The 144179-nt window shown below is 39.2% G+C and overlaps 6 protein-coding genes across 15 annotated transcripts in view; 2 read left to right on the forward strand and 4 right to left on the reverse strand.

The window, feature by feature from the left end:
• Nucleotides 1-23882: 23882 nt before the first annotated feature.
• LOC144515452 (HHIP-like protein 1) lies at nucleotides 23883-43004 on the reverse strand. The gene is made up of 14 exons (XM_078246304.1): nucleotides 41749-43004; nucleotides 36564-36828; nucleotides 35619-35898; nucleotides 35368-35493; nucleotides 35074-35217; nucleotides 32304-32416; nucleotides 31815-31955; nucleotides 31299-31373; nucleotides 30876-31002; nucleotides 30316-30461; nucleotides 29687-29768; nucleotides 29055-29137; nucleotides 28243-28608; nucleotides 23883-26162 (listed from the first exon to the last, which is right to left on the reverse strand). The coding sequence occupies exons 1-14, from the start codon at nucleotides 42040-42042 to the stop codon at nucleotides 25396-25398; spliced, it is 3009 nt and encodes a 1002-aa protein (XP_078102430.1). The 5' UTR covers nucleotides 42043-43004; the 3' UTR covers nucleotides 23883-25395.
• A 13900-nt stretch (nucleotides 43005-56904) lies between these two features.
• Nucleotides 56905-75952, reverse strand: LOC144512949 (uncharacterized protein C14orf132). The gene is made up of 2 exons (XM_078243951.1): nucleotides 75779-75952; nucleotides 56905-57229 (listed from the first exon to the last, which is right to left on the reverse strand). Exons 1-2 carry the CDS (start codon nucleotides 75803-75805, stop codon nucleotides 57011-57013), a joined length of 246 nt encoding a protein of 81 aa, XP_078100077.1. The 5' UTR covers nucleotides 75806-75952; the 3' UTR covers nucleotides 56905-57010.
• Nucleotides 75953-79871: 3919 nt separating this feature from the next.
• Nucleotides 79872-84725, forward strand: LOC144515453 (protein YIF1B-like). 5 transcript variants are annotated; one of them, XM_078246309.1, is made up of 8 exons: nucleotides 79872-80040; nucleotides 80930-81032; nucleotides 81257-81386; nucleotides 81489-81593; nucleotides 81888-82024; nucleotides 82671-82830; nucleotides 83058-83141; nucleotides 84445-84725. In XM_078246309.1, the coding sequence occupies exons 1-8, from the start codon at nucleotides 79995-79997 to the stop codon at nucleotides 84598-84600; spliced, it is 921 nt and encodes a 306-aa protein (XP_078102435.1). In that variant the 5' UTR covers nucleotides 79872-79994; the 3' UTR covers nucleotides 84601-84725. The 5 variants fall into 5 exon arrangements, with proteins under 5 accessions (XP_078102435.1, XP_078102431.1, XP_078102432.1 ...); XM_078246305.1 differs by having other exon boundaries at nucleotides 82671-82826; nucleotides 83047-83141; nucleotides 84445-84576; XM_078246306.1 differs by having other exon boundaries at nucleotides 80930-81026; nucleotides 82671-82826; nucleotides 83047-83141; nucleotides 84445-84576.
• A 30048-nt stretch (nucleotides 84726-114773) lies between these two features.
• Nucleotides 114774-120500, forward strand: LOC144515456 (protein YIF1B-like). 4 transcript variants are annotated; one of them, XM_078246311.1, is made up of 8 exons: nucleotides 114774-114942; nucleotides 115821-115923; nucleotides 116148-116277; nucleotides 116379-116483; nucleotides 116778-116914; nucleotides 117588-117743; nucleotides 117964-118057; nucleotides 119355-120500. In XM_078246311.1, exons 1-8 carry the CDS (start codon nucleotides 114897-114899, stop codon nucleotides 119508-119510), a joined length of 927 nt encoding a protein of 308 aa, XP_078102437.1. In that variant the 5' UTR covers nucleotides 114774-114896; the 3' UTR covers nucleotides 119511-120500. The 4 variants fall into 4 exon arrangements, with proteins under 4 accessions (XP_078102437.1, XP_078102438.1, XP_078102439.1 ...); XM_078246312.1 differs by having other exon boundaries at nucleotides 115821-115917; XM_078246313.1 differs by having other exon boundaries at nucleotides 114774-114933.
• Nucleotides 120501-121437: 937 nt separating this feature from the next.
• On the reverse strand, nucleotides 121438-136027 carry LOC144515455 (putative E3 ubiquitin-protein ligase HERC6). The gene is given in 23 exon segments (XM_078246310.1): nucleotides 121438-122428; nucleotides 122508-122610; nucleotides 123509-123692; nucleotides 124008-124078; nucleotides 124195-124261; nucleotides 124380-124546; nucleotides 124871-125011; nucleotides 125666-125839; nucleotides 126724-126822; nucleotides 126978-127097; nucleotides 128259-128410; nucleotides 128912-129083; nucleotides 129315-129411; nucleotides 129521-129580; nucleotides 129696-129787; nucleotides 130358-130416; nucleotides 130773-130927; nucleotides 132283-132410; nucleotides 132517-132608; nucleotides 133792-134019; nucleotides 134337-134413; nucleotides 134515-134665; nucleotides 135757-136027. Coding segments are annotated over 23 exon segments (3066 nt in total). The 5' UTR covers nucleotides 135998-136027; the 3' UTR covers nucleotides 121438-122192.
• A 491-nt stretch (nucleotides 136028-136518) lies between these two features.
• LOC144515458 (NACHT and WD repeat domain-containing protein 2) overlaps nucleotides 136519-144179 on the reverse strand; it is a 9564-nt gene continuing 1903 nt past the window's right edge. The window contains exons 4-10 of one of the 3 annotated variants that reach the window (XM_078246316.1): nucleotides 143895-144086; nucleotides 143471-143609; nucleotides 143231-143370; nucleotides 142227-142577; nucleotides 141847-141948; nucleotides 140608-141253; nucleotides 136519-140215 (exon numbers count right to left, since the gene is read on the reverse strand). In XM_078246316.1, the coding sequence (XP_078102442.1) occupies nucleotides 137046-140215; nucleotides 140608-141253; nucleotides 141847-141948; nucleotides 142227-142577; nucleotides 143231-143370; nucleotides 143471-143609; nucleotides 143895-144086 (4740 nt within the window). In that variant the 3' untranslated portion in view covers nucleotides 136519-137045. Of the gene's footprint in view, nucleotides 140216-140607; nucleotides 141254-141846; nucleotides 141949-142226; nucleotides 142578-143230; nucleotides 143371-143470; nucleotides 143613-143894; nucleotides 144087-144179 lie in introns of all 3 variants that reach the window. The other 2 variants (XM_078246317.1, XM_078246315.1) reach the window with 2 other exon arrangements.

Consider the following 144179-nt stretch of genomic DNA (forward strand, 5'->3'; position numbering starts at 1 on the left):
CAGAACATCTGACTGATGGTGAATGAAATTAAGTCCGTGCCTGTGTATATATCCATGTTTTTGTACTGTGGGAAAAGACAAGCAGAGACACATGCAGGTCCTCTCAGTACTATGTCTTCTCTGGTGTTAGCTTGTTGGTGGAAAAGAGAATAACAAGGATGAAGTGTAGATTCAGGCCAGTCCTCTCTGCTCGCATTTCAGCTGCATTCAGATTTGCTCCTCCGTCAGAGGCACAGTGCCTAGACCTAAAATCATATCCAGAGTGACATGCAGCTTTAGAGGAAATGTTGTAACCCAATCCCTGGGAAGTTTTTGTGCTTAAATGAGTTTTGAGACAGATGGTGAAGCCTTGTACAGAGTTTTTATATCCTCTTTTTTCAGACAATCCACACTGGTTCAACATGATTCTTTCTCTACTGTTGCAGTCGTTTGTGTTGCACTGCAACAGGCCACTGTCTTGATTTGTGCAACATTGTCTCGGTTCCACGCTTTGCCCTCTCTGATGTTGCACTGCACGTGGCTTACAGATCCAATCACAGATCAGAATCACATATGGCACCAGAAAACAGACCATTATCCCGCTGTACCGACCTTCCACGGAGGGATCTTTGATGGTGTGCAGAGCCGCTGCACAGACTGAAACATCAACACCATTCAGTTCCATGAGTGTTTTCATCATCAATAAACATTTAGAACAAACAGATTTACGGTAAGAAATGGCAGTCTTTACGTCAGGTATTTTGGTCATATCATGATGAAGATAATAATACAAGCTTGAATAAACATCTCATCGTGCACATATGTGAAAGTGCACTGGATCTACAAAAACACCAACTGTAAAACACAAATACAAAAAAAACGCAAATTCTTGTGGCAGTCAGTGGCACTGCTTTGGCCTCTCAATTCTCTCATCACCTTCTGTTCATGTGCATGTTGCCACTATTATTGGAGTATCACTATATTAGCAGGCACGTAAAGCTGCCTAGAATATCATATAATCCCCAAATTGGCTTTGTACCAGGTTGTACTTAGGTACAATATATACAGGTATGGTTGAAGAACAGTCTAAGGTACAGGTGCTGTTAGGTGTGGCAGGATAATCTAATAGCTGATACTGTGTTCAGGCAAATATATCAGATGGAGGTGTATATGTAGACAAAGACGAGCAGCAGGAGGTTGAGTATGATGCCGATGACTCCCAGCACAGCCAGGAATCTCTCCTCTGGTGTGCTCAGGTGTGGACACGTTAGGTCCATGTAAATCTTTTTCAGTCCCTCTACTAATTACATAAACTAGTATTTAGCAATGGGTGTGTAATAATCTGTATATTTGTATAAATGTTCTATTCAAGTAGATTTAAGGGTGCTCAGAAGTAGATAGGCCTATGGGTTCCTCTGTTAATAATTCACTTGGCAATGTTAGTCCCTTTTAATAGTTTTAATGGCGTACCACATCTTTCCCTATCCAATAGTTTGGTCAAGTTAACTCAAAGGGGCCTTCATTGTCAAACCATTTAGATAAAATGAACTGGCAATGATATCTTAAATGTCAAAAGGAGTTTGATTGTTTAAAGACACACTTTACATGTTATGTGACAAAGAGGAAGCTGCAACGCAGTCAAATAGGACCACCATTAGATCAACAACACTTGTCTGAGCAGTCACAGAAATGCTTTGCCCCAGTCATATGAATACAGATGCCCATTACTAGACTGGACATACTGTCATGTGACGTGTGGTTGTGTGGAATTGTCTTGAAGACGCAGTTTCATTAATTGGAGGAAAGTGCAGATGATTCCACCTGCAACTTCTTCCCTGTGATTGGCAGTAGTTTTTAGCGAACAGAGCAAAGCTGTCTTAAGGGATAAGCAGTGATGCAGGTGTAGATACATATGGCTACTATCCAGCTGAACACACTGCCAAGGATCTTCACATCTTACCGCTCAATCTGAATACTCAAACCCTCTTAGGTATATAAATACTTAAAGAGGAAGAGGGTGGCAGTGCGGAGAAAGGTTAGGGACAGTGCCAACGTCTCTCGTTCAAATTCTTGCCGAAAACCTTAGGTGACGGAGGTGTAGATGTAGACAAATATGACCACTAAAAGATTGAGGATTGTACCGATGATGCCCAGCACGGCTAAAATTCGCTCCTCGCGGTCGTTGTTGGTGTCTTCCTCTCTAGCGTGAGCGCTGCAGACATAGCGGCTGCCGGGGACCATGGTTACCATCACAGAACCCCACCCCCACAGGGTGCCACGCCTGGATATGGAGACAGTGATGGGGGCAGAGGCGAGAGACAAATGGATATAGGAGGCAGAAGAGAAAGAAACAAGTTACTGATTTGAACAGAGTAGCTCAAATTTGTCCCTCTCTTTCCCAAACACACACACACACACACACACACACACACACACACACACACACACACACACACACACACACACACACACACACACACACACACACACACACACGCACACCTTTTTAGTCACAAACATTTCCCTGCATGCATTTGGGTATTGAATATTAATAAATAAAGGGTTTAATGAAGTGGAGAATGAAATGAGATTTTGACGTTGTTCTGCTCCACATCTGCACCAATAGTAGAAGTGTCTTCCATTTCTTTTTGTCCTCTTTACCCTCTTCTTGGCATGCATCTTGTTTTCTTCATTCTTTTCCTCCTTTCTACTCTTTCTTTGACTTCTCCTACTGCTCTTGTCCTCACATCTCCCCTCTTCTCACTACCTGTTTCTCTTCCTTAGTCTTTTCTCACTTCTTTCACATTCCCATTGACTGCAAGACAACATCCAAGACAGTGCCAACAGCCTGTAGTGCTATCAAGTAATTGCATGCCATTCATCACATTCACCTCAGGTTCCTTCTTCAGTCACCTCTTCTCTTCCTCAAATATTTCTCCCACCATCCTCAACTTTTACCTCTTAACCTTATCACTTCTTCTCTCCCTCCTTTTCTTAACTATTAGAACTTTGATACATTTTGATCAAAACATATCATATGAACATTAATACATTTAAGCTGGTGTTAGCATTCCTTATAGACTTTAGGCCCCCATTTTTCCTGCTTCTCTTTTTCTTTCCTCTGTCACTAAGAGTGCTGAAGTGGGATCAATGGTGTCAGTAAAAAATGATTGAGGTTGGATGCTGATGAGGAAATGATCTGCAGTCCTCTCAGACAGTTTGGGAATGCAGAGAGAAACGGAGGTTAGGCTGATGACACCCAAGTGTGTTTATTCGTATCTGTGTGTGTGTGTGTGTGTGTGTGTGTGTGTGTGTGTGTGTGTGTGTGTGTGTTTGTGTGTGTGTCTGTGCTACAAGAGCATGACTTCCGGGCTTTATGTGAGATCCCCACTACACTGAGCGGTTCACACTTAGGTCCACCAGTCATTACATTTGGTAAATGTTGTCAATAATTCACATTGCTTCAATAAAAGCACAGACAAATATATATATATAATTATGAAGAAAGGCACTGTTTTATGGACAATCTTAACTTCTCAAACTCTTGTGTAAACACAAAAAAGCTGAATTCTCAAAAGTGTCTCTTTGCTTGCCCCTGCATCCTTTACTCTGCTCTCCACTTGTTATTCTATCTTTTCAAGTTGTTGGTACGCTGGGAACTATATCAACATCCAGCAGCTGTTCTGGCAGCCCAGGGTGTGTGTGTGTGTGTGTGTGTGTGTGTGTGTGTGTGTGTGTGTGTGTGTGTGTGTGTGTGTGTGTGTGTGTGTGTATATGTGTATGTGTGTATATGTGTATGTGTATATATGTGTATATATGTGTATGTGTGTATATGTGTATGTGTGCACATAAGTAAGGACAGGGACATAGCACTATCTTTTGATGCAGCTTAGCCATTCAACAGTGTAACATGATTATTTCCAACCCAATTAGAGGGAATGCATGACACACCTCAAACTCAGGGCCATAAAGCCCCCAGATAAAAGAGATAAAAAGAAAAAAACAAAGTACAATAGAGAAAATAGAAAACCTCAGAAATGATGACTACAAAAGGCAGTGTTGTTGCAATGAAAGGTATGATAAATACAGTATTAAAGATAAACCAAACTGTACACTGCAAAAACTGTGGTTATACCTTCACTTCCTGGTGCTGTGGGAAAAAAACGGCTGGCCACATGTTAGCGTGTATCCAGTATTCACCATTTAAAGGTCCACTTAAGGTCAGTCTAAACAAGCTACATTGCGTTCTGTCCTGTAAGTTGACCAAAAGGCCAAGGCAGTCTAGAAAATAAGCTGTCAAATACTTTATGTGTATTGCAGCATGATCTTACATTGTACAGTTTTGTATTTGTCAGAGGTGGACTATGGGCTTTTTAAGCATGTCCTTCTGAAATGTGTTGTCTTTTACTACACCTTTTGATATATGATACTATGTTGTATTCTTCTTACATTTGATTTGCAAATATTGTATTATGGTTTAGTACTTTTTGTAGCATTGGGATACCATAACTTTGCATGCAACAATGTGTACAAATAATGGTTTAAGAATCTCTACTCCTAATTGTGTTATACCCTCATCTGATCTTCTGAGGGCATTTATATTTGTTACAGCATATGTGTATTTGTACATTGTAAATGTGTATACATACTGTACATATGCTTGAAAAAAGAAAACATTGACAGTATTATGCCATTCAACTGCACTTTTCTACCATCCAGTCACAAGCTCACACATTAGACTGGGCAACTCCCCACATTTATTTATTCCAACACTCTCTTTCTTTTCTACTCTTCCTCCCTCCTTCCCTCTGTTCAAGAACACACACCCTAATGAACCCGCAGCAGCTCAAGCATTTAGTCATTGAAATTATTTTTGAATACATCAATTTTATTTCAGCTATTTAAACATTTACTATACCACCATATTACTGTCACAAAAGAGCAGGAGGAATTGGATTTGATTGTCTTGTGGTCTGTAGGCGAATTGATAGCTAAATGACCAAAATGCATCCCCTATAGCAGAGAGAGTACAAAAGCAGAGGGGTTGTTTAGTTGAATATGTTAGTCTAGTCTGCCCGACTCATTGATCCTTTATCTGACTGAGGTTCGTGCAAGTTAGAATCTATGGCCCCGACCATGGCTCTGAAATGTTAGTACTGTGCTGTGTTTTGATAAATCTATGGCGCTGTCCATGGAGCTGAAATAGCAGACAGATTTAATGAGTGCTGACCTTCTGTCAGTTTTGTCTTCGCTAGTCGTGGGTGAACGAAACAAATTGGGTCCGTCCCCTCTGTTAAACATCACAAATTGCCTATTGCTTGTGATAATTTATAGAATATTTGTTTTTACCCTTTATTAGTGATAAAAACATTTAAACATAATTTATTATTTGTCAATTTGAAGGTTTTTCTCATAAAACCCGGTTAGTTGCATTTTTGACAAATTAAATTAAATAAATTAAAAGTTTGCCCATTTCAATCTAAGGGGTTAGTTAAAAGTTTCTCCCTGTAAAGAAAGCTTTTATTCAGAATTCAGATTTTGACTATAAATAACTAACTAAAACAATAAAGCTGTGTTCCTAACTCTGAATTCCTTAATGTATTCATATCATTTTCATGCAAACAAGGCACCATTTTAATACAATGTGTAATTAAAGCTGCACATGGCAAATATTATTCTAAATTTGTTTTGAACCAGACCACAAGGACACAGTGTCATACAGTAGAAGTACAGGGAATTCACCAACGGCTTTCCCGCTAAATGAGCAATGCAAGGGGGTCTGCCCCATGAAATTCTTGCATAATATTCATCATAATTGGTGCAGATAGCTGCTCTGCTCTTGCTGTCAAATTAATTTATATAGGGTGTGATATGAATTCCCTACGGATGGTCCAACTGCAGTGCAGTGTGCATTACTCTGGGAGTCTGAGTTCTCTGCCGGTGTAATCTCATGGAAACATCTACAATGGAAATAACATGTGACATTACACACAGAAAAAAAAGATTGATTTACTGAAAGAAGTCACTAATTAAGTAAAATACAAGTTTTGCTTCAGAAAGTTTCATTTTTGTAAATGTTAGCAGTTTTGTTTGTTCCTAAAATAGCCGACAAGCACTGCAGACATAACCAGGCTGTTTAATGTTCTTGAAGGACTATTTGCCCTTCATTACACATGTAGTGCTTCCTCTGAGGCTGTGTAATGTTCTCAACAAGCTTCACAAACAACATGTTTAATTTTAAGGTTTTATTAGTAAGATTTCAATGGATGGAGCTTTTTAGAGGTTAATGGGTGGTTGTAAGCACTGCTTAAGAAGCCTATCAGGGGAAGAAGGTCTGTTGAGGATGGCGTTTGATTTTATCTGACGTAGGCTCATCACCAGGGAATTGGAATTGCATTATTTCAGGAGGAAAATGATTAATTTTGGACAAAATTGCAATCTTCTACAAAAAATGTGGGGATTGGTTAAATCACAGGATTGCAGATTTGTGGGACTGTTTGGAATTTGAGGGACTGATAAAATGTAGCCATGATAAGACATTTTACGTAACTTAATTACAGCTCCAGTTGTGTTTACACGAGCCTCCATATTTTTAAGTATGGTCTAAATAGCCAGCTGTGTGTTTAGATAGATAAATAGAAAGACAGATGAGCTCAAATTTATAATAAGACTGATTGAGGATGAGCAGAGAGACAGACAGTAAAACACTGTACAGGAGAGAGCGAAAGAGATAGACAAACAGGCTAACCGAGTAATAGGCAGCCAGATAAATATGCTCACTTACATAATTTGACATAAATAGAGACAGACCTGCCAACATGCTGCACTCTTTTGCCCCATCTCTCATTAGCAACAGCTTAAAAATGCTTTGTCCCATTACACATATTAGTAAGAGATACAGTCTAGAGAGAAGAGAACTATAGAGGTAAATAAGAGATTGAAGAATGAAAGGACACTGAAAAAGGAATGAGATTGTTGGAGATAGAGGATGGAAGAAAATATGGATGAGGAAGTGTGTGCATGCGTGCATGCGTGTGTGTGTTTGGGTAATTCGTGAAGTCTCAAATAGCAGCAACCTTTCCCCTTGAGATGCTTTAATGATCTTGTTCTGATCTTTGTCTGAAACATTAGCAAAAGGTAGACTAGACTGTCTCCACATCTTGTAATGTGCATTACACACACACACACACACACACACACACACACACACACACACACACACACACACACACACACACACACACACATATATTTCATCTCAGGTGTACTCTAATTTGTACTTTTAATCTGCATACCTGCTTCATTAATTTTGTAATCGAGGATTATTACATATTTACATTCATCATGCACATGCTCTCATCTCACATTTTTCTCTACATCCTCAAGCTTTTGCACGCTCTTTTTTCTCACAAGAGTGAATATACAGTATAAAACACTACATATACAAGTGCATGAACCTAGTTTACCCACTATTGCAGTATGAGTAGAGTAGATCCAGTACTAAATGTCCTCACAGTTTTTAACTACTGACTGGCACTGACTCCAATGCTGTTAATGAGCAACTAAGTTCCATAAAGAGTTTGGTCTACTTAATCGTTTTAGGTGGCTATATATTCACATTGGATACTAATGATTTTAGTGTCTAGGACTGTTATCTTTAATTATTGTGGTATGATTTAACATCTAATTAAAATCAGACCACTCAAACATGGTAGATTGTTTAAATACACTGTTACATTTCTATGGATGAAAAGATTAAATCACATAAGATCAATTCACTGCTTTATCTACCCAGCAATCATAGTCATAATCATAGCAGGGTTGATAGTAGTTTTGATAACAGCAGATTTTAGTTTCCCACAGCTACCAGCACGTCACCAGCGCCACATGGCAGGCAGCTGTTGGTTTGAATGGATGAATGTTTTATTGCTCAACCTCATCCCAACAAGTCCTTTTAGTAATATGATAAACTGTAATCTTTCATTTCCAGTATCTGTATATCTCCACTCATTTTTATTCATTGTCATTTGTGTGATTATGTAAGTACAGTTATAGGGTATAAACAATGTATCATTGCAGAAAGATCTGGTCTGTGGTCTATCACCAGCACAAATGCCACCTATAAATATCTGCTTTTGTCAGGTTGTCTTTTTACATACACTCTTGAATTTCCCCTTGGGGATCAATAAAGTATCTATCTATCTATCTATCTATCTATCTATCTATCTATCTATCTATCTATCTATCTATCTATCTATCTATCTCACTTTTACATGACCACCAGCCAGATGAATTATTTTAGAATTTTTTATTCACAAATAAATTGCTTTAATATTTAAGACAAAAGTATACATATAACCCACACAGCATTGCACAGATTGATATCCTTCACGCTTCACCCAAACTCAGCTTTTCTGCCATTTCCCAATCTGCCATTCATTGCAAAGTAATCTGTCTCTGAGTGTCCTGGGGGCCTAGGGGTTTAAGATGCTGACCATAAAAGCTCAATATAGCAGGTTTGAGTCCAGCTGTGTTGCGTTGCGGTTGCATGTCATCCCCCACCTCTCTCCTTTCATTTCCTTTCAGCTCAATAATAACAGCAAAATGCCTCCAAAATACTTACAAATAAAGGTAATCTATCACACAGCTGTCTGTCTCAGCTGTCATTGGGACTCTTGACACATTAACGTAACCAAAAATGATGTCTGTTGTAGAGTGAACTCTAGATAATGTTAACGCTTATGAAGCTGGGTTGTGTCTATTGAAATCATTGTAGCTAAAACCTTGGTTCTCTGATTTGAATGATTTGAGAGCCTAATGTCAAGAGTACTGGGTGTAACGTGGATGTCTGTGGGATTTGAACTTCATCTCATTGTATGCTCTTGACATTGACATCTCATGATGAGGACATTTTACGTTTTTTAACTCTAATCACGCTCCAAGATATTTGATTATTGGTAAGCAATGCAAAATACTAATAATGTATGTGATGCACTGTGCCTTGACTATCCAGTAGTGATCAGGTAATGAAGGATTTGCAGGTATTGATTGGTAGTGTTACTGACTCCACAGAAAGTCTCAATCACTGATCTTACAGCTTTTGTGGTTGCTACAATATAGACATCTCCATTCAGCAGAGATCAATGACACACACATACATATGCACAAGAAGAGACCTTGTGTGGGCCAAAACTGAGCTGTAAAGATCAGCTCTTTGTTGCCAAAATACATATCTTTGCATGGTGAGCAATGAGGCAGCTGTTTACGGATTGTAATGTTATTTTATGAAGCCTACATGAAAAAACATACATGCTTTAGATACATTCACAAAGTCTCTTGTTTCTGTCTCTAGTTATCTCTCTTTCACGCACACACACACACACACACACACACACGCATGCACGCACGCACGCACACACGCACTGAGCTGATGCACAGAGTGATTGTGTGGGAACCAGATCCCTATGACACTAAAGCGTTCCCCGGCCTCATTACGAGTTTGGCTGGCCAATGCTGCTAGACTACGACGCCAGCGGCCATGAAGCGACTGTCACTTCTCCTCAGACACAGCCCCGCTTCTTCTGAGTTTGTACATGTGTGTTTTTATAGTGTGTGTATGTATGTGTGAGGAAAAACTAGAGAGGGAAAGAGAGGATGAGTGTGTTTACTGTAAGACAGTGTGACACCATATATGTGCTATATTTGTGACAGTAAGAAAAGAGTGATAGTGCGTCAGTGTGAAGGAGAAATTGTGAGAGAAAGTATGTTTGGTTCTGTTTGCTTAGCTGTAGCTAGCTGATTCTAGAAACACAAATAAGAAAATCTAAATAATATAGATGACATTTTTAACACTAAATACTTTTTTAGATAAGTGTTCAACTAGATCGATCCATGAAGCTTTGAGAGATTATCAGCTGTAAAACTCTTGCAAAACAACGAGAAAGTCACAGCATTTCCCTATATGTGATGCATTTGCTGCTATGATATCAAGCACCTTTCTCACACGACCGCAGGCACCAAGCACATTCTGCCTGACAATGAATTCACAACAAGAAAAACCCATCCTCCCTATCATCCAGAGGCAATAATGAGTATATTAAGAGGACACGGTGCCCATATATCATCTCTGATTTCAGCATCAGACTTGACACATCTCATGGAATCATAAATCTTTTGTAGTTTTTGGTGTTGGGAGAAAGTTAATGTTCACACATAGGATGATTTAACGACCATCAGTTCATGTTGGTACATGACTACAAAGAGTTCCTTAATTAGAATGTATCAACATTTGTGTCTGTACTCTATATGGGGACAGTCATACTGCAGAGATATATTATTCATTACTGCATGCATGGCTACAGTATAACATACCATTCCACCATACCATAACAAATTGGAGTGAAATATCCTCTGACATACTGTAGACATCCTGTATGGTTTATCATGCTTATATGGCTTTGTTTGTCAACCACTATGCCGCAATGAGAGATTCTTAGGTGGTAATTCGACCTAATTGGTCCATAAAAGGTATCGTAAGTTGCGCCAAATAATTGAGTTTAGCTCTTGTTGAGCGTCTATGGTTGCACTAGTGGTGGTAGGCAAAGTCAACGTTTAATTAAATACTCTTCCATGCCTGTAGGTGGTGGTAGCTAGCAAGATTAGTGATGACCTTAATGATTTCAGTAGATAGAATTAGAGATGCAGGTAGATGCAAGTGACGATGCTAACAACAAAGATGGATAAATATTTAAAGAGGAAAAATACAGACCCTTGACGTGATACTGATCAAAGTCCTTCCAGACCTAACACTGATGAAGAACCCATTAAAAGTGGGTATCAAAAGAAAGAAAAAACGGTGAGCTCAAGGCAATACAGTGACACTTATCTGTCGTAGAGTTTCTTTCACTGGGGATCCTGCTACACCAACTCCATTGTGCTTAGTATGTGGGGAAAAACTATCCAACAGTGCTATGGTCCCTAGCAAGCTCTAACGCCATTTACGCCATTAATGAAACACCTATCACTCTAAAACAAGAACACAGAGTTGTTTGTTTGCGTAATCATACAGAGAAACTGGTGACTTTGATGAGGAAGACCACAAAGCTGTCGAAGCATGCTACCTAGTAGCTGAACATGTGGCCAAGTAGAAAAAAAAACACACTGTGGCAGAGACATTAATACGGCCGACCTGCAAAACCACAAGATGCTAGAGCGAGTATCACTATACGTCCTTATAATATTACATACTATGATAAGCTAATGTTTCATTTTGTAACATTTGGGATGCTGGTGTGCCATGATAATTTTTCAATGTCGAAAGTGCGCTGTGGCACAAAAAAGTTCAAACAACACTGATTTATAGGGTTGGTTCAGTTTCCATTCAGGTGCCAGGCTGAATGTCACGTGACCCTCTGTGACATATCATGTCAGATCCCATGACCTGCATCCAAAAACTTGGCCAACCTCCTGAGGGAATATGATGCCCATTGTTGGATAGACAAACAGTGTACATGCAGTCACACATAAGCACAGACACTGACACGCATGGCAGCCATGACGGCGTACCATACATGTAACGTGTACTCACCACACATTGCACCAGGGGGGCAGCCAAAAACTCCCTTCTTTTTTATCTTTATCCGAGCATGTTGTCAGTTTTTTCTTCTCCTCCGCCCTGTTGGTTTCTTTCACCTCTCTCTTCTCCTCCTCCCCCTCCCTGTCCCCCCTCTCACCACTGCTGTTCAGGTCCAGCTCTGTCGCTGGTGGGGAGAATCCAGGCAACACACACACACACACACACACACACACACACACACACACACACACACACACACACACACACACACACACACACACACACACACAACACACACACACACACACTCACACAGCTCCGGGGGATGCTTTGAAAATACACTTAGACACAGCTGGGCTCACATACACCTCCACACCCACACAAGCATACACACAAACACAGCTGAGCTTTTCGACAGTCCTAGCCCTCCACACACACATAAAAATGCAGCTGGTATATCCGCAGCTGAATGGAGACTGTGGCGTTGTGTCCTCCTGCGTTACTGTTGTGATGTTTTGAGGAATCTGTGATCCAGGTCAGACCGAAGGAAGTCTCTATCTTAATTTCTTGGTTAAATTAAGTTGGAGAATTGTCCTTATGCAGTCATGGAGACAAAAACAAAGTATACACTCTGCTTCCAATTAAGGATGCTGTGTGTTGATGCACATTAAAGCATTTCCACACTTATATTTCCTCAAGCCATGACAGCAATCCTCCACTGGCCAAATCTCTGTAATGAGGTCATTTTCAGAGACAGTTGGAACAGTTTCACTCAGTCCAGGACAAAATAAAAATAGAAAACATTTGTGAATGCTTCAGCAGTGTTTGGCTTCTCTCATCTGGCAGTGATGTTGCCCCAGAGTGACTGTCAAAGCAGGTACAGCATGTCAATCCAAAATGGATCTGTATTCATCAGCCAGAGCTGGTTCATGTTCTCATAGAAAAGAAGAAATTGTTCTGGTCCTGATGTAGTCTTAGTGATCACTCCAATGTTAAATTCCTTCTTTCTTGTTGTTCCCACACGAGATGAAGGTCCAGTTCCTCTCTCTGTAGTTATTCCACTCTCCCAGAGAATGTGCACAGCTGGCCCGAGATTTGTATGTCTTGTCTTAATTTGTAGCAACATTTGAACTTAACCCAACTCGGCTGTCATCTGACACACTTAACAGCTTGTCTATTCCGGTGTAAAAATCTCTTAGAATTGAAAAAACAAGTGTTTTTTCCTTCTGTTTCCCCCTCCGTGGTGCAAGGAGCGAGTTCTTTCCAGAGTGGGGTGGCAGCATCAATATTTAATGGGAAACTCTTGCTGTGTTGCTATCAGAGTTAAAGTTTCCATGCCACGTCGTCTCTATGTTCTGCTGTTTTTGGTGTGTTCTTCTCTTTTTTTTTTACCTCTCCTCTCTCTATCAATTTGTCAAACTTCTTGAAGCTTGTCCTGCCACATACAAACCTCAGTAATGTCCCCTCCTTGTAGTAAGACACAGTCACTCAGGACTTTTATTTTTCATTAAGCCTGTCCTTCTGTCCTTCACTGTTTTCTGTCCACTCTCCACCCTGCAGCAAACCTTCAATTAACCTTCCCTCCAACGCTCTTCAGAAACCTTCACTTTGTAAACTTGCCTTTGTCTCCCTCTAGCAAGCTGATTCACTTGGCCTATATCTTACATCCTCCTGCCAGTGTGGCTGCTTCTGTCTCCTCCTGTCCTTCTGTCTAATGACTGCTCAATTCTGGTCAACTCCTCTGCATTTCCCTCCTCTTGCATGCCGAATACACACTATTCTAGCTGCTGTGCTCTGACTCATACTGCTCTCTCCTCCCTTTTCCTCCCAGAAGCTTGCTAGTTTTTTTTTTTTTACTCCTGTCTCTAACAGCACATTAGGATCCATTCAGAATTTCTCTTTTGTCCCAGGCAATGAAAAGAGACATCTGCATCTTGTTGAGACAGATGGAAGGACAGCATGATTACAGGTGGTTTCTTCTCTCCTCTTCTGAAACAGAGGTGTCTTTTCACTTGCTGTGGTCAATGATGCAAGTTTGCTCCCTTTTTCCCCCTTCTGCTGCTTCTTCAAGTACACATTTGTCACAGTCTAGAAAAAAAATTAAATACATAAAAACTAAAGAAATGGAAAATCTTGCCTGAAAACAAACACAACAGAGAGACTCTCTGAGAGGGATAGAGAAGGATTGGAGAAGAATGATATGTGGAGAATAAAAAATAGATGCCCTCAGGATCTGTTGAAGTGACAGCAGAGGAGATATGGAGAGAGAGGGAGAAGGCAGGGCAGGAGGAGGATGAAGAAGAGGGGGAGAAAAAAGCTTGTGTGTGGGTGGAATGAAGAGATTATTGTAAAATGGACATGGATTGAAGCGAGAGGAGAATCTTGAAGGAAGGAAGGAAGGAAGGAAGGAAGGAAGGAAGGAAGGAATGGGTGAGTGGATGGAAGTGCATGGATGGAATGAGGGATAGATGGATACAGGAGGAGAAAGATGGACATGTGCATGGATTTATGGATGAATGGATGAATGCTTTGACAGGTTGACTGCTCTTCTATGACATCCAGGAACGCTGTCATGGAAAGAAAAGAAGAAAAGGGCCTCTCCCAGTGTCTAATCAGTCAATACTATTAGTGTTCAAAAATATAGCATTTAAATGTTTCATAAATAGTTTGAAGCTATTTGATATTTTACCTGTGTGGGAATCCTGTCATGCTCTCTCAGACAATGCTCCGCTCCTCTCTCTTAATTTCTACCTCTCTCATCGATTCTCTCCGTCCCCCTGTCTGCTCCTGCAGTCTCAGTCTGTGCTATCACTAAAATGCAGCATCCCTCTTCCCTCCCTCCTTGCCTCCTCTTCCACACCCTGTCTCTCCCACTTAGCTTCCCCCCCCACCTGCTCCTGTTCTCTCTATATTTGTCCTTCTCTGCCTCTGCCTCTGCCTCGTTTTCCTACTCTCTCCTTCCATCTCCTCTCCTTCTTCCTTCTCTACGACCTCATCCCACCCTCTGTTCCCTCTACCCCCCCCACCCCTTGCCCCGCCATATTTCATCACAACCTCTCCATCTTACTCTCTCTTTCGCTGTCCTCTCACTTGCTTTTTTCACCTCTCCCTTGCTAAGAGAAGCTTCGAGAACAGAGTGGCCAGGCTCTGGGAGTGGAAAGCTCTCAGGACAAGTGAACACCATTCATAACCATGCCACATGAATAATACACACACAATACATTCATATTTTCTCATACAGTATGCATGCACAAGTGGAAAATACACTAACACTCTCCGCCTCTCTCTCTCCATCTGGCTGACAAAAACAACAACACATCCTGCTGAAAAATAAACATACAGTGAGGTTTTTATTATTCATGCATACCTGAGCAACATTCACAACACAGCCACACACACTCACACACACACACACACACACACACACACACACACACACACACACACACACACACACACACACACACACACACACACACACATTCACTTGGCACTGAAACACAACACACTGAAAGCATTGATAGTTTTTGCACTGAGATAACAGCTGAAAATTGATGTGAAAACTGGAACAGAGAATATATAGTGCATGTTCACACACACACACACACACACACACACACACACACACACACACACACACACACACAATGCACATGCTGGGTAAAAACGTTCTCATTTGAAATAGAATTTCTGTTTGACAAACAAAGAGTCACTGAACAAATGTGTGACCAGGGAAAGAAAGAGAGAGAGTGTGTGTCTGTCTATTCATGTGTATGTTGCCCCATATTTGTGCAACTACATGTATGTATATTGTGTGTGTGTGTGTGTGTGTGTGTGTGTGTGTGTGTGTGTGTGTGGCTGGTTAGAGCTATCCTTTTGGCCTCTAGCATCACCCAGTGCCACCATCTGTCCTGCCAACAAGATGGGAAGTGTGTGTGTGTGTGTGTGTGTGTGTGTGTGTGTGTGTGTGTGTGTGTGTGTGTGTGTGTGTGTGTGTGTAGGAGGTGTAATAAACAGCCCATTCCAGTTGTCTCTGACATACTGCTTCCGGATACATTTAAATGTACTATCTAATAAAGAAATATATATTTTCAAATTTTATTTTGCATTTCTACAGTGGGGCTCGAAAGTTTGGGCACCCCAGGTAAAAATTTGTATTAATGTGCATAAAGAAGCCAAGAAAAGATGGAAAAATCTCCAAAAGGCATCAAATGACAGATTAGACATTCTTATAATATGTCAAAAAAAAGTTAGATTTTATTTCCATCATTTACACTTTCAAAATAACAGAAAACTAAAAATGGCGTCTGCAAAAGTTTGGGCACCCTGCAGAGTTTATAGCATGCGCCGCCCCCTTTGGAAAGCTGAGACCTGACAGTGTCGTGGATTGTTCTCAATCATCGTCTGGAAAGACCAGGTGATGTCAATCTCAAAGGTTTTAAATGCCCAGACTCATCTGACCTTGCCCCAACAATCAGCACCATGGGTTCTTCTAAGCAGTTGTCTAGAAAACTGAAACTGAAAATAGTTGATGCTCACAAAGCAGGAGAAGGCTATAAGAAGATAGCAAAGCGTTTTCAGATGCCAATATCCTCTGAATGTAATTAAGAAATGGCAGTCATCAGGAACAGTGGAAGTTAAAGCAAGATCTGGAAGACCAAGAAAAATATCAGACAGAACAGTTCACAGGATTGTGAGAAAAGCAAGTCAAAACCCACGTTTGACTGCACAATCCATCCAGAAAGATCTGGCAGACACTGGAGTTGTGGTACACCATTCCACTATAAAGAGATACTTGAACAAATATGGTCTTCATGGAAGAGTCATCAGAAGAAAACCTCTTCTACGTCCTCACCACAAAAATCAGCGTTTGAAAGCCTGATGCATTGTGGAAACAAGTTCTGTGGACCGATGAGGTTAAAATAGAACTTTTTGGCCGGAATGTGCAAAGGCACGTTTGGAGAAGAAAGGGCACAGAATTTAATGAAAAGAACCTCTGTCCAACTGTTAAGCATGGGGGTGGATCAATCATGCTTTGGGGTTGTATTGCAGCCAGTGGCACAGGGAACATTTCACGAGTAGAAGGAAAAATGGATTCAATAAAATTTCAGCAAATGTTGGACGCTAACTTGATGCCATCTGTGAAAAAGCTGAAGTTAAAGAGAGGATGGCTTCTACAAATGGATAATGATCCTAAACACACCTCAAAATCCACGGTGGATTACATCAAGAGGTGTAAACTGAAGGTTTTGCCATGGCCTTCACAGTCTCCTGACCTCAACATAATTGAAAATCTATGGATAGACCTTAAAAGAGCAGTGCGTGACAGACAGCCCAGAAATCTCAAAGAACTGGAAGACTTTTGTAAGGAAGAATGGGCGAAGATACCTCAAACAAGAATTGAAAGACTCTTGGCTGGCTACAAAAAGCGTTTCCAAGCTGTGATACTTGCCAAAGGGGGCAGTACAAGGTATTAACTCTGCAGGGTGCCCAAACGCCATTTTTTGTTTTCTGTTATTTTGAAAGTGTAAATGATGGAAATAAAATCTAACTTTTTTTGACATATTATAAGAATGTCTAATCTGTCATTTGATGCCTTTTGGAGATTTTTCCATCTTTTCTTGGCTTCTTTATGCACATTAATACAAATTTTTACCGGGGGTGCCCAAACTTTCGAGCCCCACTGTATCCATGTCATTAGTCTGTTTTCCTAGCTGCTAATTAAACTACACAGATTTACAGCAGGGGGCATGCATACAAATGTGGCTATATTATTTAGGAGGCCAAGCACAGCACTGAAGGTGTATCTGTAGTCCATATAAACACAACTGGCATATCAATACAGACCAGTCAGAGACCCAAGGATGCACATTTTGAACTCAATAAAACATGCTATCGCATGACACCATCAGTCAAAGATTTATTGTCAACCTTAAACCAACTTCTATGAACAAGCTCTTTTTCAGAGCCATCTGTGGCATAGCAAATATACTGTAGTAGTTAAGATTAATCCAAAAAAAACTATGTAATGTTTTGTGCATCATCTATAAGTTCACCGTTCACCATACCTAGAGATTGGCATGGGGTACTTTCCATAACATCATCTCTCAATGCAAATCAAACCAGCTATTAGGCTAACTGAAATAAAACCATGCCAAGCTCTAGGTATGGTGAAGGGTATGCGATGATGTGGGGCTATTTTAATTCCAAAGGCCAAGGGAACTTTATCAGGATGCATAGTATCCTGGATCCATGAAATAACTGGCCTTTAAAAATATAAATCTGCCTGCCTCTATGGGAATTTAACATAGGGGTATACTCACTTTTGTTGCCAGCGGTTTAGACATTAATGGCTGTGTGTTGAGTTATTTTGAGGGGACAGCACATTTACACTGTTATACAAGCTGTACACTTAATACTTTACATTGTAGCAAAGTGTAAGTAAAAGATATAATGAAATATTTACTAAAATGTGAGGGGTGTACTCACTTTTGTGAGATACTGTATATATTGAGTGAACAGTGTCAACATTTGTACAGTTCTGTCAGGAACATTTATGTCATTCATAGCTGACCATTTGACTGTGACAAAGTTTGCAATGAGGACGTGGACAGGAAGTGGACCATATCTCCATTCGTACACTACGAACAGGCCCCTCAGGTCTTCTAACCAGGGATTACTGGTTGTCCCACGCACCCGTTTAAAAATTAGAGGTGACCATTCCTTTGAAGCGGTGGCTCCAAACCTGTGGAATTTCTTCCTATTGTCTTACGTTCTGCAGTCTCTGTTGATGCTTTTAAAAAGCAGCTGAAGATGCACTTGTTTAAATTTGCTTTTGATTCATGTATGTACTTTTCTTTTTTCTGGTGTCTTTTAATGATTGTTTTTAGTCTTTTAGTCTTTTTAGTTTTACAACTTACTATGTTTTGTACAAATGTTTATCATGTGAAGCACTTTGTGACTTTGTCTGTGAAAGGTGCTATATCAAATAAACTTATTATTATTATTATCTCGGCAGTGCTTTCTCCAGTCATTCAAACATGCTCAGTGGTTGGACAAGTCCTCATTTTGCTTTGCCTCTGGAAATGTTGACTGAAGCAACAACAGTTCTTTTTTCTTTAACACAAAAACACCCTGTGTGGCAAGATGAGTGACAGAGGCAAAAGCAATGTAGCACTGGTAACACCCTTTGATAGCCGACGGTTCATTCTGTATATGTTAGTTGACTGTCAAGAAGATTAGCCTTCACAGATGAATAAACTGTCATGACAATGTCCAATCTCCATCTCATGTCCCTTGTAGTAAAACCTACATCTCTCTAGTCTCTGTTGCAATATTCATCCATTCAGGGGCTGAACACAGAATGAAATATGTCACATCAAGTCAACATGGCTGTACTTTTCATTTTAAAGACTCCTCCTCATGCGACTGAGGATACATCTTCATCTGTGGCAGAAATTCTCCTTGACCGCTGATTCCACTATGCTTGTTCTAATCTTGCCTGTTTATATTCTACTATAGGCCTGCCTGATTAACCAGGAGTGTGTTTTAACTCCACCGCTTGTATCCAAGATCTGCCTGAAAGCATCACAATGAACAGAAATTCAGCCAACCAACGGCAGATGTGAATCTGAATTTCTGGTCAATATATTCTCTTAAATGAGTAACTGGTCTTCTACACTAGATACACCTGCAATAACAGATGTTGTGGTCACTTAAGGGCACCCGAAACAAGTTGTGAACATAACATATCACCTTTTAAGTTGATATGGTAAACTTGTTAGATACCAGTTGCCTATTGACTCATCCAGCAGATATTGAGCAACTTTGAATTCATTGATGGTTGCATTTCTGGACACCTGGCAATTGAAGTTCTCAGATGTTAGTTGTTGAATATTAATAATTGATAATCAGTTGTATGCACAGGTTACAAGGTGTCATCTATAGAAGTGAAAATTATTGTTGGTAAGGGCTAGGTGGTGTGATGCTCATATAACAGTTTTATTCCTATGGTGTTTGAATAGGAACAATTTGCCCAGAACAGCACACCACACACTAACAGATACCATTAACAAACATCCAGTCCCAAATCTCAAAACCGGAAATCTTGCGCGTTTAAACTTGACTTTAGAGTATACAAACATAGCGACAATGGAAAAACTGCGCTGCCCAGGCTGGGCTTCTGCGAGAGGTCGGTGCTCATACAGAGGTTACCCGCTGACAACGGCGGTCGGGACGGTTAATGATGAGCATGGAAGCAAGGTCGCCCTGATGAGTGTGAGCTAACCATGGAGTTAACTAATGCTCTATTTGCACCGTTAGCGCTGTTAGTGATTCCCGTTTCCTCCACCCTTCCCCTTTGTGATCCGCTGATCAGCGGTATGAGCACCGGTCTCCCTCAGAATTCCGGCCCGGGTAAAACAAAACTAGACTGCGTCCTCAGCTGTCCTCAGCATTCTCCACACACAACAGGATGTCAGATCGTAAATTTTGAACAAGTTTAATATTTGCGATTTGAAATCAGTGCGGCCAGGATACACTTCTGAGCAGATCGGGGGATGTAAGAAAACACTCTTAGCATTCCTTACGCAATTCTGGCAAGATAATCTTGAGAATCATCAAAAAAATCTAGGCTTTGCTGACCATTGTCGGGAGGGGAGAATCAGGCGCAAAATCTGCTTGATTCTTGTATGGTGTGTAACCTGCACAACCTTAACCCCTCTTTTTTTGCCATAAACTTATTCATTTACTAACCTAACTATGTTGATGCCATGTGCAGATATTCTAGGAAGTGAACATTTTTAAAAGTGTTTGCATTGGACAGTAAAACAATGTAATTGACTGTCACAAACTTGGCTTAGGGAATCTGACAAGGGAATCCACGCATGGGCATAATTTATTAATCTTAGGTTAACACAAAACCAACAATAAGGGGGTGTAGGTCAGCAATGAAAGCAGTTATTGATGTGTGGCATGTGGTGTAGCGGTTTTGATGCAAAAGCAAGTGATGCAGGGTGGATTTCAGCTGTAGGAAAGAAGAGAGATGGGCCATCTATTATAGCCTATAGCCCTCATATGGTCTTGATTTTGACATCAGATTTCATTCCAAAAAGATTCATGTAATGATGATTCAAAGTAAAAAAAAAAAAAGTTTTACATTTTTCTATGCAAGTAGAGATGTTCTAAAGTAGGAAGTGTGTTTATAATCTATGATGACATGATACACTGATGTCATGAGGATGTTTGTGCCCAGACTTTAAGCCATGTTTATTTGCAACTGTTCCAACATGTCAGGCAGTGAAAAGAAACCTCATGAACAAATGTATGCACTGTAAATATTGGATAAGGTATGGCAGAGCAGAATTGAAGCAGTGGTTAATCCTACTAAATACTTCAGAGATGTGGCAACTCTGGAGTTCATTTTATGTGATGTGAATTGTATGCCTTACTTGTAAAGAGAGGCAGAGACAGATTGATATACAGAATATACAGGGTAGACAGAAAAATACTGACATGCGCGTGTCTGGCAGCATACAGACACATACACATAGGCAGGAAAGCAGCTGGAACCTACATATTTCTTCTTATTCCCAACTTAGCTGCGTCATTACCCTGATAAGACCTTAGCTGCTCTCTTTTCCTTCATCTCTTCAGTATATTTCTTCTCTCTCCCCTTCCTCATTTCAAAAAACCCAAACCTGCTTTGGTAAAGAGTACTACTTTAAAGAACACAGCAGAGTAGCACAAGGAGAAGAGAGATGGAGAGTGATTAAGACAGAAATAAAGAGACCGTGTGAGAGAGGGAGAGCTAAATTAGGAACAAAAGACAGGACACCAGGGGGAAAAGTATCTGTGCGCGTCCTCATGCATGTATATGCTTGCATGTTTTTGTGTCTGTGTGCAACTTTACAAAACCCCTGTGAAACCGCAGGCTGCTTAATTCAGTTTTTCCGGTTCAGTCCCTCCCCCTCATTGCCCTCTTTCGTCCATCCCATTCTGTTTCAGAATCTTTTGGGATGTAATGAACTTATAATAATAGCTAGCTATAGCTAAAAGAAGGTATATTACTTTTAGAAATAAAACAAAAAGAAGTATAATTGTAAAACTATTTTTATCAGGTAATCACATATAGGAAACAACTTTCTGTTGGTAGCCTAGAATCAGAGCTTAATTTCCGCCCACTGTGATATTCAAAATATCCCTTTCATTCCTGTAGCAGTAGTGTTTTACTGTAGATCAACAGGACATCCTATCTTTAGATCCTGTTTGGGGATATTTCGGTAGATCCATTAGATATAATTACTTGTCAGTTTGTTTGCTGGTAAAGAAAATAGTCGCTTTTATACCTAGTATCATTAATGGCTCCCTCTCTCCCTCTTCACTCATTTTTATATATCAGTATATGTCTCTTAATTTGTCGTCCTATATTTGTCTACAATACCGATTTTGACAGAAATGCTGTAGCTCAAGCTTAAGCCAATGCTGTAATAAGAGAATCCTGCATACATACACACATACATGCAGACACTTACAGCTAGTTTACAGGAGATATGTCAAAGAATCATCATCATAACAGGAACATGTCCAAAAATTAAAAAATGCAGTGCAATGCAATTTTCATCACTGCTACATCACCATAAATCTGGGTCAACAGTAGACCACTAGACTCGGTAAATAATAAACTGCACAGGGTTATGGCTCCTCCTTGTGTTTATGTTTGAGACTGCAGGATGTTCTGTAGTGAAGTGTTTTTTGCAGCGTAGTTTCAGTCACAGATTGTAGTGGTTGTTTGTTCTGAAGTTTATTAGGCGATGGACCTAGTGCCAATGAAAAAAACTTAAGCTTAAATCATTATTATTATTTATAGTGTAAATTGTACAAACTGATTAAAACATTTAAAAAAAAATACTCAACAGTTACCCCTCATATGGAGGGTCTTATGCACTGTTCTCTTAACGTCTTCCACTGGCAATACAACTATATCCATGACTGCCTCCTTCTGCTCTTAAAGAAGCAGAAGCATTTAAAAAAAACACACTCAATTTGTTTACAGTGTACTTCTGAAAAAAAAATGTTAATAGAATAATTTTTATTTTTAATACACAATTAGTTTTAAAATGGGTTCATCTTTGATATAGCCTGAAACTGATGTCTTTGTACCGTATATTTTGATTATTTACTAGAGAAGTGGAGAGCTAAAGTAGACTGCTACCAACTGTCCCAGTTCATTGGCTTTAATGCCTCCTTACATAATCTGACTGCCTGGGGAATCTTGCTTTTGCTTCAGTCAGTTCAGGTCAGATGTGCTGCAAGTTCTTCAGACTTCACAGCAGGACTTCCTGCTCATATGCTCTCAGACACCACACAGTGTCTCAGACACAATGACAGTGCATCACATATTTGCACAGATAAGTGTCTTGCTTTTTTCTGTGTTATATAAAAAAGAATAACTCTTTAAAGATGTGCGTGGCAATGGAGCAATGGAGTAAGTTCAGTCTTCATATCATGTAGATACAAACAGTTGGGAAACCAGATTTTATTATGTGCACAATGGGAGGTTCTATCTATAGTTAAATTTTTTTTATTTTTTTATTTTTTTGTTGGGGGGGATTTATTCTTTCATTTGTCCAAGCAGCATGCCTCTGTCTGTCTATTCATCCATCTGTTCATCCATTAATTTGATGCAAATGTAATTGACTTCAATTGGCAAATAATATTACACAAAAATTTCCCTTCATGAAAAAACTCCACAGTGTACTAAGGACAGTAGTTTTATCAAACATTATCACATTTTTTAGAAGCTATTAAGAAAGTTCTGCCTTCCACCTTGCTGAGCAGTGATTCCTTTACAGTTTAACTTGTCAGCACAGGAATCTGTTCTAGTCTGTTTTCCTTACATAAGACAGAAGAAAAGCTTGAACCTTCCCATCCCCAAAACAAATTATTAAAAATGTTAAAGTCTACATGGGATCTTCTCCTGTGTGTTACACCTTTTCATTTGTCTGGCTAACACATCGTGATTGAAGATTGGGAATCTGTTTGATCACAGTTACAAGGTGAGAAAAGTGGGACATTAAACTTTCTTCAGTCCCACAGGTTTTCCTAAGATCTGTTAGGAAGCACTTTGGATGATTTTGGTAACCTGTGGGAGCCAAGAACACCGTCTCACTCACAGAGCCACATTATGGGAAGAACAGTTTGACAGTGAAAGTGTGTGTGTGCTTGCTGCTGGAGGAAAATCAATGGGAACCAACGTGTTCCATTGTTCTTCAGCACATTAGAATACATCAGTTGAGAATAATAGAGAATGGCAAGGAGGTCATTTTGCAGTTAAACTTTTTTTATATCACAGGCACTCTGTGCCCTCAAATCTCGTTATATAAAAGTGGAAACATTATTCATCATACAGAATGTCCAGCATTACCTTGTTATAGCTCTTTAGATTTGTTCATCTTAAAACTACTTTCAAAAAGGTATCAAAATGCAAATTATAAAAAGACGCTCGAGAAAATAGATCTGCTGAAATGATACAATATACAAATATACAAATGTCTTCTTAGAACACAATGGACTATTTTAAAGGGATATCCTCTCTGTTTGCCTCATGGATGTCTAAAACAGAACACACAGAAAATGACTAAAGTTTCTCCAAGACTCACTCAGTCCACGTTGAGCATTTTTGAGTAAGTCAACCTGAGTCAAATTCATTAAAAACACGTGTTAATGCTTGAAGACCTCACAACACAAACATCAAATCACTCGGTAGTTGCACTCATCTTACAATGATCCTTCATCAACGATTGCCATCTTTACCATGAACAATACTCATGTGTGTGAGGGTGCTTGAAGATTAACTTAAAGCTTCAGTGCGTAACTTTTTGATATTAATGAACGTCCGTTACATTCAAGCCATTGCCAAATGAGTTGCTACAAAGCTGATTAAAAATGTCAGCTCAACACAACTCTCTCTGTATTTCTATGAACAGAAGATTGTGTCGTCCGGCGACTTTCCCGCGCAGAAACTCGAGTGAAGATAAATACCTTTTCCGAAGAGTCCATCATGTTTTTTTAATCCTCTGTGTCCTCCTTGGCTACTAGCAACTGCGTGGAGGAGAGGTGGGGGTGGTGCGCGATCACGGAAGGCTTGTATCATGTGGATGCGCCGACAGTACTGTTGTCATTACTTAGAATTCCTCATGGGGGTGACAGAAACTATGCACTATAGCTTTAATTACTATTTAGTCACTTAACGGACAGTAGGTTAACACAGTTGTTTTAAGGGAAGATACTTGTATCATGCTGCACAACGTATACTTCAATATATATAATTAGATTATCAACAATAAAAAATTTTATGTCTAAGTTCACATCTCTGAGTACCTTTTTAATAAGTGTCCGCAAGCAATTCCACCTAAATGACTTGATGCGTTTGGAAATATCACTGTAATAAAAGCAGATATGACCCGGCCCTTTGTTACACATTGGTTAATAATGAGTGATAGGGATAGATAACTACATAATGGTTTATGTGTTAATATGAACTTTCACAATTGGTGTTATTTGCTTGGTTAGATTTTACAAAACAGTGGACTGAGTGAGATTGGGAGAAACTCCCATCGTAGGCTCCTCTGTTGGCAGAGAAAGGGAAATGACAAAAGAAACATCAATATGTAAAACTGGAAAATGTGAAAAAAATATTCATAGAATTGTTAGCAAACTGACATCACCAACATCAATGCTTAAAAATGAGCAGTCTGTAATAACCTTTCATACCTTCTTCAAACACTATCTTCGTCACTTCTTTCTTTTCTTCCTATACTTTAACTTTTCACCCCTCCGTGCTAACCGCAGATCACCCCTACATCTTCCCCATGTGAGCAGTTGTGTTTCCCCACCCTGGATCTCTTGCACTCTAGCAGCGATCTCTCCCTGCCCTCACACTCCACATCATCCAGTAGGATCCTGACGCTGCGGTCTGCCTCCCCAAGTGCAGCCCTCTTCATCACGGCCAATGCCGTCGTGAAGCCGAGCTGTCGACACACCACAGTACCTGCTTTGCTGTTGAAAAGGTCATCGCAAACTGTCCCCCACTCACCACGGATAAAGATCTCCACTCTACCTCGATCTGACAAACCATCGGCGCTTACCAGTCGCACTGAGCCGACCCGCAGCCTTCTTCCTCCTCTTCCTCTCTTGTGACCGCGACCTCTTCCTCGAAGCCTCTTATATACTTGGTTACCCTCCCCTGTGCTTTCAAGCTTCTCTCCGAGCCACACCCTCTCTTCCTGTGATTTAGGTATCGTTGTGTTGATTAGTGGTCTCTGGGGCTTGAAGCCTGATGCCGTGGGTTTCTGGCTCCAATATGGTGGCAGCGGTGTGGTCAGCGCTCCAGGAGGCTTAGGGTATCGTGCAGAGGTCAGAGCCATCTGGTGTCGTTTCAGGGATGTTGTGGATGGAGAAGGAGGATGTTGTGGTGAGGTAAAAGGTTGTGAGGTGGTAAAAGGGGCGTACTGACGGGGTCTCCCGTGTCTCCTGGTTGGAGGTGTGGTGATGATTGGGGTTTGAGCAATCCTAGAGAAGGCTGCAGTCATGACGGTTGTGAGATAACCTGATGGAGAGACAGAATCACCCTCTTTATTTGAATATATGTAGTTTAACAATGTGTTAAAGATGCTTATATGGTAATTATGAAACTACTTCCAGCAGCTGGTTAGATTAGTTTAGAATAAAAAGAAAAAAAAGAGGGGGCTGCCTCTGTCCAAAGATAACAAAATCCACCTGCCAGCTTGTTAATTAAGATTTGGTTTCGGTTTCAGTTTTTTATTTGGTTTAGTTCTAACAGATTAAATCCAATGTCTAAAAGCATCCATGAAGTCACTGCGTCCGCAAAAAAAAGAAGTAATTTTTAAACTTTGGTTTTGTACAAACAAGATATAATATGTTGATTAGTGAGCTTTAAAAGGTGCTGTTAGCTGGATTTTGTTACCTTTGGACAGGCTATCTGTTTCCCCCAGTTTCCAGTTTTTATGCTAAGCTAAGCTAACCGGCTGCTGGTGGTAGCTTCATATTTATCGTACAGATAGGATTTTTTCATCTAAATCTCGGCAAGAAATCAAATAAGAATATTTTCTAAAATGTTCAATATATTTTTAGCTAGTACACCAAATTGTTCATTTGAGAACATGTTTTACAAAGCTCAGATTTCACAAAAGCCATTTAAAGCAATGTCATCCCTGAAGACAGGCAAAGGAAAGACATAAACACAGACACACAAAGATGAATGTCCAAACTGAAGCTGATGCAGAACCATTTATTCAAAATAAATAATGCCAAAGTACCTGATTTAATTTAAGGTACTGCAACACATAAATAAGCACCATTTATCCTGCTTTAGACTCCTGTACCAGCCAAAGAATAAATGCAAGAAATAAAGTTTCCACGTTCGCTAATTCCCCTACCTGAGTGAGTTTGACACAAGCTTGTGTGAAAGGCTCATGCTCACCTTCTACATCCACAAAGGCAAATTTGTCCTCAATTTGCTTTCGGTCAGTAAACAGAACATGAGCAAAAGTTGAGACATTGGTACACTAACTAACTGTACTTCATATTAATTTTCCAACATAACATTTCCATTTTAGCATTTAATGAGGTGAATACTACTAATCTGTTGTGTCCTCTTCAGAGACGTAGCACATTTTATGTGTTTTTTTTCTACTTTTCCAGTGCAAAGTGCAAAGACTGATGAGCATACATTTAATTTAGCCATTTTTACGGATTGTAAAAAGTTTTTTTTAAATAAGGCTACTTTGCCACAAAAAAACTAAAATAATTTAAAATAAATATATTACATTCTCATTTAGTATAAATTAGACCTACTGGCTATTTTACTGTATTTTTTTATTTCCTCACTTTTAAGCATCTTTTCATTTTTAATTAAATTTAAATTTTTTAATTTTTTGATTTTCACCATGCAAGAAAATACCTGAGAGCTACTGTAGGGAGCTCATCTCTAACATACTGTGCAAGCTGCGATAAAAGATTACAGACTAGTTTATTTTCATTCTTATGCTGTAAAACTAGTATGGAGCTCTGAATAAATAATGCTATAATAGCCAGTTGTGAGCTATAATTAAATCAATTTCTACCCTGCAGTATTTTAAACTGATATACAGACCAAAAACTGGTTCAAAAAAGTAAAAAACAAAAAAGCCAAATCATATTTACATTAATCCAACTTAGCTGCCAAACTATATTATTTCATATTTTCTATTTCTATATGATTGTTTGTAAAGGTGAGTCATTAGGCGGCCTGTAATTGTAATTTGTAGCAACTAAGACTGCTGCAGCAATCCTGTGTAACTGTAATGTACAGCTTTCTAATTTAAAAGTGATTTGATTTGATCAAAAAGCCAAGTTATATAAATCATTGAAGGTAAGTAAATTGCACAGCATTTGGTTAATTTAGTATTAGCATGTTAAAATGTAAAGCAAAAATAAAGCGCAGAAGAAGAAACCACCTGGTTTGACACTGGTGGCTTCACCGCGCATCAAGACACATATTTGTGTAGGTTTACCGGTGGGTTTAATGTTAGTCCTAACATTTGATTTAGTGGTTATGTGAAGAGTGGGCCTAGTGGTTGGGTAATCAGTGGAGCTGGCTTGGTAAACAGGTGCACCAGTAGGCCTACCAGTGGGTGTGGTTGTGGCGGGGGTTGTTGCCATGGACATCTGGACAGGTGTTGGTACAGTTGATGATTTTATTGTTGTTGCTGAGGTTGTTTTTATTGTTGTTGTTGCTTTTAAAGTTGGTTTTGTGGGCGCTGGTGGTGTTTTTCTCGTTGTTTTTCTTGTTGTCTGTAATGTTGTTTTTCTTGTTGTTGCTTTTGTTGGTGGTGGTAGTGGCGTTTTTCTTATTGTTGTTCTTGTTGGCATTGGTGGTTTTATTATTATTATAGGTGACTTTCTTCTTGGTGGTGTTTTTGTTGTTGTTGTAGTTTTCCTTTTGGTTGTTGTGGGTACAGGTGTGGTGGTTGGCTTCTTGTTGATTACAAACTCTGCAAAGAAAGGAAGAAATAAAGACATTTGAGCAGTGTCAAAATAGCCTATGCAGAATTTGATGTCCATAGCGATGCACATTGATAAGATAATCAGAATTCTAGACACGATTATTTGATGAGGTTTTTACATTACATGTCATTTAGCTGACCTATCCAAAGCAACTTACAATTGCTATATATGTCAGAGGCCACACACCTCTGGAGCAACTATGGGTTAAGTGTTTTGCTCAGGGACACATTGGTTGATGTATCACAGTGGGAATTGAACCCAGATTTCCCACACCAAAGGCATGTGTCATATCCACTGCACCATCACCACCATTTTTTTGGGAGAGTATATATAGCTAAGAGTCTAATGTTTCTATAAAGAACAACAGCAAACGAAAAATGGGAAAACACACTGACAAAACCAAAAGTGGAACAGAAGTTAACCATTTGCTTACCTTCTTTGGGGTAGAAGTGAATCAGTTTTCCTTTTATCTTAACAGGTGAAGGCTTGACGCTGCATTTTCCTGGTGCTGCTCGCCTATGTGGTCAGGAGAGAAAAAATAAGCACACACATGCAACCTATTACATCATTTTTGAGTTTTGAAGTTATGTTAGTGTATTCTAAGATCAGCTATTCTACTTTAACTAGAGCTAGACTGGACCACCTTGGTAGCCGAGTGGTTACAGCTTGTGTCACTTAACTGGTTTAATTACAGCTGGGGACCTTTGTTGCATGTCATACCCTTCCCTCTCTTTCCCCATTTCCTGTCTCTCCTTGGTAAATTGTTTGGGCTTATCACTGATACATTTGTATCCACGTATATAGCAGTCAATAAGCAATAAGAAAAATCTGTTCAGTTTAGTCCAAGTCTACGTACAGTAAGTCACAATGACCAATGTCCCCATTACTTGGGACCATCATAGCACTTTCACCTAACAGCCCAATCGTAGTTCTACTTAGCTGATAGTTACCTTTCTGCTAACGTTTATACACTCACAACCTTCTTCAACCTCTACACCACACACCCCTGCAGGTATGATGAAAGTGGATTTATTACTGCAGTGATGTGTTGTAATGGTTAGCTACCTTGAAGGGTCAACTATCTTATAGATGACTCCTGCTCTGGCTGTGGCACTCGCGGCTCCTGTGGCTAAAATATACAGTTCACCTAGAAAGATGGACAGAGGAAAGGGAGAGAGTGAGGCAGACAGAGAGAGGTGGAGAGTAAAAGACGGAGAAACGGAGGGAGGTGTAATGAAGGTGGACAGCAGAGAGAATGGAAGGAGGGAGAGGATATTTACAATGAGTATGGATGAGACATAGAGCAAGAAAGGGAAAGAACAAAACAGAGGAGATGGAACTTTTTGTACTTTAATCTTCCCTGAGGCACTATCAGGGGAGGGAGGAGATTGTTTAAGACCAGCAGCATGTGCACAACCCTCTCCCTGGTAAATCAGCAGTCTCTTTAATACAAACCAGATTTAAAGTCAAACTGAACCCTCTACTGGGTCCTTTTGGTGGCAATTATTTGGCAACATTATTAATGATTCCACAATTTAAAAAATTACACTTTAGGAAACAAACTCTTTAATCATACAATTTAACTTTACATACATGTCCCACACCTCAGTGACCTCATTAATGGTTTCTTTTAATTAAGCAATATACTGTATATGATACAATGACTATTTCTTTGCATGTTGGTAGGTTCCTACCTGCTTCATCCTCAGCAAAAGAGATGATGTATTTGTAGTAACTGTTGATGAGTTTGGGGAATCTGCAGGTCTGGTCTCTTCCCATGCAGATCTCATTGTACAGCCACTCACCAGAAGTAACATTCTCCTTTAGAGACATCAGACGCCTAAACAGAAACAAACCGCACATAAGCATAAATATATATAATATGTATCCCCATAAATACTTTCATATACATGCATGTTTACCATAAATATGAAATCCAGCCTGTGCACAATCGCTCAATATAAGTGAAGATTATTGCACTCCTTATTAAAAATGTTGTGTTTTTCCAGCCACACTTACTGTAATACTTGATGTTGCATTGGCTTCACTAAAGAATTGAAGGAAAAGGTGCAGCTAAAAAAATCCTCTATCAAAGGACAAAGACAGATCTATATAATGTATGTTATTATTAGGCTTTGTATTGTAATGATATTGCAATTACGGCTTCTAGAAACTAGATCCTGGGTCTCTGCAGTTATTGGCGAGAATTTGTCTCAACAAAGTTTAGATTTAGAAATTACACAGAAACACTAACCCACTCATAAAATCCCCGAAGATGTAGAGTCCGTTGAGGTTGGGCATCTGACAGCCTCTGTAGATGTATCCTCCCGTCACTGATTTGCCCAACTTGTGGGGGTAGGCAAAGATAGGCAAGATGTCATCTAGACATAGACATAGAACACACCAGTTTATCACCATAACAAGAAAACAAAACTATAGCGACATACTGCTGCAAATATGCACCATATTCAGAGGCATAATTTTAAAAAGTCACTTGCGCCCACAAACTTAACCTAAATTGAAATTAGCTAAAGTTATTGTTAAGAGACTTTCACAGCCTTCAACAATGACAGTACATACAGTATAATGTAAAAAATGTAATCCTTTTCAGTAGTATCAATTGCGAAAAAGTGAATGTGAAAAAAGTGAATGACAGCAGCCGAGAAAGAGTCCTCACCTAGCGAGGAGTTGTGACAGAGTTTGCGATCGTAACAGCTGAAGCCTTCTTTGGCCCTCCATCCGTAGTTGCCTCCTTTAAACATGTATTGACAAAGTTAGTGCAACTTCTCAGGGAAAGAGCTATTCAACCATTCTTTCTAAATGGAATTGCTTCACAATCATAGAGTCTATGTTCACAATACAGTAAATATACTGTGAAAAATCTTTGGACTTGCAAAACTATTCGGCTGTAATTAGATGTTTATTTCATGCCCCTTTCAGGTTTCTACGTAATCAGATTGCATTCACCCTAATTGTTAGGGAGAAGACTGAGATTAAGCTATGATGTCTGACTCACTGTCTGCGTGGTCTTTGAGAGAACAGTTTTATATGACATGAGGATGAGTAGATAATGACATCCATCTCATATGAGTGTACCATTTCTTATGAAAATGTGAAAAGAATCTTGAACACTGAAAATTCAGTAAAATCTCTCTCTAAAGTAAAATGTTGCTTCAAACTAAAATCACCATACCCTTAACAATAAGGTCCACCTCTTCATATTTGTTCTGGCCTACGTCACCACAAAACATCCTGCCTCTGCCCCGGCCTGTAGCGGAGTCACCGCGGTCAATGGAGCAACGCCACATATTGCGAACGCCAAAGGCATAAATCTCTGCACAGAAAGAAAAAAATACATTTAGCGCACATCCCTTGTGAGGCTGCATACAGAAACCAAAAATGCATATACTATTTCTGGAATGAAAGGTGATTTTGCATCTGTCGTAGCCTTAAGACATGTTTTTTTTTTAATTGTATTTAAAAATGGCAGTGTTTACTGAGTTAGGTTTTCCTTTGTAAGAGAAAGACACAGCAGTCACATATTATGTGTGCTCATTAGAAAAGCCAAAACAAAGTCTACATTAATATTTACTATTGTGCTATTGATCTTAAATATTCCATTAATTTTAAATGTGACCAGACACAATTATTCCACAGATATAGAATATTTTAAGAGATTTACCGGGCCGTGCTTCTTTTTCTCTCAAGAATGGGTTATCTGAGGGGATGCTGTACGGGGGGCCATCATCATTGTTGTCAACATCAACACGCAGCACCTTGCCGAGGAGTGTTGACCTATATTCAACAGAGTAGACGAGAGGCTTTAGAGAGGCTTCAAGACTGAGGTGACTGAGTGAGTGCTTTTTAGGCAGATATTAAAAAGACCTTGACCTGTTTATTTTTCTTTCCAACATATGTTTCACCTTTGACCTTACACTCTCCCCTCATCCTCTTTTTCTACTTCTTGCCACACACCTCATCTTCCTCTGCATTAACTTTATTTTCCATTTATTTTCTCTCTTTCCCATATTCATTGTTCTTCATAATGTCTTCCTCTACATCCAACTTTCCTATTATTGGTTACTTTCCCTCACCTTTCTCTCTGTCCATCCATTTGAACTAAATCTCTAAGTTTGTCCTTTATCCCTTTCTCCATTTTCCTTTTTCTCTTCTCCTCTCTCATTTACTGTGCACCTTTCTCCTCCCTATGCCCTGGTCGCTCTCTCCATATACCCCTTTTCCACTCATTCCAATCCTTCCTTTCACTCCCTCTCCCTCACTCTCTCTGTCTCTCTCTCTCTCTCTCTTTCCTCCACATACCAGTGTGTGGCAGTCTGCAATGTGTAGTGTCAATATTAGACTTGGCAGGCGGTATCCTCCCTCATTCCCAGAACAGCTAATATGGCCTGTCAACAAAACCCCTCAGAAACAGTTAAAGGGCCAAACTAGAACCGTCTGGAGAAAAGCTGTCAGCATCTCAGATAAACCTCGCTAAATGTGTCATTCACCTGCTGCTGATGAAATTCATCAGAGGGCTTTCCCAGTCAGCCACAGTTCTGATCAGATTTTTGGGCTGGTTTTGAGATAAACACCATGGGTATTCCAGTTTAGCTTTAACCTCTCTGAGAACTTTAATGTTTTTTTTGTTTTTGTTTTGGCATGAAGCTGCAATATTAAAGGTGCTGTAGGTAGGATTGTGAAGATCCAGGACTTGGCAAAATAATTTGAACATCAACAACTTCTCAGTCCCTCCCCCCTTTCCGCTAAAGGCCAAAACGGTCTCCTAAGCCCCTCCCCCCACAAGGGAGAATGAATGCGTGTGCATGAGCAGTGATTGACACGCAGTTAGACCCCCCGGCCCTGATTGGTGCATCTGAACAGGGAGCTGTGGATTTTTGCAAATCTACAGCTCCCTACTAGGTGGTGCCAGAGGAGCTGGATTTTTTTATTTTTTATTAACTGCTTCATGTAGTTCTACTGGAACATAAGGGTCAGTTTCAGCAAATATGACAGAAAGTTAGTTTTATAAGTCTTACCTACTGCATCTTTAATTTAATTGTTTTAAATGTTTACCATAGTCCAAGTATTTTTTAGCTCCACAATTCACAGTGTAACTCTATTATGCATGACATCATGGAGCATTGTGCAATGTGTATACTGCAAATGAGCAGTAATAGTTGCACTTCCTACCTTGTTGTCCTTTGGCTGTAATTAACATTTAAGCCACTGAGAGTTGATCAAATGAAAATAGAGAATGACAGTTGTAGCTCATAGCTAAATGAAGGGCAAGCCTTCATTACTGTGGAAAAAACACACATAATAGCATCCACATATACATTTGCACATACATACAGACACAAACACACATCCCCTTGAGATACAGTTAGCCTATCTATCCTGTACAGGTCCTTATACTGTAAAGGTCATGTGGTTTGAGAGGAGAGTAAAGTTTACCAACACAGTAAAATACACATAATGCCCTGCAGTCCCTTTAATACAAGCTCCTTTTATAAACTCTATGTGCACTGCTCTTGGCATAAACACATCCTGCCACCTCTCCTTGACTTTGACTGCACATGCCTGCCACCAGATACTGATGTGGTTTATTCTTTTATTTTTAGAGAACAATTGCACATACATTATGAAGTGAAACTCTACATTCAGTCCCTTCCAAAAGTCTTCAGCACTTTTCATTTCATTATAATATAGACACAATTGAGATCTTCTCCATAAACCCTCTAGAATATACAAAAAGTTAATTATTGCAATCCTAATTAAAGAAGTGTTCTACAGGGCATATAAAGAATACTTTTTTGTGATAATTTGTGTGCACAAATTACAAATGATGTTGGAATGATAATCTGTGTTATATGAGCAGGTTCCCAGCCCAGCAAGATCCTTAGTTTATGTGAATTTCCATAAGTGGAAGATAACCTGTCTTTAAAGAGCTATAATTTAAAGTTGCAACAGAGTAACTTGAGAGTCTCCACATCTTTGAAGTCTACCTTCTCCATAACTTTTCATTAGACTTAACTAGAATTTAATTAATGGGAACTCCTTTAGGCAGAACTGCCTGGTTTTAACCAGACTTTGGTATTTTTTAATATATGTTTATGCAGCCAACAGCAGCAACATTTTCTATGATGAGCACCTTTATCATTTAAAATTTTAACAACCTCCGAGAGTAATCAAAAGGATGTGCTTATCTTACTTTGGTATATAATTTTGTTTTATTACATATAAGGCTGAAGCTTTGCAAGGAGAATGATTTTTGGAACCATTACAGGTCAAACTTCTCCTGTGCTCACATAGATGTGCAGCTCATTTTCAGGTTGGCTGTTGTAGATGAAAAAACATTACAATGACTTGCGACTTGAAGAATTTAATGTGACGTGTTAGGAAATACTGAAGGCAACATAATCAAGCACCTAAATTTGTTAAATTATTCTTACTTGTTCTGTGAGTTGCCAAACTTTCCAAATGGGTCCCCAGCTCGGCCACCGTCACCAATGAAGATGTACAGGTACCCGTCATGGCCAAATAGAAGCTGTCCTCCATTGTGATTGGATGCTGGCTCTACCACCTCAAGAATAGTCCTAAACCAAGAAGTACAAGTACCAGAACTTACAAATATCCTATTACTAACTACTACTAACAACTAGTCAATGTCTATCAACACAAATCTAAAAAAACTCTCTCTCTTTGTTTCCACTTGTGTTTCTCTGACTCTGAACTTCTCTCCCCACCTCTCAGAGGAGTGGTCTAGTTGGTTGTCATCATGTGCTGACAGTGTGAACTCGCTGATACGTATCCTTTCCTCCTTCTTGACAGACACAGAGTAGTACACATAGGCTTTTCTGACTGTGGTGATCCTATGCATGGAAAAGAAGCAGAAGAAGTCATACTTTACACAACCTGTTGGCACAGTGGCATTTTCCCTTGAGAATTATGCAAAACATTACTGTTAATGTCTCTACATTATCATGAAAGTATGAACCTTGGGTGTAGGGCTATGCAGAGGAATCCCCTCTCGTCTCCAGCCCACGGTGATGTGAGGACAGCATGGGTGAGGTTGAGGAAAGGACGGTCGATCCTAGAGCCATTGGCCAGATACACCCACACATAACCCAGCTGCTCCGCCACAAAGAATCGATGAGTCCCATCATTTGCGTGAATCATGGCCACGGGGTTACGGAGCCCGTTGGCAACCTCCTGCAAACACAGCTCCAGACATCCTTTGGGATCCTCACTGACCAACCCCAAGTTAGCATTTAGAGCTAGGGACAGAAAAGATGATACGAGAAATGAGAAGTGAAGCCAGGAGTAAAACGGTACGGTTAATGGATCTTTATAAACACACAAAAACAGAGAAGGGTTTTAAGGGGGTGTATTATTAAAGTGTCAGTGTGCCTGGGACTTGATTAGTACAACTTCCTTTCTCCAGGTTTCTTAAGGTTAGAATTAAAAATCTATATTCAGCAAATACAACCTACTGCCAGACTCCAGACCAATACAAGATATGTATATATATCCAGGCAATCACCTAGTTTTCTAACTATGCTTCTTACATATATAATATAATATGTCTTCAAAATCATGCTTTTACGATACAGTCAACCTTATGAATCATAATTAGACTGTCTTGTTAGTGCAAGCTGAGGTTCTTGCCACTGGGAATTTAGACTTTCTTTTTTCTATGACAACCTTTTTGTTCATGTTGGCTGTTTATGTAAATAGAAGTAATGAGATAAGTTTATCTTCTGAGTTTTTCCTCAACTCAACCTCACAATTAGATCAGACGAGTGTTCATTGGTGTGTGTGTGTGTGTGTGTGTGTGTGTGTGTGTGTGTGTGTGTGTGTGTGTGTGTGTGTGTGTGTGTGTGTGTGTGTGTGTGTGTGTATGTGTGGGCCTGCTGCTGAACATAAACATATGTCCCCATACCTGCATTTGTCAATACATTCGGATAGCAGTACTGTTTATCCTTCAGCTCCAGAAAGTTGCAGAACTTTCTGCGATCTTCTTCTATTGTTGCAGTCATGTTGGCAAACTGCTGCGGCCCCCCCGACTCCTCCAGGAGGAGGCTGAGCGTGTACCGACACTGCTGCCAGTAATCGGAGCAGTAATCACCGCACAATCCAGGCAGCATCCGCATTGGAGTGTTAGCATCCTCAGCATCATACAGGTGGGCGGCGTATGGAGAACACTCCTGCAAAAGTAAAGATGATTAAACAACAAAAACATTTAAAATTCTCTTATATTTAAGGTTACGAAGGAAGCCATGAATGCAGACGTTTTTGTCACTCTGTGTAGATATTTTTCAGTGTCTATACTATTAACATGTCTTTCAGCCAATGTGTTTATCTCAGAGGTAAAGTTAAGGACATGTATGGATCACATAATATAGAATATATTTATATATTCTATAATATATATTGTGCACTTATTCCACCGCAGCTCCTCACCGCCTCACTACGACTGGTCAGGCCTAGGGAATACACAGGCTGTCTGAGTGCAGTCTGGTATAAATGGATCCCAGGAAGGTCCAGCCAGTTATTAAGTCACAACCACACTGTCCACACCCAGAATGGTAAGCTGCAGGCACAGGCAGGCACGACAACCAAACCATTATGTGGTCGACTGGTGCTCTTTCGCTCAATGCCAGATCATCTCTTAACTGATCATCACCAGGAAACGGAACCCAAAGCACAAAAAGCACAAGATCACTCATGAAATGTTTGGCAGAATACAAATCTGAACAACCAACTGACTAGATGGTTAACTGATCCAAGGCTTCTGGTTGCAGTATCTGTGTTTTGTGTGCCTAATGCCCACTGATGATTTCATTTTTCCAAAGGAGGTTTTTGGTATTTTAGCAAAATAAAAAGTAACTGGATGCAACAAGTTTAAATAATTTAGCACACATCAGAAGTACATTGTACCCCTTGAAAGCAAATGTGCTGTTGTCCCTACACCTACACAGGCAGGTCGGTTTGTTGGTTTTGTTGGTTTGTCCGCAGGATTACCAAAAAACTACTGGCCCAATTTTCATGAAACTTGGTGGAAGGTTGTAGCATGGGCCAAGGAAAAAGACATTACATTTGGGAGTGGATCTGAATCACAGGCAGATACACAAATTATTTTTCACTTTCATTAACTTTGCGAAATAGGGCATGGTCTTGGTGGAGGTCTGCACTCTCCGAGTAGCCTTCTTATTTAATATATTTTAGATCTGGCATTGTTTAATCCCTTTAGTTAAGCAATAACTATTTATGTTTCTGGCTTTGTTTTATTTTGTCCTCATGCAACTTCAGCTGCTGTTCCACCTCAATAGAAACCCTAAAATGAACCAAAGCTAAAAATAATAAATAATAAATAAATTGTTATTGACCAAAAAAAGATGAAGAGAATCTAACTGTAACTTTGTTAAATCACATGAAAGTACATTTCTGGGCAAAGATCAGAGCCTTCCTGGGAACAGTTTAGCAGGGCAAAACAAAAATTGTTTTCAGTCTGTGCTGCTGGTTCTGGTAATGACAGTAGTTTCTAGAGCAATGTGGAGCAGATGGAAGCCTCATTGACCGAATTCACAGTGCTTCCTACTGTTTGATGTATCTTCTTTATTGTGCAGTAGGTCACTGTATAGTAAAGAAGCAAGAACCATGCCAATGTTTCATATTAAGGTGTCTGATAGTGTTTTATTCAGGAAAATGGGAGACATCTATGTAAATTCATCACTGATCTATGGCTACAATGTCTTTACTTCTCCTGTTTGACCCACTGAAGTTGAAATACCAGCTATTGTCAGTTCTGTTTTTGGCTCCTACTATAATAGGGTAGGATAAATGCATTTAAGTGGGAACAGCTGTTCCCTAACAATGTAGCCACTTCAAACTACTATAATTTGGTGGTAAAGCTGTACAGTTCAGAATAAACTGAAATTATGTAAATAAAAATTAATTTGTCTGCCTTGAAAAGTCTAAATGGTGGGTTTTTAAAAAATATTCAAGAGAGTCATGGCAAACAGATGGCTGGTAAATGTGTGAACCTGGACCCCCAGAGAGAGTAGGGTAAAAAACAAAGTGAGATGAAGAAAGAAATGAGAAGAGATGTGACTGTGCCTTAACTTTTCTACAACAAATGGTCCTGATTTAACTAAATCATAGCTGGAGTCAGTTACTGAGTGAATGCAGTAACTAGTAGCCTCAGTAGTTGTGATTGTGGTGAGAGAAGAAAAAGAAAAAAACATTAGATTGTTGGATGCTGCGTGTCTGTGCCTTTGAGATTTGTTGTGGTCTTGAAGTGGCCTTAGGTGGGTTTTGTTGTTTTTTTATTTTAATTATGAAATATACTCTTATTAAAAATACAGTTATAACACACACACATTTCAAATTTTCTAATACAGTTGCACAAACTTTTCAACTTCAGTTTCAGTCTTGGAGTTTATTGATCTCCGTTTTTAGGTTTCTCTTCCTGTTTTTCAGTTTCATCAGTGCCTCCCTCTATCTTTATTTATTTTCACTGCTTTTCTCTCTATATCTATCTGTCTTGCTTTTCCTTTCCTTCTCTTCTCTCTGTGACCCTCTCTTGCTTGAACTTGATATAACGTATCCTGTACCCCTGGCCAGAGGAGGAAATGATTGTTTGTTTGGTCAGTTGAGCTCAGGGATGATGACAATCTCCCTCCTGTCTCCCTGACACGCACGCACGCACGCACACACACACACACACACACACACACACACACACTCACTCACTTATTATGCCTTCTATTTGTATCTCTCTCCATCTATCTGTTTCTCTCTCTCTTCACTGTCTCTCTGATATCAGTGCAGGAAGCTCTTGCAGTGCAGCTGTAACAGAGGGCTCAGTGTGGTGGGTTTAGCCAGGATAAGTACCTTGGCAGTGGGTTGATTTGACCACCTCCAGGGCATCTCTTACCTCAAACAACACAAAGTGGGTCTGAGTGGGGCTCCAAAGAAGATTTTTATCTTTTATTGAAATATTTAAAACTCAAAGAACAAACAGCCACACCGCTCAGTGCTATAGTCCACATTTTTTGACTAACCCTTTTGTAAAAATGTCTGTTTACTTTGAAGATAATTGCGGCCATTTAATAAATTGATAAATTGTATGTAAAACAACAGTTTAGGAGCTTGGTAACTAAAAGCAAATATGCATGTAATGTTGTAAGGAACTCTACTCTAAGCTTTATATATTTACATTGTTCAGGACTCTGGCTTTATTTTACTCAAATTAGACTGTTGTAAGTCGAATTTGCGCCGCAGCGCTGTCATTACACAAAGTCTTCACTGCGTGGAAAGACCCACATAATTACCACAGTTATAGAAACCTATATTTAGGAGTCAGTGGATCTGTCACTGCCTTAACATAGCGTATGATGCATTAAACTGCCAGGAAGTCTTTCAGTTAGTTTTTTGCATTATTTGGGTGTGTGATTTTTAAGTGTAATTTACGGGTTTGTTTTGGCTTCTGCAGAATCAAGATTGTATCTGAGGTAGCCTATACATGAGCCAGGACAAATTTGTGCTGCACCTATCATTCAGTTTGCACTCACCATCTGCATGAAGTTAGTGTCTGAGGTGCAAAGTCAGCATCTGATTATGCAATCAGTATGTTGGACTGGCTTTAAGGCCAGTAAAGGAGAGGTGGATCTGTTTAAAATTAGCATGCTCAGAAAATAAATGGAAACGTAGTGATGCTGAAATAGAAATACAACAGCATTCCCAAACACTAACAAAGGCCACAATCACAGTTGGGAGAAGGTGTAGTATTTGTGACTCTACGCCAGTAATGCTGATACAATGATCACAGTAACACTTAAGAAAGTTTGATAGCAGTATGAGTCATTGCTTTTAATGTTCTGTCCTCACAGTTTACATTATTGCCCTCAGGCCAGCGATTTAGGGCACCACCCAGAGAAAAAACGCTATTCAAAGTCCGTTATTCCGTCTGCTATCAGACTTTTAAATCTAGACAATAGTCTCTGGAAGGAGCATCCCGTTTTGTTTTCCTGAGGTGTGAGTTGCTTGTGATCAACTTGTTTGGGAACCTGATTTATGTATCTGTCATTCTGCTTCATGGTCTAGAGTCCAGCTAACTCATGCCTATGGCTGTCTCTTATGTGGGAGAAGATACTATGACAAAGTTTTCCAGGAATCTGGAAGGGATGAAGCATAGTTTACTCTTTGCGGATTTACTTTCACACATGAGCAAATGTAAGCAAGTGAGTTTGTGTGTGCTGTGCTGTGCATATTTTATCCCATATGTGCCACTGTATCAAAAATGTACTTTCAAAGTTTTCCCTTAAAGGATTTCCTCTGGATTTAGTTGCAATGTTTCAATCAAACAGTCAGTTTATGTTCTTTATTTCAAACCAAGTTGAAAAGTTTATTGCACTGCATTATTGGGCTTGTTTAGGTTCATACAACACATGAACAATACATAGACTGTGGTTTAGCTCTCCAAGCATGGGTAAGTGCTGTCTAACAGATGCCAACCTCACCATGTAGCCGTTAAACCACATGTGTTGATTTTTGTTGAGGTGTCTTACTGACAAACCACACCACAGTTTTGTTTAGAGGGAGAGTTGGAGAGTTGGATTTTCAGAGTGGTGGTTATAATGCTGCTCACTGAAATATAAATGATACTATTATTACCTGACAAAAAAAACAGAGGAAAAAGAAATTTAAATAAACTGCTCAATGCACACTGTGCTCAACTTTAAGACGTCTTACGGTGTAATACCTTGGACGCAAAAACCAGGTTTCCAAGTTGGAACTGCAAACATCCGCAGCCAAATTTACACCTTGCATGAGAGACATATTTCGGTTAATAAATATGGGACTGTAGTCACTACTGTAGTCACTACACAAAGAAGCTACACTAACACATAGTGGAAACGATTCATGTGAATCCCACTGTAAAAATGACTCTAGCAGGTGACAGGTGTCTATTTCCAGTATATTAGTATAGTTTCAGTTAAATACTCAAATTCAATTAATTACAAACATTATCCCTTGAACATCTGGATGCCCAGGATAAGAAGAGCATAGCCACATAATCAAACATAATTATAATGATTCAAATAATTAAATGTTTTGCTTACCTGGCAGAGGATGCTGCGTATGTACTTGGCACAGGTTATATAACCTGAATGGTCAAAATTGTCCATGATGGTGTAAAACTTGACTGATATCAGCTCATCTTTTTCCAGATCACAGCATCCAAATTTAGAATACTCCTTACAGAAGACCAGTGGCTGCCGAGGCTCAAACGGAGGCTTGTAGTCCAAACACTGGGGGTGACAGCACCCCCGCAAGGCATGGAGGAGCAACAGCAGGACCAGAAGAAGGAGGTGAGGGAGGACAGCGTGATGCAAATTACAAGTTTGTAGGGTCATGGTGTGAAAATGCTGTCTTTCAGTTCAGTGTAGTTTGGCTCTTGACCCAGTAATTCAGCAAATCAAAGCACTTTGGATTTGATATTACACTATAATGTATGAGATGAGTGAAGCCTTGGTGTAAGACAATGCACATGTTACTTTGCCACCAGCATCTGTCAAGCGCAGGTATGAGACGCAAAGTTAGCTTTTCTGAAAGAGTTTGGAGATTTGGATGTCCTGATGTGATGTCCTGGTCACTGCAGTTTCAGGCAACCCCATGTGTGTGTGTGTGTGTGTGTGTGTGTGTGTGTGTGTGTGTGTGTGTGTGTGTGTGTGTGTGTGTGTGTGTGTGTGTGTGTGTCAAACACACTGACCATCCAGCATCACACCTGCCTGCAAGTTGACCAGAGACCTACAAGGCGCATTATGCTTATACGGCACGTAGGGGTCAAACTGATCCAGGTCCAGTGAATTCTTTTGATGATGAGGAGATCTACAGTGCAGCTGTCCAGGTGGTGTGTGGAGGATGGCAGAACCAATGTCCCAAGGTCCTGTTCATGTAGAGAGTTTCAGTTCTTGTCACTACAGTAGTATCATATCTGCAAAAAACATCTGTGGATCACAACACAATTTCTTGAAAGAAAGAAAGTGTCCAAATCTAGTTACTGAAACTCCATTTCCATCAAAAATGCTCAGCAATCCTCAAAAGAAAGCAGTCACATTGCTAAGAAGTAATCCAACAGGGACGGAAATTTAGACTCGCACCTTCAGCCAAAGTTTCTACAAAATATTGACTTCCAGCTTTAAGTCACTTGAAGAGCCTCGCTGTGTTTGCTCTGGACATGTGCTCACTTGCTGCAGCCGACATGAGCCATACATACAGAGAGCAGGAGAGAGAGAGAGAGAGAGAGAGAGATGTTCTTTCATTCAGAGACAGAGCCACGCTGCAGAACCTAGCTTAGTTCCCTCCCTCCTTGTTCTTTCCTCCTCCTCCTCCTCCTCCTCCTCCTCCTCCTCTCTTCTTTTCATTTGCTCTTTCACTCTCCTACAAAGACACAGGCATTCCTTCCCATAGCATGTGGTCTATATTGCCCTGAAGTTGCAACTTTCCAACTCTCCTCCCTCCCGGCTCTCCCCCGTTCAGCATTCCCAGACCTCCTTTCTGTCTCTGCCGTTTCCAGACAGTGTGTGTGTGTGTGTGTGTGTGTGTGTGTGTGTGTGTGTGTGTGTGTGTGTGTGTGTGTGTGTGTGTGTGTGTGTGTGTGTGTGTGTGTGTGTGTGGTCAGATAAATCAGGACGTGTGCTGGAAGTAGAGACCAATGGATTCTCCAGGCACAAATCCAAATCTTTGGTTTAAAGAGCAGAGCTGGCCAACATTTGATTGCATTGCTTCAAGTATTTGTAGCTGCATTATCTTCCTCTTGAATCAGCATAGAAAACAGTCTAACAAATAACTTGAAATATTATAAGCACTTACAGTATGTGCTCTTTATTACGCTGAATTTGGATATTGTCATTTTCTAATAACTTAAAGCAGCTTTAATCAATATTTTTATTTTAATACTGGATCACATCAGAACCAGAATCAGGTTTATTCCCAATTAGCTTTTCACATACAAGGAATTTGCCTTGGTATTAACGGTCACAATAAGCATGGCAAGAGAAATGAAAAAGTACTGCAAGTACTAATCTTGAATATAAATTAGAAATTTAAAATAATGTGTGTGTGTGTGTGTGTGTGTGTGTGTGTGTGTGTGTGTGTGTGTGTGTGTGTGTGTGTGTGTGTGTGTGTGTGTGTGTTGCGTCCCTGCGTGCGTGCGTGCGTGTGTGGGACAGTCTCATGTTTGTGTGTGTGTATACCGCTACCATCTGTGTCTAATTATTGCCAGCCACCTTTCAGATCAGAGAGTGACTCCCATCTGGCTGTCTGTCAGACATGTTATCACTCCACACTCACAGATAGAAACATAATCTACAGCCAGACATTCCCTAGATTAAAAAGATCGATGGGCACTTCATCATGTTATGTAACTTCATGGTTCATTACAGTTCTCATAGATTAACATGACAACGTGTTGATATATGTACACTTTCTGAAGTTGTTTTTGAATCTGATTAGGATAATAGACAAATACACCAAAACCACAAGCTTTCTAGTTTACTCTTTATAGTGGATTCCCCATGTTATTAGCAGTTTCTTGTGATTCAACACACACATGATAACTGCAAAATTCAGTTCTAAAGTTGTTAATTAAGTTAATCACATATGGAATGTCAGTATATCAATACTTAACCACAAGCTTTATGACATAGTGAGAAGAGAATCTAAATATTTTTGGAGCTTTATGCTGCTGTTTACATCCGAAAGTAAACAAAGTTATGAAGCCATGAGAAGATCAGCTAAAACAAGATCAGACTTGTGCCACGTAAGAGCTGAAAAACATGCAGCAAGCAGTGTTTATTCTTGTAAAATGTGCGAATCTGTAGAATGACTGAGTCAGTGAGTCAGTCTTTATGGGAAACACACACACACACACACACACACACACACACACACACACACATAAACACACATAAACACAACTGTGCTATCAAAGCAACTGAGCACACTCTCAGACTGTGTGTCTTTATCTTTGCTTTCTTCTCTTACACACACATAAGTGAGCAGTTGTTGCTGCAAATCTTAAGGTCATTTTCTAGCAATGAGTTCACCCTTAGTCATAACACACACTCACACGTACACACTTTCATTGCCATAGTACATACTTTTTAATCTAGTTGCATTCTGTCATAACTACTCCGGGATCTAACGCCATTTGTATCATATTTGATACACAGGTTTCTGAGACCTCTATATCATCACCGAGATCAATAATTACCTGACACACCTATTGTATGCAAGCTGGCACATGTTAACTGTCCTCTAGTGGATTCTCAGTGTAATGCAGGATGTAGAGGACTACACACATATCCACCACCCAGACCTCCACCCCCACACAATTTTTATGTGCTAAGGTAAAACTAAAGTAAAAAAACTGAGACTTAGAGAGCCAAGTTTACATCATTATTTTCCTCTGCCCTTCTCACACCATATATAGACATATTTGTGCCTGAGCAGTACAGCACTGCTCAGGCAATAAAAACTGTGTGTGTGTGTGTGTGTGTGTGTGTGTGTGTGTGTGTGTGTGTGTGTGTGTGTGTGTGTGTGTGTGTGTGCGTGCGTGCGTGTGTAATCAGATTTCTTGTAACAGACGTTTCATCCTTTAATTATAATTAATTTAGTTGATTGCACTGTTTAAAAGTGCATTTAATAAATATATTAAATGCAAATGTCACTCTTTTTCACAAGTCAACCTACACAAGATCATATCATTGTGATATGTTTAATGCATAATACATAATAGCAATTCAACATGGTCTTTCTTCATAATATAATGTATTTCTTTAACTCTTATCTTCTGGCTTTAAAGTGTACAAAGCATTTTGGATGGTGTTTTCCAAAAATGTGGAAAACACAGCTGTAAATTATAATCTGGTTATAATCTCTATTTAATATTGGTGAACGGCTTCTGTGTAATGTCTTGTTTATCTCATAGTCTGTTAGGTCAGGTAGCCCTGCTCCCTGGACTGAGGAGTTATTCATATCAAATAATTTTACCACAACAGTCTGGTTCTTGATAGCCATCGTTATCTTTGTTGACAATTTATTAATCTCTTCCTTCTTTCCGGGCATGGCCCCAGTGCTGAATTAAATGTACTGCCAAAGAGGCTAGTGATCACTGTTTTGGTCATTTTGCATCCAAAAGATTTCTTGAATTTGACTTCCAGCAGATGAAGTGCCTTTCATCAACATGTGTGCTTTTATAAACTTGAGCCAACACATTGCGTTACTTCATTGGCATATATTCAGTGCTTTCCAGTGAGGACTTGCTATATTGCGTCACTGCGACGATTAGATTTTGAATGATGTGTGATCCCCTTCTCAAGGTCAACATATCTTTTGTTTGGAGAAACGTCTCTTGGTCTCGTTCCATCTCTCAGGCTGGTCGTGGTAACCGCTTATTTTCTTTACATTTTTCAATGCCTTTTATTTTTTATCTCCCAACATCCATTTCATCCAAGTTACAGTAACAAAAAGTAAAAATCATTGTCATTTTCTAATAACTTAAAGCAGCTTTAATCAATCAATATTTTTATATTAATACTGGATCACATCAGAACCAGAATCAGGTTTATTCCCAATTAGCTTTTCACATACAAGGAATTTGCCTTGGTATTAACGGTCACAATAAGCATAGCAAGAGAAAAGAAAAAGAAACAAGTACTGCAAGTACTTGCAAGAATCTTGAATATAAATCAGAAATTTAAAATAAAAAATAAAAAATGTGCAAAATATATTTGTTAAAAAATTTAAAGAGCTATACAGTGTTTAAAAAAAGAGGATAAAAACACTGCTGTGTGTGTGTGTGTGTGTGTGTGTGTGTGTGTGTGTGTGTGTGTGCGTGCATGCGTGTGCGCGTGTGTGCGTGCGCGTGTATGCGTGCGCGTGTGGGTGTGTGTGTGCTTGAGTGCGCGTGTGCCTGTGCGTCGAGCGTGCGTGTGTGGCTGTGCATGCGCATGACTTTATTCATCTGTATGTATTTGAAAATCTCACATCTCCCCAAAGACAGCCATGACTGGCAGGACTACAGATGGAGTGTCTGGGATAGCCTGAAGTGCTAACAATCAAAACACACACACACACACACACACACACACATACACGCACAAAGAAAACACTTGCTTATACAATGCCTTATGAAGTTCACAGAAAATCACACAAAGGAATATTTAGTCCATAAGTGTACACAGATCTGTGTATAGTCATTAGTCTTTGCCATTCAGACAAAGAAATGGATAGGGACCGTTCAGTATTTATGGAATGGACCACCAGAGGAAAATAGGGGAGGCTCATGTCTTTTTATTCTTTGTTGAGGGGAGGGTCATCCAATTTCTTTTAGTCTAGAGGGGAGGGTCACCCAACTTCTGTATTTGTGAGAACAGCAACATTTCAAAGTGGCTTGTTTGGTGCATATTTATCCATGTAGCTCCATGTAGCTCTCTCAGTCTTGGTCCCTATCGCTAGCAAATGGGTCCCTCCCTATTTAGTCAGCCAGACAATTTGAACTTTAGCTTTAGAGACCATGGGATTTCCCAAACTGAATAAATCTCGCTCGCACATATAAGCAGAAGACTGCTTTGCTAGCTCCATTGTGTTGTAACTAAGACATCTGATGAAAAAATAATTGTATTCATTAGCATGATTGCCATACTGTTTAGTTCAAAAACATCCAAAACACCGTACGAAAACATAATGGGCTAGTGTTGACGAACTGACCGAAGAGCCGGTTAATTAACCCGACTAGTGTCACTGAACCGGGATAATCGAGTGCCATATGTCAATGAACCGACTCACTCCTGTTGTTTTCTTTTACCTCATTCGTGCTGTTGTGTGTAGCTGCTATTCTTCTGCTACTGTGTGTGTAGTAATCTAGCTCATTAGCGCCTCCACTGGAGTGGTGGTGGTAGAATCAATCAGGAAATTAGCTACCTAGACCGCGCACCAGGCTACTGAACGAGAACGAATGTAACCGTGCAACCGGCCGCTCAAGTCTATCAAGCGGTGTCTTGGTTCCCAGCAAGTTTGAGTTATTAACCAAGCCTTGTTTCTGGTGCATCTTAGATGATTGTATTCATGGCAATTCACACATTATTGATGGGGAAGTACATCACGTACAAATACGCGTCATGTTATCTTGGTAGTTATGTTAAGTTAAATGTTAGAGAAGTGAATGTTGCTACATAGAAGGTAGGCTGTCACGACGAGACCGTGCACCAGGCTACTGAACGAGACCGTAAGGACCATAACCGAGGGTACTGCATGAGTCTATATTCAAACGGGTGTCTAGGTTCTCGGCAAGTTTGAGTTATCAACCGATCCCAGAAGCCTTTATTTCTCGTGTATCTTAGATGATTGTGTACATAGAAATTCATAGGCTACATTATCGATGGATATCACATACAAATACACGTCATGTTATCTTAGTAGTTGTTAAGTTAAATGTTTGTTACACGGTAGGTAGGCTGTCACCAGGAGACCACACACCAGGCAACTGAACGAGACCGTAACTGTGCCTAATGTATGAGTCTATGTAATCAAACGGGTTTCTAGGTTCTCGGCAAGTTTGAGTTATCAACCGATCCCAGAAGCCTTTATGTGTCGGGCATCTTAGAATTGTGTTCATGGAAATTCATAGGCTACATTACCAAGGGGAAACTATTATATCACATACAAATACACGTTATGTTAAGTTAAATGTTAGAAGTGAATGTTGCTACATGGTAGTTAGACTGTTCTCCTGAATGTTACCGTGGCCAGTGCGTGAGTCTAGTGTCGGTCAGTATGAATGTGTAAATAGTATGTCGAGACCGAATGTAACCGCAACCGCTCAAGTCTAATGTAATTAAGCAGTGTCTTGGTTCCTGGCGGGGGAAATAAACACACGATCCCCCCCCCACCCCCCACCGCCGCCGCCGAGGGCACGCGAACCGGTGACCGAATCTGTTAACTCGGTAGGCCAACCAACGACCGTCCGGTTGAACCAACTCGCGTAAAAGAGTCATTATAACGGGCCAGACGCAAGCTTTTATTTTGAAAAGTCAAAGCTTGCGGACTGCACCAAGCCGGGAGGGCATGAGACGGGAGGTCTCCAGCCATACCCGACTCAAATATCATTTAGGTCCCGGTGATATTATATATATATATATATATATATATATATATATATATATATATATATATATAAAAACGGCAGCCTTTTCAAGGCATTTGAGAAGGAAGGAGTGGTAGCATGCAAGCTCGTCTGAGAAATGAAGTTTTGGATAATGTTCAGCTTTGGCAGCTTTACCTACAGTCATGCAAAAAAATTAGGACACCTATGCTAAAGTTGACTAAAAAGAGGAATAAAAAAATCATCTTTTGGAAATTGATCTTAATGCCTTAATTAAAAAAATTAGGAAAAATCCAACCTTTAAGGACACCAATTTTCTTTGTGAATGAATAATGTATCATAAATAAATAAATGTTCTTCCTTAAAATACAGGGGGCATAAGTAAGTACACCCCTGTGTTAAATTCCCATAGAGGCAGGCAGATTTTTATTTTTAAAGACCAGTTATTTCATGGATCCAGGATACTATGCATCCTGATAAAGTTCCCTTGGCCTTTGGAATTAAAATAGCCCCACATCATCACACACCCTTCACCATACCTAGAGATTGGCATGGGGTACTTTCCATAAAATCCTCTCTCAATGCAAATCAAACCAGCTATTAGGCTAACTGAAATAAAACCATGCCAATCTCTAGGTATGGTGAAGGGTATCACTATACCTAGGGGTATCAAGGGTATTAAGGGTATCAAGATCAATTTCCTAAAGATGATTTTTTTATTCCTCTTTTTAGTCAACTTTAGCATGGGTGTCCCAATTTGTTCACATGACTGTATATGCTAAAATATACAATGACTGAGGAAGCCTAGTGAGAAGTCCATAGCAACCAGTGTTGAATTTGTTATTTCCCAGTGTTCTTTGCTGAATGGTCTCAATGTTTTATTGTTTTATTTCATGTGAATACTAGTTTACTAATATAATAATATTGAAATCATGCAATTAAATCCAGACATGTTCACGAAAACGCCTGTTCTTCAGTTTGACCTGCAGCATTTTAGTGTTAAGGGTGGAAATACTACTTAATCCTGCTTTAACAAAATACAGAATACATAGGTACTATTACATAAATGTTTTGAGCTGTAAATGTATTTCTCATGTCTGATTAAGATGATGTAATTCTACTGTAGGAGAATGGTGCCGTTGTTATTATTCATACAATCAGTCTTTATAATGGAGCTGCAGTCATTATTAGTTGAAACAGGAAATCCTGTGATCATTATTAAGTCAGAAGAAGATGATTCAAGATGAAGCCACATTACCATTAATTAAGATTTAGTCAGTGTCATCAGGATGAAGTCCTGTCATTACACATTCACTGGAATATATCAAGACCAACCACTCCGAATTCATCATTTCATTAATATAAATTAGAAGACCAATTAAAGAAATCAATCCCTAATAAAGTGACAATTATTAGCACCTATTATTCATATTTATTCACTGAATTGCCATTCCTTTAACCTTTTTTTTTTTTAACAGAGAGCACCATCTAGTGAGCTCAGAAAATAAAGACAATGGTTCACGAAGATTTGACCATCACTACTTTATATGACTGCGGTTGCTTTTTGAAGGCACTTACTTAAAACCAGCATCAATTTAATGCATAAAAGTAAGAAAGCTGATGATCTGAAGTGTTTATCGGTGTTTTAAGCCCCCAACGTCTCCTTCCAGGAGGCGCTGCCTGGAAGGCACTAGGATTAGGCAATGGTTGGGGTTAGGGTTAAGGTTAGGGTTAGGTGCCTTGAAGTCAACGGTCGCAGCGCTGCCTGGAAGGAGACGTTGGGGGCTTAAAACACCATAGAGCATTGTAAATACATGTCATGTAGACATACTACATGTACATTTCTAATGCATAGCCTGCACATAAATTATGAAAATAACTTTATGTACATGAGAGAGTTTCCATTTGGATTATAAATGTAAAAATATTATAAGTAGTACAAGTAGAACTGCATGATTTTTCTTTGGAGCGACCTCTAGTTCACCAAGTAAGAGCGTGCGCCTCATGTAGGCTGAGGCCTTTGCAGCGGTCCGGGTTTGAATCTGACCTGCTGCCCTTTGCGACAAGCATTCATAAATAAACCTGATGGACAAACATCACACATTCTTATTAATTTAATGAAGTTATATTACAGAAGTCATACAGTAGAAAGGTCCACTTTTACAAAACTTCCTTTGAAGACGAGGAACTATGATTCATTGCATGATTGAAAATGTACAAAGGGAGGTATTTCTCAAATAAAACTTAAAACTGAGACAGAAAAAACATATTATGGAAATCTAGAATCAAATGTAAAGCCAAACCCTAACACACACATAAAACACATAAACATATATATTGACTAAAGTACAAATGACTGACAGGTATTAGTGAAGAAGGCAAACACTTTACTCCATCAATGAGGACCAGGGTGTTATTTGCTGGGGGGGGATTCGTGGGATTTTATCCTTTCTGGTCTACATATCCCTGCCTCTGCTGAATTATTTTATCCCCGGTGGGGACAAAATGTATCCCCACCTCAAAGTGATCAATGCTACTTCACAAATAGACCATTATATACCTAAAATAGAAGTATTTTAAACTAATTAAAGCGCTGTAACGTGAACAGTCTACAGTATAGTGCCAAGCGGCAGGTGCTGGTTATATTTAGCCGATACAGAGCTCTGGGACGCCAGCTACCAGCGGCAGTTTTTTAGCCGCCAATAGGTGACTGTGAGCCGACTACAGGCACCACCAGATAGACAGTCCTTTCAGGGGCCATGGTCGTTCAGTTTAGCCAGAAAAATTGAGTGTCATGCGGCGATGACGAAGTGATGAAGTTTAGGCACCAAAACAACTAGTTAAGTTTAGGAAAAAGATCATGGTTCGGATTAAAACACTCCTGCATCGTGAAGTGAACTCCGCTCTCCGGCCTGAAAGCACTGTGTTTTAAGTTGACATCACATTGTTCTATTTCATTTTGGGATTAGTTTCCATTGAATATTGAAGTTTATAAATAAGTGTTTTGGCATTGCTGTCCGAGTGGCACTATATCCATGGTGGTATTGAAAGGGGGATATCATTCTTACATGTTTTGTTTTGTTGTGCATGATAACCCCCACCCCGCCTCTGCTTTTTCCACAAATCACATCCTGATGAGGACAGTGATGGGAAAGAGAGAAATCTGCTGATAGCCATGCATGTAAGTGAGGTACACATAATGCTACAATGGTAGCATGTTAACATTTAACATTGAGCTCCTATTGTTCTGCAAGCCATACAGTGCTGCAGATGTTAACAGGCATACTCTTTCTGTTTCTTATTTGCATAGCGATCAATTTCTCATTATGTCTGCATCTGTTTTACCATCTGTCTGTCTAAGTGAGTGAGTGTATGCATAATAGGCCTATGTATGTGCTTTATTACATGTTTAACACTTACAGAATTGAATGTATTTTTCCCTTCGAACATTTTGGCTTTAGTTGTCACAGTGAAGTCTCCATAGCTTATAGCTTATAATAAGTTTAATACATTATACACTTCTCAGCAAGTCATGACATTTGGAACAAACAAGTAATAGTTAATTTCATGGTTGTACTATTGAGTTTTTTCCCCTCAAAACCTTTAAAGGTTGCATCACTGTTTGAATGTCTTATCTGTACAACAATATCTTCCTTCCAGTCCCATATTGTCCAAATTGTAAATTATATCAATTCAGTCCAACTTCTTTCATTGTCTTCTCCAGAAACTACAAACTACATTCCCCAAATATCCTCATTACCAAAATTAAAATATCTAAGTAAATATGTAACTTATTACTACTCTGGTACCAGATATTTGGGGAGGGAAGGGATCTTCAAACTGTTCCTCATCATCAGGGCTGTTAAATGTGAGTGTGGTGTGGGCTTGTAGCCAAATATAACGTGATGAGACATTTGCTTAGGCTGTTGTTGCTTTTCCTTATTTATCTGTTTTCTCATCCGGCAAATATCCTCATGTCACCACACTTCAGTTTTTACACATCCTCCACAGGATAGAGTCACTCTTCCTTTAAATCCATTCTGTATCATGATGTAGAACATGGTCATCCTGACACACCTGTATCGCCACGTGCACTTGTATTCATAATCCAGGAAGGTGGATCAGAATGAAGTCAGTGCCACAGTGTAGTCTCTCAGTTCATTATGTGGAAGACAGACCGGTCTGGTTGCCACCTCTCCAAGTCCAGTCCTTCTTCTATGAAGATCGATGTTGGGTATCTCTACAGAGGTAGAAAGCATGCAGAAAAAAAAATTCAGGATCAAGGTTTTGCCTTTCTTGCGGAAATTGTATATATTTTAGCTCTCTGTTTTCATGGTCTGATAAGTTTTCTATTTGACAGGCAATTTCAACCCATTATTTGTTTAAAATTTATAAAACACATAACACTATATCATATTTATAAATACTCTGCAACCAGGTCTGCATATTAGTCAACCCCAGATACAACCCATGTGTACCACACTAATACAGTATTAGTAAATGACGAGTTACGTAAATGTCCAATGAGGGAAATGAAGAAAGAGGAAGAAAAGAGGATGACATAAGATAGATAGATGGAGAGAAGAAGTGTGTGTGTGTGTGTGTGTGTGTGTGTGTGTGTGTGTGTGTGTGTGTGTGTGTGTGTGTGTGTGTGTGTGTGTGTGTGTGTGTGTCTGTGTGTGTGTGTCTAGGGGAGTGATTTCACAATGTGGACTTCACGGTCTGGTGCATCACATGCATGAAAGGAGGGATGTGGGAGATGACAGAGGAAGGAAGAAAGAGAACAGAGGGTACAACGTGTCATAAAAGAGAAATAGGCAACAGTGAATACAATGATTTTTAAATAATAAAACCATTATAATAATGATCACATATGCTAAGGATAAATAAGGTGTACCTGGTATTCCTAAAAGGAGGCAAAGATAACAGTGAAAAACATTTACCCAACAAACTGATCCAGGATGAATCTGTTAGACAAACTCAGATTCATGGATGTGTTCGGGTCAGACCCTGAGAGGAGATATACTGAGGGAATCCTCTGTCAGTTCAGGTTCCTGGATCATTGAGCTTGTTATACTGCCATCTTGGGTTCATATACAGTGTGGAGGATTTTTGTTTTTTACTTACAGTCCTTTAAAGTACTGCATGGGGGCCTATGTAAATGCAATCTCTTTATCAAGCAAGATATCTTATCTTTTAGCAACAAGGTTAACTGCTATATGTATTATTGTGTATAGACTGTTTACTGTTTAAAAGATTCATTATGCAATGTCTCATTCATTTATTGCAAGAACAAAAATCTTTCCTGGGAGAGGGTGATCTCATAGAAATCCTGATTTTAAGTTGAAGACACTGGGTGACTCATGTTTGCTGCAGACTGGCTCATCACTTTCAATGAGCGATGTTACAGTAATACTGCTAAGAAGCTGTTTTTCGAGCAGAAAGAAAAGCTAAAACGAAATGTGTGAGCATGAAAAACACACAGCAGCTGTTCTTCCTAAAAGCAAAGGTGGCCTATATCAGGTTGCTGCACCACACCAGTAACTACAGTACTTTACTTCTCACCTCTGGGTGCCTGGGTGACTGAGTAGATGGAGCTACTGGAGTTGGTAACAGGCGCCTGGAGTTGTTATCCTTCATTTCCATGGGGCTGTGTAGACAGGTATTGTCAGCAGTAAGATGGAGAGAATGGGAAAAGAAAACACCTAACTGTCTGATTGGAGGGTTTTGACTTCTTCTTTGTGGGGTCCGCTGAGTCACCTCCAAAAGCTTTGGGTCGCATAGGTAGAAACACATCGATGCTATCAACTGGTTGATACTGTAGGTCCATGCTTCCACAAAAACTGGCCGTTTATAGACAGTGAGGGAGTGAGGGTGTTGTGTGAGGTAAATTGTAGGTGGTGGATGAATACCTGAGCCTCGACCGACCAAACAAGGACCACAAACACATTGATAAATATTGTGAATATGTATTGTTTGGTTGAGTTCTCGGATGTTTGTTAGAGTTTAGAAACATAGCTAACCTGTACACTTTTTACTTTTTTTTGCATCTTTGATTTTTCTCTTGCCATACTCATTTCTTCTTACTCTAGAGTCTATACTATTCTTTCAGTCAAACACCATCCTCGTTACACATCCTCTGTCCTCTCTCTGGCGCATTGTTTCTCCTTTCCTTCACTCACACTCATATACAATGTCTCTTTCCATGAGTCATAAGTGAATGTACTAATGGTGGAAATGAAAATGAGTATGTCCTGCCTCATTATCTTTCCTCTCTCTTCCACATCTTCTCTTTTTACTTAACGTGTCACTCATTGCCACTCTTCATCTCAGATGACCAATGTTACAAATTATTTCTTCCTCCGCTCCTTTAGACTCTGTCTTTGTCTCTGACGGCTGAAGTTAGCTCTATTCTGTCTGTAAAATCATTTTCTAATAAAGTCGACCGCAGAGATACGATCTGCTCTGACCGCTCTTCCCCTGGGATGTCAAGCAAGGGAGGGGAAAAAGAAAAAAACGGATAGGAAGCTCGAGAGGCTCATTACAGCTCATTACTCTGCCGAGGACTGACGAGACATACAGGCTGAGGTAGTGAGATTCATGTGAAAACACGTGTATAAACACATGTGTAGTGGAAGACACTTGCTGCATGCTTTGTTCTGACTAGACTGGGTTAAAACTATGTAATGCAGGAATGTATGTTCATATATTGTCCTCTGAGACAATATAGTACATATAGAACGACCACTACTACTGTGTTTATTTTAACAAGTCTCAGTTTAACATATAGTACTTGATGGTCGATGTCCCAAATATAAGAACAAAATAATTTGTCAGCACCTCTAAAACAGTTACAAATCAAATAGATTGCCAAATATAATCGTTTTGTGAATTGACACCACCATGGTTAAGATTTGGTTCAGTTTAGGCACAAAATGCCTTGGTTAAGTAGGGTTATTATTTCTTTATTAAAGTGGCTATAATTAATATGTTTGTTTATGTATCACACAGCTATGTGTAAGGCGTTGCTCATAATGACAAACCCACAGCAGTTCCCCTCGGCTCTGTGGAGCTATGTACTGTCTTTCAGCTTGTTGTGGTTTTCTGGACCACAACCATAGACTGTATAAAACTTAACTGTTTTGTTTAGTCTCATTTCAGTCACAGCAGGCAGCTGTTTTTTTTTGCCCACTGTACCTGCCCAGCACACTGCAGACAGACAAAGTCCGTAACAAACTAAAGAAAAAGAATGTGGTTTGTTCCTTCTGCTACATTCCAGTTTTATTAAGATTCTTCCCATTACTTTTTGACCTCCTCTGACCTGATCTACCCTCATCTTCCTCATTCTGTACTCCATGTCCTCTCTATGTCTTTTTTTCTCTCACCATTGTCTCTTTATGAGATTTAATCTTCTCACGAACAGAATGATTTAAAGAGAGCTGAAAGCGAGGGCACTACCGTTTTTAATGATGTATTTATCCTTATAATATAAAAGAGTAACTGTGACAGAGATGCCCCTGCGCGACATTCCTTGCTTGTTAAATTTCAACAAATCACTGCTCAACCACAGCTGAGCCTTTCTAAATGGAAATGGTTTCCTCTGGGCTTTTTAAGGATGCTACAGTTTCTTCAAATGCAAGACATGGGTGTCAGATGAAGATTTTTCAAAATTTGCTATTAGTGTGAATGTTTGTGGTAATTTACTGTTCTCTATTTCCATGTTCTACATCAGGATGCTGACTTTGGTTCCTGGGACATAAGCTACAGCTTTAGTCTCAGTCTTTTAGCACAACATAATAACCATTATTTTGAGTAAGATCTGCTTCAGTAGTCATTGTAGAAGTCCCTTATTGTGACTATGTTGTTTTTTGTTTAACCTTAATTATTTTCTTTTAACATTGTTTCATTGTAGCACTGAAGTGAAAAAGTTATACTTGTGTCTCATCAGATCTTTATTTCAATTTTCAATGACAGCTTAAATAAACAAATAAATAAATAGTTTTGTGTTTCCTATTTTAACTGTATTTAATAATTTTACTCTCTTCTGTTTGTTGAAATAAATGTGAAAAGCATTTGAATGAGGAATCTCATGCATATTCCCTTTTTAAAAAGTAAGGCTATTTTACATTATTTTGGAAGAAAAATATATTTTCAGGATGTACAAGATTCCCCATTATCAGACAGTGGCAGTATTTTTGCTCCACTCTTCTATCTTTTCAGAAGGCACAGGCGCAAACCACAGCCACCACTACTATGTTGCCAATGGTTGCCAGCACAGCGATCCACAGCCAAATGGTGTCACTGGACACTTTCCCATCATCCTCCGCTTCTGAAGGTCGAGAGTAGCCGGCATTAAGGTTGGACGTGGACGTCTGCAGGGACGTGTTGCCATTGTACGGTGAATCCATGAAGGCCCCGCTCACAGCCGGGTAATGCTGCCAGGAGAGAGACACACAGGGAGGTTTTCAGATTAAAGTCTGTGAAGATTCAACTCAATCATTCTTTGTTGGACAAAGTTTGAGGAAAGTTAACTGGGCTGAACTCAAAACTCCAATCCATTTATTTAGATTTAACTTTTCCAGATTTCAGCAATAAAGAGACAGAGACAAATATGAATTTTAACAAAACAGCATATTACAAACCAGTCTCATGGCAGTTCGTGAAATGGTCACGTTATTTAATCTATTGATTCGTGTACATGTTTATCTATTTTTGTTGTGGTGGTCAGCACGTTTTTTAAACTAATGTATTTCAATGGGAAGCATCTTTCGTGATCACAGCACGACTTCGGTAGCGAGTAGTATGAAATGCCGAAAATCCGTGCAGGGAGGTTGGTTGGGGTGGTGGATGGGTCAAACCACACAGGACACGTGTCCCGCGTGTGACGTTTCATTTCCCCGTTTTTCTTTTCCTTAACCCAACTGTCCCGTTGTTGTCCCGCGTCCCCCAGAGACCGCGGATTGTGTCCCGCGTGGGACAGTTCCTTTCCCCGTTCTTCTTTTCCTAAACCCAACCTCCATATAGATGCTTCCCATTACGTGCTGACCACCACGACAAAAAACGACATAAACGTGTCCGTGTACACGAATCAATAGATTCAAAATAACGTGACCATTTCACGAACTGCCGTGAGACTGTGTTGCATATTACAGCACAGACTAGCAGTTGTGTTTCTACTCACTACTCAGAGTAAGACAGAAAGGTAAAGTTGTTTAATAAGGATTAAACAAATATATTAACAACCATTAGAAGTACTGCTATAAACAGGTTATTTACACATGACAACAGCTGAAATGTTCTTCATCAAAATTGTTTTAGATCATTGTATTTTGCTAATTAGTTACATGAGCTAAACTATAATTTTGCCAATTCACTTTTCTCAGGAAGTCTTTATAATGTGTCTAGATTCTCACTAATCCACAACACAAGTAAGAATATGACTAACCATTAGTAAAATATCATTCTTCGAGTTCATCTTTTGAAAATTAGCTTTTAAACTCATGTCAAAATAGCATGATTCAACTGACTTCAATATAGATAACTGATCAATCAGATTGAATCATCAGTTCTGATTAAGATCTGATTTTCTACTCTTGCTGAACACAGTGACATTTTAATTGATGCAGTCAGCCTTAAAATAATCTTACAATGATGAGGACAGCATGGCTGAACAATAACATGTTTGGTTCAGGAGGTTGACCCCACAGTTGTGCCTTGTCTCAGGACAGCTGTGCTGTACAGTGAAGATAAATTAGGATCTCAAATGGATTAACAAAGTCAGACACATGCTATGGAGCCACTGGCACTTGCATGGGGGTGCAGTTTGCAGATTTCTGTCTTTTTGATATGAATTTGAAGATTCATTTCTATTTACTGTATATTTTAATTGTAAATTTTCTATGAATAAATAATAAGTAATTTAATTAAGTCATTTATATGATTATTTTATTATTATTATATACTGAAAGAGACAGAGACACACAAATAGAGGATGAAGAGAAAGCACAAAAAAACAAATAAGTGAGGCTGATAATGAATCCCAATTTTATCTTAGCTGGATGTTTTTGTCCCTGGGGGGCTTCCATTGCATCCAGTCACCCAGACAGGACTCCATCAGTATACATTGAGCTATCTCTGGTAATTAACAGACTAAAATGTCCATGTCTACAGAAGAAGAAACAAGCACATTTCCTGTCTTTTTATCACACACACATTTATAGACACAATACAAGCTACCCCTAGCTTTAGTTGCTTGTGTTGCTGCTAGCTCTTGAGTTGTGACACCTGCACAGACGTGCAGTTGGTAAACTCAGGTGTGTAAACTTAAACTACTGTAACACACAAGCTCAAAAAAACACTACAAAAAAGACATGCAAAGGCTGTTTCATACTCTTACATACAAACAATAGACTGAACAGCCTGATACAAACAGACAACTCAGTGATCTTTAATAATTCAAGCTTTCATTCTGACAGCTGAAAGGTTCAAGTGAGTTTGACCCTTTAACTTATGGGTGTTTTAGCATGGAAAAGCACTATTCTGCGAGTGCCGAACAGCATCACTTCCACCTCGACCGTGAAAGTTTGACAATTAACATTTAGTTGATAGTTAAAATATTTGATATGGGAAAATAGGATGCAAATACTGTACAGAGATGGTTAAGGGTCAATTTAATGGGGAGGCTGATTCTATCACCCCACTTTTTTAATTTTGCACTGTTAATGTGAATGGGGATTAAATGATTTAATCATGCGGCTCTTCTAGACTTTCCAAATGTTATCTGACCGAATGGAAGAAATTCTGATTTGTGGGGGTTGTGAAAAAAATTTATCCACTGATTTACAGACATCTCTTTCGCAATGTAAGTCTGTTGCATGACTTTGTAATTCCACCTTTGGCCACTATATTCAATTTGCATTAAAGCCTGGCACACTTCCTGAAGGCCTGTGGTGGATGGGTCAAACAACCACAGGACTTCCACCCAGGAGACAGGGATCTGAGTCCAGGTAACAAATAAAAGTAAATGGTGATTTTCTTTGTTTTTTGTACTTTATGGAGCAAATGGTTGTGATTGGTGCCTCGATTTGGAAAAATTGGAAATGGGCTTGAATGGGCTCTTGGCCAGACTGACTCTTAATCTTAAATTTGTCGGAAGTTCGTCAGGGTTTTCCCAAGCTAAACCGGAAGTGAAGTAACGTAACAAATATCTATGATTTTAACCCAAACCACAATCTTTTTCTAAAGTTAACTAAGTAGTTTTGGTGCCTAAACCTAACCAAACTGTGACTGTTTCAAAACGTTAACGAGGTATTTAAAACCACGCTGTTACATTCTGTAATTTAGATATGAAGATGGAAAACGCTCCTGTGGGTCGTATTTCCTGCCAACGCTAGGGGGGGGCGCAGTCTGTCTGCAGGCAGCTGAGGTCAAAGCTTTGTGAATGTAAATATACATTTTCTTCCAGTGTGGCTCTCGGATGCTTCAGGCATCAGGTTCAGTTTGACCCTACTGTAAGTGCTTCTCCGGCTTCTCTTGTGTCCTCATCCATCCTATCTCTAGACCCAAACTGCAGATATGACTTCAGCGCAAATTCTTACTGAGCAAACCTTTCATACAGATGGGAGTAAAAGAAAATCTCTTTCACTTTTGTTATCACTCAATATTAGGAATCCCATTATAACACATCCAGTGCTAGCGGCTCAGTTAGTGCTTATTGTTGTCATTCAATTGTTATGTCTTCACAGGGAAATGGAGGTATTTAACCTAAAATAATTTCCTATACAGAGCCATTCTAAATGTGGGTTCAACGAGGAATCACTGGGGGCATGACATGAGGATATGTGACGCCACTTGGCCGCTGTTGCATGGTTAAAATGTCTGCTTGTTTTGGCCAAATCCGCTTCTTCAATCTGTCTGTAAAGCAGCTGAGGTGCACATGATTTACTGTAGAGTTTGTGGACAAAAGGAGAGACACTTTTCCACTTTTCCAAATATCACAACAAAACCAGCCCTCGATATATTCTACATATGCAGCAAGTAGACATAAAGACATTCCTCAAACGGTTTCAATGAGGACAAAGTCACGAACAACTAAATTACCATGGCAACTTGAAGGAAAAGAGACTGGGATCAAAAAGGATGAATAACATCAAAAGTGAGTGATTCCAACATTTAATATTGGTACAAAACCTTAACTTTTTGGGGGATACAGATGTCAATGGACATTATATGTCCCAACCAATAGGTATAGATTCCAGGCCTGACATGATACAGTATATGTTAAATCCCAAAAGATTTACCCCTTTGCATCATTATTCATGCACAACTGTCTCATCTCATCTCGTAAAATGCAACCACCACCGTTTGTGTGTGTGCTTGTGTGCGTGCATGCATGTGTTCATTCCTTTGCAGAAGTGAAAAAATACTTAAGTCTAAAATGTTGCAACCGTTAATATAGGGCAGCATAATTTATGAGAAAACTTTAAAAGCTCTCACTCCAGCCACTTATATGTATATTTAATTAACTGCCTCCCAGGGTTTTTTTTTAAGTGAAGGAAAGGGACAGGAGTAAAGTTTGCTGTTCCAATGCTAGTTTGTAAGAACTTAAAGGTCACATATTATGCTTTTCTATGTTTTTTGTAATATCTACAATGTTATAATGTTGGATTTTCATGTTAAATGTGGCCAAAACTATTTTAGACAAATCCCTGTGAACTTAAACGTTCAGATTTCCAACTTTTCTGAACACTCCGGTTTCAACAGTTTGTTCTACTCTTGGCTAAGTGTTACGCAACTCTAAGCTAGCCTTCTATGATTGGTCATCTGCTCCAAGTAGGCAGGACTGGAGTGTTTTTTTTTTAAGCCATTGCGGTGTTTACATTGTCCCATGTAACTACATGCTAACTAGGGATAGGCATTCGATTCAATTTTCTTAGTCGATCATCGGGATGAATTAACGATCGACTATCAATTAATCATTAATATTTTTATATTAAAATTCATTATTTAACTTTTTATAAATTAAAAATGCAATGAAAATACAAAAATAATTAATAATTACAAGAAGAACAACTTGTGGCAGTTAAACTGGAGGTTATAGATATAGATATAGATTAGGTGTGGTGCTCTGAAGCATCAGAACCTGCAGCTGCGAGCCAGCGTTCTTAAACAGAGACCCTCATTTGTTCCAAAATAATAAATAAAAAGAATCATGTTAAATAATAACTTAACCAAAAACATAATAATACTTAGATCTGACAGGTTTTGTCAAAATGTAACTCAAAACTATCCAAGGCACGGACAAAGCCTAATAAAAAATAACCATTAACTCACATACAACTTCTGCACCAGTCTACTGATTTTTGTTGAGAAAGATAAGCATGTTGACATGATCTGGGGTCAGACGCGACTGCTACCTGGTGACCGTCAGTCCAGCCGCCGAAAACACCTGCGTTGCCGAGATGCACAGGTACCTCCGCGCTAACCTGGCCAGCCCGGGGAACCTTATTTCGTTCTTTGTAGTGAGTTTCTACCAGTCTGGTGATGGTACGTCGTGACGGAATGTGATATGCTGATATGATATGATATATCTCAATGAACTTGCAGATCCCTTAGATAATTTTCTCTGCTCGTTGTGCATCGCAGCTCCGCCGTGCTAACGCCGAGTTTATGCTAGGTTGAGACTAAAAGCAGGATGCACCGCGGCCTTCACCGACATTAACCAGGGTTGGATGTACTTTGTTTAGTGTTAGGGTACATCATTTGAGTTGTGGCCGTGTTGTACTTATACACGGCATCACAATGTTTGCAGTGAACTAAGTCATTTTTTAAAAATCAAAATGGTCCCACGCCACACTTCGCCGTGTCCTCTTTATGATTACTTTTGAAATCGAAACTTGCAGCCAGATAACTGAGTATGGAGTCAAATATTGCCCCCGGGTAGTAAAATGTTTAATTGCTGCCACACCGTGAAATTCATTTCATTGCTTCAAGACTCACACTATGCAACGCAACCAGCATTAGTTTAATCGATAACAAGTTAACGTGATCGACGAAATTCTTAATAATCAATTATCAATCGTCGGGTAATCATGCCCATCCCTAATGCTAAGGGCAGTTTGGCTGCCAGTGTCGTTATGTTATCCCCAATTCGGGTCACATTACTCCTGAAACATTTTCTGTTAGTAGTATTTGGTTTAAAAACCTTTATATTTGACTGTAGAAATTCCTGCTATATTCTATTAGTGTCAACTGCTAACTAAAGTAGCTACATGGCTAATGGCAGTAAGCAATGTCATCTTGGCTGCCAATGTTGTTAAATTCTCCCCAATTTCAGGTTGCACTACTGGTGAAACATGTCCTATTAGGTAGTGGTTCAGAAGCCTTTATCTTCAATTTTTGGCAGTAGAAAGTGCTGCTTCGTTCCACTATAATCTCACGTTAGCATGCTAACTATTAAGTAGCTACATGCTAACACGACATAGCTGTAATCTTGGTCAATGCAGGTCATTTCTCCCCAAATTCTGGTCACTATACTGCTGGGACCGGTTGTGTAATATTTGGTTTAAAAGCCTTTATTGGTGATTTTTCTCGGTACAAAGTCCTGCTACCTACTCCGTTGCAGTAGCTACAGCTTCAACGAGTGAAACACTGAGCGGAGGCTCCGGAGTTTCCAGGAAGTGTGCTGGCCAATCAGAGCAGACTGTGCTTTTTTGGGAGGAGGGATTAAAGAGACAGGCGCTCCTACAGAGTGTCTCATACAGAGGGTGAATACAGGTGCAGCAGCCATGGGCAGTATGAGAAAAATAGTGTTTTTTTTAACATTAAAGCAGGTAAATATGTTCTTGTACAAACACAAAATGCAAGTATAATCCTGAAAATGCTATATAATAGTTGCCCTTTAAAGCATCCATCATATGGACACAATCACAACCTGGTTACAAAAAATAATTCTAGCAAAGGTAGCAGTGAACTTGTTCACCTCCTCATTAAAAAAGCCTTTGCCTCGAAGCTGTGTCTCATTCTGTGAGTAAAACAGCACAGAAAGGTCATCAACAAAAACAGCAGTGAACATGAGCATGTGCAAGAGTTATAACACCACACGCCTGGAAGACTAGTTTCGCATTGCCTGACCTACCTTCACGGAGCTGCGGAGTAGGGTCTGGCTAGTCCACACAGCATTCTGGGATGGGAGAAAAATGAACTCTGGTGTATTGGCATTTCTTTAAAGCAATCACATTCGTCTTGGAATCAGGAAGGAATTTGTTTTGGTGAAACGTGTACGTTCAAAGGTTGTTTTAGTGGTGCAACAGAAAACTCAGATTGCACAAATAGTCTAGCTAGCTGCCTGGATTTACACAGCAGAGATTAACCATAGTCCTCATAAATCGACCGGATTTTAAAATGCCAACATGGGTATCTGGCCTAAATGAGTGAAATCTGGTGGAATTTCCTTCAGCAACTGAGCAATCCCGGAAGTGTTACGTCATGGATATAGACTACTGGAAGACAAACTACCCAAAGATAGAAAGATATCATTATTTTTAGAACTGCACGGTCTAAAGTCAAAAAGCTAAATACCTACTGCATGCTGCAACTCTGCATGGTTAACTGAAAGTGGCAATTTAAGTGGGCTCTTGACCAGGAACATGTTGTAACCTAACCTTTTACTTATTAGCCGAAATTGGGCAGATAATTGATTATATGCATGTTAGGCACACATTTTTCAACTTAAATCTTCCCATTCTGCTAAACTGACATGTTAATAACGTTTCAAACTGCAGGAAAATGGCTTCCCATCGAAAGACGCCATATATTCTATTATTTCAGAATTTGAAAGAATAAAAGCACCAAAAGGCAAACAGCTAAAGTGAAGGCTTTCAAATATTTCTGTTGTACTCTCTAGAAAGCTACTCTCTAGTAGCAGTTTTGATGCTCCAAAAAACAGCTGCAAACATGCATTAGATGAACCTCCCCCTGGCCTGAACCTTATCAGGCCTCCACTGGGTGCTCCAAACTGTTTCAGGGGCCTTTATCCAAGCTTTGTCAGAGGGGAGGCCCACAGTATCAGATGTTGAAATCCCATGATTTATCCTATAACAGGAATGTATTTTCTAATGCGAACAAAACATTTGTTATTGCTGAGGCTCTGACACAAAGACGTGCATACATATCTGTCTGGCTGTGGACAGAGCGGAAACACCTCAAATTAAAATAACTCTCTGGAAGATACAAATTAGGCACTACAGTCAGATGTTATACCTATTTGTCCTTAAGGAGTGTCTACGTCATATTTGTAGATGCTATAGAATATCAAATGAGTGGAGGGAATGCTCCCAGACACACAGACATGCTTACAGTCAATGCACTAGCTATCAACGTGGCAATGTTTTCATTCAGACTAAAGTTTAACTCCAGTTATAATATATAAGAAACTGACCTCTTTACCACCGCTTCACAGTTTCTGTTTATGTTACTTTTTTTTGTCTGTACTTGATTGAAAGGGCTTCTGCAAACACGTACACACACACACACACACACACACACAAACGAAAAAATCCAAATAAAGTTTGTGCATCAGAACATGGAAGATGTTTTTAAACAACATTTAATTTGTTTTACACTGCAATAGTCACCAATAATATACTTTTTAAATATATGTAAACCATATACATGGACAAAGACATGCATTGTAACAACAAAAAAGGAAAATCAAGACAATTAATAAAATCAAAACATGAAGTAAGGTGACTCTTCACATAATGGACAGGTGCTATTTCCACAACATACCAGGCAGTGTTACAGAAAACTGACACCAGCTGCAATAGTAGTTGACCACTTACAGCCAGTCAGTTTAGAAGTCACATAGTCAAACAGAGATTTTATAAAGTTAGGAAGACACACTTACTTAACATAAAAAGAGTAAGCCAAGAAGCAGTATACAGTAAACAAAGTAGCCTAAATATTAATTGTGATTACAAAAGAAAAGCTGTGAGGAAGAAACACCAGTATTTTACCCCCCATGGCAAACCTGATGCTGGTGCTAAAATTAGAGATCTTTTTGCATGTGTTCATCATGAAACACTAAAGTGTCACAACATCATTACAGAAGTAGTGCTCGACTGCTGGTATCACATCAAGTCTTCAAGCTCATACAAGACTATGCACATCCTGATGTACTGTATTATAGATTCTCTGTAGGTGGAAAGAAAGTCCATCCACTACATGTTTTTTCGACTGAATCTAGTGTGTGAACAACAGCTGAAATACTGTATGTACTTAAATGTTAGATATGTTAGAATTTGTCTTGCATCTGGATCAGCAGGGCATCACCTCATGTTCGCAATACCAAACACAACCCTACTCAAGTTTTAAAGTAATTCAAAGTTGAAAACAATTAAGTCATTCCATTCAGCAAGTCAAGCCATTCAAATTCAGCAATAAAAAGTAATTAACTTCACCGTTTTTCTTTTTTTTAAATAATTACAGGTTCCCTGCTACTTCTTGTTAGAATATAAGCTTAGACAAATGAAAAGAGAGATGCTTACATAGTTTGTGTTGGGTTAGAAGAGATAGTGAAAATACCAAGAAGATACAGACAAACAAGGAGCAAGAATAGAAAAATAAAGCAAGAAAGAGAGTTGTACCTACTGCCGACTGTATGTGAAGAAAGAGGTCAGTTCTGGTGTTTCAGTCTGTCCTGTCCTACACTCTGACTGAGGCTGAATGCATCTAAAAGAGAGAGGGGAAGCAGTGCGAGAGAGAGAGAGAGAGAGAGAGAGAGAGAGAGAGAGAGAGAGAGATCCCTCTCAGTGAAAGTGAGTTGAGCACACAGTGTGAGAGCATTTGTGTGAGACAGATTTAGACATCCTGCTGTGTGTGTGTGTGTGTGTGTGTGTGTGTGTGTGTGTGTGTGTGTGTGTGTGTGTGTGTGTGTGTGTGTGTGTGTGTGTGTGTGTGTGAGAGAGAGAGAGAGATACAGACAGAGAGAGACAGATCACACCATGGACACGTGTAGGTGCATAAAAATAAGTGTATTTTGTGCATAAGGGGGACGTCCAGGAGACGCTTACATCTATGAAACAGCTGAGCTGGAAGTTTGTAGCCTCACACAGCCAGAATACAGCTCACTAGCTGAGTTTTCATCATTGATTTCCACCTGGTCAGATACCTACCGCCCACTTCAGACCTATAGAAACTGATTTTACGAGATAGTTTAGGATAAATCTGACAATTGATAGTGTAGAGATGAAGCTCAGCGTAAGTTCATTCAGAAGACTTCTATGCTTTCATTCTCCACTTTCTCTTTCCTAATATGATCAGCTGATTCTGGGTGTTTACTCTTCAGTTAAACAAACCAAAATGTGCCATGATTTCCATGAGCCAATGACATCATTACATCCCTGCTTTAAAATCTGTTCTCCTCTCTCCTGCTGTCAGTTGTCATTTTAGGCAAATCGAGCAACCTCCTCCACCCCATTCACCTCCAGTCATCATCATTTACAGCACCCAGGGTCCTCCACCAGAAGCCCCGCTCCCATAACATCCATCCACATCTTCAGGCTTCCTTCACCACCACCAGTGTCTAGACTCCAACTGGGGGGATATTCCTGCCTACTCATGGCCTCTCTACCCCTTATAAAAAATGGATATAGCGATGGAGTCTAATCGCCAAAGACTGTACATATCAACCTTGTGCATCATGCGATGAATAAACTTATTTGCACCTTTCCACGAAGTCTCTCCTGATTCGAATATCAATTACAGGCCAGGTTTTGTTAAGTTGGTTGTAAAAAGTAGAAGGAAATGAGAATGTCTATTAAATATTGTGCAGTGTACTTGAAACAATGTTTTTTCTCAAAATTTTTCTTAACAATACAATTCACCACTTCAAACTGATTTTGGTGGACAGGTTAGGATAAATCAGACCATTTACAGTGTAAGAAGATTGATTACAGCCCAGCATGTGATGCTTTTGTCCAGTGGGTTGTAAAAAGAAGGAAATTAGAAAACTGTCTATTATCTCTTGTGAAGTCTACTTGAAACAATGGCTTTCTCAAACTTCTTCTTTACTGGAAACAATACCATGGTAAAGAGTTGGAACGACGGGGTGACTGGGCATATGACGTGACAGAAATCCTAAATCAGATTTGAACCAACTGCATAGTGAGCACATGACGGTCGACTCAGCCTGAGTCACCAGGATAATCAGCTTTACTGCAAATACATCTGCGACTGTGTGGGCACGCACAAAACATCAAGTTACTTAATAAAAAATTAGGCTTCCTGTGTCATTTTACACGCATGCATACACGTACATGACACGCACCTGCGTATCTGCCTGAACCGTATGTATGCATCTGGGTGTGTGTGTGTGTGTGTGTGTGTGTGTGTGTGTGTGTGTGTGTGTGTGTGTGTGTGTGTTTGCTTATTGTACACATCTTAATAGCATCTGTACGCATGTGTGAATGCATATGCACGGTTAGAGAACATGTGTTTTTCTGCTTGTGTGTATCACATTCTCTGTGAAATAATGCAGAAAACATCTATCTTGACATATCATTCTGCGTCATAGTCATTTACGACTATTTACTGTTAAAACAAAAAACAAATAATCATATCAAGAAATCTCAATAATACACAGTGAAGTGCCTTTTTGTGTCAGAAACTAATATTTTGATACAAGACAGAACACAACAGTGTTTTGTCTTGAAACCACATAATGTGTGTGGATTTATTTAAGACTGAATACTGCTTGAGATAAAGTTTTTTCCCAATGTAACCATGTTACCTGCTAGCTATTCTTCCTTTCCCATTATCTTCTTTACTTGTCCTTGCCTGTCTCTATATTATCTTTTTCCCCCCTTTTTTTATAGCTGTTTTTTTTTTTTAATCTAGCCTTATTTTCAGCTCTCACTTTTCTATTCTATTTTATGTTTGAGTATCATCCTAATCCAGGGATGGACTAGATACAGACAGGACATCCTGGTATAGCGTGCAGTGCTGCAGGGCTTGTGGGATTAGAGACATACATATAAATCTTCAATATTCCAAATCTCTGAAAATGAGAATTTTTTGCTGCATGATGCACAACATAGCTTTTGTGTATAATATTTGGGCATATGAGTCTGCTTCCTGTGCCCATCTGTGAGTGTGTGTCCTTTAGGGGTTTAGATGGAGGAATCACATGTGTAGTCTTCTTCAGTAGTGTGCATGCATGAGTGCGTGCGCATGCGTGCATGCGTGCGTGCGTGCGTGCGTGCGTAATGAGTTAGCATTTATTTACCTGACTCTGTTCTATATACACAGGTGCATTCATTGCCGACCCTTCATTAGGTGTTTTTTCCTGTGCAAGTGACGGGTGTGTGTGTGTGTGTGTGTGTGTGTGTGTGTGTGTGTGTGTGTGTGTGTGTGTGTGTGTGTGTGTATGTATGTGTGTGTGTGTGTGTGTGTGTGTGTGTGTGTGTGTGTGTGTGTGTGTGTGTGTGTGTGTGTGTGTGTCCAGGAATGTGATGGTTTATAAAGTTATATAATGGTCTTCTAAGAGGAGATTCAGATATTGCCTCTGGTTATCACATGCACACAAAAGCACACATGCACATACAAAGCCCAATTGAATGTTTGAGCGATATAAGGTGATATTGGGTTAAGAAAAAAACAAGTCTCCCATAATTAAGGATAGGGGGAAATGGGCCAGAACTCACTTATCATTTATGAGGCATTTGTCTCACAAGCTATTTGTTTCACAAGCTATTAGTGTAACCCGTGACGTGCAGTTTGCTCCTGGGCAAAGGAAATATTTCAGCCTCGTGCACATTTTTCTCAAATACGCAACTTTACATAGAAGAGGAGGATTATATTAGCATGTTATAAATGACATTTCAATTCCCAAAATTGGATTTTTTTCAGGACTGGAAATTTGGGTCTTGATCTGTGTCCACTTTTACAGAAAATCAAGTATAAAAAGAAAAGAGGGAAGGACAGAAGAAGAAAACAAAGATATGAAAGGGTGAATAAGCAGCCCCACAGCAGCCAGCTGTTCTCTCTCTCTCTGAAACATCTGTCATAGAAGGAAAAACAGAAGGATACGGAGAGAAAGTGAAGCTGGGAAAGAAAAATACAAAAGTGATGAACGAAACAAAAGAGATGGCAAGAAAGGGTGAAGACAGAAATACAAAAATACAGTATGAGCCATTCTTTTCTCTCCTGTCTACCTGTATAAAGTTTGATCAATCAATCTGGTCATACAATTTACACAGTATGTGTGTGTTTTTGGGTTGTCTGTGCCTGGTCCGACGTATGTTTGAGTTTGTACTTGTTTCGTCTCTTCTTAAGACATTTGCATTATAACAAGACTACTGTGCAAGTAAAACAATATAATTTGACAACTTCAGTTGCATGCATATGAATATTATTGAGACAGTTTCATAACAACTTTTACAATCCACACATCGACACTTTTCTCCAGTGTGGATATACTGGTGCATCTTTAATAAATTCCCTAATTGCCTGAAACTCTTTTTTAGGTAGGCTGATGTTGATCCAGCTGTTACTCTTCTCACCCTTATCATGAGGTCTATCAAAAAACTAATGGACAGAGAAAGAGACTCAAGCGTATAAGAGGAAATAAAATGGTAAATCCTATTTTATAATTATAGGGTTGTAATACAACTAAACATTGGGCATTAACAATGTTAAAAATGGTATTGGGTTTCTTTTGTCAAGTCAAATATTTTCTATGTAATGAAACCTGAAAATGCATTCTGATTCTTATAACATGGTAGTATGTGCAATAATGGACACCAAGCAAACTGAATCAAAAAGTAGAAGCAGCTGAAAATAATTTCCATATTTTCGAAGTTATTGAGCCATGAGATGAAAAGAAAATACTGCTGCTAGAATATGTCCAGAGGGTACCCGAGCTGGCTGAATTCATGACAAGGATAGAGGGAGCAAGAATAACAGAGAAAGGAAGACAGACAGGAAAAAAGAGTGAATCAGTGAGAAAATAAGCGTGAGAAGGCCAGAGTGTCAGGACTGTAGGTTATAGTAAGCAAGAAAAAAAGGACGCTGAAGAGAGACATAGAAGACATAGAGTAAGAGAGAGAAAGGCTTGTTTTCATGGCTGGCTGAATCTTTGCTTTGTTTTGCTGGAGGCCCAACAGACATGCATAGAACCGCATTCACTGACATCATTAACTGACCTTAATCAGCGTTCATTAGACCCTTAATGCTTTAAAAACACACACACACACACACACACACACACACACACACACTGAAAGGTGCAAATGTATGTAAGCTGCACAGATGTTTAATCACAAATGTCCATATGATTGTTTTGGGAAGTCTGACTTTATGTAACTCAGGCATCCATGTGTACCAGTGGTCTAAAGCCCTATTTGCACTGAATAAGTATTACCTGGTGACCTGTAGTCATTTGTAATAATTACGGAGGTTGTGATCTATATCTATGTGATCTATATCCCGTGCAAATCTGCAAGTCTGTAATTTTCGAGGTCCTGTGATAATATTAGTCCCGTCCTCGGCGGGCCTCCGGGTAGCCAACTCTCGAGGTACAGATATGTCAGTAAAAAAAGTAAAAGCAGGCTTTCTCTTATCCCCCCGCTTTCGTAATTTCATAGGAAATCATACAAGTGTTTTTTTACGATCATATAAACCTGTTAAGAATGCTTTGAGTATTCAAATCATTAAAAGTAACAATACCACATTTTCATAGGTCACTCACATGGGCACGGGATAAGATAAATTACACAAGCACATACTTATTACACAGGTTATATACATATCTGTTTTCTGTTGTATACAAAGTGTTTTTGTAAATGTTTTTTTTTACAGTTTTAACAATGTAGGTTTGGGCCCAAACACAGAACAGACGAGTAGGCAGCAGTTAGTGTTCAATGATTTAATCAAGAAAAGGCTTACAAAATCCAAAACAAGCAGTAGGTCCAGCAGCCAGGGAACTGGAAAATCTAGGGTCAGTAAGAGGAAACAAACTAAGAACACATAGCACTTATAAATAAACTAACACAAAGAAAAAACTGCTTCAACACTATTCACAGGGTACGATGAAAAACTGACAAAAGACAATGGGAGGACAAAAGACTAAACAAGGAAAGAAGGGTGATTAGGGGGAACTATTCAGGCCGAGGCAGGCAATCACACAGGGGGGAAACACACAAGGGCCGGAAGTGAAGTTACCTGGAACAAGAGACAAGGAGTACCATAATAACAGAAACCATTAACAACTAAAAAAACACAAAACCTTAACACAGAGGAGCAGGACATGAGCCATTGAGTTTTACGAACTGGTTTATTGAGGATGTTTCTGGGAGTTGTGTCAAACTGCATTATCCTAATCCTTGAATAAAAAAGAAAACAAAAAAAATCTGCTATTGCATTGCGATAATACTATACTGCCAAGGTACCTCTGGAAATGAATGACTTGTTTGCTGCATTTTAAATTTAAAGCTTAAACAACATGATAACATGTACTAGCCTTTACTCAGAGTATCAGCCCTGAAATTCTACCGTAAAGGAAAATCTCATTTCTAACCTTTTAATGCTAGATCTGACATTATGATTAAAGCTGGACAAGAAAATTACATTAAATTAAGTTTCTTTCTAAACAAACTGGTTTAAATCAAACCTGAAACTGAAATGGCAATATCATGTATAATAATGTAATGTATACACTGCTGTTAATAAAATGATACAAATATGACTGTAGTCGGATATAATAAAATGTTTCTCTAAACAAATTCATCATACAGTAGAGGAACAGAGGAAGTGAAGTGTAGGTTGACAACTGACTCATTTACATTACCAAAGTGCAGTTGATTCCAAATGCATGTCTGACGTGTGAGTATGTGTCTAATCTGTCATGCCATCCATGCTGAATGAATAAAGCATTATTACTTCTATGCGTGCAGTGAGTGACTCATCTGCCTCTGTGCTTAATGTGTTCAGCAGAGTCATAACCTCCACTTATCACAACAGGTTCTCTCAACTCTCTATGCTGAAAAAATAAAGGAACAGACACTGTAAAGATGCTTTCGTATTTTCCACATAAAGGCACCTTATGCATAGTTAAACCCAACATTATATTTGTACTGTCAGATTACCAAGACAGTTCATATTTAAAGTGGACCAGATGTTTTGTCAAGCATGCAAAACCAGCGTCAAGACAGATAAATACATATTTAAAGCACTAAGTAAAGTGTGGGCATTATAATATCAAAACTACTTAGCACCCCTGCAATAAAACAGAAGCAGACACAGAGGGACAAGAAGCTGTTGAAGGTGGTCAGAAAATTAGTTGTAGAGCAAAATGTTGTGCTATACACGTGTTTAATATAAGATAACATAACTTAAGAGATACTTTATTGTCATCCATCCATACAGTGCAGTGCATTACATAGAGGAACCAAATTGTAAAACAAAAAGAATGAATGATGCAACATTAAGTGCTAGTGAAGCAAACATTCAGGCTATGAGGTGCAATCAACAAGAAAGAAATCTAAGAAAACCTAGTGTAATTTTCTAATACAAAAACGCTTTTAGATTAACTGAAAGGAAGAGCTGCTCATGATGGATCAGATCTGCTGTCTGTGTCAATGAAATGCCCCCCTGAAGTACCTGATGAACTCTTTAGCAGATGGTAATCTGACCTAACTCTCCACCAAACACACTTTGATAGGCATGCCTTAATTAAGTCCTAACTAATCTAGCATTCACTCCAAGATATAAAGGAGGCTTGGGATAGAAAGAGAGAACCCAGTCGCCGACACAAGGTCAGCCACTGGTCCCTGTTTAAGCTCAGTGTCTTGCTCAAGAACATGTCATCAGTGATTGAAACAGGAATACCACCTGTATGATGGATGACATGCCATGCCATTCAAATGTATTAATGTTTTCATGAATCACTCTGAGATATATTATTATTCCTCTCCGGGGCTTTAAAAGAAGCTTTTTAATTTAGTGGACTTGTTTATTACAAATGTGTTGACTTTGTACTGCTACTGCATGAAAGCATAGCTTAATAGTCAGATCCATGATGCATTGCAGTGACCCTAGAGCTGCAAAAAACACTGCCATTTATTTTAACAATTTCTTGGGGGAAAAGGTTTTCAAGGTGCATGGTTGTCTATAGTAAGAACATTGAGGCATTGACTGCAGAGTGTGCAGAGACAGTTAGTGTGGTGTGATTAAGGACCACATATTGAGCACACTTGATTAACTATCTGAGAAGAGGCTTAACAATCAGATGAGGCTTTCCATCAAACTCCTTCAGCTGGACAGGGTTCACGTTTGGTGTGGACAGGCTCAGTGACAACATTCAGGGAATTAAAGGGGAACACTGCTTAATCCAGAAACCAGTGGGACCTGATTTCTGTGCAGGAATATTTGAACAGATATAATTATAATATAATTCCTAATTCAGAAGTCTAACGTGGAAAAGCTCTGAAAAGACTACAACATCCTTTGACATTACTTGAGTGTGTCATTGCACAGAGTTAGCTGATGTAATACCTTTGAGCAGATGGTTATCATTGGAGATTTCCCATCACTTCTGCACAGCTGGACAGGGTACATTGCAGAAAATGGGTACTTTATTCTGCCCAACAGGACTGCTGCATGTGCCAGGCTATAAGACTAACCTATGGGTTATTTAACATCTCCTGATGCACCTTAGTGTCATAAAAGTACATACTAATCTAGAATACTGTCAAATAATGAACTTATGTTCACCCGTCCAAAATCAGAAGGGATTTTTTTTAAACTATGCAGAAGTGGTGGCTCAGTAGGCTACAAGCTCAGTCTCAATAACACCATCTAGTGTTCAGCTCCAACTAAATCCAGATAAAACAACCAAAAACCAAATGAAGTATAAGTGATTAAATGCAATAAAATAAGGACTTTCAATGTGCTTGCACTTGAAAGCTATTAAACTATATCCATAGGCTGCATAGCTCTACACCTCACAAAGGGACCTCGGTTGTAACATAAAGCTCTGCCCGCAGGCTAGCTAAAGCTCAACATTATAGGTCAGATGAGACAGAGAGAGAAAAAACAGGCAGAAAATGGGACACGAATGTTTCACCATCTTTCAAACAATTACAATGGTTTTAGATGAATTTCCCTCATTTTTATGAAGAATTTCATGTTACGATGCAATAATCAGTCTAAGTCAGGCAAATAGTAGCCTTGTGGGTATCCATATCTTTAAAATGTTATTAAGTTAACAGAAAAAGAAAAACTGGAACCAAAATTTCTCTCAGCCTCAATGCATTACAAGTGTTTGTGGCTCATGAATGCTTCACTCAGTCAAAAAAGTTGCTAAAATGACAGGAAGCCTGCAAGACTCAGTTGTTCAAATAAATCATGAGCCCTTGCTTGTATGTCTTCTTTTGGAGAAGCTACTTTGCTTCTGTGTCTTCTCTGTATATGTGCACTGTCTAAAATTGTATATCTATCATGCAAATGTGTGCTTTACAAATGTACAAAAAACATTCTAACGTTCCTGTGACTCAGTGTGTGCGGCTATGTATATTTCATACCCAAGTCATTGTCTTTGCATTCTCTGGCTGATAAAAATAGACCCTGTAGCATTTCTATCAACTACATCTAATGCATAATGTTTTATCGTATGGTCTAAGGGATTTCATGAATGTTGTGAGATTATCGTGGGTTATAAATACTTTCTCAGTAGGCAGCTAAAAACATCTGATACTGTCACAAATAAAAATTAAAAAAAAATTAGTAACAGTAGTAGTAAACTGAAACATTTAAGTACACAAATAAAATGAAAGCATATTAGCTGGACTTTCCTTTTCTGAGCTTGGTTAGATGGCTTACTTACAGTAAAAAGAATTATGTGACTGCCCTCCAAAAACTGTATTTAGTACTACAGTCCAAAACAAAAAAACATTTAAGAACGGGCAAATGTATTTCTGCTTCCTTACCTGAGTTGCCATCAGTGATAACTCCATTATCCCTGGATCAATGCTCACCAGCCTGAGTGTGTAAAAGTAAGACTGTTGACGGCAAAAAGAAAGTAGAAAGTAGAAGAAAAAAAAATTGGAAGGTCTCTGAAACTGCACTGCTGTGCTTTACTGGATGAGTGTGGTTGTGAACGTGCTACATAATGACACAATGAATGCTTTTCATGCTTCATGGAAGAGTTTATTCACTCATCTCTCTCTCTCTTTCTATATGGATGTGTACGTTCGGGGGCAGGGGGTAAACTTGTGCTTGACGCGGGCCAGGCAAACCCTGCAGAATTATTGATGCTGGTGTGGCTTTTGCATCTAAGCTTTTTTGACACTGCTACCCCATACAACTTCCTGCTACCACTTTCTTTTAGATGAACTTCATAATCCTTGAATTATTCATCACCATCTGAAAATTTCCATTAAAATTGTCTTCGTGTATGTGTTTGTTTCTCCATATTTGTCTCTCTTATCCATCTCAGGCTTATAAACGGTTTACATGTTATAGTATTAGCCATATTATGATTAATAGATAATTTCGTTTTAGAGATCAGTAACAATGCAAAGTAATTTTGTGTTGCCATGTTGTGAAAAGGTTACTTTGCTGGTGTTTATCCCCCTCAAGCATGACTGTTGCTTTGACACAAGCATTGTCAAGACAGTGCTCAAGCCATGCAGAGCAACAGGAAACAGCAAACCAACGTACAATACTATCTTGCAGCAACAATATCCACAACTCTGTTTTCATTGTACTTTGTTGCATTTTCCTTTTATTGATACACCAACCTTTCCACCTCAAACAAGTGCAAAAACATTTTTGTAATATTTTGATATTTTTTTTGAATTTTTTGGTGTTTCACCACACCTTTTTAATGCGCAGATTGAAAATGTGCTTTCAAACATGCGGATAGAAAGGTACTTCATACTCAAAATGTACAAAACCAAACTGTAACGGTATATCACTTCACTGTCCGGGAGCATGTGTGGTCTATAAAGTTTTGTTGTTGGTACAAATGGTATCGGAAGATTTGAAAAAAAAGATAACCACTTTAGGAAGCACACAAAATGCAGTATTGCTCAAATACAGCCATGTACACATATAGACAGCATTTTGTTTTTTGCTTTTCTGTGCTTGAAATGAGCATGTCTGAGTTGAATTTCATTTCTAAAGACTGATTCACCCCAAGCCATGTATGTGTCTTTAATGTCACAACACACAAGCTGTTATCTGTAGACCTCTTTTTGTACTCTTTGGCCTTTGGAACAATTACTACCGCATGAGAAAACCCCTTACAATAGTCCCAGTTGTGGCCTTTGTGCGTGTGTTACAAGTAAGAGCGAGAAAATGACTGTACATTTATGTGCCTTATGTAAGTGTGTAGGCATGTGCATGTGAGGCAGGGCTGCTTTAGAGCAATGTGTGCTTCCTTTACGCACAGCACAGTCCATTTGAGGAGAGACAGTCATTTTCCCCGAGGGCAAGTGAGTCCAGCTGTCAGCAGAGAGACTGAGACACAAAGTGATTTTCAACAAAAGAAAAACAAAAAGGAGAACATTTACTGATAGAGATACAGGTAATTGACAGTGTTGTTTATTTTTCCACACATATTTATTTAACCATTACCCCACCACAGTTTGTACATTAGTATGTTTTACTTGTGTATTTTCTCGTTGGTTGGTATTTTACAGGAATACTGTCTGTCCAAGAAAAACATTGCCTGCTGTGTTTCTGTGTCTACTTATTGTGTTGTCAATTCATTACACACCCACTTTCCATCTGCCTAAAACAGCTATTTTGACAGAGATAGAAAAACACTTTGATGTCATTATAGCCCTAGTCTAGGGGCTTTCCGACCGGAGGGATTTTTGCAGTTCTTAGAACTAAACGTTCCTAGAACACTTTTTTCGTCGTGTTCCGACACTAAAAATTTGAGGATTTTTAAGTTCCTCTGGCCTCAGTAGCGTACTTTTTTAGCAGAGCAGGGTCTTTTCCCTTTTCCTAGGTGTACTTGATTGGTCGAACTTATAAGTCACGCCCACTGCCAACTCGGAAACTTGCAGACAGAGCAACAACGGGACATTTTTAACAATTTTCACCATCTTATTCATCATTAAATTCACTTCTGACAACGTTTTAGGCGAGAAATTAACTGTTTAGATTTCGAATATAGGCAGTCTTGCTAAAATTGATGCCGAATTGACAATTTGCTTCAAAGTTTTCGGAGTTCAGAAGCTCCATCAAGTGAGGCGACAGCCAGCAAGCGCCTGCCCTGGCCTCTAGCTCGTCGCTCGGCCAGGCTTGCTCAGACACCTCGCTGTGAGCTGGAGGTCTCTCAGACTGCTCTCGTAAATAAGAGGCTTTTATTTCGCCGTTGACGGTTCGTTTGTTTAAATATCACAACACATGTCCATCAAAAGATTAACGGAAACCTGTGGTTAACTGTCTTTTCGGAGTTAAACTCCACAAGCGTGTCCTGCGGCTCGCCGGCCGTCACACACACTCACACACACACACACACATGTCCACAGCGCAGCAGCAGGCAGAGGCGGGGTCTGTTCCGAGTATAATAAAGCCGTCTGTGTTGAGCCAAACATTACGTGAATTACTACGAGAATGGACGTGCATTTAATATAGGAAAAGTGCACAAGTATTAGCATCATTTGTTGTTGTTGTATGTGGCGCTAAGGTCTAGTGACGATGCTATAAAGGCCGTGCTTGCGTCACTCCCTTACCCCTCCTACTAGTCCCTATGGCCACTTAGCCAGTGGGAATGCAAACGGAAAAAAAGATTTTGGGGGAGAGTAGTTCTTAGAACTGCTTAGAAGTGTACTTTTCCTCTGAAAAGTACAAGTACTAGCTTTTCCGACACTTGGTTCGATCCCCAATGCGGCCTGGCCCTTTTTGTGGGGTGTTGGATGTTCTTCCAGACTTTCCTTGACATAGGCCTACTATATAATCACTTTTTATGTTTTTTTTCCAACATACTATGCTATAACTGTTTTAATTGTACTTTATTTGGAGGCTGGGCCATTTTGTGTGGAAGTTGCATGTTCTTCCAGACTTTCTTTGACATACTATACTATGAGTTTTTTATGACTTTTTTCAACATACTATACTTTACTTTTTATCCCTTTTTTCGACATACTATATAATGATTATTTTTGACATACTGTACTATGACTTTTTATGACTTTCTCCGACATACTATACTATGACTTTTTTAGGATTTTCTTGACATACTACACTATGACTTTAATATGGAAGCCTATTGATAAAATAAAAAAATTGATGAAAACCTTGTCTTGATAATAAAAATATATCCTTGGTAAGTCGAAATTATGAGATAAAAAGTCATAATTATGAGATAAAAACAAGTCATACTAATGAGATAAAAAGTCATAATTATGAGATAAAAAGTCATAATTATGAGATAAAAAGTCATAATTATGAGATAAGATTTGCACATGCACCAGTCTCACGGAGACTAATAAAGTACATTGAAAACTGTCCAATCAAATAAAGGCCTAAAATGCTTAAAAAGTCAAAGTATTTTATGTCGAAAAAAGTCATAGTTTAGTATGTCAAAAAAAAAGTTAGTTTAGTATTTCGAAAAAAGTGATAAAAAAAGTCATAGTATAGTATAGTAGACTACTGTGTCTATAATGTAGTGGAATATTTCCATTTTCCACACATTTAAAAATGTGTAAGTACCTAACATGTGTACTTAAGAACAGTAAATTTACTTAGTTACTTTACACCATTGTGAAAAGGAAAATGTCAGATAAATGTGAGGTTTGTAGTGGTAAAGAAAACGTTGACCATGTGCTGATGAGACGTAAAAAGTTTAAGGTAGAAAGAGACACATTTAAGAAGAAATAGGTAGAAAGTGAAGTTACACGTTACAAGGTTGTTGGAGATAAAGGACAAACAAGGTAAGAGAGGCTTTATTTAACCTTGGTATCCTCATGACAGGATGGACCCCAGGACACTTCGATACAGTAGGTGGCGGTATTCACCTTTCACGTTGGTTTGTAACCCGTCATTAAATCAAAAAAGAAGAAAGCGTTTACTTCCGTGTAAAATGTATGAATGACTCCAACTTCCCTGTGGAGCTTTTGCTAACTATAGCAACTGCATCTCAGTCGAGTTGGTCAACTGACGGCTACTGCTACCATCAAGTTAGTCCAAATGGATTATACTGCAACTCAAAGTGGGTTCAGACAGCGTAAGTTACGTACGTGATTGTATCGATCAAATCAGCCTTTAGTTAATAGGTAATTAGCGAACGGCTGCATGTGTACATTTTGTACTTGCTAGCTTTCTGGAATCCAACGTAAACGGAGCTGAAAGATGCTGCCACTGTTTTGAGCCGGTTGAGGCTAACGACTTACTGTTAGCTAGCTAGATAACTTGTAAAAACACAGACACCAAAACGTTGCACCACCGTCTAACGTTTGTCACTGTGGAAGACATTAGCTAAATAGAGGGAATAAGTAGCGACAGCTTGTGTCTCTTTTGTGTGGTGGAAGTGTCTGTGCAATGACTGTGGGATATTTTTTTGGTGTTTACAGATTGTTTAGCGCGAAATGTAGTGCTATATTAAGTTACATTGTTTGTGCTTTTGTAAGCGACACCTCCGTTTCCAAGCTTCAATCTGGGTTAGACTTTGGGGCTTTTTTTTCTTTTTTTTCTTTTTTTACTCTTCCTAAAGAAGAATGTCTGTCTGATAATTAGCTAGTAATGAGGCTAGCCAATACATTTAATTTACCGTTACCTCAAGTCCCTAAGGAGTATCTCGAAACATATCTGTGCATCACATACATGTAAACGACCCTCCCCAAAGCACGCTGTTACAAACACACCAATGAAACGATTATTCAGTTGTGTGCTTGAATTCTCAGTTTTCCACAATCAGGCCGACCGGTGAGCACCACAGCAAAGGCGCACCATGTTACAATACTAACTGTTATACAAACTGATGCATGCTGCTTTCTCAGATTTCATGTAATTTGCTACTGTTGCATTTGCTTGCATTACTAACTTACTACACAGTTTCTGTGTAGATCTACTGCTTTGTTTGACATATCTGTTTCTCAAACCACTCTCTCTCTCTCTTCATCCAGAGCCTAATATGCGTCTAAGGACTAGTTTGGTGGATGGTTCAGAAGGCAGCCAGCTGTTTGAGGATACGAGTGGAGCTTCATCTGGACCACAGACGGGGTACAGGTGGGGACCAGACTGAAGATAGGCTAGATGTTAAACTGTTGTGAATACATATTGTGTTATTGCATTTTGTATGTTTGTGTCCTATGTTGCATCAAGGAAAAATCAGGCGCCCTTTGTCAATCAATCAGATCATGCCCTCAAAAAATCGACTTGTTTGTGTTTTTTTAGCTGACGCATCCATTATGTTCTTTCAGTTGATACATTTTCTTGTGTCATTTTGGCAGTAACCAGCAGGCCGGGCCTCATGCAGCAGGATTTCCTGGCCAGTCTATCCTGTCAGACCCCATGTCTAACCTGGCCATGGCATATGGCAGCTCACTGGCGTCCCAGGGAAGGGAAATGGTAGACAAGAATGTAAGAGTCATTAATGATACCTTAAATGATTGCTTACCAGAAAGGATGCAAAAAGGGGGTGAATAATGCATGTGTGTTTGTCTGTGTGCTTGCTTGTTTCAGCTGGACAGGTTCATCCCAATTTCTAAGCTGAAATATTACTTTGCTGTGGACACAGTGTACGTGGGGAAGAAGCTGGGCCTTCTAGTATTCCCTTACATGCACGAGGTAAGTCTGCTCACACCAGCTAAATAGTAGTTATTCTGTTATGTCTGCCACGTTGCATAGGTAGAGGTAATCCTGTGCATGTGAAAATATGTAGATTTTTTTTTCTCTGTGGGCCTCTGAGGCTTTTCTTATTCTCCGAGTTGAGACAAAATACCTGTTGTAGTTTAAATTGATTGGAAAAAAGTAATCCAGACTAAATAGTACACAGGAATCGATGCTACTATACTACATGCTTTCCTTTGGAAATTTTGTCAGTAAGGATTTAGCAAGTGTGTGATCATGTGTGTGTTGTAGAACTGGGAGGTGAGCTACCAGCAGGACACTCCTGTGGCTCCACGCTTTGATGTGAACGCTCCGGATCTCTACATTCCCGCCATGGGCTTCATAACATACATCCTGGTGGCTGGACTGGCCCTCGGCACACAGAACAAGTACATACATACATGTTTTTATCAACGTGATACCAGTTTGGAAAAGTAGTTTGGGTAGTAATCTATTGTGTTGATGTTCATTTGTTGTGTTTTTTTTGTTCCATTTTGTTCTTATTCTTTATAAGCAATGATCATTAACAGCTAGGTAGTAGACTTATTTATGTCTTCTCACATAACCACGTCAATTTATTGTGAATTCTAGTTTGTTTTTTTTTTTCTTCCACCAAGGCATTGTCTTAGTTTTTGCCAGCTTCATTTTATGGATAGCTCTTCATTCTAATGCACACCCACAGAGCAACAACAGCAACCACAAAACACTTAAAACTTCTGTAAGCTAATAGGCCAGCAACATCTTACAACGAAAACAACCTCTGGATGGATTAATTACAGTGTTGCACTTATTTAAAGTCTGTGTTATATAACATTAATAATAACATAATGATTGTAGATTGAAATTGTACTAAATATGGAATGGATATATATATATATACATACATACATACATACATACATACATACTAAGGCTCAAAGAGAACCTTTAAAAACAAAAACTTCATTGCAGCTTGATCAAAGGTAATGATGCACTGATGTAATGAGTTCACAGTATATACATACATAGAGACTGTATCATTTTGTGCACCTTTAGGTTTTCTCCGGAGCTGCTGGGAGTTCAGGCCAGCTCAGCGTTTGTGTGGCTGATCATGGAAGTCCTGGCGGTCCTGCTGTCGCTCTACCTTGTGACTGTAAATACTGACCTCACGACCATAGACCTGCTGGCTTTTTCTGGCTACAAATATGTTGGGTATGTACAGCATCTTTCTATGTTCACATTTTCATCACCAACTCACCCTCTACTGCCTCTCACCTACTCTCATCACTTGTATTTCTTGTTGTTTATTCTTTTCTAGTTCATTTTCCTTAAACTATGCTCAGAACAAAATGTGTCTTAAATGTTCTTAGTGTAACACTATAAGGCTCTGTGGATATGACTACCTTTGACTGTGTGTGTCTTATTTCCTCAGGATGATTGTAGGGGGTCGTAGCAGGCCTGTTGTTTGGGAAGCCGGCATACTATCTCTCTCTGCTTTGGTGTTGTGTTGCCATCTTTGTCTTTATGGTGAGTAGCAACATCTACTAACTCTTGAGTTTAAATTATTGATCTTAAAGTCCTCATATTATGCTTTTTGGCTTTTCCCCTTTCATTTATTATCTTTTTTGTGCACGTTATAGGTTTACAAAGTGAAAAAAGCCCAAAGTCCACCCCAAAGGGACTTCAGAGAAAACACTGTTCACAAACCGCTCTATTGTAGTCCAGCCTTTACTTCAGAGACAAACGTGCGTCACTTTGTAACACACGTTATAATGCTCGCCTAGCTGCTAGTGTGGCACGCCCTTATACTCTGCAACTGACAAGCTAGTAGTACTTACTGCGCATGTGTGCGACTCCCAACAAAGATGGTACAGAAGTGTGATGTCTCACTCTGTAGCTAAAACAGAGAGCTCAACACACAGGGTGAAAAGAGGAGCTGCAGCAATGTGCAGTACAACAAAAAGATGGTGTTTTCTGAAAAATTAAACCACATAAACCTATTCTATTACAACCTCTAAATACAAATATGAACCTGAAAATGAGCATAATGTGAGCACTTTAATAGACAGATTTCCTATTTACAAATAATTGAGGACAGATGACTTCTGTTTATATTCTGGAAAGAATGTTCCCTTCTTGGCATTCTGGATATTTTTTTTCTTCAACCTTGTCCTCGCCTTCCCTCACCATAGCTCTCTGCAGTACTCCTGTCAGCTTTCTGACCCCGTCTGCAGACACATCTCAACATCTTATGCAAATAAATAAGTAAAGCCTTCCCCATACCTGTAACTGATGTCAAGCTAAGACATGAATACACACAAGACAAGCCATGCTGTAATTGCACACCCTCTCACATTTCTTCATCTTACTATTTTACTCTACTCATACCCTTACGACCCCCATCTCCACCCTTGTCACACATACCTATACAAACAGTGACCATTTTATTAGGTACACCTTGGCAATCTAATGCAATACAGTCATAACTTTTACCTATACAAAGTTTACAAGGTTAACTTTTTGGTGACATTGTAGGAAATGTGTAGATTGATTTATGTTTATCACTGAGGTCATAGTTTTAAAGAGGCGTTGTACTGCCCTATATCCGATCAAGACATGTTTCTATTTTCTAACTATGACCTCAATGCTAAAAGACACAATGTATTTAACACATTTCCCACAATGTCACCAAAATCGGAACATTACGGCCTACACAAAGACGGATGCTATGGCAGGGCTGTTGTGTTTGATTGCGTGTCACAGGTAATGCGTTCAGGTCATTTGTTTAATGGTTGATTTAAAGAATATTTTTTAACGGGTCTCTCTTCAGATCCGCACGCTGCGTCTGAAGCTGTTATCTGAGGCGGCGGCGGAGGGAAGGCTGGTGAGAGGAGCCAAAAACCAGCTGAGGATGTACCTCACCATGTCTATAGCAGCAGCACAACCCATCTTCATGTACTGGCTCACCTACCACCTCATCAGATAAAACACACACACACACACACACACACACACACACTCACACACACACACACACACACACACACACACACACACACACTCTCATTTTGTGGAAGATGAACTTGGCTGTCCAAATGCCATCACACCCCCCTTAAAAACACTCAAGAAAACACACACACACACACACACACACACACACACACACACACACACCAAAGAAGCTGGACTTTGATGAAACACAACAGCCATAGTAGTCTGGAAAATATCCCATCACTTCCCAGTCATAAAGACAAAAGTACACACTCACAAGACTAGCAAAACAACACATTACTGATTTTTGTTGAGAAAGATAAGCATGTTGACATGATCTGGGGTCAGACGCGACTGCTACCTGGTGACCGTCAGTCCAGCCGCCGAAAACACCTGCGTTGCCGAGATGCACAGGTACCTCCGCGCTAACCTGGCCAGCCCGGGGAACCTTATTTCGTTCTTTGTAGTGAGTTTCTACCAGTCTGGTGATGGTACGTCGTGACGGAATGTGATATGCTGATATGATATGATATATCTCAATGAACTTGCAGATCCCTTAGATAATTTTCTCTGCTCGTTGTGCATCGCAGCTCCGCCGTGCTAACGCCGAGTTTATGCTAGGTTGAGACTAAAAGCAGGATGCACCGCGGCCTTCACCGACATTAACCAGTCGGATGTACTTTGTTTAGTGTTAGGGTACATCATTTGAGTTGTGGCCGTGTTGTACTTATACAGGGCATCACAATGTTGCAGTGAACTAAGTCGTTTTTAAAAATCAAAAATGGTCCCCGCCACACTTCGCCGTGTCCTCTTTCATGATTACTTTTGAAATCGAAACTTGCAGCCAGATAACTGAGTATGGAGTCAAATATTGTCCCCGGGTAGTAAAATGTTTAATTGCTGCCACACCAGTGAAATTCATTTCATTGCTTCAAGACTCACACTATGCAGCGCAACCAGCATTAGTTTGATCGATAACAAGTTAACGTGATCGACGAAATTCTTAATAATCAATTATCAATCGTCGGGTAATCATGCCCATCCCTAATGCTAAGGGCAGTTTGGCTGCCAGTGTCGTTATGTTATCCCCAATTCGGGTCACATTACTCCTGAAACATTTTCTGTTAGTAGTATTTGGTTTAAAAACCTTTATATTTGACTGTAGAAATTCCTGCTATATTCTATTAGTGTCAACTGCTAACTAAAGTAGCTACATGGCTAATGGCAGTAAGCAATGTCATCTTGGCTGCCAATGTTGTTAAATTCTCCCCAATTTCAGGTTGCACTACTGGTGAAACATGTCCTATTAGAGTAGTGGTTCAGAAGCCTTTATCTTCAATTTTTGGCAGTAGAAAGTGCTGCTTCGTTCCACTATAATCTCACGTTAGCATGCTAACTATTAAGTAGCTACATGCTAACACGACATAGCTGTAATCTTGGTCAATGCAGGTCATTTCTCCCCAAATTCTGGTCACTATACTGCTGGGACCGGTTGTGTAATATTTGGTTTAAAAGCCTTTATTGGTGATTTTTCTCGGTACAAAGTCCTGCTACCTACTCCGTTGCAGTAGCTACAGCTTCAACGAGTGAAACACTGAGCGGAGGCTCCGGAGTTTCCAGGAAGTGTGCTGGCCAATCAGAGCAGACTGTGCTTTTTTGGGAGGAGGGATTAAAGAGACAGGCGCTCCTACAGAGTGTCTCATACAGAGGGTGAATACAGGTGCAGCAGCCATGGGCAGTATGAGAAAAATAGTGTTTTTTTTAACATTAAAGCAGGTAAATATGTTCTTGTACAAACACAAAATGCAAGTATAATCCTGAAAATGCTATATAATAGTTGCCCTTTAAAGCATCCATCATATGGACACAATCACAACCTGGTTACAAAAATAATTCTAGCAAAGGTAGCAGTGAACTTGTTCACCTCCTCATTAAAAAAGCCTTTGCCTCGAAGCTGTGTCTCATTCTGTGAGTAAAACAGCACAGAAAGGTCATCAACAAAAACAGCAGTGAACATGAGCATGTGCAAGAGTTATAACACCACACGCCTGGAAGACTAGTTTCGCATTGCCTGACCTACCTTCACGGAGCTGCGGAGTAGGGTCTGGCTAGTCCACACAGCATTCTGGGATGGGAGAAAAATGAACTCTGGTGTATTGGCATTTCTTTAAAGCAATCACATTCGTCTTGGAATCAGGAAGGAATTTGTTTTGGTGAAACGTGTACGTTCAAAGGTTGTTTTAGTGGTGCAACAGAAAACTCAGATTGCACAAATAGTCTAGCTAGCTGCCTGGATTTACACAGCAGAGATTAACCATAGTCCTCATAAATCGACCGGATTTTAAAATGCCAACATGGGTATCTGGCCTAAATGAGTGAAATCTGGTGGAATTTCCTTCAGCAACTGAGCAATCCCGGAAGTGTTACGTCGTGGATATAGACTACTGGAAGACAAACTACCCAAAGATAGAAAGATATCATTATTTTTAGAACTGCACGGTCTAAAGTCAAAAAGCTAAATACCTACTGCATGCTGCAACTCTGCATGGTTAACTGAAAGTGGCAATTTAAGTGGGCTCTTGACCAGGAACATGTTGTAACCCTAACCTTTTACTTATTAGCCGAAATTGGGCAGATAATTGATTATATGCATGTTAGGCACACATTTTTCAACTTAAATCTTCCCATTCTGCTAAACTGACATGTTAATAACGTTTCAAACTGCAGGAAAATGGCTTCCCATCGAAAGACGCCATATATTCTATTATTTCAGAATTTGAAAGAATAAAAGCACCAAAAGGCAAACAGCTAAAGTGAAGGCTTTCAAATATTTCTGTTGTACTCTCTGAAAGCTACTCTCTAGTAGCAGTTTTGATGCTCAAAAAACAGCTGCAAACATGCATTAGATGAACCTCCCCTGGCCTGAACCTTATCAGGCCTCCACTGGGTGCTCCAAACTGTTTCAGGGGCCTTTATCCAAGCTTTGTCAGAGGGGAGGCCCACAGTATCAGATGTTGAAATCCCATGATTTATCCTATAACAGGAATGTATTTTCTAATCGCGAACAAAACATTTGTTATTGCTGAGGCTCTGACACAAAGACGTGCATACATATCTGTCTGGCTGTGGACAGAGCGGAAACACCTCAAATTAAAATAACTCTCTGGAAGATACAAATTAGGCACTACAGTCAGATGTTATACCTATTTGTCCTTAAGGAGTGTCTACGTCATATTTGTAGATGCTATAGAATATCAAATGAGTGGAGGGAATGCTCCCAGACACACAGACATGCTTACAGTCAATGCACTAGCTATCAACGTGGCAATGTTTTCATTCAGACTAAAGTTTAACTCCAGTTATAATATATAAGAAACTGACCTCTTTACCACCGCTTCACAGTTTCTGTTTATGTTACTTTTTTTTGTCTGTACTTGATTGAAAGGGCTTCTGCAAACACGTACACACACACACACACACACACACACACAAACGAAAAAATCCAAATAAAGTTTGTGCATCAGAACATGGAAGATGTTTTTAAACAACATTTAATTTGTTTTACACTGCAATAGTCACCAATAATATACTTTTTTAAATATATGTAAACCATATACATGGACAAAGACATGCATTGTAACAACAAAAAAGGAAAAATCAAGACAATTAATAAAATCAAAACATGAAGTAAGGTGACTCTTCACATAATGGACAGGTGCTATTTCCACAACATACCAGGCAGTGTTACAGAAAACTGACACCAGCTGCAATAGTAGTTGACCACTTACAGCCAGTCAGTTTAGAAGTCACATAGTCAAACAGAGATTTTATAAAGTTAGGAAGACACACTTACTTAACATAAAAAGAGTAAGCCAAGAAGCAGTATACAGTAAACAAAGTAGCCTAAATATTAATTGTGATTACAAAAAGAAAAGCTGTGAGGAAGAAACACCAGTATTTTACCCCCCATGGCAAACCTGATGCTGGTGCTAAAATTAGAGATCTTTTTGCATGTGTTCATCATGAAACACTAAAGTGTCACAACATCATTACAGAAGTAGTGCTCGACTGCTGGTATCACATCAAGTCTTCAAGCTCATACAAGACTATGCACATCCTGATGTACTGTATTATAGATTCTCTGTAGGTGGAAAGAAAGTCCATCCACTACATGTTTTTTCGACTGAATCTAGTGTGTGAACAACAGCTGAAATACTGTATGTACTTAAATGTTAGATATGTTAGAATTTGTCTTGCATCTGGATCAGCAGGGCATCACCTCATGTTCGCAATACCAAACACAACCCTACTCAAGTTTTAAAGTAATTCAAAGTTGAAAACAATTAAGTCATTCCATTCAGCAAGTCAAGCCATTCAAATTCAGCAATAAAAAGTAATTAACTTCACCGTTTTCTTTTTTTTAAATAATTACAGGTTCCCTGCTACTTCTTGTTAGAATATAAGCTTAGACAAATGAAAAGAGATGCTTACATAGTTTGTGTTGGGTTAGAAGAGATAGTGAAAATACCAAGAAGATACAGACAAACAAGGAGCAAGAATAGAAAAATAAAGCAAGAAAGAGAGTTGTACCTACTGCCGACTGTATGTGAAGAAAGAGGTCAGTTCTGGTGTTTCAGTCTGTCCTGTCCTACACTCTGACTGAGGCTGAATGCATCTAAAAGAGAGAGGGGAAGCAGTGCGAGAGAGAGAGAGAGAGAGAGAGAGAGAGAGAGAGAGAGAGAGAGATCCCTCTCAGTGAAAGTGAGTTGAGCACACAGTGTGAGAGCATTTGTGTGAGACAGATTTAGACATCCTGCTGTGTGTGTGTGTGTGTGTGTGTGTGTGTGTGTGTGTGTGTGTGTGTGTGTGTGTGTGTGTGTGTGTGTGTGTGTGTGTGTGTGTGTGAGAGAGAGAGAGATACAGACAGAGAGAGACAGATCACACCATGGACACGTGTAGGTGCATAAAAATAAGTGTATTTTTGTGCATAAGGGGGACGTCCAGGAGACGCTTACATCTATGAAACAGCTGAGCTGGAAGTTTGTAGCCTCACACAGCCAGAATACAGCTCACTAGCTGAGTTTTCATCATTGATTTCCACCTGGTCAGATACCTACCGCCCACTTCAGACCTATAGAAACTGATTTTTACGAGATAGTTTAGGATAAATCTGACAATTGATAGTGTAGAGATGAAGCTCAGCGTAAGTTCATTCAGAAGACTTCTATGCTTTCATTCTCCACTTTCTCTTTCCTAATATGATCAGCTGATTCTGGGTGTTTACTCTTCAGTTAAACAAACCAAAATGTGCCATGATTTCCATGAGCCAATGACATCATTACATCCCTGCTTTAAAATCTGTTCTCCTCTCTCCTGCTGTCAGTTGTCATTTTAGGCAAATCGAGCAACCTCCTCCACCCCATTCACCTCCAGTCATCATCATTTACAGCACCCAGGGTCCTCCACCAGAAGCCCCGCTCCCATAACATCCATCCACATCTTCAGGCTTCCTTCACCACCACCAGTGTCTAGACTCCAACTGGGGGATATTCCTGCCTACTCATGGCCTCTCTACCCCTTATAAAAAATGGATATAGCGATGGAGTCTAATCGCCAAAGACTGTACATATCAACCTTGTGCATCATGCGATGAATAAACTTATTTGCACCTTTCCACGAAGTCTCTCCTGATTCGAATATCAATTACAGGCCAGGTTTTGTTAAGTTGGTTGTAAAAAGTAGAAGGAAATGAGAATGTCTATTAAATATTGTGCAGTGTACTTGAAACAATGTTTTTTCTCAAAATTTTTCTTAACAATACAATTCACCACTTCAAACTGATTTTGGTGGACAGGTTAGGATAAATCAGACCATTTACAGTGTAAGAAGATTGATTACAGCCCAGCATGTGATGCTTTTTGTCCAGTGGGTTGTAAAAAGAAGGAAATTAGAAAACTGTCTATTATCTCTTGTGAAGTCTACTTGAAACAATGGCTTTCTCAAACTTCTTCTTTACTGGAAACAATACCATGGTAAAGAGTTGGAACGACGGGGTGACTGGGCATATGACGTGACAGAAATCCTAAATCAGATTTGAACCAACTGCATAGTGAGCACATGACGGTCGACTCAGCCTGAGTCACCAGGATAATCAGCTTTACTGCAAATACATCTGCGACTGTGTGGGCACGCACAAAACATCAAGTTACTTAATAAAAAATTAGGCTTCCTGTGTCATTTTACACGCATGCATACACGTACATGACACGCACCTGCGTATCTGCCTGAACCGTATGTATGCATCTGGGTGTGTGTGTGTGTGTGTGTGTGTGTGTGTGTGTGTGTGTGTGTGTGTGTGTGTGTGTGTTTGCTTATTGTACACATCTTAATAGCATCTGTACGCATGTGTGAATGCATATGCACGGTTAGAGAACATGTGTTTTTCTGCTTGTGTGTATCACATTCTCTGTGAAATAATGCAGAAAACATCTATCTTGACATATCATTCTGCGTCATAGTCATTTACGACTATTTACTGTTAAAACAAAAAACAAATAATCATATCAAGAAATCTCAATAATACACAGTGAAGTGCCTTTTTGTGTCAGAAACTAATATTTTGATACAAGACAGAACACAACAGAGTGTTTTGTCTTGAAACCACATAATGTGTGTGGATTTATTTAAGACTGAATACTGCTTGAGATAAAGTTTTTTCCCAATGTAACCATGTTACCTGCTAGCTATTCTTCCTTTCCCATTATCTTCTTTACTTGTCCTTGCCTGTCTCTATATTATCTTTTTCCCCCCTTTTTTTTATAGCTGTTTTTTATAGCTTATTTTCAGCTCTCACTTTTCTATTCTATTTTATGTTTGAGTATCATCCTAATCCAGGGATGGACTAGATACAGACAGGACATCCTGGTATAGCGTGCAGTGCTGCAGGGCTTGTGGGATTAGAGACATACATATAAATCTTCAATATTCCAAATCTCTGAAAATGAGAATTTTTTGCTGCATGATGCACAACATAGCTTTTGTGTATAATATTTGGGCATATGAGTCTGCTTCCTGTGCCCATCTGTGAGTGTGTGTCCTTTAGGGGTTTAGATGGAGGAATCACATGTGTAGTCTTCTTCAGTAGTGTGCATGCATGAGTGCGTGCGTGCGTGCGTGCGTGCGTGCGTGCGTGCGTAATGAGTTAGCATTTATTTACCTGACTCTGTTCTATATACACAGGTGCATTCATTGCCGACCCTTCATTAGGTGTTTTTTCCTGTGCAAGTGACGGGTGTGTGTGTGTGTGTGTGTGTGTGTGTGTGTGTGTGTGTGTGTGTGTGTGTGTGTGTGTGTGTGTATGTATGTGTGTGTGTGTTTGTGTGTGTGTGTGTGTGTGTGTGTGTGTGTGTGTGTGTGTGTGTGTGTGTGTGTCCAGGAATGTGATGGTTTATAAAGTTATATAATGGTCTTCTAAGAGGAGATTCAGATATTGCCTCTGGTTATCACATGCACACAAAAGCACACATGCACATACAAAGCCCAATTGAATGTTTGAGCGATATAAGGTGATATTGGGTTAAGAAAAAAACAACTCTCCCATAATTAAGGATGGGGGGGGGGGGAATGGGCCAGAACTCACTTATCATTTATGAGGCATTTGTCTCACAAGCTATTTGTTTCACAAGCTATTAGTGTAACCCGTGACGTGCAGTTTGCTCCTGGGCAAAGGAAATATTTCAGCCTCGTGCACATTTTCTCAAATACGCAACTTTACATAGAAGAGGAGGATTATATTAGCATGTTATAAATGACATTTCAATTCCCAAAATTGGATTTTTTTCAGGACTGGAAATTTGGGTCTTGATCTGTGTCCACTTTTACAGAAAATCAAGTATAAAAGAAAAGAGGGGAAGGACAGAAGAAGAAAACAAAGATATGAAAGGGTGAATAAGCAGCCCCACAGCAGCCAGCTGTTCCTCTCTCTCTCTGAAACATCTGTCATAGAAGGAAAAACAGAAGGATACGGAGAGAAAGTGAAGCTGGGAAAGAAAATACAAAAGTGATGAACGAAACAAAAGAGATGGCAAGAAAGGGTGAAGACAGAAATACAAAAATACAGTATGAGCCATTCTTTTCTCTCCTGTCTACCTGTATAAAGTTTGATCAATCAATCTGGTCATACAATTTACACAGTATGTGTGTGTTTTTGGGTTGTCTGTGCCTGGTCCGACGTATGTTTGAGTTTGTACTTGTTTCGTCTCTTCTTAAGACATTTGCATTATAACAAGACTACTGTGCAAGTAAAACAATATAATTTGACAACTTCAGTTGCATGCATATGAATATTATTGAGACAGTTTCATAACAACTTTTACAATCCACACATCGACACTTTTCTCCAGTGTGGATATACTGGTGCATCTTTAATAAATTCCCTAATTGCCTGAAACTCTTTTTTAGGTAGGCTGATGTTGATCCAGCTGTTACTCTTCTCACCCTTATCATGAGGTCTATCAAAAAACTAATGGACAGAGAAAGAGACTCAAGCGTATAAGAGGAAATAAAATGGTAAATCCTATTTTATAATTATAGGGTTGTAATACAACTAAACATTGGGCATTAACAATGTTAAAAAATGGTATTGGGTTTCTTTTGTCAAGTCAAATATTTTCTATGTAATGAAACCTGAAAATGCATTCTGATTCTTATAACATGGTAGTATGTGCAATAATGGACACCAAGCAAACTGAATCAAAAAGTAGAAGCAGCTGAAAATAATTTCCATATTTTCGAAGTTATTGAGCCATGAGATGAAAAGAAAAATACTGCTGCTAGAATATGTCCAGAGGGTACCCGAGCTGGCTGAATTCATGACAAGGATAGAGGGAGCAAGAATAACAGAGAAAGGAAGACAGACAGGAAAAAAGAGTGAATCAGTGAGAAAATAAGCGTGAGAAGGCCAGAGTGTCAGGACTGTAGGTTATAGTAAGCAAGAAAAAAAGGACGCTGAAGAGAGACATAGAAGACATAGAGTAAGAGAGAGAAAGGCTTGTTTTCATGGCTGGCTGAATCTTTGCTTTGTTTTGCTGGAGGCCCAACAGACATGCATAGAACCGCATTCACTGACATCATTAACTGACCTTAATCAGCGTTCATTAGACCCTTAATGCTTTAAACACACACACACACACACACACACACACACACACACACACACTGAAAGGTGCAAATGTATGTAAGCTGCACAGATGTTTAATCACAAATGTCCATATGATTGTTTTGGGAAGTCTGACTTTATGTAACTCAGGCATCCATGTGTACCAGTGGTCTAAAGCCCTATTTGCACTGAATAAGTATTACCTGGTGACCTGTAGTCATTTGTAATAATTACGGAGGTTGTGATCTATATCTATGTGATCTATATCCCGTGCAAATCTGCAAGTCTGTAATTTTCGAGGTCCTGTGATAATATTAGTCCCGTCCTCGGCGGGCCTCCGGGTAGCCAACTCTCGAGGTACAGATATGTCAGTAAAAAAGTAAAAGCAGGCTTCTCTTATCCCCCGCTTTCGTAATTTCATAGGAAATCATACAAGTGTTTTTTTACGATCATATAAACCTGTTAAGAATGCTTTGAGTATTCAAATCATTAAAAGTAACAATACCACATTTTCATAGGTCACTCACATGGGCACGGGATAAGATAAATTACACAAGCACATACTTATTACACAGGTTATATACATATCTGTTTTCTGTTGTATACAAAGTGTTTTTGTAAATGTTTTTTTTTACAGTTTTAACAATGTAGGTTTGGGCCCAAACACAGAACAGACGAGTAGGCAGCAGTTAGTGTTCAATGATTTAATCAAGAAAAGGCTTACAAAATCCAAAACAAGCAGTAGGTCCAGCAGCCAGGGAACTGGAAAATCTAGGGTCAGTAAGAGGAAACAAACTAAGAACACATAGCACTTATAAATAAACTAACACAAAGAAAAAACTGCTTCAACACTATTCACAGGGTACGATGAAAAACTGACAAAAGACAATGGGAGGACAAAGACTAAACAAGGAAAGAAGGGTGATTAGGGGGAACTATTCAGGCCGAGGCAGGCAATCACACAGGGGGGAAACACACAAGGGCCGGAAGTGAAGTTACCTGGAACAAGAGACAAGGAGTACCATAATAACAGAAACCATTAACAACTAAAAAAACACAAAACCTTAACACAGAGGAGCAGGACATGAGCCATTGAGTTTTACGAACTGGTTTATTGAGGATGTTTCTGGGAGTTGTGTCAAACTGCATTATCCTAATCCTTGAATAAAAAAGAAAACAAAAAAAATCTGCTATTGCATTGCGATAATACTATACTGCCAAGGTACCTCTGGAAATGAATGACTTGTTTGCTGCATTTTAAATTTAAAGCTTAAACAACATGATAACATGTACTAGCCTTTACTCAGAGTATCAGCCCTGAAATTCTACCGTAAAGGAAAATCTCATTTCTAACCTTTTAATGCTAGATCTGACATTATGATTAAAGCTGGACAAGAAAATTACATTAAATTAAGTTTCTTTCTAAACAAACTGGTTTAAATCAAACCTGAAACTGAAATGGCAATATCATGTATAATAATGTAATGTATACACTGCTGTTAATAAAATGATACAAATATGACTGTAGTCGGATATAATAAAATGTTTCTCTAAACAAATTCATCATACAGTAGAGGAACAGAGGAAGTGAAGTGTAGGTTGACAACTGACTCATTTACATTACCAAAGTGCAGTTGATTCCAAATGTATGTCTGACGTGTGAGTATGTGTCTAATCTGTCATGCCATCCATGCTGAATGAATAAAGCATTATTACTTCTATGCGTGCAGTGAGTGACTCATCTGCCTCTGTGCTTAATGTGTTCAGCAGAGTCATAACCTCCACTTATCACAACAGGTTCTCTCAACTCTCTATGCTGAAAAAATAAAGGAACAGACACTGTAAAGATGCTTTCGTATTTTCCACATAAAGGCACCTTATGCATAGTTAAACCCAACATTATATTTGTACTGTCAGATTACCAAGACAGTTCATCTTTAAAAGTGGACCAGATGTTTTGTCAAGCATGCAAAACCAGCGTCAAGACAGATAAATACATATTTAAAGCACTAAGTAAAGTGTGGGCATTATAATATCAAAACTACTTAGCACCCCTGCAATAAAACAGAAGCAGACACAGAGGGACAAGAAGCTGTTGAAGGTGGTCAGAAAATTAGTTGTAGAGCAAAATGTTGTGCTATACACGTGTTTAATATAAGATAACATAACTTAAGAGATACTTTATTGTCATCCATCCATACAGTGCAGTGCATTACATAGAGGAACCAAATTGTAAAACAAAAAGAATGAATGATGCAACATTAAGTGCTAGTGAAGCAAACATTCAGGCTATGAGGTGCAATCAACAAGAAAGAAATCTAAGAAAACCTAGTGTAATTTTCTAATACAAAAACGCTTTTAGATTAACTGAAAGGAAGAGCTGCTCATGATGGATCAGATCTGCTGTCTGTGTCAATGAAATGCCCCCCTGAAGTACCTGATGAACTCTTTAGCAGATGGTAATCTGACCTAACTCTCCACCAAACACACTTTGATAGGCATGCCTTAATTAAGTCCTAACTAATCTAGCATTCACTCCAAGATATAAAGGAGGCTTGGGATAAAAAGAGAGAAGCCAGTCGCCGACACAAGGTCAGCCACTGGTCCCTGTTTAAGCTCAGTGTCTTGCTCAAGAACATGTCATCAGTGATTGAAACAGGAATACCACCTGTATGATGGATGACATGCCATGCCATTCAAATGTATTAATGTTTTCATGAATCACTCTGAGATATATTATTATTCCTCTCCGGGGCTTTAAAAAGAAGCTTTTTAATTTAGTGGACTTGTTTATTACAAATGTGTTGACTTTGTACTGCTACTGCATGAAAGCATAGCTTAATAGTCAGATCCATGATGCATTGCAGTGACCCTAGAGCTGCAAAAAAACACTGCCATTTATTTTAACAATTTCTTGGGGGAAAAGGTTTTCAAGGTGCATGGTTGTCTATAGTAAGAACATTGAGGCATTGACTGCAGAGTGTGCAGAGACAGTTAGTGTGGTGTGATTAAGGACCACATATTGAGCACACTTGATTAACTATCTGAGAAGAGGCTTAACAATCAGATGAGGCTTTCCATCAAACTCCTTCAGCTGGACAGGGTTCACGTTTGGTGTAGACAGGCTCAGTGACAACATTCAGGGAATTAAAGGGGAACACTGCTTAATCCCAGAAACCAGTGGGACCTGATTTCTGTGCAGGAATATTTGAACAGATATAATTATAATATAATTCCTAATTCAGAAGTCTAACGTGGAAAAGCTCTGAAAAAGACTACAACATCCTTTGACATTACTTGAGTGTGTCATTGCACAGAGTTAGCTGATGTAATACCTTTGAGCAGATGGTTATCATTGGAGATTTCCCATCACTTCTGCACAGCTGGACAGGGTACATTGCAGAAAATGGGTACTTTATTCTGCCCAACAGGACTGCTGCATGTGCCAGGCTATAAGACTAACCTATGGGTTATTTAACATCTCCTGATGCACCTTAGTGTCATAAAAGTACATACTAATCTAGAATACTGTCAAATAATGAACTTATGTTCACCCGTCCAAAATCAGAAGGGATTTTTTTTAAACTATGCAGAAGTGGTGGCTCAGTAGGCTACAAGCTCAGTCTCAATAACACCATCTAGTGTTCAGCTCCAACTAAATCCAGATAAAACAACCAAAAACCAAATGAAGTATAAGTGATTAAATGCAATAAAATAAGGACTTTCAATGTGCTTGCACTTGAAAGCTATTAAACATATCCATAGGCTGCATAGCTCTACACCTCACAAAGGGACCTCGGTTGTAACATAAAGCTCTGCCCGCAGGCTAGCTAAAGCTCAACATTATAGGTCAGATGAGACAGAGAGAGAGAAAAAACAGGCAGAAAATGGGACACGAATGTTTCACCATCTTTCAAACAATTACAATGGTTTTAGATGAATTTCCCTCATTTTTATGAAGAATTTCATGTTACGATGCAATAATCAGTCTAAGTCAGGCAAATAGTAGCCTTGTGGGTATCCATATCTTTAAAATGTTATTAAGTTAACAGAAAAAGAAAACTGGAACCAAAATTTCTCTCAGCCTCAATGCATTACAAGTGTTTGTGGCTCATGAATGCTTCACTCAGTCAAAAAGTTGCTAAAATGACAGGAAGCCTGCAAGACTCAGTTGTTCAAATAAATCATGAGCCCTTGCTTGTATGTCTTCTTTTGGAGAAGCTACTTTGCTTCTGTGTCTTCTCTGTATATGTGCACTGTCTAAAATTGTATATCTATCATGCAAATGTGTGCTTTACAAATGTACAAAAAACATTCTAACGTTCCTGTGACTCAGTGTGTGCGGCTATGTATATTTCATACCCAAGTCATTGTCTTTGCATTCTCTGGCTGATAAAAATAGACCCTGTAGCATTTCTATCAACTACATCTAATGCATAATGTTTTATCGTATGGTCTAAGGGATTTCATGAATGTTGTGAGATTATCGTGGGTTATAAATACTTTCTCAGTAGGCAGCTAAAAACATCTGATACTGTCACAAATAAAAATAAAAAAAAATTAGTAACAGTAGTAGTAAACGAAACATTTAAGTACACAAATAAAATGAAAGCATATTAGCTGGACTTTCCTTTTCTGAGCTTGGTTAGATGGCTTACTTACAGTAAAAAGAATTATGTGACTGCCCTCCAAAAACTGTATTTAGTACTACAGTCCAAAACAAAAAACATTTAAGAACGGGCAAATGTATTTCTGCTTCCTTACCTGAGTTGCCATCAGTGATAACTCCATTATCCCTGGATCAATGCTCACCAGCCTGAGTGTGTAAAAGTAAGACTGTTGACGGCAAAAGAAAGTAGAAAGTAGAAGAAAAAAAATTGGAAGGTCTCTGAAACTGCACTGCTGTGCTTTACTGGATGAGTGCGGTTGTGAACGTGCTACATAATGACACAATGAATGCTTTTCATGCTTCATGGAAGAGTTTATTCACTCATCTCTCTCTCTCTTTCTATATGGATGTGTACGTTCGGGGGCAGGGGTAAACTTGTGCTTGACGCGGGCCAGGCAAACCCTGCAGAATTATTGATGCTGGTGTGGCTTTTGCATCTAAGCTTTTTTGACACTGCTACCCCATACAACTTCCTGCTACCACTTTCTTTTAGATGAACTTCATAATCCTTGAATTATTCATCACCATCTGAAAATTTCCATTAAAATTGTCTTCGTGTATGTGTTTGTTTCTCCATATTTGTCTCTCTTATCCATCTCAGGCTTATAAACGGTTTACATGTTATAGTATTAGCCATATTATGACTAATAGATAATTTCGTTTTAGAGATCAGTAACAATGCAAAGTAATTTTGTGTTGCCATGTTGTGAAAAGGTTACTTTGCTGGTGTTTATCCCCCTCAAGCATGACTGTTGCTTTGACACAAGCATTGTCAAGACAGTGCTCAAGCCATGCAGAGCAACAGGAAACAGCAAACCAACGTACAATACTATCTTGCAGCAACAATATCCACAACTCTGTTTTCATTGTACTTTGTTGCATTTTCCTTTTATTGATACACCAACCTTTCCACCTCAAACAAGTGCAAAAACATTTTTGTAATATTTTGATATTTTTTATGAATTTTTGGTGTTTCACCACACCTTTTTAATGCGCAGATTGAAAATGTGCTTTCAAACATGCGGATAGAAAGGTACTTCATACTCAAAATGTACAAAACCAAACTGTAACGGTATATCACTTCACTGTCCGGGAGCATGTGTGGTCTATAAAGTTTTGTTGTTGGTACAAATGGTATCGGAAGATTTGAAAAAAGATAACCACTTTAGGAAGCACACAAAATGCAGTATTGCTCAAATACAGCCATGTACACATATAGACAGCATTTTGTTTTTTGCTTTTCTGTGCTTGAAATGAGCATGTCTGAGTTGAATTTCATTTCTAAAGACTGATTCACCCCAAGCCATGTATGTGTCTTTAATGTCACAACACACAAGCTGTTATCTGTAGACCTCTTTTGTACTCTTTGGCCTTTGGAACAATTACTACCGCATGAGAAAACCCCTTACAATAGTCCCAGTTGTGGCCTTTGTGCGTGTGTTACAAGTAAGAGCGAGAAAATGACTGTACATTTATGTGCCTTATGTAAGTGTGTAGGCATGTGCATGTGAGGCAGGGCTGCTTTAGAGCAATGTGTGCTTCCTTTACGCACAGCACAGTCCATTTGAGGAGAGACAGTCATTTTCCCCGAGGGCAAGTGAGTCCAGCTGTCAGCAGAGAGACTGAGACACAAAGTGATTTTCAACAAAAGAAAAACAAAAAGGAGAACATTTACTGATAGAGATACAGGTAATTGACAGTGTTGTTTATTTTTCCACACATATTTATTTAACCATTACCCCACCACAGTTTGTACATTAGTATGTTTTACTTGTGTATTTTCTCGTTGGTTGGTATTTTACAGGAATACTGTCTGTCCAAGAAAAACATTGCCTGCTGTGTTTCTGTGTCTACTTATTGTGTTGTCAATTCATTACACACCCACTTTCCATCTGCCTAAAACAGCTATTTTGACAGAGATAGAAAAACACTTTGATGTCATTATATTACATTATGCCCTAGTCTATATCGACAACGTTTAATTTCCGGGATTGTTAAGGTGCCGCTGGAAATTCCGCAGCAGCAGTGGCAGCAAAAACTGTCCTGCCCAGTTAGTAGTGTCCTGAGGACTGTCCCGGGACAGTCAGACACTGTCCTGTGACTCCCAGACACTGTCCTGTGACTCCCAGACACTGTCCTGTGACTCCCATGACTGTCCCGGGACAGTCGGACACTGTCCTCCAGTCATGGGAGTCACAGGACAGGCGGGAGCATAGGTTAAAGAGAAAGTTTTAAGGCAATGTTCTCTCTCCTCTGCACAGTAGCTGTGAGATCAGCCACACAGAGCAGCCCTTAAAAATACAGAAAAATAATAAAGAAGCACTAAACTTTTATAACACAACATCTGAAAAATATATCAAAAAGCTGAATAATTTTCTAATAGCTGAAGGTTTTATGAATAGGGTAAAATTTGATTGATGTCTCTAGGTGAAAGTATAGTAGCCTATGTTGAAGAAAGTCATTAAAAAGTCATAGTATTGTTGGGGTGGCCTCTAGCTCACCCAGTTAGAGCGTTCACCCCATGTTGGCTGAGTCCTGCAGCAGCACCGGGTTCGAATCCGACCGGCGGCCCTCTGCTGCGTGTCGTCCCCCATCTCTCTCCCCCTTTCATGTCTATCCACTGTCACTTAATAAAGGGAAAAGCCCCAAAAAATAATTCTTTAAAAAGTCATAGTATAGTATGTCGAAAAAAGTGATGAAAAAAGTCATAGTATATTGTATGTCGAAAAAAGTCATAGTACAGTATGTCAAAAAAAGTGATAAAGTCATAGTATAGTATGTCGAGAAAAAAAGTCATAGTATAGTATGTCGAAAAAAAGTGAAAAAGTCATAGTATAGTATGTCGAAAAAAGTGATAAAAAAAGTCATAGTATAGTATGTCGAAAAAAAGTGATAAAAAAGTCATAGTATAGTATGTCAAAAAAGATAAAAGTCATAGTATAGTATGTCGATAAAAAGTCATAAAGTCATAGTATGGTATGTCAAAAAAGTGATAAAAAAGTCATAGTATAGTATGTCGAAAAAAAGTGTCATAGTATAGTATATATGTAGAAAAAAAAGTGATAAAAAAAGTCATAGTATAGTATGTCGAAAAAAGTGATAAAAAAAGTCATAGTATTGTATGTCGAAAAAAGTGATAAAAAGTCATAGTATTGTATGTCGAAAAAAGTCATACTATAGTATGTCGAAAAAAGTCATAGTATAGTATGTCGAAAAAAGTGATAAAAAAAGTCATAGTATAGTATGTCGAAAAAAGTGATAAAAAAGTCATAGTATAGCAAGTTGAGAGTCAAAAAAAGTCATACGTATAGTATGTCATTGACATACTGTGCTTTGAGTTTTTAAGTACTTTTTTTCGACATACTGTACTATGATTTTTTTCTTAGATACTAAACGTTGACTTCTTTCAACCTAGAACACTATGACTTTTTCGTCTTCAGTAATGTAAACAATAAATCCGACACTAAACCAATATATGAGGATTTTTACAAGTTCCTCTGTCAGATAAGCTGCTAGAGATGAAATGAAGAATGGAGGTTGAGGGTTTAACTCTTCAACATACTATGACTTTTTTCAACGTACTATACTATGACTTTTTTTGACATATACTATAACTTTTTTGTCATCAGAAACGTGAACAATAAATACAACGCTATACTATGATTTTTTTATCACTTTTTCGGCATACTATACAATTACTTTTTTCGACATACTATACTGTGACTTTTTGGACATGCTATGCTATGACTTTTTATCACTTTTTTCGACATACAAAACTATGACTTCTTTTGTCATCAGTAATGTGAACAATAAATATGAAGCTGAACCCGCACATTTTGAGCTTCTCAAATAGCTAAGTGAGATAAGTTGCTACAGATAAAATAATGATTGGAGGTTTAGGGATCAACTCTTCAACATTCTATTGACTTTTTTGACATACTATACTATGACTTTTTATGACTTTTTTGACATACTACGCTTTGACTTTTTTTCCAAATACTAAACTATGACTTTTTTGTTGTCAGTAATGTGAACAATAAATACAAAGCTGAACCACTAGTCAGGTTCACTATAACCCGCTCCCTAACCCCGTACCAAACCCAACCGAACCCGATCCCGAACCCGGTACCAAACCCGACTGAACCTTATGCCGAACCCGGCCGAACCTTACGAACCCTGCCGAACCCGAGCCGAACCCCTAGCCGAACCCGACCCACCGAACCCGATCGAACCCGATCCCAAACCCGGTCGAACCCGATCCTGAACTAACCCGATCTCGAACCCGGGTTCGGGCAAAGATCTTCAGCTCTAACTGTTACTCCATTTTAATGCACCAGGGACGTAGCATTCACATGTCAACCTAAGGCTATGCAGCAAGCGGGAGTAGTTTCTCAGCTCAATAAAAGCCTTGTGAAGCAGTAATGGGATGTTTGATTTGAAAAAAACTACAGCTCCTATGGGAGGGTAAACCAGGCTTAGCATTAAAGCTACACTCATTAATATTGTTATATTACTTCATGCAAAGGGTAAACAATTTGATTGCATAGTTTGCATAGACTGAGTCCATTATAATCTGAAATAGCTGGTATGTCCAGTCAAACATAGCGGCATTGCATTCCATCGCATGTGAACACATTTAATATTACATTTAAATGATTAAAACACTTTTCATTGTCAATATTTGTCATATGGCATATTGTACAGCAGCAGAGCATGTTAAAAACATTATGTGCAGGATGGTATCTATCTTACTCAGATTCCCAGATGATAGGTCTCCATGGACTTTCAAGTTCTGTGGTTTCTGTTTAAAGCAAAAACAACTTTTATAAAAACAATGATCTCATCAAATTTTATAAATAATATCACCCACCTACATGTATTTCCCTTTTTCTTTAACAAAACATGGTATCATCAATATTACACCATATTGTATGATATTAATGACAATCTTTTGTCTGCTGTTTGAGTTGACATACGCAAACGAAACATTGTATTAACATTTCTTGACAAGAAGTCCAACAATACTACCTGAAGTATAGTATTAAGGCAAAGAACGAAGAGTGACAACCACATACAGTTTGAAACCTCCACATCACCTGCCGGCCTGCACAGGGAGGGGGGGGACCTCAGTGGTTCCCAACCTTTTTGTGACCCCTTTACTATCCTTGGGTAAACTGACGACCCCTGACTAAGTGACATATTTCATGGATATACCTTATTATATTCAATGCATAACAATAACACTGTTACAAAAATAAATACATTTTTAACATACTGTGGGGATTTCCCGAGTGAATCCCCGACTCGAAACCCCACACCGAACCTGATACCGAACCCGACCGATCCCGATACCTAAACCCGACCGAACCTGATGCCGAACCCGGCCGAAACCTGACCGAACCTTAAGCCGAACCCGGCCAAACCTGATGCTGAACCTGACCGAACCGTGTGCCGAACCTTATGCTGAACCCGGCCGAACGCTAAACCGAACCCAGCAAACCCGACCGAACCTTATGCCGAACCCGCCGAACCTGACCGAACCTTATGCGAACCCGACCAAACCTTACCGAACCCGACCCCGACCGAAACCCGATCCCAAACCCGGTCGAACCCGATCCTGAACTAACCCGATCTCGAACCCGGGTTCGGGCAAAGATCTTCAGCTCTAACTGTTACTCCATTTTAATGCACCAGGGAGGTAGCATTCACATGTCAACCTAAGGCTATGCAGCAAGCGGGAGTTGTTTCTCAGATTCTGTGGTTTCTGTTTAAAGCAAAAACAACTTTTGTAAAAGACAATGATCTCATCAAATTTGATAAAAAAATATCACCCACCTACATGTATTTACCTTTTTCTTTAACAAAACATGGTATCATCAATATTACACCATATTGTATGATATTAATGACAATCTTTTGTCTGCTGTTTGGGTTGACATACGCAAACGAAACATTGTATTAACATTTCTTGACAAGAAGTCCAACAATACTACCTGAAGTATAGTATTAAGGCAAAGAACGAAGAGTGACAACCACATACAGTTTGAAACCTCCACATCACCTGTCGGCCTACACAGGGAGGGGGGGGACCTCAGTGGTTCCCAACCTTTTTTGTGACCCCTTTACTATCCTTGGGTAAACTGACGACCCCTGACTAAGTGACATATTTCATGGATATACCTTATTATATTCAATGCATAACAATAACACTGTTACAAAAATAAATACATTTTTAACATACTGTCCTGTGAATATTGCCACAGAGATGAGATTTCCCGACCGAACCCGACCCCAAACCCGATCCCGAACCCGGTCCCCGAACCCGCGAACCTGCCGAACCCGACCCGAACCCGATGCCGAACCTGACCGAACCTTATGCCGAACCTGACCAAACCCTACCGAACCCGACCCCGATCGAACCCGATCCCAAACCCGGTCGAACCCGATCCTGAACTAACCCGATCTCGAACCCGGGTTCGGGCAAAGATCTTCAGCTCTAACTGTTACTCCATTTTAATGCACCAGGGACGTAGCATTCACATGTCAACCTAAGGCTATGCAGCAAGCGGGAGTTGTTTCTCAGCTCAATAAAAGCCTTGTGAAGCAGTAACGGGATGTTTGATTTGACAAAAACTACAGCTCCTATGGGAGGGTAAACCAGGCTTAGCATTAAAGCTACACTCATTAATATTGTTATATATATGTATATAGAAGTCCAACAATACTACCTGAAGTATAGTAGTAAGTCAAGGAACGAAGAGTGACAACCACATACAGTTTGAAACCTCCACATCACCTGTCGGCCTACACAGGGAGGGGGGACCTCAGGGGTTCCCAACCTTTTTGTGACCCCTTCACTATCCTTGGGTAAACTGACGACCCCTGACTAAGTGACATATTTCATGGATATACCTTATTATATTCAATGCATAACAATAACACATAAACACTGTTACAAAAATAAATACATTTTTAACATACTGTCCTGTGAATATTGCCACAGAGATGAGATTTCCCGACCGAACCCGATACCAAACCCGACCGAACCCGATCCCGAACCCGGTACCAAACCCGACCGAACCTGATGCCGAACCCGGCCGAACCTGACCGAAGCTTATGCCGAACCTGGCCGAAACCCTAGACCGAACCCGACCGAAACCCGAACCCGACCGAAACCCGATCCCGAACCCATGTCGAACCCGATCCTGAACTAACCCGATCCCGAACCCGGGTTTGCAAAGATCTTCAGCTCTAACTGTTACTCCATTTTAATGCACCAGGGAGTTAGCATTCACATGTCAACCTAAGGCTATGCAGCAAACGGGAGTTGTTTCTCAGATTCTGTGGTTTCTGTTTAAAGCAAAAACAACTTTTATAAAAACAATGATCTCATCAAATTTGATAAAAAAATATCACCCACCTACATGTATTTACCTTTTTCTTTAACAAAACATGGTATCATCAATATTACACCATATTGTATGATATTAATGACAATCTTTTGTCTGCTGTTTGGGTTGACATACGCAGACGAAACATTGTATTAACATTTCTTGACAAGAAGTCCAACAATACTACCTGAAGTATAGTATTAAGGCAAAGAACGAAGAGTGACAACCACATACAGTTTGAAACCTCCACATCACCTGTCGGCCTATACAGGGAGGGGGGGGACCTCAGTGGTTCCCAACCTTTTTATGACTCCTTTACTATCCTTGGGTAAACTGACGACCCCTGACTAAGTGACATATTTCATGGATATACCTTATTATATTCAATGCATAACAATAACACTGTTGAGATTTCCCGACCGAACCCGACCCCAAACCCCATCCCACCCGAACCTGATACCAAACCCGACCGATCCCGGTACCAAACCCGACCGAACCTGATGCCGAACCTGGCCGAACCTTATGCCGAACCCGACCAAACCTTACCGAACCCGACCCCGATCGAACCCGATCCCAAACCCGGTCGAACCCGATCCTGAACTAACCCGATCTCGAACCCGGGTTCGGGCAAAGATCTTCAGCTCTAACTGTTACTCCATTTTAATGCACCAGGGACGTAGCATTCACATGTCAACCTAAGGCTATGCAGCAAACGGGAGTTGTTTCTCAGATTCTGTGGTCTCTCTGTTGAGCAAAAACAACTTTTATAAAGTTTAAAAATCAAATTTGATAAAAAATATCATCCACCACATTAAGTGAGATAAGCTGTTAAAGCTGAAATGAGTGGAGTTCAACTCTTCAACCTTCTATTGACTTTTTTAACATACTATACTATGACTTTTTTATGAGTTTTTTTTTTTACATACTATACTATGCCTTTTTTTGACATACTACACTTTGACTTTTTTCAACATACTTTTTTGTCATTAGTAATGTGAACAATAAATACGAAGCTGAACCAAAGAATCATGAGCTTCTTGAACAGCTCAGTGAGATAAACTGATAGTGATAAAATAAAGATAGGAGTTGAGGGTTCAACTCTTCAACATAGTATACTATGATCTTTTTATGACTTTTTTCAACATACTCTTTTTTTATGACTTTTTTTCGACATACTATGCTTTGACTTTTTTTGACATACTAAACTATGACTTTTTTGTCATCAATAATGTGAACAATAAATACAAGGCTGAACCACTGCATTATGAGCTTCACAGATAGCTCAGTGAGATAAGATTATAGCGATAAAATGAAGATTGGAGGTTGAGGGTTCAACGTATATACTGTCGACTTTTTTTGACATACTATGACTTTTTATGACTTTTTTCAACACACTATACTATGACTTTTTTTTTTTCGACATACTATACTATGACTTTTACTTCTTCAGTAATGTAAACAATAAATACAACCCCGGACCAAACCACTATGAACTACACAAATAGCTCAGTGATATAAACTGCTATATCTTAAATGTAGATTGGAGGTTGAGGGTTCAACTCAACATACTATGACTTTTTTTCGATGTACTATGACTTTTTTTACCAGTATTTTGACATAACTAGATTACTTTTTATGACTTTTTTCGACATGCTACACTATGACTTTTTTCGACATACTATACTATGACAATTTTTGACTTTTTTCGACATACTATACTATGACTTTTTATGACTTTTGTCCGACATACTACGCTTTGACTTTTTTTTACATACTACACTAAGACTTTTATGTCTTCAGTAATGTGAACAATAAAAACAACGCCATTTCTAGAGATAAAAAGAAAATTAGAGGTTGAGGGTTCAACTCTTCAACATACTTTGACTTTTTCGACATACTATGCTATGACTTTTTATGACTTTTTTCGACATACTACAATAGGACTTTTACTTCTTCAGTAATGTCAACAATAAAAACACCGAACCACTCCATTATGAGCTTCATGTATAGCTCAGTGAAATAAACTGCTGGAGAAAAAATGTAGATTGGAGGTTGAGGAGTCAACATTCTATGACTTTTTTTTTATGTACTATGACTTTTTATCACTTTTTTCTACATGCTATACTATGACTTTTTTCGACGTACTATACTATGACTTTATTGTGACGTTTTTTCGACACATTATACTAAGACTTTTTTTCGCCGTACTACGGTTCGATTTGTTTCGAAATATCACAACATGACATGTCCATCTTCAATAATGTAAATAATAAATACAATACCGAACCACACCATTATGCACTTCATGAATAGCTCAGTGAGAAAAACTGCTATAGATAAAATGTAGATTGGAGGTTGAAGGAAAAGATGTAACGGAAACTGCTGTGGTTCAAAAGGCCAGTGTCTTTCTGACTCCACTTGGTCAGTTCTCAAACTACCACTTTAAGTTTCGTGTCCGTTGACGGCTCGACCAGGCCGTCAACACACTCACACACACAAGTTATCACAAATCTTTAGTAAATGATCTTGCAAGCAAAATACATATATATATATATATAGTTCAGAACTCTTTCAAGACTATCTCATCCTACCGCCAAACAGTCTCTCCAGGTCTGACCCTGGACCTCTCTCTGCCCTACTCTTTTATCCTTCTCCAGGTTCCTCCTTCCGCCATGGTGTCTATCACCGCTAATCAGTTGGACATAGCTCAGACGTTCTGTCTCCCGAGAAGATGGCGAAATGCGCGCTAGCCCCTCGCTCTTGTACTCTCCTCCTCTCCTGGCCTAAAGATTGTTACTATTAGACATTTTATTAGGTGCATTCTGTACCAAATGTTTATCAGGAGCACTTTGCTCCAGTAATTCTGCACATGTCTTATCTTACACATGCCAGACAGCAGGAGAGAGTGAGGCCATCCCAGGCTTCAAGACATTCTATTCTTACACAATATATTCTTCAATCCCTCTTTTTCCACAGCAAACGCTGTGGAACCTAACAAAAGTGTAAAACAGTAACAATGGGATCCCTCTTTTCAGACCTAAGTACGACTCAATGGCAATTAGCAACATAAATAAATGACCAAAAAAAATAAACTATGATGGTAATAAAATGGCACAGCGGTGTGGTCTGTGTGAGTATAATATGTAGATGTTAGCCTCTAGTGTGAGCTGCATAATCCATTACGTTTACTACGACTATACGAATGGGTGCATTTAATATAGTGAAAATCTCTAAACATTGTGTGATAGCAAACTTCAAAGAAACATCTTTTGCAATTTAAAAATTGTAAAATCACACTTCAAACCTATGTCTTGCTTAAGGCTATATTGACTATGGGCTTACTTTCAGCCCCGCACAAGATATCTGTGAAACAAAGAAGGGAGTCTCTGACAGCAGAGAAGAGGATAGAAAAACAGATTGAGATAGGAAAGATGGGGATTGGAGAGGGGGGCACTGGGTGGTGACAGGGAGTAATTTAGACCCATCATTACTGATTGTTGTTGTCATCAGAGGTGGATTCAGCCTCGTCCTAATGGCCCTCATAGTCGGCATGCGAATAATTAAACGGGTCCGTGCTTGCTGGGGGTCACCCCTTTTGATAAACCCCTTACTAGTCCCTGATTAGGCCACTTAGCCAGGGAATGCAAACGGCCTAAAAAAAGATAGTTTGGGGGAGCACCCTCTTTTGATAAAGCCGTAATTATCAGTCTATTGATTAGAGTTCTGAGACAGGGGATTGCACAACAGCCACAACACACCAGAATGCCAGCGAACACAGCTATGGAGACCAATATTGACATAATCATGTCTTTCCATCTTTAAGGGTTCAACTCTTCAACATACTATTGACTTTTTTCGATGTACTATGACTTTTTATTACTTTTTTGACATACTACAATATGTTTTTATCACTTTTTTCAACATGCTATAGTATGACTTCTTAGACATACTATGCTTAGAAGTGTTATGACTTTTCCTGACCTGAAATACAAGTACTTTTTCCGACATACTATACTATGACTTTTTATCAGACATGCTATCAGACTATGACTTTTTTTGACATACTATACCATGACTTTTTCAACATACTATACTATGTACTTTTTATAACCTTTTTTTCGACATGCTATACTATGACTTTTTTTCGACATACTATACTCATGACTATAACATATTTCATACATGCTATTCTATGACTTTTTATGACTTTTTTCAACATACTATACTTTTTACTTTTGTATCACTTTTTTCGACACACTATACTTTGACTTTGTTCTCATGACTCCTTTTTTCAGCAGTATACTATGACTCAAACCATCTTTTCACATGCCTACTATGACTGATCACTCATACATGACTATACTTTATGACTTTCTTTCCAACATACTATACTATGACTTTTTCATGACTTTTTTCGACATATCTATACTATGACTTTTTTTATCACATTTTATCTGTACAAAGCTTTCAGACTTTTTTGACATACTATACTATGAGTCATGACATTTTTTCGACATACTATACTATGACTTTTTTGACTTTTTTTCGACATATCTATACTATGGCTTTTTAACTCTTTACATACTATACTATGACTATGACTTTTTTTCAGACATACTATACTATGACTTTTTTCAACATACTATACTATGACTTTTTTATAACTTTTTTCGACACTATACTATACTTTATGACTTTCTATACTTTTTCGACATACTATACTATGACTTTTTTATCACTTTTTTTGACATACTATACTTTGACTTTTTTAGCACTTTTTTTGACATACTATACTATGACTTTTTAACATTCTATACTATGGGTTTTTCGACATACTATACCATGGCTTTTTTATCACTTTTTTCGACATACTATAATTTTTTGAAATTTTTTCAACATACTATACTATGGCTTTATCGACATACTATACTATGGCTATCACTCGACATGCTTTACTATGACTTTTTTCATCACTTTTTTCGACATGCTATACTGACTTTATGGCATTTTTCAACATACTATACTGTAGCTTTTTTTATCACTTTTTTCGACATACTATACTATAGCTTTTTTGTCACTTTTTTCAACATACTATACTATGGCTTTTTTTTATCACTTTTTCAACATAGTATACTATGGCTTTTTTTCGATCACTTTTTCAACATACTATACTATGGCTTTTTTGTCACTGGACATGCTATACCATTAGCTGTCACTTTTTTCAACATACTATACTATGACTTTTTTCAACATACTATACTATGACTTTTTATAACTTTTTTCGACATAATGTATGTTGAAGTGTTGAACCCTCAACCTCCAATCTAAATTTTAGCTGTAGCTGCTTAATCACACTGAGCTATTTGTAAAGCTCATAAAGTACTGTTTCGGCGTTTATTTATTGTTCACATTACTGAATACGTAGAAAGACGTAGTATAGTATGTCGAAAAAAGTAATTTAAAGTCTTAGTTTAGTATGTCGAAAAAAGTCACAGTATAGTAAGTCAAAAACAAATGTCATAAAAAGGTAAAGTATTGTATCTCAAAAAAGTTTTTAATAAGTCATAGTACAGTATGTCAAAAAATGTCAAAAAAGTCATAGTATAGTATTTTTTTAAAATTCAAAGCATAGTATGTCAACAAAAAAATATTATAAAAAAGTCATAGTATAGTATGTCAACAAAAGATTATTTTAAAAAAAGTCATAGTATAGCCTAGTATGTCAAAGAAAGTTATAAAAAAGTCATAGTGTAGTATGTCAAAAAAAAGTCATAGCATAGTATGTCGAAAAGAATCATAAAAAAGTTTTAGCAGAGTTGAACCTTCAACCTCCAACCTGCATTTTATCCTTAGCAGCTTATCGCACTAAGCTATTTGTGAAGCTCAAAATCCACTGGTCCGGTGTTGTATTTTTTGTTCACAATACTAAAGACAAAAGACGTCATAGTTTAGTATTTTGAAAATAGTATAATATATATATTATATATATAATATAAAAACTTAATAGTATAGTACGTTGAGAAAAAAAAGTGAAAAAAGTCATAGCATGGTTTGTCCAAAAAAGTGATAAAAAAATTATAGTATTGCATGTCACAAAAAAACATAGTATAGTATGTTGAAAAAAGTTTTAATAAAAAAGTCTTAGTTTAGTATGTCAAAGAAAGTCAGAAAAAAGTCATAGTATAGTATGTCGAAAAAAGTCATGAAAAGGTAAAGAAATATAGGAAGTTCCTATTGATAAAATAAAAAAATTGTCATAGTCAAAAGTCCTTGTATAGTACGTTGATAATAAAAGTGAATATAGTCATAGCTTGGTAAGTCGAAATTATGAGATACAAAAGTCATAATTATGTAGATCAAAAAACTAATTGTAGTATTTTGAAAATTGATACAAAAGTCATAGTAAAGTACGTCGAAAAAAGTGATAAAATGTCATAGCAAAGTATGTCGAAAAAAGTCATACTATAGTATGTAGAAAAAAGTCATAGTATAGTATGTCAAAAAAAGTGATAAAAAGTCATAGTATAGTATGTAGATAAAAAGTCATAACAAGTCATAGTATAGTATGTCAAAAAAGTGAGAAAAAAGTCATCGTATAGCTGTCACAAAAAGAAATCATAGAATAGTATGTAAAAAAATCATAAAAAGTCCTAGTACAGTATATCGAAAAAAAAAGTCATGGTATAGTATGTTGAAAAGAAAGTCATAAAAAGTCATAGTATGGTATGTCCAAAAAAGTGATAAAAAAAGTCATAGTACATTATATTGAAAAAAGTTATAAAAATAAAGTCATAGTATAGCATGTCTCAAAAAGTCACAGTATAGCATGTTGAAAAAATTCATAGTATAGTAAGTAGAAAAAAGTCAAAATAAGTGATCATAGTGTAGTATGTCAAAAAATCATAAAAATGTCATAGTACAGTATACCGAGAAAACAAATCATAGTGTAGTGTGTCTAAAAAAGTCATAAAAAGTCATAGTATGTTAAAAAAAAAGTGCTAAAAAAGTCATAGTATAGTATGTTGGAGAAAATCATAAGTAATGCCACCAACTCCTCTTCAGGAGCTCTTCGAAAAGGCGGTGAGGAAACAGGGTCTCAAAATCACCCACGACCCAAATCACGTCCTGCATTTTGAGTATGAGCTGATGCCTTCAGGCAGAAGGTACAGGTTACCAAACTGCAAGCTTAACAGGTAGAAATTCTCATTTGTGTTTTTATGAATAATAAGAGATAAGATGTGTGTGTGTGTGTGTGTGTGTGTATTGGCTGCAGTGATGTATGTGTGACTAATACTACTAAATAATATTTGTGGTACTTACCATTATGGTTATAGGATGTGCAATGCCTGATAGGGTACTGTGTGCTAGATAGATATATTATTAGATATGTGTATGTGTATATATATATATATATATGCCATGTTATATTTGATATGGTATTGTGCAATTGGGCATTGTGCAATACAGAAGTTATTGACCACAGCATGAGTTAACAGGAAATATGCAATCATTATCAAAATTAAGTGCAATATGAGGGGGAGGATGTGTTGTGGGTTCTCTTCTGTTCTTCTGTGATTATCAGGAAATGTAGGGGGGTATTGTGTGAGGTTTATTATATGTTCATTGAAGTATTGGATGAGATAATGCACGATTATGTTTCTATGTAGGTTAATGTAATAATATGTATGTTTATTGTGTGTTTATGTGCGGTGTGTCGCCATTTTGTTTCTCTCGAATACCCAAGATGAATTTCTCCTATAGGAGACAATAAAGGCTTGTCTTATCTTATCTTATAAAAATTCATAGTATAGTATGTCGAGAAAAAGTCATAGTATAGTATGTTGAACAAAGTCATAGTATAATATGTCGAGTCATAGTATAATGAGTCATAGTATAGTATGTTGAAAAATAGTCATAGTGTAGTATGCCGAAAAAAGTCATAACAAAGTCATAGTATAGTATGCCTAAAAAAGTCATAGTATAGTATGTCGGAGAAAGTCATAAAAAGTCATAGTACAGTATGTCAAAAATAATCATTATATAGTATGTCGAAAAAAGGGATAAAAAGTAAAGTATAGTATGTTGAAAAAAGTCATAAAAAACTCATAGTATAGTATGTCAAAGAAAGTCTGGAAGAACATGCAACTTCCACACAAAATGGCCCAGCCTCCAAATAAAGTACAATTAAAACAGTTATAGCATAGTATGTTGGAAAAAAAACATAAAAAGTGATTATATAGTAGGCCTATGTCAAGGAAAGTCTGGAAGAACATCCAACACCCCACAAAAAGGGCCAGGCCGCATTGGGGATCGAACCAAGTGTCATAGTCTGCAGTGCCTACTTGCTGGTGCTAGTTAGACCAGTCTCAACTAATAAAGTACATTGAAAACTGTCCAATCAAATAAAGGCCTAAAATGCTTAAAAAGTCAAAGTATTTTATGTCGAAAAAAGTCATAGTTTAGTATGTCAAAAAAAAAGTTAGTTTAGTATTTCGAAAAAAGTGATAAAAAAAGTCATAGTATAGTATAGTAGACTACTGTGTCTATAATGTAGTGGAATATTTCCATTTTCCACACATTTAAAAATGTGTAAGTACCTAACATGTGTACTTAAGAACAGTAAATTTACTTAGTTACTTTACACCATTGTGAAAAGGAAAATGTCAGATAAATGTGAGGTTTGTAGTGGTAAAGAAAACGTTGACCATGTGCTGATGAGACGTAAAAAGTTTAAGGTAGAAAGAGACACATTTAAGAAGAAATAGGTAGAAAGTGAAGTTACACGTTACAAGGTTGTTGGAGATAAAGGACAAACAAGGTAAGAGAGGCTTTATTTAACCTTGGTATCCTCATGACAGGATGGACCCCAGGACACTTCGATACAGTAGGTGGCGGTATTCACCTTTCACGTTGGTTTGTAACCCGTCATTAAATCAAAAAAGAAGAAAGCGTTTACTTCCGTGTAAAATGTATGAATGACTCCAACTTCCCTGTGGAGCTTTTGCTAACTATAGCAACTGCATCTCAGTCGAGTTGGTCAACTGACGGCTACTGCTACCATCAAGTTAGTCCAAATGGATTATACTGCAACTCAAAGTGGGTTCAGACAGCGTAAGTTACGTACGTGATTGTATCGATCAAATCAGCCTTTAGTTAATAGGTAATTAGCGAACGGCTGCATGTGTACATTTTGTACTTGCTAGCTTTCTGGAATCCAACGTAAACGGAGCTGAAAGATGCTGCCACTGTTTTGAGCCGGTTGAGGCTAACGACTTACTGTTAGCTAGCTAGATAACTTGTAAAAACACAGACACCAAAACGTTGCACCACCGTCTAACGTTTGTCACTGTGGAAGACATTAGCTAAATAGAGGGGAATAAGTAGCGACAGCTTGTGTCTCTTTTGTGTGGTGGAAGTGTCTGTGCAATGACTGTGGGATGTTTTTTGGTGTTTACAGATTGTTTAACGCGAAATGTAGTGCTATATTAAGTTACATTGTTTGTGCTTTTGTAAGCGACACCTCCTTTTCCAAGCTTCAATCTGGGTTAGACTTTGGGGCTTTTTTTTACTCTTCCTAAAGAAGAATGTCTGTCTGATAATTAGCTAGTAATGAGGCTAGCCAATACATTTAATTTACCGTTACCTCAAGTCCCTAAGGAGTATCTCGAAACACATCTGTGCATCACATACATGTAAACGACCCTCCCCAAAGCACGCTGTTACAAACACACCAATGAAACGATTATTCAGTTGTGTGCTTGAATTCTCAGTTTTCCACAATCAGGCCGACCGGTGAGCACCACAGCAAAGGCGCACCATGTTACAATACTAACTGTTATACAAACTGATGCATGCTGCTTTCTCAGATTTCATGTAATTTGCTACTGTTGCATTTGCTTGCATTACTAACTTACTACACAGTTTCTGTGTAGATCTACTGCTTTGTTTGACATATCTGTTTCTCAAACCACTCTCTCTCTCTCTCTCTCTTCATCCAGAGCCTAATATGCGTCTAAGGACTAGTTTGGTGGATGGTTCAGAAGGCAGCCAGCTGTTTGAGGATACAAGTGGAGCTTCATCTGGACCACAGACGGGGTACAGGTGGGGACCAGACTGAAGATAGGCTAGATGTTAAACTGTTGTGAATACATATTGTGTTATTGCATTTTGTATGTTTGTGTCCTATGTTGCATCAAGGAAAAATCAGGCGCCCTTTGTCAATCAATCAGATCATGCCCTCAAAAAATCGACTTGTTTGTGTTTTTTTAGCTGACGCATCCATTATGTTCTTTCAGTTGATACATTTTCTTGTGTCATTTTGGCAGTAACCAGCAGGCCGGGCCTCATGCAGCAGGATTTCCTGGCCAGTCTATCCTGTCAGACCCCATGTCTAACCTGGCCATGGCATATGGCAGCTCACTGGCGTCCCAGGGAAGGGAAATGGTAGACAAGAATGTAAGAGTCATTAATGATACCTTAAATGATTGCTTACCAGAAAGGATGCAAAAGGGGGTGAATAATGCATGTGTGTTTGTCTGTGTGCTTGCTTGTTTCAGCTGGACAGGTTCATCCCAATTTCTAAGCTGAAATATTACTTTGCTGTGGACACAGTGTACGTGGGGAAGAAGCTGGGCCTTCTAGTATTCCCTTACATGCACGAGGTAAGTCTGCTCACACCAGCTAAATAGTAGTTATTCTGTTATGTCTGCCACGTTGCATAGGTAGAGGTAATCCTGTGCATGTGAAAATATGTAGATTTTTTTTCTCTCTGTGGGCCTCTGAGGCTTTTCTTATTCGCCGAGTTGAGACAAAATACCTGTTGTAGTTTAAATTGATTGGAAAAAGTAATCCAGACTAAATAGTACACAGGAATCGATGCTACTATACTACATGCTTTCCTTTGGAAATTTAGTCAGTAAGGATTTAGCAAGTGTGTGATCATGTGTGTGTTGTAGAACTGGGAGGTGAGCTACCAGCAGGACACTCCTGTGGCTCCACGCTTTGATGTGAACGCTCCGGATCTCTACATTCCCGCCATGGGCTTCATAACATACATCCTGGTGGCTGGACTGGCCCTCGGCACACAGAACAAGTACATACATACATGTTTTTATCAACGTGATACCAGTTTGGAAAAGTAGTTTGGGTAGTAATCTATTGTGTTGATGTTCATTTGTTGTGTTTTTTTTGTTCCATTTTGTTCTTATTCTTTATAAGCAATGATCATTAACAGCTAGGTAGTAGACTTATTTATGTCTTCTCACATAACCACGTCAATTTATTGTGAATTCTAGTTTGGTTTTTTTCTTCCACCAAGGCATTGTCTTAGTTTTTGCCAGCTTCATTTTATGGATAGCTCTTCATTCTAATGCACACCCACAGAGCAACAACAGCAACCACAAAACACTTAAAACTTCTGTAAGCTAATAGGACAGCAACATCTTACAACGAAAACAACCTCTGGATGGATTAATTACAGTGTTGCACTTATTTAACGTCTGTGTTATATAACATTAATAATAACATAATGATTGTAGATTGAAATTGTACTAAATATGGAATGGATATATATATATATATATATATATATATATATATATATATATATATATATATATATATACATATACATACATACTAAGGCTCAAAGAGAACCTTTAAAAACAAAAACTTCATTGCAGCTTGATCAAAGGTAATGATGCACTGATGTAATGAGTTCACAGTATATACATACATAGAGACTGTATCATTTTGTGCACCTTTAGGTTTTCTCCAGAGCTGCTGGGAGTTCAGGCCAGCTCAGCGTTTGTGTGGCTGATCATGGAAGTCCTGGCGGTCCTGCTGTCGCTCTACCTTGTGACTGTAAATACTGACCTCACGACCATAGACCTGCTGGCTTTTTCTGGCTACAAATATGTTGGGTATGTACAGCATCTTTCTATGTTCACATTTTCATCACTAACTCACCCTCTACTGCCTCTCACCTACTCTCATCACTTGTATTTCTTGTTGTTTATTCTTTTCTAGTTCATTTTCCTTAAACTATGCTCAGAACAAAATGTGTCTTAAATGTTCTTAGTGTAACACTATAAGGCTCTGTGGATATGACTACCTTTGACTGTGTGTGTCTTATTTCCTCAGGATGATTGTAGGGGTCGTAGCAGGCCTGTTGTTTGGGAAGCCGGCATACTATCTCTCTCTGCTTTGGTGTTGTGTTGCCATCTTTGTCTTTATGGTGAGTAGCAACATCTACTAACTCTTGAGTTTAAATTATTGATCTTAAAGTCCTCATATTATGCTTTTTGGCTTTTCCCCTTTCATTTATTATCTTTTTGTGCACGTTATAGGTTTACAAAGTGAAAAAGCCCAAAGTCCACCCCAAAGGGACTTCAGAGAAAACACTGTTTACAAACCGCTCTATTGTAGTCCAGCCTTTACTTCAGAGACAAACGTGCGTCACTTTGTAACACGTTATAATGCTCGCCTAGCTGCTAGCGTGGCACGCCCTTATACTCTGCAACTGACAAGCTAGTAGTACTTACTGCGCATGTGTGCGACTCCCAACAAAGATGGTACAGAAGTGTGATGTCTCACTCTGTAGCTAAAACAGAGAGCTCAACACACAGGGTGAAAAGAGGAGCTGCAGCAATGTGCAGTACAACAAAAAGATGGTGTTTTCTGAAAATTAAACCACATAAACCTATTCTATTACAACCTCTAAATACAAATATGAACCTGAAAATGAGCATAATGTGAGCACTTTAATAGACAGATTTCCTATTTACAAATAATTGAGGACAGATGACTTCTGTTTATATTCTGGAAAGAATGTTCCCTTCTTGGCATTCTGGATATTTTTTTTTCTTCAACCTTGTCCTCGCCTTCCCTCACCATAGCTCTCTGCAGTACTCCTGTCAGCTTTCTGACCCCGTCTGCAGACACATCTCAACATCTTATGCAAATAAATAAGTAAAGCCTTCCCCATACCTGTAACTGATGTCAAGCTAAGACATGAATACACACAAGACAAGCCATGCTGTAATTGCACACCCTCTCACATTTCTTCATCTTACTATTTTACTCTACTCATACCCTTACGACCCCCATCTCCACCCTTGTCACACATACCTATACAAACAGTGACCATTTTATTAGGTACACCTTGGCAATCTAATGCAATACAGTCATAACTTTTACCTATACAAAGTTTACAAGGTTAACTTTTTGGTGACATTGTAGGAAATGTGTAGATTGATTTATGTTTATCACTGAGGTCATAGTTTTAAAGAGGTGTTGTACTGCCCTATATCCGATCAAGACATGTTTCTATTTTCTAACTATGACCTCAATGCTAAAAGACACAATGTATTTAACACATTTCCCACAATGTCACCAAAATCGGAACATTACGGCCTACACAAAGACGGATGCTATGGCAGGGCTGTTGTGTTTGATTGCGTGTCACAGGTAATGCGTTCAGGTCATTTGTTTAATGGTTGATTAAAGAATATTTTTAACGGGTCTCTCTTCAGATCCGCACGCTGCGTCTGAAGCTGTTATCTGAGGCGGCGGCGGAGGGAAGGCTGGTGAGAGGAGCCAAAAACCAGCTGAGGATGTACCTCACCATGTCTATAGCAGCAGCACAACCCATCTTCATGTACTGGCTCACCTACCACCTCATCAGATAAAACACACACACACACACACACACACACACACACTCACTCATTTTGTGGAAGATGAACTTGGCTGTCCAAATGCCATCACACCCCCTTAAAAACACTCAAGAAAACACACACACACACACACACACACACACACACACACACACACACACACACACACACACACACACCAAAGAAGCTGGACTTTGATGAAACACAACAGCCATAGTAGTCTGGAAAATATCCCATCACTTCCCAGTCATAAAGACAAAAGTACACACTCACAAGACTAGCAAAACAACACATGCTACAAGACGATTAGGAGAGGAAGTGAGGCATTACTGCCTTCTCTCTCACAGCACAGCCCCGAGTCATTAGTTTTGCCTTTTTTCCTGTCTTTTTTTCATTTAATGTCTTCAAAAATGTGTAGCAAGAGCAAACGGCTTTAAGTTGTTTTTCTATACTTTGTAATTATTGGTTAATTATGTTTTTAGGAATATTTATGTATGTATGTAAAAATTATTATTGCAGATGTTGCTCTGGTCTGATATCTCGTGAATTTTCTGAGCCGACTAAGAAAGCAAACTAACCTCACACAAACCGTCCATTTAATGACGAGAAAGAAGTCAAATTCAGGTTTTAAGGTGATTTAACTGGTTTGGATGTTTGACTAGAATGACCTTTTCCCTGGTGCTCATGTTTATTTCATGGCTAAGAGAAATACGTGTTCTGTCATCATTGGATGTGGAAACAAGGGTTATCTAACTGGTGTGTAAGTGTGGCTGCAGTACCACCTCTGTTTTATCTGTTTCATCTTTTTGTATGTGCTTTGATACATGTTCTTTGCTGCCTGACAACTCTTGAATGGAAATATCAACTGTGTGTAAGCCACGACATCAGGGCGTAGACCTCACAGTGAAATGTTGAGTTGACTTTGATATCCTTTTAAATACAAAGTAAATTATTTACTGCTTTTCATATTTAAAGTTGGATGGAATAAAGGAATGGAAGAGATGTTCTGTGAAAATCGTTTTAGTCTCTGAAATACTTGAAATATTTTAACGTTGGAAAAATACTTTCTTGTGCTTGTAAATCATCTCATGCCTCAGCTGTTTTTTATGTAGCCAATGTTGACTCAAACCAGGGTAGGATTCACATTCACTTAAATTAATTCAGGAAACTATTCAAAAATCTGGATTTTTTTTTTCCCCTCTCATTTCCCTCAGATGAAATTTATGATTATTGATATATGCTAAATCGCTAAACTCCATTAACTGAGGTGCCAATAAAACCTTCTGAATATTTTGCCAAAGTGCTCATTTAAATGGGATTTCTTAAATTGCAACATCTCATTACGAATGACTCATTCCTTATATACATGTAGCAGGTAATTTAAACACTTATTTCAGGATTAATCATGAATGGATCCCATCTCTGACTGTCAAAGTAGGCTGTAAGCCACCTATCGAGTCAAGCCACTGAAATATGACGACTGATAAATAAAGTCTGACTGATGGAGCTGCTGAAGTGGAGTTGTGTTTTTATGTGCTCAATTTGTTTTTCTCAGATGTGAATTTCTTTTATCAAACTATTTTAGCTAAATTTACATTACAGGAAATGACTCATCAACCAGTTATGGAGGGAAAGGAGGTACGAATCTTTGAGAACTAAAATGTTGTCTTTTATCCTTCCTCTATGGACCTCTACGTTTTTAAGCTAAATGTTTGCACTTTTTAATTTGTGGATTTTAACCACAAAATCATGAATGGTATCTTATAAAAGATAATGCCAATTTAACACAGTCTACTATGAAATGAAATAAACCAGGAAATAACCAGGCCCTGTCGGATATTAGAAGATTGTGTTTTGATAGTTGGCCTGTGGTTTACTAAAAACATTAAAAAAAATATTAAATTACTTCATTTTAAACATAATAAACTGCAAGCCAGTATTGAAGAGGAAGACATTTATTTAGTAGGTTGTTAAGGTACAAAGGGCGAGGATGTCCTGATTTACACACATTTTACTATTGCTTTTCTTGTTTTGTCACACAAACATATTTACATAAGATTTAAGCTTATATACCTTGAACAGAATTAGTACTTAATGCTACAATGTCATGAGAAAAGTGTCCTAAAAGTGAGGTTATCATATCACGTGTGGTTATCATACTAGAGTTGACCTAAGCAGAGGTGTGGCAGTCACTGAAAGCAATGGCAGTGGCCTGACAACCGCAGACTTGATATTTACTGCAGTAGAGAAAGACTATCCACTTAAGGGTCCTGTATGTGATGTGTTGTGTCCCGATGTATTTCTTTCCTTTAAATCTTTCCTACCTGTGCATATTTTCGTTAGCGACTCGCCAAAACTGAATGAATGTGTGGAAAACTCTTTGTGACAAATAACTCTACTTCATCAATATAAGATTTGACATGAGACCCTTGTCAAAAAAGCATTATCTAAAAAGACTTTTAACATTTAACATGTGCAAGTGACATCAACCATCAACAAAGGAAAATAAAAAACAAATGCATGCATTACTGTTTCTCAAACTACTAAATGACAGCACATGGGCTGCTGTTAAGTCATACTTCATAATATTACTATGGATCCCATGTTAGAACTTACTTTACGACATGAATAGAAGAGGTAAGCATTACATTTGGCAGACTAGATACAAAAAAAAGCCCCAAACTACATACTCCTTCATTCTGTAGTGTCCACTTCCTTCCAGAAGCCTCTGTTGTGATTAATTGCCTGAAGAAGCCTGGTCTGCATTGTCCTCTCGACTGGGTATCTCTGGTAGATGGGCAGCAATAGCAGACAATGGCAGGTGAGGGATTCTGGCAAATGGATCTCGGTGGCATCGGGCAAGACGGCGACTCTCATCTTGATGCTCTCCATACCCAGGAAGGGTACACGGTCGCAGCCTGTGAGGAACACTGCCGACAAAAACAGCATCTTAAATTGATTAAATAAGATCAAGTCAAACTTGATAATAAGCATAATTATAATACTTACGAAGGAACTTTTTCTTTTCCTCTGCTGTCAGTTTCTCAAACACCTCCCAGAAGGTCACAATGGTTGGATGCTGATCATGGTAGTCTCCTTCATAAACTGTGTTCTGTTGTGGAAAGTAAATAAGTACATTTACTACATACTACTGTACTTAAGTTCAATTTTAATGTACTTGTACTTTACTTGAATATTTCACTGTTATGCCACTTTTACTCCACAAAAAGGGAAAGAGTCTACTTTTTACTCCACAGCAGATATGTGACAACTATAGTTACTAGCTACTTTTGAAATTAAGATATTACATAAAAAAGCTTATTAAATACAGTACATTGTCAAAGATTTAACCTGTGGTTCCCAATCTTTTACACTCTGACTCTATCTAACAGTATGTTATGTTACAGTATTGCTTTAAAAAAGTAATCCATCAGCAAATTAGTCAAGACTAAGTCATTCTGTTTCATTGTTTGGCTTAAGTTAAATTGTGCACTGATGCACTTTTTGAGCAGGAACTTTAAATCTCTTCTTGTTAGTGTGTTCGGGTGATTGTGGGAAACTCCAAAACGTCAAAACACTGAATTTATGAGCTATGCAGTCAAGAGATCAGATTTGAAATGTGTTGCTGTTTGGTAGCTAAAGCTTTGGGTGACTTCCCCACAAGCACTTGGACACACAAACCTCTAGGAACTATTTTTTTAAAAAGTCTTAAAAATAGTTCACAACATAACTTGACTCAAATTTCAAGTCTCTGACCATCTGAAAACATATGGTGTGCATTGGAAAACTGTCGGGAGTGATGTAACATACAGTCTAAACTGGTCCTTTAATCTTGTTTGCGGCATCTTAATACTGTATTCTTGTTTAAAATTATATATGATATAATGCAAGGTAATACAAAATTCAGAATATCTAAATTTGTTATTCATTTTAAAAAGTCTATATTTAATCTGCATTTCTGACTCTCTTTAAGATTCAAAAGTCAAGAGCTCTTGTGGTTTTCAGCAGACCTCCTTGAACACCTCCCAGTTGTAGTTTTCTTGGCCCACCGTCACTGCTTGCAACTCCTCGGGCTGGAAGAACTCCACCACGTCCATGTCACACACCTTGAAGAACCCTTTCTTGAACGCTTCGAACACTCCCTCCACTGATTTGTTGAAGGCATAGTTGACATAGGCGTCTACGAACTCTTTTCTATTAAGAAAAATAACTTTATACAATGTACAAGTAGCTTCAACTGAGTGCTGACATCACCACAGCAAAGCTCTGTTTACATAAATGTTCCTTTAATAAGTAATATATATAGTGTATAGAGCAACTCCACACTAAATCTTGAATGGCAGAAAAGTATTGTTGCACTGCCCTCTTTTGGCCAACAGTTTTATCTCAACAGTATGCACTCCCAAATTGCAAGATATCATGGAGGATATTAGAGAAACAGACTGACAGAAATGTAATGCATGTTTACCATTACATACAGCTATTCTTGTAAATTCTGTATAAACATACTTGTTCGACGCTGTGACAAGTTTTCCAGTTTTTGTCGGATCGAGCTCAACATCCTCACCACCCCAGGTCCCCTGTAATGAATGGCAATTACAGTCAGATTGGAATATTGCAGCAACATGTGTAGGCAACATAGTCCATGTATGAAATAACACTGCCAGTCATTCTGACTGGGATTTAGTAGACCTACAGTGAAAGTAGTCTCCATTTTTTCGACTACATCATCAGTGTAGTCCTCCAACATGCACCGCCAAGACCTGAAGACACAGCGAATATACACAACTATGACCTCGATGTTTTAATCAAGAATTGCTGTAGATTGAAACAGCAATACAACAAAAATCGCAACAAAAATATATATTTTTTAAATCTTACTCTCCAATGACAGGTTCAAACTCCTTCATGTCATCCAGTGAGGGTTTGACTCTAAGCAGCTTCTTGAAGAGAACCAGTGGAAAGGGCATGTGGACAATGTTGTGGTTGTAGAGAGCCAGGCCACACAGAACGCCAAAAAGGAAGTAAGTCCTTTCCTCCACTTTTGGCTATTTGGTTGACGACAAACATGATTAGGATTTGGTGCCATTTAATAACCGGGATAATTAGGTCAAATGTACAGTATATGTGTCTCTAACTTCTAAAATGTAAAACGGGGCATCAGACATCAGATAAAAGTAGAGTTGTACATTGATCCTTTTTTATTTTATAGTAATCAGCTCACTTATATATTACATTCATAAATGTTTTAAAAGTATTGTGTAGCCAATTCAATCAAGTCAACGGATTTGTTTAATGTTTACAAAAAAAAAAAAGGATTAGTATATGCAAGTATTTAATACATGGGTTTCGCTTGAACTATCTGGTCTTACCCTGGGAGGGAACCAGGCCAGAGTCTTGTTCTCGTTGTACATGAACAGTGAAGACTCAGGAGCTAGCAGCTCATCAAACACATGCAGGAAGAAGTCCCTTTTGTTGACATCCTTCACCTTCCTGTCGTCCACAAATTGCACCTAGGAAGGATAGAATTATACTGTTTTTAATAAGTGTCCTTGAACACAAACTGAATTACTATCACCTTAAAATGATAAATATCCACACAGGACTTCCTGTGCTTGTAACACATGGTTTTGTTAAGTGATTTCATCAAGCAGACACTTCCAAATGTATAATTACTAATTCTGACAGCTCACATTTACACAATCCTCTAGTTGCTACAATCAGAGGCCAAATTATAAACTTTAGTCAATAACATTCTACATTTAACTAATCTCATTACAATAAAATAAACTTTTCTAATTAGCACTGGCATGTTTCCAGACCGGAATATTTGTTGTGTGAAATATTTTTTTTTTTTACTATACTTGACATTTTGTTCAAGGTGTACTTAATCGATTTTACACATAAAGTCAAGTGAAGTTATGAGGCAATGGACAAGATGCTATTAAGTGGCATTGTGGGAAGCTGAGGATCCAGTGTTGTTGAAGTGTACCCATACCAGGAACTAAATCTGTAAATATATTGGCCTTTGTTTTTTTGTTTTCTGTGAGTCCCACAACTTTATGGCAATGCAAAACTAAATCGCTGGAATAGCCCTATACTACTTCAAAAAATTCAAAATTTTGCTTCAGAACACTAACGCTGGCAAAGATTTTACGGTGGTTTACCAACAGCTCCCTTTTGAAGGCGCAGTGGTCGGCTGCACCGAGCTGCCTGAAGGTGTCCTCCACCAGGTGAGTTCGTCTCAGAGTTAGCTGGAAGACCGGGGCCGTGTCTGTGGGATTTGCCCACAACTCATGAGGACACTCCAAAGCTAATTGATAAGCTAGACATTCCGCTCCCTGAAAGTACAAAAACCTACTTTATTAAGAAATCTTACAGATGGAAAGCAATTTTAATATAATTGTACAGTGCATTTAGGGCTGGGTACAGAACTACGATTTTTAGACACTGACCAAATTGCCTCCATAGTATTGAGTGTCAAAAAATGCCTCGTCATTCAACGCCGAATTTCAATACCAGGTAGGAAATCTCATCAGCATCAGTGAGCCAATAAGTTTAAGTTTGTAAGTTTATTTGATTAGGACAATGCAAATTAATCAACATTTCTGTAAATTGACCAGTGTTAGCCAGTCGGATAATTTTCATCTGTAGCATGCATGTCTTTACGGTGGGAAGAAACTAGAGCACCCGGAAGAAACCCACACAAACACGGGGAGAAAATGCAAACTCCACACAGAAAGGCCCGGAATTGAACCCAGAACCTTCTTGCTGTGAGGCAAAAGTGCTAACCACTGAGCCACCGTGTTTTCAGCACACAGGATGCTTGTACCAACATCTAATCATGCTGGTGATTGGCTGTCTAACGTTATACGTCATGTTGTGTGGTTTTTTGAGAGGCTTGACTCCACTGTGTGTCACATAGGTGTAAAGGTGGTTAAAAAAAGGTTTGTACAGTAATATGTAAAGTTGTAATTAATTTGTTTTTGTTTTTTAATGGATTTTATAAAATTTGTATCGGAAAAACAACCGGTATTGAATTTGTGGTATTGGTACCGGTATCGGCAGTGAAAAAGATACCCAGTCCTAAGTACATGAGCTATATTCATTTAAATAAATGCTTAAATAAAAAAAATAAAAAAATTGCAGCCGTACATATTATGCAGCATTAAAGTAGACTTTCAGTAAAAAGTTTACAAATGATCCATTTTTAAACATACTGTACCTTCACTATTTGTGCAAAGACGTTGAAGACTGCCACCTTCTGAACCAGAGTGAACAGGAATGGGTAGCGGCAGAAAATGGCTGGTGTGTTGACGTCATCCTTATCGGCAAAATATATAATAATTAATGATTTACCAAAAACAAGAATTTTTTTAGTAATAAAGAGTCCAACCGGAAACTAAAAGTATTCAGGACAAAAGGACAGATTGCTCTTCTGTACTGCAACACTGTGTATATTGTACTACATGGTTTTACCTCCACTTTAGAAAATTGACACCAAAGACCGACGTCCATAACTGGCAGCACACTACTACTGATTTCCTCTACGTAAAAGGTGTTGAGTGGGACTTTGTAGGACTTTCCAGCTTTGTTTGCCTGTGAAAGAATATAAAATACGAAAAAAGTTAAACACAAAAAAATTATTTTCAATCTCAATAGCCACTTTTCAACCACAGGAACTTTCCCCCGGAACAAAGAACTTTTTTTCAGGAACTAATTCTGTTTCACAGTGTTTCTGCAGGTCTGTATAGATATGATTTTACTGATCCCAAATTGGGAAATTTCAGTGCTACAGCAGCAATTTAATTTAATTACATTTTTTCAGATTAGTTTTTTATTTTATTTTTTAGATTAGTCCGAGAACATTATTTTACCACCCAAAAAATTCTATAATCAGAGTTTTTTTTTGTTTTTTTTAAGTACAGGAATCTTCGGGTGGGGTTTGCAGGGATGACCGTTGCTGATTGGTCAAACACACACAGCGCTGCTGCTACTCGTGTTCTGCTTCATTTATAAAACAAGAAAGTAGTCTATTGATTTATGACCATTTTATGACGGTGGAGAACATTTCTATTTGTTTGATAACATTAAAAGTAAAGTTAGGCTTTGCGGACAACTTCCCGACTCATTTAAAAAAAGACAGATCCACGGGCAAGATGAGCACAGCGCTGAGCTGAGCTGGGAGAGTGAGATAGCACAGGGGTGCAGTTAGAAAGCCAGTGAATGAGAGAATTAAAACGTTATTTTCTGATTATTTCATGGCGGTAAGTTCTGAAACAAAGAAATAACCATCAAACACTCAACAGATGATATACTGTAGAGATAGACACTCTTAGTTAATTTCCCTCTGCATTTCATTCATAACATCCAACGTGCAGTAAATGTCGTCGCAGTGAGACAAACTTAAGGTTTAATTATTTTTAATGTTTTTAGATCAAATGGGAAGGCACACTGAACTGCGGGCTGAGTGTGTTGACCTGCATAGCTTTTTCCTACTTCAGCGGATCAATTTGCCTAATCTTAACGAGTCTTTAGACCACAGGGGGGAAAAGCAGATCATGAGCTGAAGGAAGGAAAGTCCCTTGAACTTTGGGTCGATACGCAGCTAATATGGATCAGGGTTAAAATCTGTATTTATGAGCCTATTCCGAGGATAAATGATTGCCTTTCATCTTTGATCCCAAATTCATAAATCACAATCGATATTACACTAAACCCACCGATGATAGAAATAAAAAATAAAAAAACAGCACTGACTTTGTAGAGTAGCTTGAGGACTTCCAGCAGGTATTTGACTTCTGGGTTATGAGTTGTCAAGAGGCCATTTCTTAGCATGAAGGCCAGGGCCTTTCTGAACACCAAGATGTGCTTCATTAGTATGGAGGGTGTCAGGGAAGACCACCAGCGTCCTACAGAACCAAAAAAACACCATATATTCACTGTTGACTTATACGTCACATATCAAGTCAATATTTTCTCAAGTTATTGAAGAGCAGAGCTGTGTTATCTAATAATGACTGTGTATTTAGGTATGTGTATTGATGTGCTGTGTATATTTATGTTTTTTTATGCTTTTGTTCCTCCTGTTAAAGCACTTTGTAAGCTGTTGTTTTTAAATGTGCTATACAAATAAAGTTATTATTATTATTATTATTATTATTATTATTATTATTATTATTATTATTATTATTATCATTATAGTTGTATCCAGTACATAAACATTTTGTGGTTGGAATAGGTTCTGTGAAAAGTATTTAGCACATTGAGGGAAATATAAACTTTAATCAGGTATTTTGCAAGGCCATATTCAATGTAATGTCTAATTGTGTGATAGTTATAATAATGCACATTAAGCTCTAAGATCAGTACATGTCATGTGATGTGACAAAACGTTTGCAGTGGTTGTTTACTTAGAGTCTTCTCATTCTGATCTGCAATGATGACAGCCAACGGCAACACCACGGTCATAACATTAGACTCCTCTTGGAGAAGGGGATGGGTCAGCAGAATCAGGAAGACCTCTGGTGATTTTAGGGCAGTTTTTGAAGCGAAAAGCAACTCAATCAGGAATTTAAGGTTTACCTGCACGGAAAAAAATCTATGAGATCACATGGCGTTTTTCACACTGCATGCATTTGTTTGTAGATAAGTGAATCAGTGGCTACTGTACAAGATGTATGGGCGCATAATAGGTTGAGAGCCTGCCAGGACACGACTGCATGTTACTAGTTTTGTCATTCATTTAATTTATGTCTCAAGTAACAGAACAAATGATCTCAGTGATGAATGAATTATTTATTTTATGTTCTTTACTGATTGTTTGATCCATGGTATTGCTAGCAGCTGGTCAAACACTTGGCTAGCTGCCTCCAGGTCCACAGTTAAGGCATCTGCTTCTAATGGAGGCCCACTGCAAAGCATTAAAACAAAGTGGCGGTACCAATGTGAGTAAATGGCCTCACCTCATAATCTCAACATTATAACTGATTCAGCTACTAAACAATCGAAAAAGGACTCACTCAGCCATTGTGAAACTTGCAACAAGACTTGAACTTGTCAGAAAGATCGAAGATATTTCTCTGGTGAATAAACAAAGAGGCAGCCTTACAAACATTGTAGTTGCTGCGTATGAGACTGATATTTCATATGTACATTTACACAGTTACAACTACAAATACATTCATGAAAAAGGACCTCTTTGCCTCTGCGTTGCCATGTTTCATTGACAGCCATTGTTTCAGTCTTGTCTCATCAAGCCGCCCAGTTATCTGTCCTCGGTCCAGGCTCTTAAAAGACAGACATTAGATTTAACTTTAAAGGTGCTGTAGGTAGGATTGTGAAAATCCAGGACTTAGCCAAACAATTGAAACAACGATAACTTCTCAGTCCCTCCCGCCCTTTCCGCTAAAGCCCAAAACGGTCTCCTAAGCCCCTCCCCCCACAAGGGAGAATGAATGCGTGCGCCTGAGCAGTGATTGACACACAGTTAGACACCCCCCTGGCCCTGATTGGTGCATCTGAACAGGGAGCTGTGGATTTTTGCAACTCGCACTACAGGCTTTAACTGGTGCCAGAGGAGCCGGATTTTTCTTTAAATGACCTGCTTCATGTAGTTCTACTCAAACATAGGGTCAGCAAATATGACAGAAAGTTAGTTTTATAAGTCTTACCTACTGCACCTTTAAAGCCAGCCAGATTAATGAACGTGACAAAATAGTACTTTGAACAACTTTAACTCTACTGGACATTAAATCCAGGTAAACCAACAATTTTACACCAATGTGCTTACTTTAAAAAATCTGGGTATCTGTGAAAATCTATAAGAACAATGAGTCTTAAACAGGTGGACACATTACCTGTGTAGGTGAAGTGTAAGTGAAGTTTGTATTCCACCCAGCTGATATTTTTAAGTCTGCTTAAACAAAAAAAACACATGTACAAATGTAATTTAAATCTGCTATTTTTATACCATCTTCTACTTTCAGAGAACACAAGTCAAATCAATATATTACTCAAATGTTCGTTAACTGAATATGCAACATTTCTAGGGACTGTCCAAGAATAAGAACCATCTTTAACTCAAAACTTTATCTCATAGTCTTTGGCAGCCATGTTACTGTCTAACATGCATCTCCTGGGATAATTATAAGTGTAATAATAAGATAATTATAATATAAGTATAAGAGAGAAATGTTAGGGAGATTAAAGACAGATCCACCCCATATGCCTCATTAAAATCTACTGAATACCACACTGCCCACACATACATACCCTTGGGTATGGCTGCTGCACTGTCAGCGGTCCATGGAAGTTGTACCAGAGTGGGAGTCTTACTGTCCTCTTGTCGTCCAGTCCCAATTTGTCCTTTGGCTCCATTGCCAAAAGCCCACAGCTGGCCAGAGGAGCACAAAACTAGAGTGTGACATCTGGGAGACAAGAAGCAATTGTAAATTTAACGAGAAACATGATGAACTAAACATAATGTTAAAGTATATCATAAAGTAATAAAGTACTTAAATTAGGCATCTAAAGTTAGATATTCTCAAAGTTATTGTAAGTATGATCAAGTCAAGTTACTTTATTTGTCCCCCAGTGGGGCAATTTGTTATGCAGCAGATAGTATAATAAAAACACACACAATCATACACACAATGCAGAGATTGCCTACCATGCAGGCAGTTTTAAAAACATAAATAATAAATCAAGTTATCTATATAGTTCTTTATAGAATTAAAAAGTAGAATGGCTGCAGGTACACAAGAGTGTTTATATCTATTTGTTCTGAGTTTTGGGAGTATAAAGCGTGATCCGGATGGCAACATCCAAAATTCAGCACGTAAGGGATGAGAACTATCTGACAGGATAGATTCAACCCTTTTTAGCATCTGCTTCTGATAAAGCTCCTCCAGGCCTTTTTGCCTAGAACCTGTGATACAGCTGCTCACCTTAATTAACCTGGAGAGGGAGTTTTTTTGTTTTACAGTAATGGACCCATACCAGCAGATTAAGGAGAAGGGGACAACTGACTCAACAAAGGACCTATAGAAAAGGGTCAACAGGGTATTGCCACATTAAACTTGGCCAGCTTTCTAAGGCAATACAGGCGCTGCTGGCCTTTCTTGCAAAGCAAACTAGTATTTGGCTCAAAACACAACTTGTCATCAATAATGGACCCTAAATACTTGGACTCTTTAACAACCTCTATTTCCTGGCCATTTATACTAGTTTTTACAGTGTTAGTGACATTTTGCCTAAAGTCAATACACATGTCCTTTGTCTTTGAGGCATTCAGCTCAAGAAAGGCATCCTGGCACCATGTTACAAAGTGGTCAATGACCGGACCGTGTGAAGTTTCCTTGTTGTTTAGTAAGTTGACAATAACCGTATCATCGGCAAACTTCACAAAGTGTCGGTTTTCAGTCACAGAGCAACAGTCATTTGTGTACAGAATATAGAGGAGGGGGGAAAGAACACACCCCTGCGGTGAGCCAGTTGATGAGAGGGCCAGGTCAGAGAGGTGAGTATTTACCCTCACTCGCAGGGATCCATTTGTGAGGAAGACCAATATCCAGCCCACAAGGTTGGCCTCCAGTTGGAACTGATGCAAGAGCTTCTCAACCAGCAGGTGTGGCTGAATGGTGTTGACGAGAAATCCACAAACAGTAGTCTAGCATGTTTTTTGTTTTTTTTGGGATTTTATGATGTGAAAACTAAGAAAGCCTTCCTTTAACTAAAACAAAGTTTCAGTGTTTCATATAAGCACCCTCCTAGTTTTTTTTACCTGCCACATGAAATCTGTGAGGCGGGTCCGTCCAGACCGTCGACCAGCCTGGGTCTCACTTCATTAGCAGAGGAGTTGTGACCCAGCTGACCGTGGCTTCCCTCTCCAAAAGTGAAAACCTTGCCATCCTAAAAATCACAGCATCACACAAGATTATAAGAAGCAACGTCTTAGACTGTAACTATCTTCACAATGTGATAGTTAATGATTGGGATTAGGCAGAAGATTGTTTACCTTTGTTAACACAGCAGAGTGTGCCTCTCCACAGCTTATGAAGCGGACACCCAGAGGTCTGAGGGCAGGTACCATACAGATGTTGAACCTGCCTGTTAGAAATGATATTAAATGGAAAAATGTGCTTATTTCAAAATGATGATACATATAATGAGCTCTAAACAATTAAAAGAAATATAATCAGGATGTTGATGGGTTAATAGCCCCACACTTAACAACACTTTCCACTCAATGAAATTTCTTGGGAAATGGGTTTCTTTCTTTCTTTTTCTTAAAGGTGCTCTAAGCAATGTTGGGTGATGTCACTTCTTGTTGACGTTCGTAGTACTGTCAGACAACAAAACGGAGGCTAGCTTGCCCCTCCCTCCTCCTCATCCCGTCCCCTCCCCATCCCTTCCGCACACTAACATGTGACATAATGACAAAAAATGTTGTAGACTAAAAAATGCGTGACATCACTTAGGGCACCTTTAAAGCTGTGGTAGGCACTTTATTTTTGGTGTCGTTGGGCAAAAATCCCATAATAATCTTTCACCATATTGTAATTTAAGTGGTCAGAGAGAAAACTAGACTTCTGCACATCGTCTTGGCTCTGTTTTCAGGCTTTAGATAATCTAGCTGTGACGGGAGACTTCGACCAATCACACGTCATTTCAGAAAGAGAGAGAGAGAGAGAGAGCGAGAGAGTTACTATTGGCTGTTCTGCACATGCATTGCCCGCACAACAGAGAGGGGAGAGGGAGAACTGCAGGAAGAGGTCTCACTCAACTTCAAATTCTGCTGTTTTTTTGCATTCTACCCACTGCAGCTCTAATGACTGCAAATGAGCGTATTGGCAGTTTGGTTTTGAGAGTTTCTATTATTATTATTTTTAACTTACCCATATTACCAAAACTCAGTAAAAAGGTTCAAGTTTCACAGCGCTGTGCCACGTCCAAAAACTGAAGAAACAATCCCACACAATCGCAAAACGAAAGCTTACTGTCTTGCTTTGCCTGTGACACACACAGACGTGTTTGTGCTGCAGGTGTAGCCAGTAGAAAGATACATTCTGCGTTGCATCTGCATCCACAACAGTCCGCAAATGTTACGTGTTCAATGTAGCCAAAGCAAGTATTAAAATGGCAGCAGCTGTTACTCTCTTCGCCTGTAGGTGGTGCAGATTGACGTGTGTAGAATTGGTCTGACAACGACCAATGAACTCCACTTGCATAGACAATATGCTGCTTTTAAAATGTGAGCAAGTGAGTTTGTGACTGAGTAAAGTATTTGTACCATTCTCATCCACCCTGTTGACTCCCAGCTGGCCATATTTATTGGCCCCACAGCAGTACACCAGGCCTGGGAGTGTGAGGAACAGAGAGTGGGTTGCTCCGGCTGAAACCTGAGTCACAGCGACGCCGGTCAGAGCGCACACCAGGACGGGTGTATGCTGCCTCGGCACCTCCTTCCCCAGGCCCAACTGACCATGACTGTTCAAACCCCACGAGAAGACATCGCCTCCTGTAAAGTGCCAAAATGGTGGAATATAAATTGACTGTTTCTTAAATATACTCTATTTGCCAGCTATTTATTTGTCAGGATGGTCTCTTGGAATTAATATATCCTTATTTTCTGGAATTGTTGCAGCTGTGTCTTCTTGAAGCTCCTACTATGTAATTTACTTTGCACGTTATCGTGTCTGCAGGGAATGGTAAAACTGGATTTGGCACATATCATTACTACATTAAACAGAATTAAACATTACAATCTGTGAAACTAGAGTTGGCAGTGTTCCATATAAACACAAAAAGATGTAATCAGTGTCTTTATTGGTTTACCTTTAGTCAGTGCCAGGGAGTGGGAGTTTCCACAAGCAACTTGAATCACTGGTAGTTGCAGTAGTATCGGCACCTGACTGCATGTCAATGAAACAATAATAAGCTAAGAAATAAGCTTTGCTGACTTTCAGTGGTAAGTATGCATTTCATAGGTATATTCCATAGACGAAGATCTTGCCTTGGTCTGTTGCACAGTAGATGTGGTAAAATGCCTCGCTGTCCGTCCTCTCCTGCCCCCCAGGAGAACACCTGTCCAGATGCACAGACAGCCAGACAGTGGTCCTGACCACAAGCTATCGACACCACATCACCCAGGCCCTCCACACGACCTTACACAGGATGACAGACAAGAGAATCACACACACACACACACACACACACACACACACACACACACACACACACAAATACAGAGGCAAACCTAAGCACAGCACAAAAACATTCAAGTAATTATTTAAAGTGGTATAAAATACCTGAGTACCTTACTCAAATAATGTACAGTTTTGAGGAACTTGTACTGTACTTGAGTATTTTCATGGTATGCAGCTTTATACTTCCACTAAACTTAATGTATTTGACAGCTAGTTTGTAGTTAGCCTACTTTTCACATGAATATTTCACATCAAAACAAAAGATCAACACAAGCTGTATTGTTATAGATTAAACAACCCAACACCAGTAAACCTGCTGCAACAAAATGTTACTAACATGTAAATGCATCAGTAATAATAATCAAATATGTCATATAAAAACTAGGCTATATAACAAAAAACTATGCACAATAAGTAGGCTATTTTTTACTTTTAATAGTTTAATTACATTCTAATCATCATAATGTCTTGAATGCAGGAGTATACTACAGGCTAATAGTTTACTTTTACTTAAAGTGCTCATATTATGCTCATTTTCAGGTTCATGATTCATGATTTAGAGGTTGTACCAGAATAGGTTTGCATGGTTTAACTTTCAAAAAACATCATATTTCTGTTGTACTGCACTGCTGCAGCTCCTCTTTTCACCCTGTGTGTTGAGCTCTCTGTTTAAGCTACAGAGTGAGGCATCACTTCTACATGTACCCCCACATTGACCATATATCCAAACCATGAATGCATCACTGACCTAAATGACCAGCCTTCCCACCTTCACTTGAACTCAACGCATAATAAAGTAAAGTTAACTTTCGTTGCCTTCAATGACAAGAGGGAAACGAAACTGAAACTTAGCTCGGTTTTTAGCTTGCGTAATACGTGATTCAAAGCTTTCGATGGATGCCATGAACTCATAAGGCTATCAGTAAACAAGATAAAGTTCCTCCTTAAATGAAATTGTCTTGACAGACTCGTGAAGAAATCAAACAGCCTGCGTTCAATTAAACGTCATGAGATAAAAACTATGTCGACTAGCCTATTCCTTTGCCTACCTGGTGCTGTCTTCCCCTCTTTACGTTTCTTTCATCCAAGTTGTCCATGTGAGTTGTGTCCACATGATAAAACGCCTCCATCCCTGGTGAGGAATAAAGTGTGCTGGTCCCCGCAGCAGATGTTGGTTATAGCCCCGGGGACAGTCCAGGACGCCGGACTCAGGACTTTCTGTGGACCGAACTGTCCACTGGAGCTGTCTCCCCAACAGTACAGCTGCACCATGTCTCCACCTGCACTCATCTGATGTGTTTACAGCATCTGTGGTGGTGGTGGTGGCATTTTAGTTCAACTGATGCTGCCTTCAAATGCTGTCGGAGGTATCAGAAGCATTTCACAATCGGAAATTTGCACTTGAACCACTCTTTCTGCGGACCGTTATGGCGGGTGTAGTATATTGAGTAGATGATCTACCTAAAATGTCTAACATGATAACTAAGTCTGTAACTGAGTACAATTTGTCATTTACTTTCGACAAAAAGCAAGCAATGCACAACCAATAGGATGCACCATTGAAACTCTAAATTACGAGGTTACCAAGAGGTAAGGAAGGCATCAAGCAAGGCGCTTCAAGAGTTCTCCTATCTCTCAAAAGTCCCTCCCTTTCGATGTTTTAAGTTTAAGCTGTACGACCGAAATATGTTACTTACTCTTATGCCGTAAATTACAACTTATCTTAATAAGTAGGCCTACTTAACTTAATATACTTACTGTATCTGCAATAAGATAATAAGGGTGAACTGATCAAAATTTACAAAATCATGTAGGCTTAATATTGTATTTATTTAATAAAAGGCCAACATTTCGTTTTTTTTGTTTTACCATTTAAAGACAGTACGCTATTTTCTGTCATTTCTGGCAATGGGACAGTATTTCTTACAGTAAATGTGATGTAAAAACAGAGATATAGGCTAAACAGTGTATTTATGACAAATTATTTTATTATTACAAATACATGTGTAAAAATGATCTCTGTGTTAACAACACATGCAGGCTATATGGCTCAAACTGATCAGTTATAGGTTTTGCTTTCACAGAAATGAAACTCAATTGCTGGGTTGGTTTTTCTGCAGTGAGCTCATCATGATGGACTCAGAATAGCTGGAAATGAAACAGATGGTGCTGCAGTTTCCCCAGGAGTGTAGAACAAATGTATACAGTATTTGTATTTACTTCAATATATACATACAGCATACACGTGTGCATACGATCACTTTGTGTGCTATCACATTTATCATACATATACATGTATTTTAAAAAGCACAGTCCAACAACAGCTTGTATAATCTTTTTAAGGCCATGTGATATTGGGGGTTGCTAGTGGTAACCAGGTGAATGCTCTGTCAAAAGGGCAGCGCTTCATCTGACCATTCAACTTCTCTCTGCCCCTGACCAACTCCTCCCCTTTGATGGTGTCATCTAAAATTGAATACACGCCCACAGAACCGTCCTCAAAGCCCACAAACACACACTGCCGCTCACACATAACAAGGGTCAACGGATTCTTAGCCAGAAACACACTTCCTATTCTTTCTCCGTCTGCGAGTCGTAAAACTCTGAGGACGGGCCTTGTGTGCAGGTAACAGGCGCAGTTTTTCTCCAGGGTGGTGGTAGGGTGGGAAATGTAGGCAGCATAGTGTCCAGTTTTATCCAAACAAGCTTTAATGACAGGACCCTCAGTCTTGAATGAGCACAGTCTGACCTGAGATAAGTCCAAGAGGTGGATGGCTTCATTATCAGTGGACAGCAGGGTGTAGCTCCCATCAGAGGACATTTGGAAGTCTTGTGGCTGACAGTGAAACCTATAAGGCAGCTGGAAGTGCCTGCACAGCGTCTCCTCTGCTAGTTTCCAGGTGTACACCGCCCCTGAGGAGGCCATCACCACCACAAAGTCTGGGTGCTCTGAAAGTGTGCGGAAAGCAACAACATGCTCCGAGCTTTCCACGCAGGAGAAATGCTTGCTGATCAAGCCTGACCACAGACTGGCAGCTAACAGGTCTCCATGGCGACGGCCAATAAGGAAGGTGCTCTCAGGCGACACCTGGGCGTCAGACAGGTACGGGTGTATGCTGCACACAATGGTCCCGTGTGCCAGCTTCCAAACCCGAGACATCCCTCGGTCAGAAATACTCACCCCAAAGTTACTGTTCGGCGTGATCAGGACGTCTGACGCTCTGCTGCCTCTCATACGCAAGATGTTCTGACCTGGCTCTGTCTGCCAAACGTATATTTCCCCTGCTGAGAGTGTTACAAGGTGGATGTTATCCGGAGAAAGACGCAGTTTTTCCACAGGACCGTCGTGTAGGAAGTTAGCATGTGGAAGTCCTGTTTCTAATCTCCATCTCCACACTGTCTCTGACCCATCAGAGGTGTAGAACCCTGTTCGCTCAACCACCACTTCTGTCACTCCACACCCCATTTTCGGAACTGGACCTGCAGCATCTATCATCCCAGAGTCCCATACTGTCAGGCAGCCGTCATGAGCGACACAAACAATATCTGAGGCCATTTTGAGGAGTTTATGAGGCTGCTTGTTTATTTCTAAGGATAGAACACAGTCCCCTGTACTGACCTTCCACACCAAGACAAGGGGACAGGTGTCTAACAACGCCAGGAAAAAGTGGCCATCCTTAGAGAGGACAGCTTGAGTGAAGGCCCTCCCCTGCGGAGCCAAGAACTGGTCCCACAGCTCCCAGTCACACATATCCCACAGTGCAACCTGGTGAGATTGACACACCAATAAAGTGTCAATTTCATGTGAGTAATCTACATTGAGGATGTTATTAAATTTGCCTCCAGTAAATCTTTCTGTGACAAGTCTTGGTGAGTTTCCATTGGCTGCCACATCCCAAAGGGTTACACTCCCTGTCCTGTCAACACATGCCATTTCCCACTTCTCTTCACACAGGATCATTGATGTGACCGCATTGTGGTTTGAGTTTGAACAAGTGGCCAGGAGGCTGCCGGTGTTGGTGTCAAATATGGACACTGTGCCGTCCATCTGCCCGCAGTACATGTAAACTCCATTAGAGGAGCAAACCAAACAGGTCACGCAGCTCTGACACTGGAAATGAGTCAAGATCTCACTGGAGACGTCAAACACACTCACAAAATTCTCATCTTTCCACCACATGAGTAACAGTTTCTGATATGCAACGAACCCCTCAACTTTGTTTAATGTTTTTTGGCTTAACTCTGTTTTCAAAGGGTCTTTAACCTGCAGAAACATTTCTGGGCCGGTCACATCCCATAAGAAAATCTTGTTGCATTGTGTGGAAAGCAGCATGAATTGACAGCTGCTCTTCACTCCTGCAAACTTCAGCTCCTTCTGCTCACAGCTCAATGATAGTTTGACTACATCACATCCAGAGCCTTTCCAAATCCAAGCCATGCCATCATCCATGATCTCTGCTACAATCCCACACTCTGTCCCTGCTGCTTCTCTAACAGAGACATCCCTAGTTTTGGCAACACACTTTAAACACTGAATGGAGGGAACAGAGGAGGGAGCAGGGCAAAGCACTACTTCTAATCCGCTTCCAATTTTCCTCCTCTCCTGTCTGATCTCTCTGGCATAACCTTCGAGTGCAGGAAATACCTCCAGATAAGGCAGGAGGCTCGTCTCCATCACTGAGGGCAGCTGCAGTGGGGAGCTCTGCAGTAAGCAAGCACAAGACTTCAATATGCTTGCTAGGACTGCTCTTTCCCTTGACAAACGGAAGTGGGATGACCACTCCTCACCTTCCAACATGGTTACCAAATCTTCCAGGAGTCTTGCTTGAACCATGGCCTGGTGAAACCTTAAAGACATTAATAGCCCATGCTCTAACTCCTCCCATTTGTCACACCTTTGCAAGTGATGCTGCAATTCTAAGACCTTCCTCAAGTTCACTCGGCCAACCTCGTTGAAAGAACAGGCGAAGACAAATGGCTGGCTGGATGGCTGCCTGTCTATGTGGATTTCCATCTGGGTGGTGTCCTTATTTGGTCCAAATTTCTGCTTAACAAGAAGTGGTTTTGCAACTTCACAAGACAATCCGCCACTGAAATAGTCCGCCATCGCCGAATGAATCTCCCTCCTCACATCATGAGTGCCTAGATACCTCTTAGCCACCACCAGCTTGAAATGCCTGCTCACCCAGAACAAAACATGTGACCCTGCAACTGTCCTCCTAATGAGAAACCTCCTCAAATCCAACAGAAGTCTTTCCACGTCAATTTGCGGGACTCGCATTTTGGAGGAAGGGCTCTCTACCTGCTGAACGTACTCAGTCAGCACCTTTTGATCACTGGATAGCAGATCGGCGAGCTCAGCCTCGGTGAGCCCGGTCCTGGAGAGGGTGAGGTAGGAGACGGCACAAGCCACGATAGAGGAGCCATGTTTCTGCTCGAGGTGATCTAGCAGCGCAGAAATGGATGAATGGACGCTGTCAGGAAGAGACGACTCAGTCACATCTGAATCTGATGAGGAGAGAAGAAAAGGGGACAGAAGGTGAGAAATGTGATGTAACCAGACTGGGTTGAAGCCTGAAATGTATTAGTATTTCTTTGAGCTCTGTTATATATCTATCCTTAAATATCAAACAGTTGTTATTTCTGATGGCTGAAAAAGTTGAGTGACAGAAAGTGTGTGTTGCACTTAACTGCATATCTTCCAATCCTTTCTAATGCATTTGAAAATGTCACATGAAAATTGTAGTTAATGCAAATGTTAACATTTTTTTATACAATAAAACATGATTAACAATGTACAGTCAAAAATAAAAATGGAAACAAATCTTTCAGGACCCTTGGCCCATCCTCAACGGACCTCAGAGTGAATCTGTCTGTCCGTTTACTGTAGTTAGTCGTACCAGAGTGCCAGAGCGAGATGTGTAGGTGCAGGAGTCGAGCGTAGAGAGTCAGACAACAGGAAGTGAGTGCCTGGTTAACCAGTGCCTGTTGTCCTGATGTCACTCTCCTCCCTGAATTGCTCAGCAGTGACGCCAACATCTTCACACGCTGTTTCTTGTCCACCAATCCCAGCTGAACACACACATATCCTGACTCCTTCTCCCTGCCCTCTGACACACACTGAGGTGGACCTCTTTGTGGGTTGATGGCTTGCAGGACTTGTGTCCGTTTGGAGGAGACTGCGAGGATTAGTTTGACGCTGGGAGGAAGCGGGGACGGGAGGCCCTCCATGATGTGAGGTCCAAAGTTGTTTCCGATGTGATCCAGGCCATCAAGGATTAGAACCAGAGGTTGTTCGGTGGAAGGCATGAAGGAGAGGAGGGATGAGAGACGCTCTTTAAACTTGGACAGACACATGTTGGCTGTCGGGCTACAGCTAGGATCATCCAGCTCTCTGGGATTCTGCTCAGAGGAATATTCACTGTGATATCTACCGGCAATTTGAGAACACAGGCTCGACAACAGGTGCCTTGGGGAAGGGTCGGTTGACAGTTTGCAAAAATAAGTGATCACTACAGGATCACAGTCTGGTAGCCAAGACTTTACCTGTGGAGAGAGACAGAGAGACAGAACACTTCTTCACATTGTTATCAAGACCATGTCTTACAATGTAAATGTCTTGTTGGCTTTTATTTATCCTGCTTGGAATCTAAGATTTAGTTACATGGGTAATTAATCTTGATAAAGCTGCCAGGAAACCAAAAACGCTTCTCGTACTAAACTTATTTTTATGCAGGGCTGCAACTAACGATTATTGTCATTATCAATGTGAATGTGACGATTATTTACAGATTAATCTATTAATTGGTTGGTCTATAAAAAGTGTTCCCAGGACTCAATGGCATGCATTCAAATATCTTTTTTGTTCTTCCAAAACCCAACTCAGAAAACCAGAAAACAGTTATTTTTGAGAGGCTAGAACCACTGGTGAATTAAGGACATTTTTGCTTTAAACAAAAATGACTTAAACAATAAATTAATTTCATTATAAAATAAAATGTAATGCAAACACTAACTAATTGATTAATTATAATTGTTTTGCATTTTTTAAGTGTTTCAAGCTAAAAAGATCTATTCAATTGAGGAATAAAAAGGACCGAAATTACAATGAGTTTCACATTTTACTTTAGGCCACTTACCTGCTGAGCACAGTGTGCCAGCAGAACTGTCTTTCCTGAGCATGGTCCTCCTGTCACCACTAGTGGGCACTGTTGCTCGCTCTGCTCCACATAGGCTCTGACCTACAGCAAATGAAAAAGGAAGCTCTACTGATGCAATGTTGCACCTTACATGTTTGGCTCTATGAGCATGTCACAACACAGAGAAAATAGATCAGAAAATATCCACAAAGTTACCTTGAATTGGTAAAAAAAGTCAGCCACTAAAAAAAGTACTGAATGTAATTATCCATTAATCAGTGTGTGCCACACAACAAACATCAACCTAATCCTTCACACTGCCATGTTAAAAAAACATTTAAATGCTGTTTTTTAATGTTTAGAAACGGCTTCATCCTGACCTGTTTCTCCTCTGGCCGAATGATGTCATAAAGTCGGGAAAAGACGTCACACAGCTCCTCCTGCTCTGCCTGCTCTCTGGCCAAAGCATCAGCGAGCTGAGAGCCTTCATCGCATCCTAAGATGCTCAAGCTGTCAATCAACCCCACAAGGTCAGTGTACACCTGCTGGCACAGAGACTCGGCATAGCCCCGCCTCCTGGCTGTCGTGTAACCAAGCCGACGGTCACACTCTGTGGCTGTGGTGTAGACTAGAAGCTGGGAGGAAGAGATGAGACCAGGGAGGAAGTTGTCACAAAGCTCTGATAATAATTGTCCATCAGTGGGCATTGTCCCTAGGTCAGAGGTAGCAGCCTAAAAATACAGGAAAAGGGGGGGGAAAAGTATTTTAATCACTTTCTGTGGCACTTTTGATACAATCTGCATGTGTGTTTCATATTTAGTTATTTCTACTATACTACAAAAATTAACCTTTATTTATAAAACCTATGTCAGAGATACAGTATTTCAAACACATCTCTATGCTTCTGTTAACACAAATCACATGTATCTGTCAGGAACTAATACAAAACTTAAGATAAGTTAAGAAAAAAAGGGGGAAGAGAGCACTCATTTAGCAAATTCCCCACAATGATGGAGGCGTGACTCACATTATGCTTAAATCACCTTTACTTCAATCAAAATTCATCTGTCTTGGATGTTTATAGTACGTTGCAGAGGTTATTTATTAGCTTTAAGTTAACACGTAAACGTGCTTTGACCATTTTTGATTCATGCAAGCCCCACTTGCTCCTTTTGTGAAAACAAAACTAAACATTTGGTTTCTAAAAGGCAAACGTTCCCACATGTTCAGCTATGAAAACTATGTTTTCCTTCTAAAACTAAGAAAACCATGGGGGGGGGGAATATGAACTTGAAAATTGTACTTTTGTCAAAAATTGACGATGAGGGTAAAAGTGGGGTGTATTGAGATCACCATTTTATTTCTATGATTATGATATATGTACCTCTGACTGTGACTGAAGGTGTGACTTCATCTGTCTCTCTCGTTTTGCGTTGATGACCTTGTGGACATAAACCAGGCCACGTCTGATGATGTCATTATCAGGACTGTTGTCCAGAGCAAATCGCAGATCTGCATCGAGGGCTGGAGAGAAGCAGCAGAGCACACATCAAATTATACTTCAACCCTACACACACACCCACACACACACACACACACACACACACATATATATATATCTCACCTGATCTGTAGTAGCTATGGGCTCTCTCTGGGCTCATAACACCGTTGTCGACACACAGACTCACAGTGGTCTGTAGCATCTTCCTCAGCTCTTCTTTTTTAGCCTTCATCCTCATCGCCTCTTCATCCTCAACCTCTGCCTGCTGAACAACAAACAGTTAGATACCTTTAAGAAAACGGCACCACAGTCTTATATTTCTAAATGCCTTATATGGTTTATTGTGGTTAGAGCTTTATTTGTGTAGGGGATTTTTTTTTTTTTAAGAGGGCACTAATCATAATTAGTTTTCACATTTAATTAGCAGCTGCATTTGGACAAACCTACTCCTGTTTGCTTAACAAGATAATTGTAATCATCATAATTGAATTTGAATGAATGAAGACAATAGATGATAAATGATATTTCTGAGGTTCAGTGTGATCACCTGAGGACAGCAGGGGTGTGGAGGTCTCAGGCAGTAGGAGGGAGGGATGGTGTTTTCGTCCCTCTGATACACTCTCTCCAGCTCCTGGGTGCTGACGCCTGCCCGCTGGCTCTCCTGCAGCAGCAGCTGGTACTCTGACACCTCCACCTGGGAGGGCAGACTGGCTGTGCCATACTCATGTCCTATCAGAGCCTGCAGCACAGCCATGTGGACACAGAAGGTACAGCAGCATGGGATGTCTTTTTAGTTCACGCTTGCATTGGTGTTAATGGGTTTATAAAACTC

The sequence above is a fragment of the Sander vitreus genome, chromosome 3, assembly GCF_031162955.1.
Source record: "Sander vitreus isolate 19-12246 chromosome 3, sanVit1, whole genome shotgun sequence".
Classification (NCBI taxonomy): Eukaryota; Metazoa; Chordata; class Actinopteri; order Perciformes; family Percidae; genus Sander; species Sander vitreus.

Coding starts and splice junctions, on each gene's coding strand:
- LOC144515453 (XM_078246309.1), top strand. CDS start 79,995: ATGGATTATACTGCAACTCAAAGTGGGTTCAGACAGCGTAAGTTAC. Junction 82,831..83,057: donor GCTACAAATATGTTGGGTAT/GTACAGCATCTT, acceptor GGATGATTGTAG/GGGGTCGTAGCAGGCCTGTT. Junction 83,142..84,444: donor TTGCCATCTTTGTCTTTATG/GTGAGTAGCAAC, acceptor GTCTCTCTTCAG/ATCCGCACGCTGCGTCTGAA.
- LOC144515452 (XM_078246304.1), bottom strand. CDS start 42,042: ATGACCCTACAAACTTGTAATTTGCATCACGCTGTCCTCCCTCACCTC. Junction 36,829..41,748: donor TACGCAGCATCCTCTGCCAG/GTAAGCAAAACA, acceptor TTACTTTTGCAG/GAGTGTTCTCCATACGCCGC. Junction 35,218..35,367: donor CTAGACCACTCCTCTGAGAG/GTGGGGAGAGAA, acceptor TTCTTGGTTTAG/GACTATTCTTGAGGTGGTAG.
- LOC144515456 (XM_078246311.1), top strand. CDS start 114,897: ATGGATTATACTGCAACTCAAAGTGGGTTCAGACAGCGTAAGTTAC. Junction 114,943..115,820: donor GTTCAGACAGCGTAAGTTAC/GTACGTGATTGT, acceptor CTCTTCATCCAG/AGCCTAATATGCGTCTAAGG. Junction 117,744..117,963: donor TCTGGCTACAAATATGTTGG/GTATGTACAGCA, acceptor TTATTTCCTCAG/GATGATTGTAGGGGTCGTAG.
- LOC144512949 (XM_078243951.1), bottom strand. CDS start 75,805: ATGGAGTTATCACTGATGGCAACTCAG. Junction 57,230..75,778: donor TATCACTGATGGCAACTCAG/GTAAGGAAGCAG, acceptor CTCTCCTGGCAG/CATTACCCGGCTGTGAGCGG.